Source organism: Rhinatrema bivittatum, chromosome 2 (genome assembly GCF_901001135.1).
Source record: "Rhinatrema bivittatum chromosome 2, aRhiBiv1.1, whole genome shotgun sequence".
NCBI lineage: Eukaryota > Metazoa > Chordata > Amphibia > Gymnophiona > Rhinatrematidae > Rhinatrema > Rhinatrema bivittatum.
This window is the reverse complement of record NC_042616.1, coordinates 428,181,973-428,303,868: the sequence shown is the minus strand read 5'-3', so window position 1 is coordinate 428,303,868 and position 121,896 is coordinate 428,181,973. Positions and strand designations below refer to the sequence as shown.

Sequence of the window (121,896 nt, the reverse complement as noted above, 5' to 3'; positions counted from 1 at the left end):
GACATCACTAACATCTGGATTCTGGAAGAAGGAACCCGATACCAAGGAGAGGGCTTCCCTAGGAGCAAAGTAGCCTGCACAAAGAAAAAGACAGGGAAGCAAGCCAAGTACACAAAGTCAAGCAAACAATGCATCCTGTTTGTGATTAAAGTCCCACATGCCTGTAACAGATGTGAAAATACAGATGCCATACACAACTTTGTGTATGCCACTTGTGCATGTAATAGCTCCTAGATTTCTTTCTGGTATTGGCCCTGATGTAATAAAGGTGTGCTCAGCTGTGCGCACATCATGCAGTTCTGAGCACATTTTTATGCAGATAAATTTGCTCCTGACGTAACAAAGGGTTTTAATGCACAAAAAATATGTGCAAGTGTGAGTAGAACTGTGCTCACAAATCAGTGATCCTCTGTGAATATCCCCTATTTATCAAAACATTAGCTATTACTCCTCAATACAGAGAGGGGCGCAGGCTTAATTCATGTTTTCTTAACACTGGAAATTTAACTCCTGGTCAGTTATGGGGCTAATGCAAGTCTATGGGACTGAATCCAGAGTTTGTGGTGTGGGAGACAGGTATTTTGCATTTATGCACATAAAACATGATTTGTGCACATTATTATGTGCAGAGCTTGTGTAGTTGTGCCCCTAAAAGCAATTCACAAAAAGCACGAGTTAGGTGCACAGCTTTTATGTTCCTAACTCATGTTATGCCACTAACCTTTAGGAGCATAAATTTTATGCTTCTCACTCATGGTTTGTGTGCCTTTTATGCATATAAATCATGTTTTATGTGCACTAAACATATCTTTGTGTGCATATTTTTGGATTAGCGTGTTTTTCTAAACTCCAGATGCATTAGCTTATTGCACTGGGAGTGAACTCACTTTTTAGCACGTGAATAAAGAAAATGTGTGCTAAAGTTCGGCAAACATTTTTTACTCGTCTTATTACATTGGAGATATTGTTGGTATTTTTCCTGTTGTGGGTGGAGGGATATTTCAATCAAAGAGGCTGTAAGAGATACCAATTTTACAACTTCTAAAAGTTGTTTTAGAGGTGATTTAAGGGCCGGATTTTCTACAAGTCTGTTGCACCCGTCAGTCGCAGAAGGCTGCAACCTCTGCTGCTCACCTCATTTTGCCCTGTAGCTCCGATTCTGGCTAAGATGGCCACATTGCCTCTGCACGCCGACCTCCCTGGCATCCCCAGGACGGCGTGGGCGATCCCGGTCGCCATCTTGAATCTGGTGTAACTTAGGGCACGTACACGCGCACCTGCCTCCGTCTTATTCACGTCATGTCGGGAACCTCAGGGGCGTCTCCTCCGCATGACGTCACTGCCTACGTGTACTTAAGCCTACCGGACCTTCCTACCAACAAGTTAGCAAGGATTCCATCTTGCTCAATTCCTTTCTCAGAGATGCTTTGCCTCGCTGTTCCTGCATTCCAGACTGAGTGACTCAGGTACCCGCTCCTCGGGGGCCTTGCTGCACTCAGGGCTATCCGCTCCTTGAGGGCCTTCTCTGCGAGTCTCACCTTCACCTGCTTAGTGAGTACCTCTCGCTACTTCTCGGATGATCCTTCAGTGTTCCTACACCAGGTCTCCGCTGCTGCTGCTACATTATCTCTACTGCAACACCACGGAGTGAGTGCTAGACCTGATCTTCAACTCTACTTGTCTCTTGTTGTGCGGATCCTCGGATTACCCCACTCTGCGGACCACTACCAGATCCACGCTGTCTTGTGCCTGCTGTCAACATCTATCTCCAGCCTACCCCGCGCTGTGGACCACTACAGGAACTACCAAGAAGCAAGTATTTCCCTAGTTACCCTGCTTTGCGGACCATTACCGGAGAATCCATCTCAGGTTTTCCTACTCAAGGACTGAGTTTACAAACCCGCTCCTCGGGTATCTCTTTGCTGTATAATAAATATATCCCTGACTCCTGTGTCCATCACTGCTGAGACCACGCCTGTCATGGAGAGTCCCCACAGGGCTCCTCCCTGTGAGTGAAGTCAGTTCTTTCCACGACCCAAGGGCCCACAAACCAAGTTCAAGTATAACAAAGTGAGAATAAGCATTTGCCCAGGGGCACTGTGCCGCTGGGATCCAGTACTCCCCGCTCCTCATCCGAGGTTCATTGTAATGTGCTGTACAAATACTGCAATGTAGCAGTTTCAATAGCTGCGCTGCTCAACACACCTGTTAAACCAGGCCACACCCACTACAGGTGCAGCACAGTGTAAGATTGACGGCTTTTGCATCAGCTTATGATGGCCCTATACTCCTGCTCCCTGACCATGGGCACAGGAGTGCTACTGAATATCACTTTGCTGCAGAATGTGGGAACTGTATGCAGCAGCTGTGCACCTGCAAGAGAGTTGCTGCTGGAGAAATGAACATTGTTCAACAGCCAGGAGCTACCACTGCTGCAGGAGCACTGTGTGCCAGAGACCTGGAGCCACTGCCAGTAGGAGGAAGGAGACTTTCTTTGGTTATATCTGCAGCCTGCTGGGCAAGGAGTGGAGGGAGAGTTAGAGAGAAGAAAATGGATACTGATGCGCAGGGAGGGGAGTGAGAGAGTGGAGGAAGCTGGGTGGAGAGATTAGGAGATGTTACTGAAAGGAATGAAGAGAGCGGGGATGCTGGCCAAGAGAAGAAAGAATCATTTTTGTTGGGACTTTTTGGAGGGGGATTTTCCCCATCGCCACCCTGATCCTCTGGATCTTTAGAGGGGGACACTTCCTTCCGCCTGCCTAGATGTGTACAACTTGTAAATCCAGGCCTAGGCGACTGTGATTGAAGAACCAAGCACTATAAGATTTACTTTGCAAGGGAATGGTGTTTAGTTTCTTGGAAATAGTTAAGTAGCAACATAGTAGATGATGTAAAAAAAGATCAATTGGACCATCTAGTCTGCCTAGTTATTCCTGTCTACACTGCTAAGGATATATCCCAGCTGTCAGCTGTAGAAGCGTGACCACTTGTAGGATATTGCTTCTTTTCCAGGTCAATCTTTGTTGTCTTTCTTTTGGTTTTCTACCATCCTGAATAGATACAAGTTTCCATACGTAATCCAACACCTAGCCTCACTCCTAATTTCTTACCAGAAATCTTTGTAATAATCTAGACAATTACCAAAATATCCAGCTGCCTAGGGCCTTATGGATGCCATTACCATCAACCTGCCAACATTAACCCTAATTGATTTCTGGGGAATTGTAACCTTTTGATTATAACTCATAAAACACTGGGCTTCATTCACCTCCAGAGGTTTAGGCCTTTAATAGGTGAAATGACAAATAATGAGTTTCCCAAATACCTACTATCATAAAAGTGAGTATTGGGCTGCTATTGATGCTACTTTGAAACATTCAAAAACATATTTGGAAAAACCGCTAAAAGATATTCAGAGTCCACAGAAGGTGAAGCCAGCCCATATTTTCCATTTTTGGGCTTTGTTCCACCTTTGGGTTCACAGTTCACCTACTTAGATATGCAGCTTCTATTGGCATTTACTCCTGCTCAAACTCCCACAAACTCTGCGGGAAGGCTTCATCATGCTCATCCCTGCATAGATGTTCCCCCCATACTTGGCGAGTGACAGTAAGTTGTTGCTTGAACATTGGCACACGGGTTGCAGCATTAATCTCACGGTCCTCAAGCACGGCACATAGCTCAGCTACATGTTGAGCCCTGCTGAGTCTAAGTAACAGTCATCAAAGAGCTCAACAATGAATATTATTGCTATAGATGAACCTGCAATTCATTAATTGTCTCTTGTTTCTAGATAAAATGGAGGTGAGTACTATGCAGGGTACAAGTCTTGTGCACTAAATGGGGGCTACTTAGGAAGAAAGAGATGGGATAAACAAGGAATCCCTTCATCAACCAACTGTCTTCTGTGTTCTTCTCTGGCTCAAGAGTACCTGTGCCTTCTTCTACTTGGACATTAGTGTGATGAGAAAAGAGAGGCATTTTTGTTTTTACAGAGACACTATTCTTAACATTATAATATATTCTATCAGTTTGTGTTTGCCGCATTAGGTGGTCTCTTTACTGTGATACAGGTATACTTGATTGACATTCCAAATTGTTCAGCCACCTTGAGGTCCTGGTTGCACGCTGATTTGTGACAAGGACACAAGGACAGAGAGAGAGAGAATGAGATCCATAAAATTTGAGGTCAGATTGCAATAAGGACCACACAGGGATTGTATGCCCATCCATCTCCATTCTGAGAGTCAGTATGAGTGTGATCAGAGAAAAGGGCTTGGCTTTTAGTGATGGCCTTACCTTTTTATGCAGCTGCCTAGAGGTAACTGAATAGGATTAACACTAATGTTAAATATCCTGTACATAATTCCTCTGCAACTAGCTTGAATCCTATTTGGTGGAGCCTTAATTAAATCCACTACCCTAGCTCAGAGAAATAGTATGATCCCATCACCCCATCACCCCTATATTGGGATAGAAAGTGTTCCATTCCAGTAGAGGGTATACTAGGAACTCTAACAGAATTCCAGCAATTTCTCCAGGAGAGCTGTAGAGAGAACTGAGAGCGTTGTTGTGTTTTCTGAGAGTAAGGAAGAGGAGAAGAAGGAGAGGATAATATTTCTGTTCAGCACTAACAGGTATCCTGACTGTCAATAGACTGTCTTATCTCAATCTGTTGTAAACACCTGCAAAGCCTACCTCAGATACTAAATTGCAATTTCTTGAGAACACAGAAGCTCTGTATAGTTTATCCTTTGTTCAATTGGGTAAAGTCAGTTGTTTCCCCTAAAGAGAAGTCAGAGTCAACATCTTCACAGTCTGCTATGAAAAGAGCCTTGGGCCTGCGCTTAATTTAAAAACCAAGCATTGATTACATAGGAAATTACTCTGAATTCTGAGGTTTTGATAGCATTCTCTGTTTTCTTTTTAATTTCTCTATCCTACCCCTTTACACTTTCTCACCTTATTTATTTATTTATTTTCATTCATTCTGCTTAGGCTATCTTGAATGGGCTCCAATATATTTCCCATTTTCTTATGCATGTAGACTAATATTGTATTGAGCTCCCACCCATTGCTTAGAAAGTAGACAACAACTTCTTTCAGAGATGTGTCCAATGCTGCTGCCATTGAGGATTGACATAGAAGTAAATAATTGCCTCAGATATCTCTCTAGGGTGCAGTGTATTTTCAGTATGTGACAGGATTTAGAATAATAAGATGAGGGTTAAGAGCAACCTGGCTAAAGTATATAGGGTTCTCCTACTAACTCAGCTAAGAGAATAGTTCTTTAGCATAGCAATAGAGTCCCTGGTGTGAAGCTAGAAGGTTACAGTTTTATAAGCCCGAGCCCAGTTAGAGGAAAAATAGGCCATGGTACTGCAGAGTGCACCAGTACAGAGCTTTCACATAGTAGTTCATAGCCCCAACAGTCTGCATGGCAGAAATCAGAATTAAGTTCTATGATGGTGGCATTAATCACTAACCGCTATATATTGGTCTAATGTCTGAAATAAAATCCTTGCCAGCAAAGGACTAAATCTACTTTTTCTTGCCAGTCAGATTATTCTTGGCTATTAAGTATTCTCTTGAGTTCATGGCAGGTCTCAGGATGATGATATGACATTTGGGAAAGAAAATACAGCAGAGTAAACCAAAACTGGATGCCAAGATGGCAAATATCTCCACAGCAACCATATGTTTCCCTTTAGTACTGATGTAAGCTGGAATAAAGGAGATCCAAACACTTGTGAAGACCAACATGCTGAAAGTGATAAATTTGGCTTCATTAAACCCATCAGGCAGTTTCCTTGCCAGGAAAGCAACTACCAAGGTGATAGTGGCTAAAAGACCCATGAAGGCCAACATAATATAGAAAAATACTATTGACCCTTCTTTGCATTCCATGATTACCCTGTCTTTGGAAACATTTCTATTCAGTTCTGGAGATGAAGGATGAAAGACTACCCATGAAATACAAATCAATACCTGGAGCCCCGAACAGATAAAGACTATTGAATTGGGGATGGATGATCCAACCCATTTCCTTAATGAGCTATTGGGCTTTGTTGCATTGAAGGCAATAACTACTGTAATGGTCTTGGCCAGAACACATGACACAGAGAGGGAGAAAATGATACCAAATACAGCTTGTCGGATGAGGCACATCATCTTCAAGGGCTGTCCAATGAACATAAAAGAACAGAGAAAGCACAGCAGGAGAGCCCAGAGGAGGAGATAACTCAAATTCCTGTTGTTGGCTTTTACAATTGCTGTGTCACGATATTTGATGAAGATACAGAGTACAGAGACAGTGAGTAAGGAGAAAATACTGGATAAACTGGTCAAAGCTATGCCCAAGGGTTCTTCAAAGGCAAGAAACTCAATGACTTTGGGAATGCAAGTGTTGCGATTCTCATTAGACCACTGATCCTCTGGGCACTTCACACATTCAGTTGTATCTAGACAAAAAAAAAAAAGAAAAATCAAATAATTGAAAATGTTATTATCAATGTTATGCTGTACTATGTGATTATAAACCCACTAAGAGAGAAAATATTTTGTCTTATTTTTTAGCATAGGTGGGCAAAGCTGCTTCACCAGATTTATTCTGGCTTTGATCATGTTGGCTCAGGTTGACTGTCGATTTGATTTGCTGAGCTGATCTGCAAGGAGAGGAGCTCTGCACAATTAGCTTGGATTGTTTCCGTGTGACTTGACTTGGAAGCTTGAGAAGATGGAGACAGGCAAAAGGCTTTGACCATGGATGGGTTAGCAAATCATGATGTAGGACTGCAAAAAAAAAACCCAACCCAAACTTTTATCCCATACTGGAAGTCACCATCTGGGTATAATTTGTTGGACTGAGATTACAGTTTGCATTAAGAACTTTGAAAACTGGTGTAAAATTAATTGTGGTTGTCATGTTAGTCCACTTGGCTATGTAGAATTAAGGGACAACAAACAAGTTGTAGGTAATACCCCAATAAAAGGTAATTTCATACATCTGTAATTAAATGTGTCATGTTTAGGCTCTCACAGGTACACACACAATGTGGGTGAGAGCATAGGCATGTACATGAGTGAACTAGTGTGTGAGAAAATGAATGTGATAGTGTGCATGTTAGAGAGAGAGAAAATAAAGTTTGTGTGGCTATACCTCTCCCAATTCACGACAATCTCTGGGTGATTGCAAATCAAAAGATCCCAGGTTTGGAGAGCAGGAAATATTTTTAAAAATCCATATTAGTTTTAATTATTTGGTGTAATTTGATATTTCTGCTGTTTTGAAATATTCTATTGTTTTACTGGGAAATATTAGAACATTTTAAAATTATTGGATGCTTTATTTGTCAATGTTTTGAAATATTTTATTGCTGTTTGGGAAATAGAATGAGTTTATGTGAGTTTTTTTAAATTATTCTTATTATTAGTATGGTTTTAACATTATGAATGGTGTTTTATTGCTTGATGTGTTCAAGGAATGAGTGTATGTGTGTGTGACTGGGAAGCATGTGCTTGTGTGTGTGTCTGTGTTAATGCATATGTGTGAAAGGGAAGCACACACGTGAATATGAGTGAGAAGCATGTGTGTGTGAGTGTAAGTATATGTGTAAGAGAGAGAGGGAAGCACAACAGTGAAATATAACAAATGCTTAAAATAATTTAATATTTTTATAAGATTGTGCTTTGAGGGAGAGGTAACTATGATTCTTCAATGTATTTAGCAAAATCTTGCGGGGAGGGGGAGGGGATGGTGAAAGGCCCTGTGACCCTGACCACCAGATCTTTTAAGCAACGCCGCTAGTGGTCACCCCTATTCACACCCCGCACCCAAGGACAGCCCTGCCTATGTTCGGCACTTTGCACTTGACCACATTAAATTTCATCCGATACTTGGTCTTGCAAGGTCCTTCTGCAGTTCCTCGCAATCCGCTCATATTTTAACACCTTTGAATAATTTGTGCCATCTGCCAATCTGAACACCTCACTTGTTGTTCCCTTTTCCAGATCATTTATGAAAATGTTAAACAGCACCGATCACATTACAGATCCCTGCGGCACTCCATTAGCTACCTTCTCCATTTGGAAACCTCTGCTTCCTGCTTTTTAACCAGTTATCAATCCACAATACAATATTACCTCCTATCCTGAGGAGTCTCTCATGGGGGAGTTTGTCAAATGCCTTCTGAATATGCAGATACCCTATATCAACCCGCTCACCCTTATCCACATATTTAACAACAAAAAATTCTAGTAGTAAGGCAAAAGTTCCCTTTGCTAAATCCATGCAGGTCCCTTCCTACTAAGCCATGTCCAACCATATGGCCACTAATTTTGGTTTTAAGAATAGCGTTTAATGTTTTGCCTGCCACTTTATATCAGGCTCACTGGTCTATTTCTTGGATCATCCCTGGAACCCTTGTTAAAAACTGGTGTTACATAGGCACAGTAGCTATTTTTAATGATAGGTTACAACTTACCGGTAACAGATCTGCTATTTCATATTTTAATTCTTTCAGAACCCTCAGGTGAATACCATATAGTCCTGGTGATTTGTTACTCTTTAGTTTGTCATTTTGCTTTTTACAGCTTCCAATCTGAAAATGATTTGCTTCAGTTTCTCTGACTCATCACCACTGAACACTATTCCAGTGTGGGTATCTCCGCAACATTTTCTTCAGTAAAGACGGAAGCAAAGAATTCATTTAGTTTTTCTGCTATGGCTTTGTCTTCCTTAAGTGGCTCGTTTACCCCTTAGTCATTTAATGGTCCAATTGACTCCCTCACAGTCTTCTTGCTTTGAATGTGCTTGAACAAGTATTATTAGTGTTTGCCTTTACTGCAAGCTTATTTTCAAATTCTTTCTTGACCTGCCTTGCTAATTGTTTTACATCTAACTTGCCAGTGCTTACACTCTTTCCTATTTTCTTCATTTAGATTTGCTTTCCATTTTCTGAAAGATGTCCTTTGGCTTTAATTGGTTCTTTCATCTCCTTATATAACCGTGCTGGGAGTCATTTGGTCTTTCTTTGACCTTTTTTAATGCATGGAATATTTAATGTTCTCCCTCCAGTGTTTCTGTCAAATTTGATTGCATTATGATCATTATTACTAAGTGGCTCCCATCATCATTGCAGCAAGTCCTGGCCATGGATCTAAAATAGCATAGATCAGGGATGGCGAACTCCAGTCCTCGAGGGCCGCAAACAGGCCAGGTTTTCAGGATATCCACAATGAATATGCGTGAGAAAGATCTGCCTGTACTGCCTCCACTGGATGCAAATCTTTCTCATGCGTGCTCATTGTGGATATCCTGAAAACCTGGCCTGCTTGCGGCCCTCGAGGCATGGAGTTCACCACCGCTGGCATAGATCCATGGTCAGCATATATAATGAAACTAATACCAGAGGAGGTCCTGCAAAGATCTATTAGTCAATACCTGCACTTGTTACTGCACCTCCTCTGGTAACAGTTTCATTAAATATGCTGGCCATGGGTCTAAACCAGTTTTTCCCAATAACCTGTTCATAGCCCTATATAACTTCTTAGCATCATAATCTGCCTCTTGAATTATGTTTGAGAATTAGATCTTTTTTTTCTCTTTTAATTATTTTATGATACTGTTTTTCTAATCCTTTCCAGATGTGTTTATCAATAGACAGACAAGATTTCTGCCATCTTCTTCTGGCTTATGTATTTTTCTCTTTTGCTTGGCAAATTGACTGTCTGAAAATTCCTCCCCACCCCCTGGCTCTAAAATGCAGCTAAAATACTGTTTCACAATGAGTATACAGGAAGTCTTCAGGCTTAAGAAACATTGGTTCCTGAAAACCATGTCTTAGGTTGAAAAGTTGTGAGTCGATTCATGCACAGCCACGAGTTAGGAAAATGGACGCTCGTAAATTGAGCATCCGTCAAGACCGCCATCAAGACTTTAAAAAGAAATTGTTTTATTTTTCCATGTTGCTGCTTTCTACGGTTCTTCCAATTTGATATCATTACAATATAAAGTTGGAGGAACCACAGAAAAGCTGTGCTATCTGCTTTTCTGTTAAACTTTTGGGTCTCCTCAAGACAACACCAGCTCCGAGGCTGGCGTTAATTTTTGAGGGTTAAAATGTGCACATTGGGGCAGATTTTAAATACTTGCGCGATCGCGTACTTTTGTTCGTGCACCAGGCGCGAACAAAAGTACGCTGGATTTTATAAGATACGCGCGTAGCCGCGCGTATCTTATAAAATCCGGGGTCGGCGTGCGCAAGGGGGTGCACATTTGTGCAACCTGCGCGCGCCGAGCCCAGCGCGGCCTGCCTGTTCCCTCCGAGGCCGCTCCGATTTCGGAGCGGCCTCGGAGGGAACTTTTCTTCGCCCTCCCCCCACTTTCCCCTCCCTTCCCCTACCTAACCCACCCCCCCGGCCCTATCTAAACCCCCCCTACCTTTGCACGCGTCGGCCGGCAGCCCCGCTCCGTCCTCCGGTCCCGGGGGCTGGTCCGGAGGCCTCGACCACGCCCCCGGGCACGCCCCCGGGCACGCCGCGTCGTTTTGGGAATGCCCCTGGACACGCCCCCTCCCTCCCCTTTTCGAAAGCCCCGGGACTTACACGCGTCCTGGGGCTTTACGCGTGCCGGCAGCCTATGCAAAATAGGTGTGCCGGCGCGCGCGGGCCTTTTAAAATCCGCCCCATTGGGTGCAGGGTTATTTTTTACATCGGGGGTACTAGCTAATAGCCTCATCAACGTGACATTTACACGTGATGAGCGCTATTAGCTCTGTGCTGGTTTGGACGCATGTTTTGGATGCGCTCATCCGCTTATTGTATCAGGGGTTATGGACGCGCATCAAAAAACGCGCTTCCAAGTGCGGGTTAACCTGTGTGCTAGCCTGAGTGCACGTTATTGCATCGGCCTGTTGGTAGGGAAGTGGCATTTCCAGAAACATGTTTTGGGCAGGTTCAGAAAATAACGTACGTAGATTGCAATCTGAAATCTCTATACTTTATTTTCCATAGACAGTTCACCTGCGCATAAAGCACTTTTCCCACAGATATTTTACACCCCAGTCAGTTTTCAAAGGGAAAGTACCTACACACTTTCCCTTTGAAAATTAGGCAGAAAGTTTGCGGGTATGAAGTAGCCGCAGAATGCATACTGAGGCAGGCTGTTTGGAAAGTGTCCCCTTAATGTCAGACACACTCACTGTGTAACTGTGCCAACCAGTTGACTCACCTGCAGCAACGCTGCCAGCTCAGTGACTTCTGCTTGCTAAGTCCCTACTATATTTCCATTTCAGACCTACCTGTCTGGTTGGAAATCTCTCCTTCTGAGCAGGGGATGCAGTCATAGCAACAGATGGGCTGGCCTTCTCTGACCACTTTCCTATATCCTGGAGGACAACTCTCACTGCATATTGAGCGGGGAACCTACGAGATATCACAGGAAGGCTCCAATTACGTAACTTTGTTGTCAACTTCTAGAAACATCCTTTCAAAAATGTTTTTTATTTTATTTTAGATAATACGCGTACAGGATAGTCAATACATAATGGCAGTGAGAGCATTTAAAACCATACAAATTGTTATGGATATTAACAAATAAGCCATTACAAATGCCAAGTGCACTAGAAAGTTATACAAGCCACTGAGTTAGATAGATTAGCGAGATACATTCTGTTCATAAGGAGAAGAGAATAAGAACTGACAATGCTTTGCTTTTGAAGGCTTAATTTATTTTACAGGTCCTATTGAAAGCTACTCTGGCCTTCTGACTTGCTTTCCTTACCATATATCAGAGAAAAGGAGACCATATTTCTTGAAACAAATGGAGCTTGTCTCTAATCTGATAGGTTAAACATTCCCAATCTTTGAATGCCAAAGATTGGAAAGTTTAGGAGGAACCCTGCAGCTAGAAGCAATAGGGGGGGGGGGGGATTTTCAAAGGCGTAACTTACGCTCGTAACCCCGAGAATCCACTCCTGCATGCACCGAGCCTATTTTGCATTGACACTCAGCAGCAACAATGGAAGACATATAGTCAAACAGAGCGGAGGTAGTTGGAGTGGTGCCGGGCTGAGGGAGGGGGGGAATGAGTGTGAGGGGTGTGGAGTTGGGCTTGGAGGGGGGGAGTGAGCAAGAGTGAGCCAGAGCTGGACTTGAAGGGGGAGGGGAAGGGGGAATGAGTGTGAGAGAGCTGGAACCAGGCTTAGAGGAGGAAGGGAGGGGGGAATGAGTGTGAGGGGGCCAGAACTGGGCTTGGAGAGAAAGGGGAAATGAGGGAGCTGAAGAAAAGGCTGTGTGTGTGTGAATGAGAGAGAATTAGAGGTTGTGTGTGAAAAAGAGAGTCTGTGTGCATGTGTGTTTGTGAGAGAAATGGAGCCTGGCTGTGTGTGTGGGATCCTATGTATGTATGTGTGTGTGTGTGTGTGTGTGTGTGTGAGAGAGAGAGAGAGAGATAGTGAGAGCATGTGTGTGTAGGAAAACATTTGAGAGTGACAGTTTTTGTGTGGGAAGGAGTCTTTGAGAGAAAGCATGAGCTGTGTATATGTGTACATGTATGTGTATGTGTGTATGTGTACTTGTGAGAGAGAAAGGGAAGAAGAAAAGAGGATTTATGAAAGAATACATTAATGTTTGTTATATTACATGATTGACTGGATCAGATGTTTGTTATGTGTCCTTTACTTTTTACATGATGCTCTTCTTGTGTATTTATAAATTGCAATAAATATAAAATAAATTAATACAGATTAATAAGAAGCTTCAAGGTCAAAATAAGAAGCTTCAAGGTCAAAATCAACAATAAAGAATCTCCCAGCACCAATTCATCATTAGGCATACCCCAAGGCTCCTCACTGTCACCTACCCGCTTCAATATTTACCTCCTTCCCCTATGCCAGTTGCTAACAGACCTAAAATTAATACATTATCTCTATGCGGACGACGTACAGATTCTGATCCCGATCACAGAATCCCCCTCAAAAACACTCATATTCTGGGAAAATTGCCTCCAATCCATCAACCGCCTTCTCACCAGTCTGAATCTGGTCCTTAATGCTACCAAGACCGAACTCCTCCTCATCTCCTCCGACCACTCCGACCCACCCATATTGACCCCACCCTACACCCCGATCTCGCATGTAAGAGACCTCGGAGTAATCTTCGACCACCGCCTGAACCTAAAGAAATCCATTAACAACACAACCAAAGACTGTTTTTATAAACTACAAGTTCTGAAAAGGCTCAAACCCTTCCTCCACTTCCATGACTTATTTATTTATTTATTTTATTTATTTATAGATTCTTATATACCGCGGTACGTAAAGTTATACATCACCTCGGTTTACAGTAAAACAATAAATTAGCAACAGGCTTTACATATAACAGGTTATACAGTAAGAAAAACATTTAACAGCTACAGGCTTTACATAAATAACGGGTTTCAAGGGAAAAATACTAACTTCATTAACTATAATAACCAATATATATTCATTTTCAATAATTAAGCAGGAGCCATTAACTGTCTAAGGCAATGTCCAATGTCAAATTAAAGTCCAGAAACAGAAATTGCACAATGGAAGGGGGAAAAGTGGTACAGCGGGATTAGCAGAATGAGATAAACATAGGGAGGGAAGAAGAACATGGCGCAGGTAAGGAATTATACGGGAAAACTGAATTTCAGGTTAGTTATTGATCATTGTGAGAAAGCTTGTTCAAACAACCATGTTTTGAGGCTTTGTTTGAAAGTTTTGTGGCAGGATTCGAGACGCAGATCCAATGGCATATTGTTCCAGATTTTGATACCAGCAATGGAGAATGACCGGTCTCTTGTGGATACGTGTTTGATGTGTTTGAGTGGATGAGAGGCTAATTTGGCTTGGTGGATATTTCTTATTGGTCTGTTGGATGTGCGGAATATAAACTGATCAGAAAACCATTGCATCTCTTGGTTGTGAATTGATTTATGGATGAGTGAGAGTACTTTAAAAGTAATCCTGTAGGATACAGGAAGCCAATGTAGAAACATGAGCGCTGCGGTGATGTGTTCGTGTTGTCGAGTATTGGTAAGTAAGTGAGCAGCAGCGTTTTGCAGCATCTGTAATGGTTGAATTGTGTTTTTTGGGAGACCCAGAAGTAATGCATTACAGTAGTCGATTTTTGGTAGAATTGTGGCTTGTAACACTGTCCAGAAGTCCTGAGAATGTAATAGAGGTTTAATTCTTTTCAGCGTATGTAACTTAAAGAAGCCATTTTTAATTGTGGTCGAGATGAAATTCTTTAAGGAAAAGTGATTGTCTATCATGACCCCAAGGCTGCGGACATGCTTCAACTGGGGATGGTCTGATGTTGAGATAGGTGAAGTGTTAGAGGAGGTGTTCTTGTGTGGCGTGATGATGAGGAGTTCGGTCTTGTTAGTATTAATTGCAAGAAAGTTTTCCATGAGTAGATTTTTAATTTCAGCAAGGGCCGAATCCCAGGTTTTAAGGGCATTAGAAAGTGAATCATTGATGGGGATGATAATCTGTACATCGTCGGCATATATGAAATGACGGAGATCCAATTTAACCAGTAGTTTACAAAGCGGAGATAGATATACGTTGAATAGAGTTGATGAAAGGGAGGACCCTTGTGGTACACCTTGTGATAGATTTCTGGGTTTTGAAGTTTGGTGTCCCATCTTGACACTGTATGTCCTATCTTTCAGGAAAGATTGTATCCAGCATAAAGCAGTGCCGGTGATGCCAATTTGTGAAAGTAGAGAGAGAAGGGTATTGTGGTTGACAGTGTCAAATGCCGAAGAGATATCAAGTAGGGCCAGAAGATAAGAGTGACCAGTATCAAGGGTTTTTAGAATGGAGTCTGAGAGGGACACAAGCAGGGTTTTGGTGCTGTGGTTCTTACGGAATCCATATTGTGAGGGGAAGAGTAATTGATTTTCGTCTAGAAAGTCTGTGAGTTGTTTGTTTATGACTTTTTCTAGGATTTTCGACAATAACGGGAGGTTCGAGACTGGTCGATAGTTAGCCGGTTCGGAGGGATCCAGGTCAGATTTCTTGAGTGTGGGCTTTATTATTGCATGTTTGAGTTGCGTAAGAAAAACCCCATCTGTAATGGACTTCAGAACGGTAATCCAAACCACGCTGTTTGCCAAGATAGACTACTGCAACGCTCTCCTCCTTGGTCTCCCAACCTCCACAACCAGACCGCTACAGATTCTCCAGAACGCGGCTGCCAGAATCCTGACCAACTCCAGCTGCGTAGCTCATATCACTCCCATCCTCCGGAACCTTCACTGGCTTCCAATAAACTACAGAATTCTACACAAGTCTCTCACCATAATCCATAAATCCATCCACAAACAGCTACAGCTCGACCTTCAGACCCCTCTCAAACTTCACACCTCCATAAGACCCATCAGAGAAGCATACAAGGGAACCCTGCAAGTCCTCTCAACGAAAGCCACACTTCATGCAGCCACTAAAGAGCGGGCATTCTCGACAGCCAGACCTGCCATTTGGAATGCCATGCCCCCAGACCTCAGATTAGAACCCTGCCTCCTAACATTTCAAAAAAAACTAAAGACCTGGCTATTCCTTCAAGCCTTCCCATAACCTTCAGAAACCTACAAGATGCCACCTAGTCATCCCAGCTACTTAAGCAGCTTGACATCCACTGCCAGTTAGTTTTTTATTTACATCCTCTATCCTTTGTTTTCCAGCTACCTCAGCCCCCCAAGTTCATCTCTCCTTGTTTTATTTATTTATTTATTTAATTTATTTATTTATTGAGATTTTTAATTAATAACAAACAATAAGTTGCTAATAGCAAATGCTGAACATATTATTCAAGATACAATACTCCCTATTAGAAAACAGTTGTAAAGAAACAATATATATATATATATCCAGCTGTCAACTCAGGTAAATATAGAGATTATTTTGAGCGTTTTACATTAATTCGTATATTCCATTAGGTATACATGCAAAACAACCCCCTATATTACTTATTTACCGGTGTTATAATATTCTCAAGAAGGTTCTCAAGGTGTACAGGATCAAAGAATGAATAAACCTTCCCTTCAAACTTTACTACACAATTCAGGGATATTTTAATAAAAAAATAACCACCCTTTTCCTCAGGACTAGAAATTTTCTCCAACATATTTGGGTACACCTGACTAAGGGGGTCATTTTCCAAGGTGTTTATCACAGGAGATAAATTCACGCTAACAGCCGTTAACGTGATTTTATATTCAGGGGGCAGAGCATATGTAAAGTTATCGTGTGCCACCACAGCTCATAGCTACAACACTTTCATTACAGGTCAGGAGAGAGAGAGAGAGAGAGAGAGAGAGAGAGAGAGAGAGAGAGAGAGAGAGAGAGAGAGAGAGAGAGAGAGAGAGAGAGAGAGAGAGAGAGAGAGAGAGAGAGAGAGAGAGAGAGAACTTGCTATAGTGCCTATGCCCTAGACAGGTATTTGTATCCCTATGGGAGGGCCACCTAGTAACTCGAGGTGGGGATTAGGTATGAGCGTAGGGGGTTGGGGGCCACTTTCACATTCAACATGAGACGTACGGAAAGAACAGTGGTCTCTAGTGAAGATTTGCTGGCCGTCGGAGTGAGGAAACTCACTCCAAGAAGAGATTTGGGCAACGTTCTCTCCACCTAGCTTGTTGTTGCCCAGGTAGAGTGTCCATCAAGCTAGGTGGAGAGAACATTGCCCAAATCTCTTCTTGGAATGAGTTTCCTCACTCTGACGGCCAGCAAATCTTCACTAGAGACCACTGTTCTTTCCGTACGTCTCATGTTGAATGTGAAAGTGGCCCCCAACCCCCTACGCTCATACCTAATCCCCACCTCGAGTTACTAGGTGGCCCTCCCATAGGGATACAAATACCTGTCTAGGGCATAGGCACTATAGCAAGTCTCTCTCTCTCTCTCTCTCTCTCTCTCTCTCTCTCTCTCTCTCTCTCTCTCTCTCTCTCTCTCTCTCTCTCTCTCTCTCTCTCTCCCCCCCCCCCCCCCCCCCCCCCCCCCGCAATAATCCCAGCTGGACACTTTCATGTACTGTGAAGATTCATTGGTTGTTTTATCGCGGTGCACAATGTTTTCGCGATTTGCGAATCCATTTCCGCAAATGGCGAAAACATCGCGTGACGCGATGTTTCCCCGCTGCACGAAAAATGCCTTATTTGCATAGGACACGCCCCCTCATGCGTTACCACTGCGATATTGGAAAATGAGGCCCTAAGTCAGGGTATACCCAAATTTTTTGTCCATAAAATGGATTTGATCTATTGCGAAAGAAAAATCTTAAAACATTTTCTTTGTCAGTAATGAAAGCAAATTTTACTAACAATGTACTTTGCCATTTTACCTCTAAATCCTCTTGGGATTTTTGAAGCAAATCTGAGATGTTAAATACATTTTCATCAGAAATTTTTTGTTCTTTATTACCCAGATCCTCACCCTGAATTAAATCTTGTTCTTGTTCCTTCTTTTTCAGTGTGCTGCGGCAGTCAGAAAACCAAACAGAATGTTGGGAATTATTAGAAAGGGAATGGTGAAAAAAAAACAGAAAATGTCATAATGCCTCTGTATCGCTCCATGGTGAGACCGCACCTTGAATACTGTGTACAATTCTAGATGCCGCATCTCAAAAAAGATATAATTGCGATGGAGAAGGTACAGAGAAGGGCTACCAAAATGATAAGGGGAACGGAACAACTCTCCTATGAGGGAAGGCTGAAGAGGTTAGGACTTTGGAGAAGAGACGGCTGAGAGGGGATATGATATTTAAAATCATGAGAGGTCTAGAACGGGTAAATGTGACTTGGTTATTTACTCTTTCGAATAATAGAAGGACTAGGGGGCACTCCATGAAGTTAGCATGTGGCACATTTAAAACTAATCGAAGAAAGTTCTTTTTCACTCAACGCACAATTAAACTCTGGAATTTGTTGCCAGGGGATGTGGTTAGTGCAGTTAGTGTAGCTGGGTTTAAAAAAGGGTTGGATAAGTTCTTGGAGGAGAAGTCCATTATCTGCTATTAATTAAGTTGACTTAGAAAATAGCCACTGCTATTACTAGCAAAAGTAACATGGGATAAACTTAGTTTTTGGGTACTTGCCAGGTTCTTATGGCCTGGATTGGCCACTTTTGGAGACAGGATGCTGGGCTTGATGGACCCTTGGTCTGACCCAGTATGTCATGTTATTAGGTTCTTATGTTCTATTGGGTTCCTCTTCGTGGAGCCATTTGCTTATTCATCTCTTCAGTGCATGGCTAAACTGCAGTTATAATTAAAAGCAGGGGTGGATTGTGAGAAAATATTTGCCCTGGGGGATTTTTATCCATACAGGCCCATGGACATGCAATTACACAAAAATGTGTGTGTTTGTGTATATATTATATATATATAATTTTAATATATTTCTCAACCACTTAAATATAATTATGGAATAAACGTAGACATATAAAAATAAATACAGAAAATGCCCAATATTGTAATATAGTGAAAAGTTTAAATACTTAATATATCATTTATAAACTGTTTCAGTAACCTCGCAAAGAAAATGGGAATAGCATAGTAACTCTGTACTATAAATATGTATAGTTGTGATCATCCACCAAGCGCCGAGAAACCATTTTTTCCACTAACTGGTCACAGTTCTGCTAATAGCACATGGGAGATCTCTTGAAAGTCCACATGGCTACTGCCAAAATGGGAAAGAAACCTGCTTGCAAAACGCCTTCTACTGATTGGGTCTCACTCAGTTACTTCTTGTCCCCCTTTTGCAACTAAAACGTTGCTCAAATGTGCTTAATAGTCAACTGCATGAAAACCTCTGAGCCAAGAGACTATTTCTTACCTGCAGATGTAGTCTACCCCAGAAAATGGCTTTTTCTCCAAAGATCAGCTTGTGTCCCTTGGGGCCCCAGTCATCAAATATGCCAGTCTTTACAAAGCTGCCTTTCCCATCTGAAGAGACCTGCCAGTTTAAGACATCATACAACCCTTTCAGCTCTCCCTGCTCATCAAAAGCAACTCTCTCTCCTGCTGTATTCCAAAAATTGACATTTTTGATGTAGTGGAAGAGCTACAGGAGAAAAAAATGAAAACAAGTTAGGAAGGAAACTATATATGCACAGGAATATAGTAGCTTAACTCATTAACACTTAGCACAGCTGCTGTTTGAATTACATTGGCAACAAATTGGCATTTGCCATAATGTTCCATGCTAAGTTTTAGCTATAATAATTCCTGGCAGGAAAACAACCAGCTGCTGACAAAAAGATTGCTTGGGTTAGTAAATGATGGATGATTTATAGGGGATGGATTGACATTGTGTGGATTGTCAAATAAATAAATGACTCAAATCATTAAATACATTTGTCTCACTTGCCATGGCTGAAAGTCATGGATGTTGGCACATGTCCCATTGAAAAAAGGTCCAAAACCAGGTTTACAGAATAACATGTTGTGCATGGCATGGGCTACTGCATACACTGCATTGGATACAGCACAGGCAAATCTGAAATTAGAAACATCGTATATCGAGCTATCCAGACCAACAAGCTCTTCTTTCCCACTACAGAGTAAAACATTTTCCCCACTTTGTATTCTTTCCGCATCACTCTGATTGGCTGTTTCCCTCCACTTGCATCCAAACGCCTGCTCCCAAAATGATTTGATAAAGACATCATTTGGGTATCTGGAAGGATGGATTCTGTATAAAAAATCCCGAAAGCCAGGGATATCTGCACTGTACTTTGCCAAACCTAGCGTTCCGTTTAATACATCCCACAAATCATTGTTGGAAAAGACAACAGAGGGAAGCCAACTTCCAACCCCAATCCACACTTTTCCAGTGATCTTATTGGCCTTGACTTCCTCCAGCAGTGCAGCCAGCTCGGTGGCGTAAGCATAAAGAACAATAATGTTGGCCGTTGATGTCTTTATGACATTGGCAAGGTAGGCAAGGTGCTCCTTACTGGGCTGGCTGAGCAGGGTTTTGGCAAAAGAAATACAGATGCCATTTTTTGCCATCTCTTCCTTCAGTTTACGGCTACCTTGCTCTCCATAATCATTATTGGAAGTTATTATCCCTACCCAAGTCCAGTTGAAATGCTTTAGCAGTTGAACAACTGCAATGGGCTGGGAGTCTACTGTTCCAACAGTACGAACAAAAGAAGGGAACTGCAATTTGTCACCAAGTGCTGGAAGAGCTGATCCATAACTAATCTGGAAGAGGAAGAAAACAAAATCTGAGATAAAATATCATGAGGATATATTATACACAGATATGGATGCTGGAAAGAAATAAGTGAAGTACAACCAAAGTCTCTAGGCGTGTTACTGCTATAATAGATAATCTACAGATGGTAATTATGGTTATAGATCACAAGTTTTATCATTCTAAAATGTCACTACTGGGATAGTACATAACATAAGAACATAAGATATGCCATACTGGGTCAGACCAAGTGGTCAGAGCAGTGGGCTATGAACCAGGAGACCAGGGTTTGAGTCCTGCTGTTGCTCCTTGTGACCTTGGGCAAGTCACTTTACCCTCCATTGCCTTAGGTACAAAACTTAGATTGTAAGCCCTCTGGGGATAGAGAAATACCTACAGTACCTAAATGTAAACTAATGTGATATCTCAGATTGAATGTCAATATATAAAAATAATAATAATAATCAAGCCCAGCATCCTGTTTCCAACAGTAGCCAATCCAAGTGGCAAGTACCCAAACATTAAATAGCTCTCAAGCTACTATTGCTTATTAATGAATAGCAGTTTATGAATTTTTCTTCTAAGAACTTATCTAAATCTTTTTTAAAAAACCAGCCACACTAAATGCCATAACAAATCATCTGGAAATGAATTCCAGAGCTTAACTATTTCTAAGTGAAAAAGGAATTGTCTACGATTTGTTTTAAATGAGCTACTTATTAATTTCATGGAGCACCCCTAGTCTTTCTATTATCTGAGAGAGTAAATAGCTGATTTACATTAACCTGTTCAAGTCCTTTCATGATTTTGTAGATCTCTATCATATTCCCCCCCCCCCCCCCCTCAGTTGTCTCTTCTCCAAACTGAACAGCCCTAACTTCCTTAGACTTCTTCATAGGGTACCTATATAGCAAGGGTTATTTTTCCCTATATGCATCACCTTGCACTTGTTCATATTAAATTTCATCTGCCATTTGGAAGCCCAATCTTCCAGTCACATAAGGTCCTCCTGAAATTTATCACAATCCATTTGAGATTTAACTACTCTGCATAATTTTGTGTCATCCGCAAATTTGATCACCTCACTGGTCACAGCCCTTTCCAGATCAGTTATAAATATATTAAAAAGCACCGGTCCAAGTAAAGATCCCAGAGGCACTTCACTGTTTACCTTTTTCCACTATGAAAACTGACCATTTAATCCTACTCTCTGTTTCCTGTCTTTTATCCAGCTTGTAATCCACGAAAGGAAATCAACTCCTACACCATGATTTTTTAGTTTTCTTAGAAGCCTCTCATGAAGGACTTTGTCGAATGCCTTCTGAAAATCCAAATACACCACATCTATCAGTTTACCTTTGTCCACGTGTTTATTCATCCCTTCAAAAAAATGTAGGAGATTTGTGAGGCAAGACTTCCCTTGGGTAAATCCATGCTGGCTGTGTCCCATTAAACCATGACTATCTAAATGTTTTGTGATTTTATTCTTTATAATAGCTTCCACAGTTTTTCCCGGCACTGAAGTCAGGCTCACCGGTCTATAATTTCCCAGATCACCCCTGGAGCCTTTTATAAATATTGGGGTTACCTTGGCCCATCTTCCAGTCTTCAGGTACAATGGATGATTTTAATGTTAGGTTACAAACTGATTGAAATGGGTCTGAAATTTCATTTTTTAGTTCTTTTAGAATCCTGGGGTGCTGCTATGGTACCGTATACTTTAAAAAAAAAGTAAAGAAAAAAGATGACATTATAAACTCCGCGACATGGCATAATCCAGAGCTGCTCAAAGAAAGTCCCAAAATATTTCATGCAGGAAAAATTCTCTCTCCAGTAACAAGGATGAGAATACAACATCAATGTTATAGCTTGAATTAAATGGTAAAAACACTCTCTCTTCTCATGTTAGACAACAGAAGTCGTACTAATAATATTACAGCTCATATCAGTTTAACACAGAAAAACATGACAGCAGATGAGTTCCTTAAGGGCTTTTCTCGTCCACCCAGTTCCATTTCTGGAGAATAACCGCAGAATCCAGCTAATTTCTGGCTTCCTCTTAATTTCTTTGCTTCTAGGGAGTCTCTCTGCTTCACCCATGCTTTTGAATTTGGAGGCCGTTCCATGTGCCCACCACCCACCCTTTAGATTATGAAATATTTTTCAAAGTTTCCCCTGCGCTTACTCCCTTAGATCCTCATGTTGTGAGTATTCCTGTGTAGAATCTTTGCCTTTCAGGTGTTTAAATGTCTCTCTAGCCCCCTGCTATGATTTTTGTCCCTATTTTCCAGTTGGGGGTTTGCCTTTACCCCTCCTTCTTGTGGGATATGTCTCAGAGACATAAGTGTTCCTCTTAGGAGGGGCTGCCTTTGTCTTTCCTCTGTGGAGTCTACTCTAGAGGACTCATTAGGATCCTCTCTGCTACCCCAGGAGATTGGCTCAGGAGTTTGGAGAAGCGAGAGGAGAGAAATTTTGAGAAGAATTTGGAGAAGTGAAGAGTCTGATGTGGGTTCCTGATAGAAGAGCAAATCCTTGTCTCTGAATGGACTGAGTCTTGGGGTTCTTCTTTCCTCTTTGTGCCAGGCCAACAGCAAAAGAGAATTTCTGGGGATCTGCGATTGTGAAAAGACTTTTTTTTTTGGTAACAGCTATTTTTGAACCAACAAGGGGATTTTTGGACTATCCCAGTTTTATGATTTTTAATTAGGACAATCGCCCCACCCTATGTGGGGAAGGGATAGTGGAGATTGTGGAGATTGGGTCAGTTAGAGGAAGGCGAGCGGCTAGCAAATGCACCATAGCCAAAAAAAACCCCCATTGATTTCCTGATTATGATTTTTATTTTGCTATTTATGATTTTTGCAATACTTTCCTGGGTGCGGTCTGCCTTGAGTGACAGCCGGGAGGTCGGTGACCACAAGCGGAGCACATCCATCTTGCGCTAGAAGAAGAGGGAAGCCTCCGGGCCATGAGCGCTGGGAGCACTAGGCGGCCGTCTAGAGCGCCATGGGTCTGAAGCCTCCTGCAGCCTGGAAGAGGAAGTGGTGGATCCACATGGGCGGGAAGAAGTTAAGGTCATGCAGTCGCGGCCCAAAGCAGAGGAAGAGCAACAGCGCTGCCTCCACCCCTCCCCACACAGATGTAGGATGTACAGCTGCACCAACCCCCATGCCGCCTCAAGAAAAATTAAGAGTCCCCGTCTTTCGCGGGGGCTGAAGAAGGAAACTGCTAGAACATAAGAATATAAGAACTAGCCATACTGGGTCAGACCAAGGGTCCATCAAGCCCAGCATCCTGTTTCCAACAGTGGCCAATCCAGGCCATAAGAACCTGGCAAGTACCCAAAAACTAAAATCTATCCCATGTCACTGTTGCTAGTAATAGCAGTGGCTAATTTCTAAGTCAACTTAATTAATAGCAGGTAATGGACTTCTCCTCCAAGAACTTATCCAATCCTTTTTAAACACAAGCTATACTAACTGGCACTAACCACATCCTCTGGCAACAAATTCCAGAGTTTAATTGTGCATTGAGTGAAAAAGAACTTTCTCTGATTAGTTTTAAATGTGCCCCATGCTAGCTTCATGGGGTGCCCCCTAGTCTTTCTGTTATCTGAAAGAGTATATAACTGCTGCTGTGCTTCTGATGGGGAGCTGATAGGAAGTGAGAGAGTGTGTGTTTGTGTCTATGTGTTGTTAGAATATGTGTCTGTGTGTGTATGGGAGTGAGGGTGCATGTTTGTATGTGAGAGAGGGAGTTGTGTGAAGGGGGGTGTGTATGTATAAGAGAGAGAAATGGAGGGAGCCTGGGAGCAGGGGTATGTGAAAGTGTGTGCAAGAGAGAACGAGCCTGTGTGAGGGAGAGGGGAACTGGAGAACAATGGGCGGGGGAGGGGGGGCAAGGGGGAGGAAGGACGGAGAAGTGAATCGAGGGGGTGGGGGTTGCCAAAGGAAGTATTCACCCCTGGTGACAAATACTTTAGGTACACCACTGGCGGGGAGGATCCCTGCAGGTTCCCACCATAGGCAGGCGGAGTTGGCAGAAGCAGAGGCCCAACTGGAGCTTTGCCAATACCAGCCCTCGTTCCCCCTTAGGTTAAGCCCTGGGTGCTGGGGCTGGCTGGTCTTTGGTGGGGGCCTCTGCGATGATGGAAGTCCAGGCAGGCAGGAAGTGCTGCAGGCCAGCACACTGAGGGAGCAGTGGGAGGTCAAGCCAGGGTCAAGTTGAGAGCAGTGCAGGTGGAGTACTAACAATGTCTGTATCCAGGCAGTGGTTGGAGGCAGGCGGGAAAGAATTAAGGTCAGTGTCCAGGCTGTGGTCAGTAGTAGGCAGAGATCATTCAACATCAGGGTCCAGACAAGGGTCAAAGCCAGAAGAACAATCCATGCAGGATGACAAAAGGAGGAGGACGAGAACCACAGGAACATGAAGAGATGCTGGAGACAGACAAGAGGAAGACAGACCACAGATGAGGAGATCTAGAGACAACCAGACGACAGGAACCACAGACGGAAGACATGGACTCAGGAAATCCCAGTGAAGTCAAGAACACAGGCAGGAATGTAAGCAATATACTACTCCAGGAGGAGTGGACCCATTGCCAAGACCGTTTGAGGAGAGCAGGAAGGAGCCTTAAATACTGGGCAGCCTCTGACATCATCGGGAGGTGCCTATGCCGGTTTTCCCGCCACTGGTCCTTTCAGAGGCTGGCAGTCAGTAAGCGTGCACTCCAAGGGAAGTGGGGTTAGGCACAGCAGCATCCTGCCACAATCGCTGCAACCGTGTGCTGTTTGGGTCATAGAGCGAACCTGTGGACCGCTGAACGCAACACTACTCTGCCCTGTTTGGGGTAAAAAGGGGCAACAGGCAAGGATGCCCCTTGTTGCCATTACTGTTTGCCCTATCTTTGGAACCCTTTGCAGAAAGGGTTAGATAATAGATATAACCCTAGGGTTCGGGGAGTTCAGGTGGGCGACCATGATTATAAATTATCGATGTTTGCTGACAACCTCCTGTTCACGGTGACTGAGCCAGAAGTTTTGCTTGGAGCTTTGTTAGCAGAAATGAGAACCTGTGGGAAAGTGTCAGGATTTAAGGTTAATGAGGACAAGTCGGAGTTGTCCAATGTGTCAGTCCCAGGGGATTATTTTGTGGGAATGGGTAGGACGCTTCCATTTAAAATAGCAAAGAAATGGGTAGAATATTTGGGGGTGAAAATAGGACCCAGGGGGGATGAGCTGTTTTGGTTCAATTATGATCCCTTGGTATCTGGCATACAAAAGGATCTAGATAGGTGGGATAAGATAGATTTTTCCTGGTTGGGGAGGGTGGCTATTATTAAAATGAATATTCTGTCTTGTTTTTGTTATTTTTTTCAGATGCTTCCAGTGGCAATTCCAGATAAATTCCTGAAACTGTGGCAGTGAAAGCAGCTCAGGTTCCTTTGGAGATGTAGGCCACCTTCTAGCAAGGTTATTTTCAAGGGAAGATGCGGGGGGGGGGGGGGGGGGGTGTCCTCAGTGCTCCCAACTTACTATGGTATTTTGTGGCTTCCCAGTTGAGTGTTTTAATTCATTGGCACAAGGATGGGGAGCTTAAGCCATGGGCTAATGCAGCCCAGACTTGAGTTTGGTAAGGAGGGAGGCCATGGCTTAATGGTCTTTCCCCCTTTTTCTAGTTTGGTCCTGGGGGTGTTGGGAAAGTGGAGATCGAGGTTGGTGGGAGCGAAGCAGGCTTATCATCTGATTTCCTTCCTCTTTAACAGGAATTTTGTTCCCGGGACGGAGTGGAAGGAGATAGAGAAATGGAAGAGGAAGGGGCTAACCAGATTGGAGCAGATATGGGATGGGCAGGTCCTGATACCATTTAATAAATTACAGCAAATTTACACTTTGCTGGAGACTGACCAATTTGCTTATAATCAGTCAGTTCATTTTTTTTGCACAGCGAAGACTGGTAATGAGCTGAAAAAGGGCATAACGCTCTTTGAAAATTATTGTGAATAGGCTGATCAGCTTAAAAGGCCAATCTCCAGTATCTATGCTTTGTTGAATGTGGAATTAAAGGTGAAATTGGCCTGTCAGTGTTGGGGTTGTGGACCCTTGGACCGGCCAAACCCTGTGGCGTAGGGTGGAATATACTCACAATGATGGGACGGCCGGCAGGCGGCGCTGAGGAGAGGCTTGAGAATGTCTTCACTGCTGGAAGTCCGAGGTTCCCCCAGGAGGAGCCCGAAGGAACCCGGACCTCTCAGACTTAGGTGGGCCCTATGCGACCAAGGGCCAGAGGAGCAGTTCCGCGAGAAGACACGACAACCGGGGGTCAGAAGAGACTTCACCCTAGGAAGCCCGCGGCCCCCCCAGGAGGAGCCCATGAGGGTCCGAGCCGCTGGGACTTAGGAGAAGCCTTGGTGGCAGATGAGCGGATACCTGTAGCAGTGGGAGAAGATGAAGCCGGAGTCCAGGGACGAGCCAAGGTCAGGAGCCAGAAGTCAGATGTCAATGACAATACCCGGGACGGAAGCAGGAATCAGAGTCGGGGACGAAGCTAGGTCAAGAGCCAGGAATCGGAAGACAACGCCGGAACCAGGGGTGGAAGCAGAAGACAGAGTTGGAGGACAAGCAGGGTCGGAAGCCAAGAATCAGACGTCAGGAAGCAGGAATCAGGAACGCAACTAGTTACTCCAAGGAGCGAACCTTGTTGCAAGGCAAGGGAAGGCTCCAGCTGCAGGGTTAAAATAGCCCTGCATCGTCTGACGTCATCCGGGGGCAGTCTTGTGTTTTCCCGCGCTGGCCCCTTTAAATCCAAGGCCCCAGCGCGCGCGCGTGCCTAGGGGGCGGGGCCAGCCACGGGGGATGCTGGCTTCTCCTCCGAAGCGGGAGTGCCGCGTCTGAGGCCTGTGCAGGCCCATCAGAGGTGGGCAACGGTCCGGGCCAGGGCGGCGGTGAGTGGAGGTCCCGGGGCCCGACCCGGGACCGCAACAGTCAGATTGCTTGGGAGGCAGATTTGGGGGGGGGGGGCACCTTGGAAGGGGGAGAGTGGGATCGCTGTTTTATGGCCATTTAGTAGAATTTCAGTCTCCATTTCAATAAAGGTAAATGGGTACAAGATGCTTTATAGGTGGTACCCGACACCTGCTAGGTTATGCAACATGTTTAAAGCATCGAGTGATAGATGCTGGAAGGGATGTGGAGCTCTAGTCACCTTCTTCCATTTGTGGTGGGAGTGCCTGGAGATTGTGAAGTTATGGGATGAGGTGCTGAGATTTATTAAGTCTAAAATGTGCTTATTGAATATACCTGCCAATGGGGGGGAATGACAGCCGCCAACGTTTGGTGATACAAGTGGTTACAGCTGCATGTTGTGAGATTGCTTATTGATGGCCCCAGCAATCTGTCCCTTGTTGGCTGAAGTATACACCAGAATTGAGAGAGTTTATTATATGGGGAAGCTAACATCCATGAAAAATGATAGGATGGCTAGCTTTCAGACAGTCTGTGGTCCGTATATACAATGGAAGAGTACAGAGGTGGTGTAATTGAGAGTGGGGGTTGGGGGATTGGGCTGTGTAGGGGGGACTGATAGAGAAATCATTTGGGGGGGGGAGATGAAATATGAATTTCAAGGCGTTGTGATGATGTTGTTCATGCATTTCTGTTCATGCTGTCTTGGAGTTTTGACTTATGTTTGACTATGCTGGTGTTTGGTGGTTGATGTAATCTGATATCATCAATGGCTTTTTGTAGTATCTGTGTTGTGGATATTACCTGTCAATAAAGCTTTAATTATAAAAAAAAAAAAAAAATGAAATAATGTCTCTTCCATCCTTTGCTATGGTTTATCAAGCATGGCGGAAAGGGTGGATTCATGCAGAAATACACTGGTTTAAATCCTAAGGCTCTGGGGGTGGTGTTCCTATTGACCTTCCAAGGAAAAGCCAGACTACAGATTCCTGCAGACAATGGGGTAAAACCCGGACAGAAAGGACATGTCTTGAAAACCTGAAGTCAGTTGGCAAACGTGAATGTAATCCGCTTTGAAGTGCTGAAAAGCGGAATATAAATCAAATAAATGAATAACCCTAGTGCAACAGAAGAATATCTTCAAAATACAAACAAACAAACAAACAAATAAACAAGGGATCAGTAAACATATTGCATGACAAATAATTAACCAGCCAGGAGCATATGAACATGAAGGAGCAAGGGCGAGTTACTGAAAACATTCAAATCCCTGAACTGTTTTTCCCTGCACACAAAACATTCATCAGCATTCCCTCCTTGCAGTTTTAGTCTTGCAGGACTGACTGGTGCTGCTTTGACCCTTATGTCCATTGATTTCCTGCCATGCCCCTTGCACTAGTATTCCTGACATCCTGTTTATTACCGCCTCCTTTCACATGTTTCTGAAATTTGCTGTGAGAAGGCAGCAGTCATTGGCTTGCCCGTATTTATCAAGAGGTCTTCTTTCTTAGCGCGCACAGACACCTTTTCAAGTTCATGCTGCAATCTTTATATTTTATTGCCCATTTAGGGGTATTTTTTAGGCTCTGAATAATTTACCTATGTAACCTTTGCTTGGTGGCTTGGGTTCCACATCCCAGGGATCCTTTAGAATGTGATTAAGCAGTTGCTAGGACAGGAGAGCCTAAGCTGGTTCCAACCCGTGGACTGCTGTGGCTGAGAGGCAGGAGTAATGTCACTGAGCCCCCTGGTGTCTACATGAAAAGGAAGCTGTGCAAACAGAAAGAGTTGCTTGCCGTCCCACGTCCAGGTTTGTGACGCCAGCCCTCTGAGGATCTAGACTGGGGTTCAAAAGGGATTGCTGGGACACATTATAGTGAAGATTATGAATTTTTATGGGTGGATATAAAAATATATTTTTTTATGCAATACAGAAAAATGTGTTAAAACTTAACTCACTATTGTTCATGATTGTACTAGTGCTTGCATTGTTTTTAGCAGACAACTCCTTTCTTTGCTACAGAGAGAGCTGCTTCATACAAACAATACCCTATTATATAATAACCATTAAGCAATACAGCAATTACACTGGAGAACACAATAGTCTCCCTTCTTGTTGTTATATTGATTATTTATATAGGGTGACTTGTTTTGCTTCTGAGGTTTTGTGACAAATAGTACTCCCCACAGGAAAGACGTTACTGAAAATTAATGGATTTTGAGATTGTGTTTTTTTTTTGTTTAACCTGGCAGTTTCCTCCAGCTCAGCTGAAACCAGGACTGGGATTCTGGTACCATGATCCATCTTTTGCAACCACTCAGCAAATTTCTTAACAATACCCCTCACTTCTGCTCCCCCCTCCTCAGCATGCCTACTCTGGTCATTGGAGTGGCAAGAACCGTGCAACCAGGGCTCCTTCCAGAACCCTGCAATCATGGGCCCGAATCTAGCCACTAGATGTCACTGTTGAGTGATGTCCGTGACTCTAACCTCCTCCACCCCCAACAGGCTGTAAATGTTACCTCTGTAGGCAGCAGCCCCAGTCCCTACAGATCCGGAGAAGGGAAGACCTAACTCAGGGATATAATTGAGTTCATATAGGGCTAAGGTCCACGGTCCTTTGTACCCACAGACTTTAGCCCAAATTTTCAAAAAGAACTTATGCGCACAAGTCTGTTTTGAAAACTCATGGGTTGATCCTGCACGTGCGCACACATACACGTAGAAACTTTCTCCTCGTACTTGTATGCGCATACATTTGAAAATTGAAAGCATCTGTATAACCGTATTTCCCAGCCTGACTCCATCTCTGGAATGGCCCTTGCTAATGTGGGTGAAAACACACGTGAAATGGGGTTTCCTGCATACTTTTCTGGGCACAGCTCCTTAATTGATTTTCAAAGCACCGCTTATGCACATAAAACAGGGTTTCATGCATGTAAGTCGGTTTGGAAACCAAGCCTACATAGTATAAAAGTCAACTTTCTTACAGAAACTGACAACAATGAATATAATAAATACAAAACAAAAGCAAAACAATCCCCCTGCACCTCTTTTTCAGGTCCTGAATAGATGGTGATGGGGGTAGGGTGTGCCTGGGTGCCCCTTCTCCCTTCCTGCCACTGATGGAGCTGGGAGGCTGGGGGGTCTCCTTTACTCTAGCTGATGTTCCTATAGCACGAAGAGCATCAGGTCCTTCTGGTTTAGGTCACAGCACTGTCCAGTGCAGCACAGGACACCATACTCTTAATTTCCTTTCCAGTGGAGCTGAAAGGCCTCAAGCATGTCATGAACACAAAGGTGTCCATTTTCAGTTGCTGTCCGGCCAGCAGACTCAGCTGGCTAAACTTAACTGGCTAACTTTGGCAGGATATTCACTGGTGCAGCCGCTCTGCTGAATATACCCAACTATCTGAAAGCTTATTCTGTTAAATTCAGGAAAGCACCTATGGTTTAAATGCCCCTAGCCTACTCAGGCTCTGGAGGTGGTGTTTCTATTGATTTGACTACAGATTCCTGCAGACAAGGGAGGCTAACTTTACTCCTCCTCAGAATGCCCTGGTACATTCCCACGTTATCTGGCTAAAATTTAGCTGGATAAGTGTCGGAATTCTTAAAAAGTCAGCATTTAGCAGGCTAACTCGCAAGTTATCCAGCTAAATCCTATTGAATATGGACCCCAAATTGCTTAATCCTAGAGAGGGAGAGGGGATAGCACAACTGCGGTCACCCCATCTGCCAAAAAAACTGATGTTAACGGTTAAGCCTTGGAGAAGATTTCCCTGTAGCCATCCTGGCTGATGAGGGCACACATTGCTAAAATTGCTTGGGCTAGGAGGTTAAAAATGAGGGGAAAATGGGGCATAAAAAGAAATGTTTAAAAAATGTGTGCCAACACTTAACATCTCTATGTTATGCAAATGTAACCTCAACTCAACTATAGGTCACCTTCCCCTTCACCTGACATTTTCTTCACTCTTAGATCAATGTTCTCTCTAATTTTTTTTGTGGGCTGTGCACACAAAAAGGTTTGCGAATGCAATGTAGTCTACAAATATGTGCCCAGTGTGCTTTCAACCCCCATTCAATTTTTCTTTCCTTTTGTGAGCTCTGTTTTCTGTGTGTGCTTGTTTCACAATCTGTGCACAGCTTACGGGGAACATTGCCTTAGATGAAAAATTCACGCCAATGAGCGATGCCACTAGAGGGGAGGCCATGCCCTGCCAGTGTAAGAGCAGAGGGTAAGTGAGTGAGGGGAGAGGAAGGGTGAGAGAGAGAGAAGAGAAAGGAGGGGAAGGAATGAGAGGGAAGGAAGAGGAGTAGGGTGAGAGGAGAGTGAGGCGAGAGTGGGGAGGGATGGGAGAGAGTAGGATGAGAGAAAGGAGAATAGGGTGAAAGGAGAGTAGTATGAAGGAGAGGAGTGGGGAGGGGTGAGAGAGGGAGAGAAAAGGAAAGGAAAGAAAAGGAGAGGAGGGAATAAGAGAGAAGGGATGGATAGGGGGAGAATGTGGGTGAGTGAGGGTAGGGTTCGGAAGGATGTAAGATGAGAGGGAGGGGAGTAGGGTGAGAGAGAGAAGGGAAGGAGTTGGGAGAGACAGGGAGGGGAGGGATATGAGAGGGAGGGGAGAAAAGTAGAGTGAGAGGGGAGGGGGTTGAGTGAGGGGAGGGAAGAGAGGAGGGGAGAAGGGAGCAAAGGGATGAGAGTTTAAAGTGAAGAAAAGGGAGAGGCTGTGCCACACACATAGCTCAGAGGGCAAATGCAGGGAAAGAGGAAGACAGGGAGTAGGGTTCTTGGGAGTGTGGCCAGGGTTGCCAGCTTCTAGGAAATCTAGAAGTATCTGCCACACTCCTGGAAAACTTGTGCACTCACTTTCCCAGTATTTCAAATCATCCAACTGGCCAGATATGCTCCTCTTCTCCCAGGAAACTCTAAGGGCAAACACCCCCCTCTCCTGGCCCTCTTAATGATTTGAAATGTCCTATGTGACCCTTCCCTTGAAAATGTTGGGGACTCCTATTGTAACTCCTAACTCCTGTAGGCCGTTCCCTATAGCTTCCTTATATATTTAAAAGTATATATTCCCAGCAGAAATGACAAGTCCTCATTTATTTGTAATTGATAATTACTAATTGTTCATTCTGCCCAAATTAACTTGGACTGCTTAAATGTCATTGAAGTCATTCAAATGAGTCAGTAAAGGTGACTGACGTTAAAAGTAAGCATGTACGGCTTCTTGCCCTGAGTTGAAAATGAAATCATGGTCAGAGCACACGCTGTGTGCATCCTCCAGCAAGTGAAAGCATGAAATTGACTCTTCAATACATCAAAAGTGGTAATGAGGGGGTCACCATATTGTGACGAGGCTGCTAATCTATTGCCATGGTCTAAAAAGCCATGGAGAAGGTATTTACATGCTTTTTTCATTATATGAATGGCCTCTGTGTTACAGCTTTTTAAATATAAGATGTACTTATTTTTATTTAACTTCCTTGGAGAATAACTTTTGACCATACATTTTTCTAGGTTTCTAGTTGAGCCCTCTATATTTTAAGGGACATTTCCTAATTCGTCTGTCTCCCTTTTCTTCCTGCCCCATATCCGGTCATTCGTCTCATACCTGCGGGAACATTCTGAGGCCAAGGATTCTGGCCATGGAGACTGATGAAGCCGATGGGGAATCTCCCACTGCCGCTGCTAGCTTGGGCTGCTCATGACCACACATGTAGTTTGGCACCGTGCCTTGCTTCCTGGATAAAAAGCCCATTGTGCTCTCAATTGCAGCTAACTCTGAATAGCAGGAATCATAAATCTCAAATCCCAGAGTCAGATTGGTAATAGATAAGGATTTTGGTTGATTTCTTCAGTGGTGAAAACCATGGCAAGTACATATTGGTATTTTTCAATATAAAATCTAGAAAAGAAGAGGGAGGAGGATTAATAACATCAGAACATTCTGAAGGTCTAGGTCCTAGTCTAGTATCTTTACTCCAAGCTCTAGAGATGTATTTTATTAGATATGGAACTATTCATTACAATTTCTAGATATAAAACCAATTAAAAGAACACTAAGAAATATTTTTATTAATGGTAGCTTTCATACATTTGAAAATGGCCATGTAGATGAAAAAAATTAAATATGTTGAATTTTTGTGAACATATTCTTGGAAGTAAAATTAATTTTGATTTGTTAAGGCAAGTTTTGTTGAAAAATGGAATTCATTATAAATGTCATTATAGAGTAATTGACTTGGATTAAAGAAAAAGTGTGCTCTAATGAGCAGTGAACTAAAACTCACAGGAGGTCCTGAGAACCATTCATTCAATTTCTCGTCTTCTAATGACTGACTCTCTCTCTCTCTCTCTCTCTCTCTCTCTCTCTGTGACCTTGGGTAAGTTCATTCAATTCCTTTTGCCATGAAGTTAGCAAGTAGCACATTTAAAACTAATCAGAGAAAATTATTTTTCACTCAATGCACAATTAAGCTCTGGAATTTGTTGCCAGAGGATGTGGTTAGCGCAGTTAGTGTAACTGGGTTTACAAAGGTTTGGATAAGTTCCTGGAGGAGAAGTCCATTAACGGCTATTAATCAAGTTTACTTAGGAAATAGCCACTGCTATTAATTGCATCAGTAGCATTGGATCTTCTTGGTGTTTGGGTAATTGCCAGGTTCTTGTGGCCTTGTTTGGCCTCTGTTGGAAAACAGGATGCTCGGCTTGATGGACCCTTGGTCTGTCCCAGTATGGCATGTTCTTAATGGTAATGATAAATTTGGTACTTTTCATTATTTTGAAAATTCTTAAGCAGCTAAATTGTTAGCCAGACTTGTACTCCAGAGATGCCTGTGTGCTTGTTTCTGAAGTATTATAATCATTAGAGTTTGAAGTTTTTGCAGTGTAGTACACATGCAGACTGTGTATAAAAAGGAATTACCAAATTTCCACTCACTTGCAGTAAATTACTAGAGTGAGAGGGTCCACTGGCTTCCACTTCTCTACTACTAGAGTCTCAAGAGCATAAGTATTGCAATAAAGATTTTGTTTTATTTGTTATTTTTGTGAGGTCAATATTCAAAGGCATTTAGCTGGATAACTTAGAAGAGGAAATCTCTCTTTCCCCTTTCCTGTTCATGGAAAGGGGAAAAAGAGACTGAGCCATATACATAAATTCAATACATGGCTCAAAACGTGGTGCAAGGAACAAAGTTTTGGATATATTGGAGGATGGGGTAATTTATGGAACAGAAAAGAACTCTATGTCAAAGATGGCTTACATCTGTCTGAGGCAGGAAAAAGGATACTAAGGGATAAATTCAAATCCTATGCCATAAGGCATTTAAACGACGGGGGTGGCAGGAGGACATCACCCCCCAACAACAACAAAAACAAAACAAAACCAAATGTAAAAATAAAGGAAAAGGGTGAAGGGGATAACAAAAGTCAGCTAAATAAGGCAAAATACAAGTCCAAGAAAAGCAGTAAACAGAACGAGAGGAACTGGAAAGTTATAAGCACAAATGCTCGTAGTCTGGGCAATAAAATCCCAGACCTGTCAGCCTTTATGGTGGAGGCGGACTTGGACGCTGTTGCTGTTACAGAGATGTGGTTCATGGAATCTCATGATTGGGATATGGCAATACCAGGCTATAACTTGCTAAGGAAGGACAGAGAGGACAGAAAAGGGGGAGGAGTAGCTCTTTAAGTCAAAAACAATATCTAGGTAACTGAACTGAAAGGAATAGGTGGTAGAAAAAAAGCATTATGGGTCATCCTAAAAAAAGAGGATGGTGCATCCATTTTTACTGGAGTGGTTTACAGGCTTCTGCCTCAAATGGAAGAATTAGACGAGAGCTGATTGAAGACATCCAAAAGGTGGGAAGGAAGGGAGATGTGTTGATTGTTGGAGATTTTAGTCTGCCGGATCTAGACTGGAGGATCCCTTCTGTGGAATGTAACAGAAGTAGAGGAAGAGAGTGGATGCCCTGCAGGGGGCTCTGTTCAAACAAATGGTAATGGAATCCATGAGGGAGCGAGCTATTCTTTGCTTAGTGCTCACAAAACTAAGTAGAGCACATTCTAGACCAGGGATGAGCAAACTGAGCTGCAGACCCCCTTCCATCCATGTAATCGATTGGGCTCCCCACATTTGGTTACATTTATTTATTTATTTATTTAGGGGTTTCTTATATACCGAGGCACGTTTGCAAAACATCACCTCGGTTCACAATGTAACATAACTTAGCAACAGGCTTTACAATAATAACGTTAACAGGAAGGGGTTACATCTCTTATACATCCAGGATCCCTGGTCTTTTGCCACCCAATCAGCTCTTGAACCAGTTGCCAAGTAAAGAGATAACCACACTGCCAGCCAGTGAGTCAGACACAAGCATTTGCTGTGGTGTTGTTTCTCTTGTGCTCACTGACTGCCCCCCTCCCCCCTAGCATTGCCAGCCCTTCTTCAACCTGCTGCAGCCCCTCGCCCTTTCCCATTCTTACCCCTTCTTGGCACACTCACTCTCCAGAAGACTCACCATTTCCACAGCCTGAAAACTCAGCCAGAGGTCTCACTAACATTGCTCATCCTCTCCCTTTCTGACAGTAGTTTGCTTCACTTCTCAGGGTCTTCCCCTCGCCAGCACATTCTGATTCATTGTGTGCTACAGTCTGCTGCTTGTATGGTTCCCTAGGCTCTGCTCGGCCTACCTAATCCTGGGGAAGTGGGGACTAGAACTGATCCATTCTGCCTGCTTTCTCCAGGACCTAAGAAAAAGAAAATTAAGCCAACACTATAAGCATCCCTGCTGCAGCCAAGTCTGAGGAGAGTCTGGACCATGACCAAATAGCTCCAAATCAAATTCTGCTCTCCTACAATGTGGAGCTAGGGCAGCCAGGACTGGTGCCAGGGTATTAGGCAGCCTAGGCAAAGCTCATAGCCTTGCAACCCCCAGCCCCACCGAATATACACATGCACACAATTAAAAATTATGCATTTGTAACAAAATTTAACATGAAAAAAGGACAAAGTACAATCTTCTGAAGTAAAAATATCACAAATGTATACTATATTTGCATGCATTGCTGTGGTGCCAACCAGAAAACCCTGCAAAAAAATTGAAAAAGACACTTGGAACTCATATGGTATTAGGCCTATTTTAATGCATAATAAATGTGACCTTAGCCCTCAGAAAGCCATGAGTAAAATAAATTACAATTACAAATTAATAAATCTCCCATACAAAAACAGCACTAACTGCCAACATTCATCAGTAGCAACCCTATTTCTGAAAAGGCAACACTGCAAGCCCTAAAATATCAATACACTTCCTATTAAGAAAACAAAACAAGCCAAGCTGCTATATATCCCTAATCAGCAACACCATAACAGAATACTTTACCTCTGTCTGAGACAGGCCGAACACAGACAGACCCTCACCAAATACAACATAAAAAGAGATCATAAAGTATAAACAAAAATGTGCAGACAAAAACTGAACTGGAAACAGCAACAAACTAGACACCATATACAAAAAACAGAAGCATTACTATTCCTCATAAAACATCAAAAAATAAAATGTAATAGTAAAACCATACTTTAAAAAATAACAAATATATAAAAGCAACTAATGAATAGAATATCCAATAAATAAAAGCTCAAATTAAAAAAAAATTAATGTTTTGAAATAGTTTGGGAGACACATCAAATAATACCCAATAATTAAAATTAATAAGGATTAAAAAAAATATCCCATGCTTCCATGCCTGGGAACGTTTGATTTCCAGTCATTCTGTCGTGGATTAGCAGGAGAAAGAAGATGTAAAAGCTTTCACCTTTCTCACACACATAGATAAACAAGCTCCCTCTAGCTCTCTCTTTCACACAAGCAGGTTTCTTCTCACCCACTTTCTGTCAGACACATAAGCAGGCTCCTCCTCTATCTCTCTCTTTCTCTCACATACACACACACACTCACACACACACACACTCACACACACACACACACACACACAAGCAGGCACCTTCTCTCTCTCTCTCACATACAGTACACACAAGCAGGCTCCTCTCTTTCTCACACATAGGTACACACAAGCAGGCTTCTTATCTTTCTCTCTCCCTCTCTCACACACATTCCTTCTGGCTTTTGCACACACAAACAAGCTCCTTCTCTCTCACACAAACATACACAGGCAAACAGATTCCTTCTCACACACACATACAAGCAAGCTTCCGCTCACTCTCACACATACATTCACACACACATATACACAACACACACACACACACGTTCCTTCTCTCACACCAAGCAGCTTCCTTCTCACTCTCACACCAAGCAAGTTCCTTCTCACACACACACTCACAAAAGCAATTTCCTTCTCACATACACACACAGCCTCGTTTTTTATTCAGCCATCACCGGCCTCTTTGCTTATTCTTTGGTGCCGCCAACCTGAGCTCTGATGGTGGCCAGCAGCCTCTCATTTTCTTCTTTGGCCAACACCGGCCTGGACTCAAACAGCAGCCTACCGCCCACAGCTTCCTCTTTTCTTTTTTGGCTACTGCCTGCCTGGGCTCCGACAGCAGCCCTCAGCCCACAGCTTCTCATTTTCTTTTTCGGCCACCGCCGGCTTGGGCTCCAGTGGCAGCCTGTAGCCTGCATTTTCTCATTTTCTTTTTTGGCTGCCACCAGCCTGGGCTCTGATGGCGGCCTACTGCCTGCAGCTTCTAATTTTCTGACGATTTAGCGCCCTCTTGGAAGCAAGGTGAGGCGGCTACTGGGTGTTATGGGGCACTCTTTGCCGCTCCAAAATGTTTCCGCCTGAGGCAACTGTCTCACGCTGCCTCATTATGAAACCACTCCTGCGGGTAATCATTGGGTCGCGTTTGTGCAAGCGCAACATAATGACCTCACTTATAGCTTGGGGGGAGGCAGCATCTGCAGCACGGGGGCAGCAAGTACAGCAATAGTACCAAAACTAGAAAGGCTAGTGGGGGTTTCCCAGGCCTCACCAGCACAACAAAGAAAGAGGAACAGCGGTACAGGCAGCAGAAGAGCTGGGGGTTTTCCCAGAGAAAGAGAAAAGACGCAAGCAGAAGAAGGAAGAGAGGGGGAACATTGGGAGCGTGAGGGGGGAGCGAAGCAGTGGGAGATTGAGAGGGAAGGGTGTTGGAGGAAGAGGGAGCAGTGGGCAGAAGGAAGGCTGGGGAGAGCAGGAGAAGAGGGGCTGGATGAGGAAGAGTAAACATCCTGAAACCTTCACCACCTACTATCCCCCATGCACACCTCCCACACTCCTCGACACACACTTCCATACACACACATACTCCCCTGTCACACACACACACACACTCCCACTCCCATACACCCCCACCCCCACATGCAAACCCTCACCCCACAAACCCCCACATACTCCAAATGAGCACACACCACACACACACACCCCATACACCCCCCACACCCTCTCACACTCCTCCCATAACACCTCCCTCACACTGAAAGAGGCAGAGAGGCTAAATCACTGGCTTTAACCAAACGTTGAGTGGCAGCTAACTCTAGCCGAGTCCTGTTGGTGAAGTCTGACATCATCAATAAGCACCAGGAACATCAGTATTAAAAGCAGACGCTCTGCAGCAGAGCTGTGAGAAAGGCTAATCCACTGGCCTTACCTGAGCATTGAGCGGCAGCAAACTCTATCTAGAATCCTGTTGGCAACATCTGACGTCATCAATAAGCGCTGGGAACATCAGCGTTAAAAGCAGATGCCCTGTGGCATGCAGCTGAAGCCATGCACCAAAGGGGCATGCCCTTCTGCGAAATTTTGGACAGGACTCTATGAGTAATCCACCTTCAGCCATTAAGTGATTCAATATGGGTAAGAAGAAGGGTGCGGTGCAACCTATCCCATCGGGTCCGTTTCTAATCCTTGTATTTCAAAACCCACTATTTATAACTTTATGACTGTTCTTCAATCAGATGAGCATAGTACAGGACAAGGACTTAGAGGTATTTCCTCTGTTCACAATAAGACTCCAGTTTCCTTGAATCCTGTGGCTTGACATACTGTATATCTCAAACAGGAGGAGATATTTCTGTAGATTTGTCAACGGAGAGACTGTTAGTCGATAGTGTTCTGTTTCCCCATCTGATGGTGGGAATAAACCTACAGATTCTTCAGTATTTGGGACTGTTATAACATCTATCCCGGAGTTTTATCCAAAGCTCCTTTGACTGAACCTCCTAAGCCATCATTGATTGCCCTAGAAATATTATGGTCAACTATAACAGGGCTGGAATGCTTTTTAACAACTAGAATTGATAATGTTTTATCTTCTGACAATGATCTTTCTGTTAAAACCATTTCTCATTCTCAAAAGTTGAATGAATATGATTTGAGTTTTAAGAGCTGAATACTAATATCTCTGATTTAAAAAAAAGAGTAATGCAGCTTTAATTAAGGATTAAGAATATTCTCATTGCAGGATGGAGAATTATAAAAATTAAATGAGAAGATTTACTCTTCATTTTATTAATTTTCCTAAATCTTCTTTAATATCCTCATTGGAACTGCTTAACAATTTTTTATCAGGATATTTTGCCAATTCCTCCTGAGTCCTTCCCCCATCTATCAAGGAATTACTGTTTATCAACTCAGAGTCAGGATTTATTGGTAGGTGACGGAGGAAGAAAAGATGATCCAGATGCAAGTTTGGATTTGTCCAATTTCTTGCAAGGCTCCAACCCAGACTCCAGATCTGCTTTTAAATCTAAAGTCCTTGGCTTGGCAAGCTTACTTCTACTGGGCTTCATTTGTTTGGTTTTGCAAAACCCAACAATGTAAAGGCATTAACCTTTTCTTTGCAGGTTTTCTCTTCAATGGTTACTGTTCTCTCTGCTCATAGTGCTGAAGCACTGATATGCCATCGATGGTATGGTAGAAAGGAAGTTTTAGAACAAGGGGGGGGGGGTCATGATATAAGACTGGATGTGGGTAAATTCAGGAGTAACATTAGAAAGAAACTTCTCCCGACTAGAGCAGTGGGCGCATGGACCTGTTTCCTAATGGTGGTCAAAACCAGTAACAAAATTCAAGAAGGCTTGGGTTAAGCACAGAGGATCCTTGGTGGCGAGGAGAAAGTTTGAGATCAAGTAGGACCTGCAGTATTGGGGGTAGGTAGGGAAACTGAGCAGATTAAATGGGTGGCATTGGCCATCATAATCTATTTTTTTCCTAGGAACATACTGCCGCTGCTGCTGGGGCTGCACTCAGTAAAAAGATGCAACTCCTGAGACCCCAAAGACCACATCTCAAATATGTATTAACCTGTAAAAGTCCTCTCCTGATAGTAAACCAAACCTGATGTCCAAGATTCCCTTTCGGGGAGGGGGAGGGGAGAGATTATCTTCTAGTCCCTGAGTGTTGTTCAATATTTAATTCAACATTAAAGTCTCTTAATAATCAATTTGGTTTCCAGCTACATTTTACTGATTAAGCATGGTAAATTGGTGAAATGATCGAGTTACAGTTCTTGTGATTTACAAATTCTTTTCGCAGCACCAGGTCTTCTAATAAATTTGTGACTTAGCTTCCAATCGACACAGTCTGTTACTGATCTCAATTGCTTTTCTTATTCCCGATCCATTGTAATTAATGGGGTAGTTTTTTAAGCTTCCTCCCAGAATCTGATAGATAAGAGGATAATCCAAATTAGATGTACTAATTTGGGATGTACACAGTCCCATTTCTCATACCTTGGTCCAGTTGTTTCAAAATGTACTCTTCCTCTTCTTTACTTCCATAGTTGATCCCTGGTTAAGCATCTTGATGATGTGGATGTGGTTTACCCTGAAATGATGCCACAGATTTTTTTTTTTCTTTCTCCAGATTCCTCCTCTTCTTCCAAGGAATGAGCGTGACTTCATCCCTCTCCAGGACTAACAGTCTCTCTGAATGAGAGACACCACTCCTTCTAGCTGGAACACACCGGGTCCCTGGCCCCAATATGCTCAGACATGTTGGAATAAAAATAAGCACTTAACAAAGGCGTAACCAAAAGCAGCGAGAGGAAGGGTGGAAAAGCTTCCTTCTCCAAAACAAAAAGGTTCCCAAAAGACATGGCGAGGTTAGGCAAAGGCCCCCTTTCTACTTTTCCTTCACAGGTCTCATCCCTAGACACCCAAGGATTCTTTCTTAGGAAAACAAACAAAACAGGAGACAGCAGAGTGACTGCTGCCCCTGCCAGCGATAATCAAAAGTCCACACCCTAAGATGAGGACTCAACCATTCCAGTCTCCCACATGGGGGAGCTACCACGCACAATACTACTACTTCTATTCCCCTGTGACAAATGAAACAATCCTCTTACGAACCCACAGAGTTCTCTACACAGAAATAACAGTAAATGCAGCACTGTCAGAGTGACTGATGCTATCCAAAAAGTCCCAGCAAAGCAAAGGAAAATGGAGACTGAGAATTGCTAATTAGGGAATTTGGGCACCACATAGTTAGCATAGAGGGACAGTCATGCCGCAAATTTCCCAGCACTAGGAAGAAAATGTTAAAAACTGCGAGGTTTTTCAGTGGTCAATAGGTGCTTCCAGAGAGATAACCTGCAGCCCTTAAAACACCTGGGGAAAAAAAAAAAAAGAGAGACTTACTTTGTGCAGACCCTGTATGGAGGCGACTCTCTAAATGTTTTCAAGGATTTAACAGATTTTTCATGGACAGGAACAATTCCACCAAAAATGGCATCGCCTGCATGGGAATAGGCCTGGGGGTGGAATATGGGTAGTCTGCATCCAGGCACCACCTCAAGAAGATTAGTGAAGAAGATCACAAGGATTTCCATCAAAGCCAGAATCATTTTCTAAAGTCAGAGGAGAAAAATAGATTAACAAAATAAAAAGAGGCCCCCAGAAACTCAAAGACAACAAACTCTGGTTAAAATAGGAACAATATGGAATTAGTAGCACCCCCTCCCCAAGAGTTGTATGTTAGTTATTTATTTATTTATTTATTTATTTATTTATTTATTTAAAAACTCTTCTATACCATCGTTAAGTTAATTCACCATCACAACGGTTTACAGAAAGGCAGAAAAAGGAAAAACTATAATTGGTATAGATTACAAATTATACGTGTGCCAACATAAAACGGTAACATATTTTAATAAGAGAAATTATGTGTTTAATTAAGGCTTATATGCCAGTTGAGAAACTGTCAAGTGGTTCAAATCTAGCCTTAATATGCAATTGGGGATATTAGAGGAAAAAAACTGATTACTTGGTGCGTCCTTATCGTTCAACTGTTTTCCTCCTTCTCTTTGTCTTTATAAAAAGCTTGTTTAAAAAGCCAGGTTTTCAGACTAGTTTTAAATAGTTTCAAATTTCTCTGCAGCCTTAAGATGAATCAGCCTGCTGGCATGAATAAATGGTGATGACTGGTCCTGGGGTCAGTGCCATTTTATGATGTGAAGGTGTTTCTGTAGAACAAAATGGTGCTCCCATTTTTACATAGCAGTTGGTGGCATAGGAGCACCTGGTGATCGCTCCTGCCCCATTTAGACATTTTGGACCTGCAGACTGGGTAAGATGGTTTCGGGTGGGGGAGAATAGTGTTAATTTTTAAAGTTTGGATGTCTGGGAGGAGTTGGGCTTTTTTTTCAGCAGGGATGGGAGCCTCAGACAGAGACTAAAACAGATTGAGAGCTTAAGGCTGAGACTGAGCAAAAGTGATACTGAGGGAGTGTGAGACAGAGACAGATCTATAGGCAAAGTTTGTCTCTTAGTTTGGGCGGGTGCAAGGGCTGGTGGGGGAGAAGAGGAGCTGACTCACTGCCCCCTGTTCCCCCTCAAACCACATTTTTATATATAACAAATGTGAGAGAGACAGTGTGAGACAGTATGTGAGACAGAGAGAGTGAGACAGAGACACTGACAGAGAAAGACTGAGACAGACAGAGACTGTTTCTATTACATGTTGGTTACTGGGAAAACAATAAAAATTGAGTGTTAGAGAAAAGAACGAGGAAGGGGCAGCAAAATTACCAGCTCCAGTCCTGTGGGGGATCCAGCCCGTTCTGATGCCTATGCTTCATTCTGTCCTTTGATGCATCCTTGCTTTATTAACTAGCCCAGTTACCTCATTCAGTGTCCCTGAATGCTGTGTACATGGCCTGGACTCTTCCCTCCTCTCAGACACCATCCTGTCTTTTCTTCTCCCCCTTATTCACTTCGAGTCACTTGAATGTCAGCACTCTCTGACCATCCTAAACTCTCTCTGTCCCATCATTCCTACCAATAACCCTGGACTAGCCATCCCCGTCAGGCCTAGGAAACACAGGCAGCTGCCTAGGGATGCCAAGTTTTGAAGGGGCCAGATATCCGGGCCACAGAGAAGCACGCTTTGGCTTGCTTTAGGGCCAAAGTGCTGGCACAGCTTCAAAAGGGCCACCGCTATGGCATTTTGCCCAAGGGCACCACAAGTTTAAATCCAGCCCTGGTCCTTAGTTGCCTCCCGACCTTCAAACCCCAGCATTGCCATCTACAGCAGGCTGAGTCCTGTTGGAAAAATAGCTGATAGTTACTTTAAGAATTTCAGATCCCTAAGCCCTGCATTCACTGCTGCTCCTGCCTCTGCCAAGTCTCACCAGTACCAGGTCCACTAGGTGGGGGTCCAGGGCGCCAGGGTCCCAGGGGCAGCAGCCGTGGTGGCGATGACCGACGAGCGACCCGGCCGTCCTCACCTGACCCGGTGCTTCTCTCTCTCTCTCGCAGGAGCTGATAGCTTTCTCCGCGCAGAGGAGTGGGAGAGAGTGGGCAAGCCCGGGCAGGGTGGGGCGGTGTGATGGGGGCGCACGTGAACGGGGGGGGGGGGGGGGGGCTGTGTGCAAGGCAGAAGGCACCTAATACCCTTGCTCCAGTTCTGGGTCCACCCCCATTATTTCCTCTCTGCCTCTCGCTGCTTTTCTTCTACAGAAAACTTTCTAGAGTGATTTGCTTTTAGGGGACGTTTTCCCACTATTTCTCCCATCTACTTTTTCTTGTGTTTTGTGCATTTAGAACTGATGTAGTTTTTTGTGATTCATTTAGCATGGTGTCGGAGTGATACATTAATATGATAGTTCCTAAGGCAGAGCTTCCCAAACCTGACCTGGGATCCCACAGCCATTTGGGTTTCCAGAATAGCCACAATGAATATGCATGAGAGAAATTTGCATATAGCGAGTCTCCATGCTATCCTGAAAACCTGACCGATTGTGGGGTCCACGAGACAGGTTTGGGAAGCCTTGTCCTAAGAGGGCCATATTCAAAAGCATTTAGCCAGTTAAATGAATATTTGGACACATATCTGGCCAAATTCTAGCTGGCTAATAAGTTAGAAGGCTAGAATTTAGCTGGATAAGTTAGGGGTGTTCCTGGGGTGTAACTGGGAGGAGTTGAGTTAGCCAGCTTAGTTAACTGCAGGGTACACCGGAGTGGTTCCTCACTTAGAGATGACACAGTAGTGGCCTGAGGCACGGGCTACACCAGAGAGGATCTCACAATAAGGCTAGTAATAGTGGTGGTCTGTGGAGTCAAGGTACTCACAGAGTGATAGTTCCAGGAGAGGTCCCGGGGAACAGGAACAGACAGCAGTCCAAGGCAGAAGGCCCTCCGAGGAGTGGATAGCCAGAGACGAGGAAGGGCCCCCAAGGAGCGGGTACCCAGAGCGTCTCATGCCGAAGTGCAGAACTGGAACAGGAAGTCCGTAAGAGTGAAGCGGATTCAGCAGCGAGGGAACTCCTTGCTAACTTGTCAATAGGCAGGGCCAGCCAGCTTAAGTATAGCAGAGTGAAGACGTCATCCGGAGGGGACGCCCCCGTGGTTCCTGCCATGACGTGCTTAAGACTGGCCTGTGTGCGCACCTAAGTGATCCCAAAAGCAAGATGGCGGTCGGCAGCACCCACGCTGTCCCGGTAACGCCAAGAAGGTCGGCGGTAGCTGGTGGAGGCCACCACTTTCCCCAATGATGACAAAGCAGCAAAGAAAGAGGTGAGCATTAGTGGTCGCAGTAGTCTGCAACCGACAGGCGTAACAGTAAGAAGCCATCCATACCCCTCAGTCCCTCCCACCTGGAGGTTCTGGATTGGATGACTGAAGACTATTTAGCCCAGCTATGTTAATATACCATGGGGTTCAGTTTGAGGAAGCAGTCGGAGAGTAAAGATGTATTTTTTCCATACTCTGGTGAGGACTCCCAGCTTCACCCAAATGAGTTTATGATAGAAGAGACACCTCCCAGTGCCCTCCCTGCCTGAGGGTCCTTCTTACAATTTCCAGAGAGATAGATTTGTAAGCCTGATACCCTTTAGGGGTAAAAGGGCTCTCACCAGGGGACCAAAGACCTGTGAGCCCACTCTAAACTCTAGGTGGGCAAGCACCAGTGATGGATCCTGCTGCGGGCAACAGGGAAGGCAGAAGCGATATCCAGTTTAAGCTTTAAAGTACTTTATGGACTTAAGAAGAGGGGGGAGGTTTTTGGATCCCCCCTTCCCCACTGGCATTGCAGAGCTGAGAACTTGCCTGCTCCCATAGACTTTTCCCCAAGAGAAGTTTACCAGAAAGATCAGAAATTAAGGATGAAAGAATTATTAAGGGAGGAAGAATAAGAGCAGGATTCCCTAACCGGATCCCTACAACCACAGGACCAGGACAGGCTGGGTGTCCAAGAAGAAGATTTCTAGGATTCCCTCACAGCCACAGGGAGCGTTTTGTACAATTAAAATTATCGTGGGCTCTACCCAGAAATCTGGTAAAAAGACACCTAACTATACAGAATTATATCTGTACCATCAGTCAGATGTAAATTCACCCTTCTGGATAATGGAATTTAATTGATGAGTATTAATCAGTTCACTTTTTTTTTAACACCCAGACCTGGTCCTGTCTGACTCATTCTAGCCTCTCACTCCACGAGACACACTCTGACATACACACTGGCGACCTTTTCTCATCGTGTGGTCCATAAGCGATAGCTTCTCCCCTTAAAGAGTCTCCGCCCCCAACCCCCAGGGCTTGAGAATCAGCGTGGGATGGAAAGATTAGCCAGAGCAACCCCAGATGTTATAAATTAGTTATGTGCTCTAAGGAGGAACAGTCCTCCGAAAAAAGGGGTTACATGTTTTTAATTATGTACTTTTAAATTGTAATCTGCACTGAGCAGTTTTTCTGGAAAATGTGGAAGAAAATAAATTTTAAATATGGTAAATAAATAAAGATCTTGAGAATACTGCCTCTTAATAATGTTGCAATTAAAGGGATCCTGATATTGAAGGTAATCTTTAAAGCACTACAGTTTACATTCAGTTATAGGTAACAGGGGGAAAATATCTCCATTTTTAAACCCTTTTTTAATTTCCCTATAATGAAACCAGTTTCTCCCAGGGCTATGGTGCCATGAGCCTTCATTCGCAATTACTTGAGATGTTATCCCATTTTAGCGCCTTCCTATCTAGTTCACCCAATATAGAAATAGAAACCATCTTCTGGCTGAGAGGTACAGACCATGGCTCCCTCTGGAATCCAGCTCAAGTGCACCCTTCAGCCAGCCAGTAGGCATTGCTGTTGCAGAATGGCCGAGACTCCTTCTCTTGAGAAGCTGTGAATTTACATCTGTAGCACTCCCAGCCACAGCCAGCCTAGGGATCAAACGCTGGGGTTGGAAACCAAGCCTAGGTCTCTCATGTGCCAGTACACAGCACTTTTACTAAACCATTGAGCTTCATCTATGGAAAAGCTGCAGCAGCAGCCTCTCTGGCCTGCCTCAGCTTCTTTCTGCCTCAAGTAAGCCTGAGATCAACTGGGGTCCTTGACACAGCACAAGGAATGAAATTATACAGACTAAAAGGGCCATATGGTCCTTATCTACCATAAGAAGAGTTTAGATTTGTTGGGACCTGAGAAACATTCTGGGGAAGAAGGAGCCTATTTTGATGGGATGAGCTCTATCTTAACTAGGGTGGAATTAGCCTGCTGATGCTAACATTTAGAAAAATGAGTTAGAACAGCTTTTAAACTAGACTAAGAGGGAAAACTGTCAGTCGCTGAGAAGCGCATGGCTCAGAGAGAGGTAACTTCCAAAGATACTTGCAAAACAAGGAAGTTAGAATATTCCAGTAGAGAGGTTGTGGTTAAGGCTGAAGTAACCCCGATGGATGTAGATAATGAGCATACAGATGTGAATGATTCTACACTGCCTGTATCATCTGCTAACAAGTAGGTTGTGAATACAAATAGAAATAAAAGTACAAATAAAAAACATAGTTTAAAATGTCTGTATGTGAATACCAGATGTCTGAATAATAAGATTTGAGAGTTAGATGATAAACGATGGCTACTACCTGGTGATAATACCCTTATTCAACAAACATACACAAGGTTAATGCGACTCCAATATTGCTCTAAGCTTCGGCGGTAATGAGGAAATGTGGAAAAAAGGATTTGCATTCACAAAAAAGTGGGGAGTAGCTTGCTTGTTACGGCGGTTGCTACCCCAAACCGAATATGCTAATACTTCACTTTCAATGCATGATACTTCACTTTCAATGCATATCCAGCATAGCTCTCTGCTTCAACGGCAGGGAGAAAGTCTGACACTTCACGCATATCCAGCATAGCCCTCTGCTTCAATGGCAGGGGAGCAAGACTGATACTTCACTTTCAATGCATAGCCAGCATGGCTCTCTGCTTCAACGGCAGGGGGGAATGAAGAAAGGTGGATCTATATTCAGGCAACAATCAACAAGGACTGAATTACATAGTCTGGATAAACAGATAAGCATGGGTGTAGCTTGCTTATTGCGGTGGTTAATACCCATAACTAATTAAGCTATTTCACTTAGATGCAGTTCCACTGGGGGTAGAAGGGAAATAGAATAAAAAAGGTTACTAAGAGCCAAAAGAAATATAAGTATGTGAGGAAAAAAAAAAGTGCGAAAGCTTGCTGGGCAGACTGGATGGGCCATTTGGTCTTCTTCTGCCATCATTTCTATGTTTCATATAGACATTATAAGCATCTCAGAGACATGGTGGAAGGAGGATAACTAATGGGATGCTGTGATACCAGGATATAAATTATATCAACATGATAGGGCAGATCGAATTTGTTGAGGGGTGGCACTAAATGTAAAGGATGGCATAGAGTCAAGTATAATAAAAATCCGGCAGGAATCCTTAATGGATAGAAATTCCATGTGCGATGGATTAAGAGTATAGCAATGGGTGTGCCAACTGGCCAAGATGAAGAAACAGACTGTGAAATTTTAGCTAAAATCTCTACCTGGATAATATCAAGCTAGGATGAGATAACATTGTACAAATCTCATTGTTGTGTGAGTTTCCTCACTCTGAAGGATATCAAATCTTCACAAGAGTGCAGTGTTCTGTTCGTACGTTTCACTCTGCATATAAACGTGGCCCTTAACCCCTACACTAAAACCTAAACCTCACCTCGAGTTACTAGGTGGGCCTCCTTTAGAGATATAAATAGCCAACTACTACAAGGGCCTGGTAGATAGTCTGTCTGTCTTTCTCTCTCCCCCCAGTGGTAAAATAAGCACTTTGCAGGTAGGAAAATGCAATTATGTAGGTATTACTGCAAAGCTAATGTATTTTGCAATAATAAGTAAACAAAGCAGGAAGATAACACACATTGCAATAGGCTATTATCATAAAAGATGCCCCTTTTCCTATCACATGTGATATTTACAGCAGATTAATAAATCTAGGTCTTAGTTGGCTAAATATTGGGCTGTCTATACTCATCTTGACAGACTCTTTGGTTTCAATGTAGAATTTAAAAATAAGGTATTCCTTCCTTTCTTAAATTCCGCTACTGATACTGCTTGCGCTATTTTCTCCAGAAGGCTGGATTTTTTAAATTATTACTTGATTTCAGCCATCCCTTATTTAAGATAGCATTGCTCTGTTCTCTCTCTCTCTCTCTCCAGAATTCCCACCTCCGACTCTTCCCCAATTCATCCCATTTAAAAAATTTGCATTGCACTATGCATTATGGTGCTTTTCACATGTGAAAACACTATAACGCAATTTGATAAATGATCCTGTAAGTTAGAAAAATCTAAAAGTAGCTGTTGCGAGCATTAAAAATGTGCATGAAGCATTGACATTGTTTAAAAATACTAGAACGGATCTAAATGATCCTCTACTAGTAAAACTGATCCAAACCTTTCTGCCGGGAGCATAGTGATGTACTTAATAGTTAGTAATAGTTTGGGGTTTTGACTCTCCCAAGTAGAAGAAGTAGATGGTGTACTACCATCTAAGGGCATAGATTCTTAGTTTGGTTTCCTGAGTTACCGTGCAGTGGGACCACCCTGTCTGTGCTGGTCCAACTTTTAATTAATTTTTCAGGGAAAAACTGGCAAAGCACAAATAGGTCGCTGCACACATATAACTCCTCATTTGAAGTCACTGCATTGCTTCCCTATCCATTCCTGGATACAGTTCAAGCTTCTCTTACTCACAAGTGCCTTCACTCTGCAGCTCCTCACTACCTCTCTCTCTTATCTCTTTCTCTCTACACCCTCCTCGTGCATGCCACTCATCAGACAAGTCATTTCTATCTGTGCCCTTCTCCTCTACTGCCAATTCCCGATTCTGTGCTTTCTACCTGGCTGCACCGTGTGCTGGGAATAGATTGCCTGATTCCTGAGCTGGTGTGTCATGCTCCCTCTCTCATCTTGCTTAAAACCCATCTAAAAACCCATATTTTTTAGGCTTTTTTAAATCTTAAGCTTGATGGTTTGCTTTCAATCTCATTAGCTAACTATTTTTAACCACTGTCCCCAAGTCTCTTGCCCTGTATGTTTGTCTTGATTAGATTGTAAACTCTACTGAGCAGGGACTGTTTCTTATGTGCTGTTTTATCAATGTTGCGTACATCAAGTAGAGCTATCGAAATGTTAAGTAATAGTGGTATTAGTAGGGAAAGGACTCAGGAGTTCTCATGAACAGAGGCCTGGATAAAGAAGTGGAGATAGAGGAAGGAGTTTTTCCCATCCTTCCTGACCCTTATTTGGTTTCTCCCTTCGAGTAAGAATTTTCTTTTTGTGTCTACTGAGTACTCTAGGGCCCAAGGACTCAGATTTTGTGCCATGTAGAGGAAGCGGTATCTTTCTCTTAGAACATGAAGAGTAGTTGTGGCATCAAGGAGGCATGAACTCACTTTCATTACCAGAGAGAAGTTGTTGAGAGTGTCATTCAAGAATATATCATTACTAACCCAAGTGAGAAGGCATTTGGAAGGGAAGGAAATAATGCTGTACCAATCCGATACTGTCAGAAGAATGAAAAGGAGAATAGAGAAGCCTACAGGAGAGATATGATAATTGGGACTTTTCATTCTGGAGATTAATGGAGACTAAATTCTACCAATTCTATTTATTTATTTATTTATTTATTTATTTATTTATTTAATATACCGATATTCTGAAGCAATCATACAATATAATAAATATTATAAAAGCTATATAAATAACATCAACAATAAAATCATAACATAACAAAATATAATATATCACTACCATAAAAATGCAAATATTAACATAAAATAGATAAAAGAGAAATAAAACACAGCAAAGAAAAGAGAAGTCCCCTAGTTTACTTCAAATACAACACTGCCCTGGTTATTAAAATTTCATATTGACTCTCCAAACACCTGATCAAGTTTAAATTTATGGACTTTGGAGGAGGAATTAAACTCTAACAGAAATTTGGTTTCAATTGGGAGATATTTGCTGGAAATAGAAGGTCACAAATTTTATTTCAAATTCTGATTTTAAATCAATTGGACTTTAACATCCATGAGCTGTAAACATTTATTTCATCTTAACAACTATCAATAAAACTGAGCTGGAAACTATTCAGCTTCCAGTGGGATTATTTGTTACGGAGCGCTAGGAGAGCGGTCCGCTTACCAGGAGATGTGTGTTCTTGGGCCACGGATCGACCCTAGAGGAACTCTGAAGAGGTGCCCTGGTAGGCGAGGCATGCCCGAGCATAGGCTGGACAGGAACGAGGCTGGACTGAAGACAGATGCCTGGAGATACTGACCCTCCTCTGGACCTGCACACTTCGGAAGACCAACAACGCAATGGTGGTCTTATGAATAGTCCTCCGACCGTTCCAAGCCCTTTCGAACCTGCCGCAGGGTACAGCAAGAAGCGGCAGACCGGATGGAGGCCAGGGCAGTGAAGACCGGAACATGGAGATACAGACGAGACTCAGGAACGAGGTACTTGGATGCACAGACGAAGACTCAGGAACGAGGTACTTGGGTGCACAGATGAAGGCTCAGGAACGAGGTACTTGGGTGCACAGATGAAGGCTCAGGAACGAGGTACTTAGACGGTGACTTGGGTATACGGACATTGGCATGATCCCTTAGGGCGCCCTACCCAGCCAGTACCACTGGTCTGATCACGGACCACCCTGTCCTACATCCGCGGGAGCGGGACCAGTGCAGGAAGGGTACGAGGAACTGAAGAATCAGGAACAAGGTACTTGGATTGCACAGATGAGACTCAGGAACGAGGTACTAGGCATTCAGAAGACTTAAGCGAGGTACAAGGCATTGCACCACGAAGCACCCTACACAGCCCGCCCGTGGGGCTGGTTGCGGACCACGACATGGCATGCCAGGAAGAGTGGCACGAGGAACCAGGGGTTCAGGACAGCTGGACAAGATCACGGACATCAGGATCAGGAGACACAACATCTGGACTGGATCACGGACATCAGGAAGAAAGAACTCCAGGATGGTTGCAGGCTGTAGGAGCGGCTCCATGCCTCGAAGACCGAAGCAGGAAGAGCAGGGAGCTGCAGGCACCGTCAGGGACAGCCTCCCTGCCGGGCAAGGACCCGGGCTGAAGCAGCATCGGAACGGCAGCCCTGCTGCGAAGCTGAAGGGAGAGAGGCAGGCTGCAGGAGCGGCACCCGGCCATGAAGATGGACGAAGGGGCACAGGCAGCAGCAGAGACGGCCTCTCTGCCGTTTGAGGACCCCGACCGTGGCAACAGTGGCTCCTGCCACGAGAGATGGCTCCCGGCGACTCGGCCCTGCCACGCAGGGCAGGAGAACGTGGCTTCCGTGCCACGTTGGAAGGAGCAGCGTCAGCGGCCCGACTGGCCGCATGAAGGTAGGGAGCCTGCCCGCGTTCCTCGCGGGCAGGATCACAACATTATTGCTTCCATCTACTTCTATAAGATTATCTGCGCTTTTTACATTGGACTAAAGGGGCAGTTGAGAACTAAGCAAAGCAAAAGGGCCTAGAAGATTATCTTCCTCCTACAGGGAATTCTAGACATTCAAAGAATTTGACCACTTTTTTGAGTATTGAGCATTTAAAAACTGAACTGAGATGTATATCTCTTGGCCCCTATTTGGGACTATCTGCCCAGGGGTTACAATACCATCTTGGAAGCCCAGATAAAATGTATTTAATATATTAAAAAGGAATTAAGGAAGGCAAAATGACTGCCAGGATAGTTTAATGGTGAGGTGAAAGAGGTAGTTAATGCCAAAGGGGCATTGTTCAAGAAATGGAAAGAAGACCCAAATGAAGAAAACAAACAAAAAGCACAAACACTGGAAAGTTAGACGTAGAACAGCAGCAAGACAGAACAAGAAAGAATTTGAAAAAAAGCTTGCCAGAGATGCAAACACTAATAATAACATCTTTTCAGTTACATTTGAAGCAAACAAACTGTGAGGAAGTCAGCTGGGTCACTAGATGACCAAGGGGTAAAAGGGGTGGGAGCTCAGGGAGGACAAGGAAATAGCAGAAAAAGTGAATGGCTCACTCTTTACGGAGGAAGATATTAGGAGCATACGCACACCTCAAACATTCTTTGATGATGATAATTCTGAGCAACTAAAAACAAATCTCTGTGCTAATGGAGGATATAATAGATCAAATGACAATCTAAAGAATAATAAATCACCAGAACTGGATGGCATCCACTCCAGAGTTCTAAAAGCACTGAAATACTGAAATTGCAAACTGTGACCTGTTATTTTAAACCATCATAATACCTGAGGACTAGAGGATGGCCAATATAACACCAATTTTTAAAAAGGGCTCCAGAGCTGATCTGCGAAACTATAGACTAGTGAGACTGATGTTAGTGCCAGGCAAATTGTAGAAACTATTCTTAAAAACAAAACCACTGGCCACATAGAAAGACATAGCTTAATGGGGAAGAGTTAACATTGTTTTAGCAAAGGGAAACCTTATCTTATCAACCTGTAAATAAACATGTAGATAAAAGTGAGACAGTTGATATAGCTTATTTAGATTTTTAGAAGGCATTTGATAAAATCCCCCATGAGAGACTCCTCAAGAAATAAAAAAGTCATGAGATAAGAGGTTGTTAAATAAAAGACAGGAAACAGAGGATAGGACTAAATGAGTAATTTTCCAAATGGAGAAAGGTCATTAGTAGAGTGCCAAAGGGATTGGTACTAATATTTGTGCTGTTTTACATATTCATAAATGATCTGGAAAAGGGAATGATAAGTGATCAAATTTGCAGATAGCACAAAATTATTCAAAGTGGATAAAACAGCAAATTTTGAGGAACTGCAGAAGACGTTTGTGAGAATAGGAGACTGGGCTTCTGAATGGCAGATGAAATTTAAAGTGGAAAAGAGAAAAGTGATGCACATAGGGAAAAACAACTATAGGTACATAATGCTGGGTTCTGTAATTGGAGGCATTACCCAATAAAAGGATCTTGGAGTTCTTATGGACAATATATCGAAAACCTCACTTCAGCAGTCAAAAAGGCAAATAGAATGTTAGGAATTATATGAAAAAGAATGGAGAATAAAACTGAAAATATCATATTGCATCTGTATCAATCCATGGTGTGACTGTACCTTGAGTATAGTATGCAGTTTTGGTCACGCCACCTTAAAAAAGACATAATGAAATGAAAAAGGCCCAGAAAAGGGTGATAAAAATGATAAACATAAGAACATAAGAAGTTGTCATATTGGGTCAGTGGCTAATCCAGGCAAGTACCCAAACATTAAATAGATTCCATGCTACTAATGCCAGTAATAGCAGTGGCAATTCCCTAAGTCAACTTGACTAATAGCAGCTTATGGCATTCTCCTCCAGGAACTTATCCAAATCTTTTCTAAACCCAGCTACACTAACTGCCCTAACCACATCCTCCGACAACGAATTCCAGAGCTTAATTGTGCGTTGAGTGAAAAAGAATTTTCTCCGATTAGTTTTAAATGTGCTTCATGCTAAGTTCATGGAGTGCCCCCTAGTCCTTCTATTATCCGAAAGAATAAATAACCAATTGACATTTACCCATTCTAGACCTCTCATGATTTTAAACACCTCTATCAGCCGTCTCTTCTCCAAGCTGAAAAACCCTAATCTTTTTAGCCTTTTCTCATAGGGGAGCTGTTCCATCCCCTTTATCATTCTGGCTGGCCTTCTTTTCTGGCTGGCCTATATCTTTTTTGAGATGCGGGGACCAGAATGGTACACAGTATTCAAGGTGTGGTCCCACCATGGAGCGATATAGAGGCATTATGACATTCTCCATTTTATTCACCATTCCCTTCCTAAAAATTCCTAACATTCTGTTTGCTTTTTTGTCTGCCGCAGTACACCAAGCCGACTATGATGCCTAGATCTCTTTCCTGAGTGATAACTCCTAATATGGAACCTAACATCCTGTAACTACAGCATGGATTAATTTTCCTTATATGTATCATCTTGCACTTGTCCACATTAAATTTCGTCTGCCATGTAGAAACCCAGTCTTCCAGTCTCGCAAGGTCCTCCTGCAATTTATCACAATCCGCCTGTGATTTAACTTCTCTGAATAATTTTGTGTCATCTGCAAATTTGATAACCTCACTCGCTGTATTCCTTTCCAGGGGTGGAACGGCTCCCTTATGATGAGAGACTAATCAGGTTAGGGTGCTTCAACTTGAACAAGAGATGACTGAGAGAGGACATGATAGAAGTTTATTAGATCATGAGTGGGGTAAAACAGTTCAGTAAAGGGCAGTTATTTACCCTTTCAAATGCTACTAAAACAAGGGGACACTCCATGAAACTAATAATCAGATTAAAAAAAAAAAAATCAAAGAAAGTATTTTTTCACTCAGCGCACAATCAAGCTGTGGAATCTGTTGTTAGAGGACATGGTCAAGATGACTAACATAGTGGGGTTTAAAAAAGGTTTGGGCAACTTCTGAGGAAAAGTCCATAAAACATTATTAGCCAGGTAGACTAAGGAAAGCTATTGCTCTCCTTGAGATTAAGTAACAAGAAATAAATCTACTTTTTGGGATCTGCCGGGTACTTGTAATCCAGATGGCTTCTGTAGGAGACAGGATGCTGGGCTCGTTGGACCTTAGTCTGGCCCAGCATGGCAATTCTTATGTTCTTAATTTTCTCTGTTTCTTCTTTCATTCTCCTTGGGCAGTGTTTAAGACATCCGTTAATCTGAACATTTTGAGGAGAGGAAACAGAACTGAAAGAATGAGCAGAAAAGGAAAAAAGAGCAAAGCTGCAGAAGGCAGGAAGATGTGGTGAGATCCGAGAAAACTGGAGTCTTTGTATTGTAGGTTTTGATACTTTTTAAAAAGACCAACAAAACCTTGTTGCAGTATGTGAACATTCAAGATCACAGCGGTCTCTTCTTCAGACATGACACATATGAAAGAAGGAAGAAAGAGATAGGAATGTAGTGTGTAAAAATGGTGTTTGGGCAATTGATCTAGATTAAAATTAATTATATAAGGTCTGCAAGAAAATGCTAGAACAAAATAAAAATAACAGTTTACTCGCTTTTTGCTGTACACTGTTTGGTTTATAATCAAGAAAACATTTTGAAAGTTATTCTGTGTAGGTAGAGACATTTAAATACCTTCAAGGAATGAATGCACAGAAGGCAGGCCTCTTTCAAAGGAAAGCAGGCTCAGGAAAGAAGGGTCATGGGATGAAGGTGAAATATTTCTTTGCAATGAAGGTAATGAAAGCATGCAGCAGCCTCCTAGTGGAGGTGGTGGAGATCAGGACAGTATCTGAATTCAAGAAAACATGGAACAAGCTGAGGGAGCTGAGCAGAAGATGTGGCAGGGCAGATTGGCTGGACCTAGTGGTCTTTATCTGCCACCATGCTCTATACTTCAATTATTTTTTTTCTCTAAAAAGTGGTGGATGAGTCAAACTGCATAATATATGATGCTTGTTACATGTTCCACCTGCAATAGCAAGTACACATGCCAACAAACTTCTAGTAAAGAGGGAACATTAAAAATAAGAGGGCTACTTACATTTTCAGAAGATATAAAAATGTTTCTTTTGGCTAAAACCCTTCCCAGTATAACTTTCTTTGTTACAAATTCTTTAAAGTTCTTCAGTTCATTTTATCTCCTCCAGTTATTCAGAGCCAGCAGCAGAGCTTGGTTCTGATGAGGATGATTGAAAATACCAGGTTTTTATAGTGTTTTTTTTTTTTTTTGCTCCGAGTGGCTAGTGTTTAGGGCCCTGGGCACTGTTGCCTATGATTAATTATTCCCGCCCTGTGATTTCTTTCGGTATCCTTTTCGAATAACTATCATTCAGTTAATAGTAGGGGAAAGATAATGACAGGCTTGAAGGCTGATGCAACTTGCACACGCTCATTAGGGTCTTATTGAAAGGAAGCCACTGCTCTGAAATTGTACTCTACACAAATAAATTGTAGTAAGCACCTCTTGAAATTGTAGTTTAATAAACAAATTGTATGATTGAAATAAGTTGTCAAGTAATTTACCGTAATTAAACACAAGAGATTCTTCTATTCCAAACCTCAAGCGCCTTAGCATTTGGGAGATTTGAATCAGTCACGGGTCCTTGCCACACTGAACAATAGAATCCAAATAACTGGGAAACATATTAAACTCTACAAGTTCTCATGTATCAAGCAGGGCACATGAAATCAAGCATAAAGAAAAGAACATAAGAAATGTCATATTGAGGCAGACCAATGATCCAATGAGCCCAACTTGGGATGTTTGGAAGAAGTACCCAACAGATCTTAATGGGGAGATTCATTCGTTGTTCCTTCACAGTCCCCAGCAGTAAGTGATTCCCAAGCCTACCAAATCAACAGTTAATGGATTTGTCATCCAGAAACTTAACCACATCTCCAGCAACAAATTCAACAGCTTCATTCTGCATTGACTGAAAAAAATACTTTCTTAAAAACATAAGAATATAAGACCTGCCATACTGGGTCAGACCAAGGGTCCATCAAGCCCAGTATCCTGTTTCCAACAGAGGCCAAGCCAGATCACAAGTACCTGGCAGGATCCCAAGGGGTAGATATTTTCCAAGCTACTTATCCCAAGAATAAGCAGTGGATTTCTGCAACTCTACCTTAATAATTGTTAACAGACTTTTCCTCCAGGAACAAATTTCGAATAGCAGGTCTGCAATTTCTTTTCTCAGTTCTTTCAGAACTTCTTAAATTTGTTTTAAATCTACTACCAGTTAGTTTCATAGAGGTCGATATTCAAAACGCTTTCAGTGCTATTTTGCTGGATAGGTAGGACAAAGGCTAAATAGCGGCCACTGAATATGCGCCTATATTCAGCGACCGATGCTTAGCCACATAAGTCACTTATTCAGCTAAAAACTTAGCTGCATAAGTTGTGGGCATCTAGTGGGCAGATTGGGGTAGATCAAGTTAGCCGCATAACTTATCCGTCTAACTAGCAATTTTTGGAATTAGCCGCATAAGATATATGGGCTAACTTAGGTGCACTTGATAGCAGGTCTAGACTTAGCCAGTTAGAATTTATCTGGCTTATTATGCGAATATCCTGCGGTTTAGCCGTATCTTGGAATATACATTGTAACTTAGGGGGTCATTTTCCAAAGGGATCGCATGCGATAGCTAAGTCGGGGCAGAGTCTGCACCAGAAGAGGAGGAGTTGGGGTGGCATCGGGGCGGACTCCGTGACGACTTTGCTGACGCCAAAAAGGTAGGACACCTTATCGCTGCCAGCAGCTCGCCCAATAGCGCTACCTTTCACGGTGGCGCTATTGGGTGCGAAAGCCGGCAGTGATCGCACCGCGGAGGTGCGATCGCTGCTGGCTTTCACAGGCCCGTCCCCCGCCCCCCGGTACCGCACGATTCATAAAGGCCTGCGATCTTAGAAAATCCAGGACTTAGCTGGATAAATTCTATTCAGCAAAGTTGCTCAACTGGACAGTTCTGAATATCAGGCCCAAGTTTTTTATATTTGCCAGATAGAAAAAAGTTTCCTCTTCTGGGGATGCAGTGGAGAAATTGTTGTTTCAAGTTAATAGTTTGGATCTTATAGGGTTTTCAGAAGAGCCAAGATCTGATATCATAGAGCTACATTGTAAATTACATTCATGCAGAAGTCAAATAAGCAGCCTTTGCTGAGATCATTTTTTTTCTCAAAGATACTTTTTTCTTGGGACAAAAGATTGCTATTTTCCTGATGTGGTTAAAGAAATAACATAGAAGGAAGATATTTCTTGTTAAAAAACAAACAAACAAACAAAAAACAACCCAGAGAGTTCATGCTCTTGGAGCAACTTTTGTCTTAAAATTTCCTTGTAAATGTGTGGTAAGATTGGATAGAATGAAAAAATCTTTTTGATCCCTATTTTGACGAACCCTTCCAACTGGAAGGGTTCGTCAAAATAGGAATGTATTGGATAGTGCTGTCTCATAATACCTTTGGAACTAGGCTTTAATAGCATATATCTTGTCTATTGATGTTCAACATTTTCCTTTATTACTCTCCCCCAAATTGTGGCCTAAATAACGGCCGATATAAATAAAGCTTTGATTAATTTTATTTTCCTTAGTTTTGTGGATTCTGTATAGAATGCTGTGCTTTCTCTCTCTATATCTAAAGGTCTCTAAAATGTGGTGGGTGAATGCTGGAAGCTGCTGGGAGTGGTTGTACTGTACCACAATCCCAGCAGCTGGAGGGGAGTTTTATAGAGGTACCGGGTGTAGAGAGGGAGAGGAGGGGGTTTTGACAAACTTTTGCCATCTGGGGAAGGGGCAGGGGAGCAGTTTACTTGGGGGTGGTTTTTGGGGGTGAGGGACTCAGTCTTGCAGGACCCCTTATGCATAGCAGTTGATGGGGATAATTTGGAAATCTTTAGCTCAGGACATTCTTTACTTATAGGCACATGGACTACTTTTGCTTTTAATGGAACCTCTCTGTTGGGATGCCCTAACTCTCCTGTTTTCATTAGTATCCTTCAAAGATACATTCCTCCGAACCTTGCACTGCTGGGTGACTGTTGGCTTTCCCCTTGTTCTAGTTTAAAAGCTGCATAATTGGTATAAGTATCGGCTGTCAAGGTAAGGTGTCAAGACAGGACAGTGATGCTGGGACACGGATTTTAGTTTCCCAGCCGGTTAACTGTGGTGAATGAGAAATAAAAGTTTGTGTGAGAAAAAAAATCATAATTTTACACCTTGACAGACAATTTCCATTAAGGAGAAATTAACTTCTGTACAGTTTTTTTTCCCTGTATGAAAAAATTAAGGCTAGGATTTGAGATAAAATCCTAACAGACACTGTTGTCAGCCTGTGCCTATTTATCTGGGAATTGTGTCTGTTTTTTAACTCGCCTTAATTGTTTCCCTGTTAAGCTGGAGGTGTTTTCTCCCCTTTGTCATGCAGAGCCAAAGTAAAAGGAAGATTGATAGAAGCAAAAAAGAAAGGAAAATAAGAACTCTCTTGTGTTTCATGAAAGAACACAGTGAAATGGTGTAAAGAGAATCTCAGATGAACAGTGTAGCATGCTGTAATAGAATTAAAAATGGAACACAGTATCTAAATATTAACCTGGTTAAATACCAAACAATATCTCCACATTCAAATAAGGAAGAGAGATGTAATAATTATCTCTCTAAAGATATTGTATGGCGTGTGTGAGTGTAAATTAAGCAAAATTCTGGAAGAGTGAGTATGTGACAAATACGTCCGGAGGAAGAAAAAAAAGATATATTGCTTCTGTAACATTAAAGATAGGGAAATATAAATTATCATTTTATTTTTCCACAAAGCATATTAAAGTTCAACTAGCCTGCACGGATCACACATAGCAAGACAGTAGCATACCTGGTACAAGATCACCAGGGCCAGTGTAGTTAGAATACACATTGTTGTTTTATTTAAAGTCAGGACACACTTTTGGCTTCTGACGGCATCTATTCCAGTGAAGGCGGCTTCATCCAGATGCTGCATCGTCAGAGTACCCTGTGGCCACTCAAGCTGTGATCGCCAGCTAAGAGGTCTCTAACTACGTGTGCCAGATACGGCATGGGGTGAAGAGCCACTGAAAATACATAAGTGCATGCACAAATACTAAGAGCTACAACGAAGTGTTAGACACTTTCAACAGTAACTACACATATATAGCAGCTGAGAAGTTCAGAGATAAAGAGAGAACACAGAGATATTGTGCACACATATAAGGGACATCCTTAATAGAGAGGACACTGCAAATACAGAGAACAGAAGTAGAAAGCAAGAGAAAGAGAGTTTATAGAGCCAAGACATTTAAACAAACAAAAAAAAGTTATATTTACCTTTGGATTTTTCTTCAAGTATCCTGGGTATGCTGGAAAAAATATAACCAAACTTAGTAAAGTTAAAAATATAGCATATTGTATTGTAAGTTGTTATTTACTGTTAAGATACTTATCTGATTGGGGGAGAGTCTGTACAGAGCAGGTTCTGAGTACAATTTGGGGAGAATCTATAGGAGACAACAGAAAAGATTGTGTTAAATGCTGTTTACTTAAATTGAAAAGGTTATTCTTTTGCCAGCCACTGAAAACATCACAATGGTTTTAAATAAAGTTTTTGTTTTTTTAAACTTTGGGGCGGATTTTAAAAGGGTTACGTGCGTAATATACGCGCGTAACCCTTTTTAACCCGCTCCTGTCCGCGCCGAGCCTATTTCGCATAGGCCCGGCAACGCGCGCAAGCCCCGGGATGCTCGTATATGTCCCAGGGCTTGAAAAAAGGGGCGGGGGCGGGACCGAGGCCTCCAGCCCAGCGGCCGTGCTGGCGAATTGCGCGCCGGCACTCGGCCAGCGCGCGCAACCTACGCCTGCCCAGAGGCAGGCGTAAATAAGAAAATAAAGGTGGGGGGGGGGGGATTTAGGTAGGGAACAGGGAAAGCCATCGGGGCTCCCCTAGGGCTCGGTGCGCGCAAGGTGCACATGTGCACCCCCTTGTGCGTGCCGACCCCGGATTTTATAACATGCGTGTGCAGCCGCGCGCATGTTATAAAATCGGGCGTAGATTTGTGCACGCCGGGTTGCGCGCACAAATCTACGCCTGCGTGTACCTACTAAAATCTGGCCCTTTGTCTCTGACAATTTTGATTCCCGTCTAAATTATTGCTGTCAAGACTCTGCGAGGCAGTCTGGGTGGGTTCTGTCCTTAGTTTCTTTTTGACAAGACCCAGCCGGAAGAAGAGCAGTATTATTTGTCCCCTCTCAATTGGTACTTTAGTGATAGTGACTCCCTTACTGACATCCAAAACCCCCAGCAGTTGTAGTTTTCATCACAGCCACCGAAATGGGAGAGTCACTAGCATAAAGTGTCCGATTGGTGAGAGTCCAAACAACTACTCTATTACAGATACAATTCTCCTAATATCACAGTACATTCAATAAGCTCTGTGTTCACTAATCTCTCTTTAAATGTAAACTCTTTGCAAAACGAAAACATTTTTCTCACCAGCCCAGAGCTCAGCTCTTCTACTGAGGGCCAAAACTTCCTCTACAGCAGTGATGGCAAACTCCAGACCTCTAGTGCCACAAACAGGCCAGGTTTTCAGGATATTCATTGCACATTCATTGTGGATATCCTGAAAACCTGGCCTGTTTGTGGCACTCGAGGACTGGAGTTCGCCATCACTGCTCTAGAGTGTCACATGACAGCATCTGAGCTGAACAAAGAACTTGTATCATTTTATAACAAATTCTTCTAAAAAGAAAAAGGCCATTGACTAATTCAAATCTTGACATCTGACACTGCCTCTCATTGGCTAAGAGAATAATAGTAAATAAGAGGTCAGCTAATGAAGTGAAATAAGCAGTGTGTAATTGATTTTTCAGCCAATGAAATCATAAGCTTAAGCAGCATTGATCAGAGTAGACCTCCATATATTTTCAATAGAACATGTTCTTTCCCTATTAATTTAAAATTAAAGTCACATTCATGTCTGAAATATGCATTAGCTTAATTATAACAATATACTTCTCTTCGTTACATTTTCAAACTTCTCCAACTTATAGATCACAAAAAACAAAGGGTCACTTAAAACCTCACAAAAGTATTTTTTAATAAGTTATCTACACACTGGCTAGTGGCTAATGAGACTTTTTCTCTGAGTAATTTAAAATACTTTCAGTGCTTTCATCTAGTCAGGGGAATCTCAGTCAGTAACATTTATTCATAGCAGGCTGTTTTAACAGAGAATTTCATAGAAACATAGAAATGATGACAGAAAAGGGTTAAAATGATCCATCCAGTCTGCCCAGCAAGCTTAAAGTAGTAATTGCCACGCTGTGCAGGTTAATCCCATATTTCTCTTAAGAGTAATATCTGTCACTCTGTGCAGTTATCCCCAAGCCTTATGATACCCATACAAATTTTAGCTAGTAACATTTTTTACTGGGTGATGAGCTTTCTTGAAAATTCAGACCGTGCTGCTTGAATGTGCTTTGCTTATGGACTTGGCCTTAGAAGCAGTCCTGTGCATTTTCCCTTATGTGCAGAAATTACATCTGGTAGGATGCAATTACAGCACATCTGAAATATGCATTCCTTTATCATCTTAGCCTTTTCAGTATTGTAAAACCATATTACATGTACCATCAGGAATTCCAAAACTCAAAAATCCCTCTCTGACAGAGATTACATCACCACAAGAAAAACAAACGGCAATCACGTAAGGGGAAAAAAGTCTTCATTCTCACAATCAGTGCCTTCCTGTATTCCCAAATTCTTTAAGGAAAGATAGCTGCTTGGTTATCATCTGTGTGTGTGTGTGTGTGTGTGAGTGCATTCGCCTATGTATGAGAGACCATTTTTAGCTGTTTCCATGGCATTCAGCTACTATATATAAAAAAAACAGTCTCTGGTGCTTCTCTCACAGAGACTTACCTTTGAAGTCTCTGTGAGAGAAATACAGCTATAGTATATTTTAAGAGACTAACCAGTTGAGAAAAAAAATATTTAATTGTATAAGCTTCATATTTTTAGGTTATTTGCCTTATCCTTTATTGGGTTATGGTCTAATGCTGTTTTTAATGTGTTGTTGAATGTAAATTTATTGTCTAATAATATTATGCCACCAGGTTTATCTGTAGAGTTTTGAGATTACAGGTAATCAGATTTTTATTTAATGTTAATTCATTTTTTTTTATAATTTTGATAACTATTTTTATTATGTATATGATTTTTTATCGTTGATGTTGTACATCACTGTGGGTAGGTTTGCTGAAATAGCGATTAACAAATTACTAAATTGAATTAAATATAAGACCCTGCTGCAAACATCCAGAAATACATGGTACAAATACAGGGCTTTTTTTCTCTCTTAAGTCCTAATTTTAAAAAGCCAGTGCCTGTAAAAATCGAGGAATACGCACATGTCCGGGCCGTGTGCGTGCCGACCACATTTTAAAAACTGCCCGGCCATGCATGTATCTCCCAATACACGCAGAAGTGCTGGGCTTGGTGAAGGGTTGGGCCGGGGGGCGGGGGTGGAGGCCTACTGGGACAGCGGCCATTAGGTCCTGTCCCGGGAAAGCAATTTATTTCAGCTGTTGAGGCAAAGTAATTAAAAAACAAAACAAAAAAAAATGTGATTAATTAGGGTAAGTTTAGGGGTTGGAGAGGAGAGGGGGAAAAGGGAGGAAGGATAGGTAAGGGTATAGGAAACTTCCCTCCCAGTCCGCTCCTTAATTGGAGCAGACTGGGAGGGAACTGGGGAAGGGCCTGTTGCATTGCCACGCGTTTCTTTAGAAAATTCCCCCCGCTGCGCGTGTTAGAGGACACTTGCCCGAACATTCACGCACTGACATTCAAATCAGCCACGCATGTGTGTGCGGGAATCGTATTTTATAACGTGCACTCGCTAACACACGCATGTTATAAAATCAGCGCGTCCATGTGTGCGCGCCGGGAACCACATCGCACATGGACGTGCGAGCGTGGGTTTTAAAATCTACCCCTTAATGTTCCTAGTGAAAGCAAAAACGTGTGCTTAGGAGTGAAATGTTTCTCCTTTATGTTCCAAGCTCCTCATAAGGCAATGAGGGCAAGGCTGAGAGTGTAATGTGTATAAGACACTAATTAAATTATATTTTCTTTCTTCAGCATGAGCGTTAAATTTCTCTTACTAATGTATAATACTAATTCTCTATATATATATTTAATTTGCAACACTCCACAAAGAGTTTGCCTTTGAAAATGAGCTTGCAGCCCTGTGAAAACTGCAAGCTCCACCGGGTGGTTCATTATTGCCCTTTTAAAGACTGATTTCATTTCCTTAGGGTGTACTTTCAGCATCCCAACCCAAATGGTACTTTAAGAACCTTAACTGAAGATGAAATGCATTCCAAATTATGTTCTCATGGGACACAAAGAGAGCACTTTTCTATGCGCTGCAGCTGTTTACATGTATGAAATGGTGTTCTGATCGTGGTCCACCCTGTGTGTGGGTAAAAGGATGCACATTGAGAATTGGTGCAAAGCCAGTGGATAAAGAGGGGCACACGGGCTTTGATCCAATGCGGACAGTTTGAAATTTGAGCCATCTGCTAGTAGGGCAAAAGTCGATGTGCTTGCACAATTCTGAAATAATTAATCTTTCGATCCAAAGACTTAATTTCCTGCAGCTTCTGAAAGGAAAACATTCAACAGGAAAAAATTCAGATAAGCAAAAACCTGTGCCAAAAGCACTTTGGAACTTTTGTTTAGTTCTTAATTTTAACTCTTTTGAGCAAAGGTCCCAGGGTGCCTTTCAGAAAAATTTGATTGCATAATTTTGAGGGCAAATTCTTTTCCTTCCTTAGGCCTAGATTTCCATGGTTTGAGCTGGAGAGAGAGAGAAAGAGAGAGAGAGATAAAAAGAGAGAAAGAAAGAAGCTCTGGAGTGGCCACATATTAGTCATCTATTTATACCACTGTAGGAGGTTCAACTAGTAACTCGAGGTGAGGTTTTGATGGTGGTCTAGGGTTTTCATGCACAGTCAGAGGTACGAACAGCACAGGACACAGTGACATCAGTGAACATTTGATGTGATTTGGAATGAAGAAAGGAATACAAAGATGAGATTTCTACAATCTACTCTCTCCCAGAATCCAAGCAAATCCCCCTCCCCCACAGAGTTCCACAAGGCTCTTCCCTATCCTCCACATTATTCAACATCTACATGACCCCACTATGCAGACTCCTCAACGAAACAGGACTGCTACATTACGTATATGCTGATGATGTACAAATCTTACTCCCAATCAAAGACTCCATTGAACACACCCTAGAGCGATGGAACGCACACCTATCATCAATAAAGCACCTACTATCACAATTATCCCTTACTCTCAACTACACCAAAACTGAAATCCTATACATATCCAGAAAACCCTCCCCACCACCCTCCACCGACCCCTCCACACAACGTCTTACAAACCAAACACTCTCTATAGTCAAAACCCTTGGCATCATGCTTGACAATCAACTAAACTTCAAGAAACACATCAACAACCTATTAAAAGACGGATTTTACAAACTCCAAATCCTAAGAAAGCTCAAGCGACTGCTATACCCACAAGACTTTCGATCAGTTCTACAGGCTCTTCTCTTCTCTAAACTTGACTACTGCAATGCCCTACTACTGGGTCTCCCAGCCTCCACTCTCAAACCCATTCAACTACTCCAAAATGCTGCCGCCAGAGCCCTCACAAACAGCAAGAGATCAGACCACATCACACCCATCCTTAAAGACCTACACTGGCTTCCAATCCCTCAGAGAATACAGTACAAAACCTTAACCATCATTCACAAAATCCTCCACAATGACAAAACCAACTGGCTGCCCACCCCCCTTCTCCTCCATACTCCCACACGGAATCTTCACTCCTCAAACTCTGGACTCCTACAAACGCTGCCCCCCAAAGCCACTCAATGGATATCCACAAGGGATTGAACTTTTTCAATTGCCAGCCCCACCCTTTGGAACAAACTTCCCACAGAACTAAGAACAGATCCATGCACCCAATCGTTCAATAAAAATCTTAAGACATGGTTATTCCACAAAGCTTTCCGAACAACATACGCGAACCAACCCCAAAACAGGCCCTAACCCTGCAGTCAGGATAAACACCGCCCTTCACCACCACACCAACAAATCTATCCATCCACACAATAGACACTATGCTCCCCTTAACACTTTTTCCTCTCCATCACGATCCATTCAACATAAGTCCCTTATTACTGTCTTTGTTACAACATATATCTAATGTTAATTATTGTTATTTTAATGTTATTCTAATGTTAATTATTGTTATTCTATTCTTACTTATTATGTCTATTCCCTATCTAATGTTAATTACTGCCATTCTAATGTTACTCTAATGTTAATTATTGTTATTCTAGTTTTACTTATGCTGTCCATTCTTCTGTCAATACTGATTACTGCCATTACTAGCACTGTTTTTTACTCATGTTACCACTATAACATCATATTACTTTTCTCTAATCATTTTTGTACCTGACAAAAGGAAATCCCTTTCCTCTTGCACCTTCAAGTTACATGTAAACCGATGTGATGTGTAAATCGAACATCGGTATATAAAAACAAACAAACAAACAAATAAATAAATAAATCGTTGTGTTCCTTTCCTCATTCCAAATCACATCAAATGTTCACTGATGTGTACTGTGCTGTTCGTACCTCTGACTGTGCATGTAAAACTGGCATCCAAATGCTAGACCACCACCAAAACCTCATCTTGAGTTACTAGTTAACCCTCCTATAGTGGTATAAATAGATGACGAATATGTGGTCACTCCAGAGCTTCTTTCTCTCTTTCTCTTTCTCTCTCTCTCTCTCCTGTTTCAGGCATACAATGTTAAACACCCCTCATTTAAACCCCACCCAAACTCCTCCCCCTTGACTAAACTTTCAAAATTTTCGTTCATGTTTTGCGATGCAAAAAAATAACACATGCATTATGGCATTAAGGCCCTAACGTGATTTGAAAAGTGACCCTGCTAAGTTGTAAAAAAAATACTTAGGAAAAAGATATAATATTTTAAAATTGAAAAAGAAAATAAGAAAATATAAATGCCTCTCAGGGAAATACAATAGAGAATGAAAAATGAAATTCTAATTTCTGAGCTTTATCCCTTGTTTTTGAAAAATCTTTGTAAAAGGCTTCAAAAAGTTTCAGACTAAAATAATCACAATTCTGTTTAAAAAAGTTTATATTTACATAAGAAAATCACTTCAATATACATCATATTTTCATATTTTAAAATTGTGCAAGCAAACTGACCTGCATATCTTTTCTTCTTTATATTGACCAACTCTTCAATCTGGTCAAAGTATTATCAAACTATAGTCACCTGTTCCCAGCTATCATCAAACACCATAAAGTATTTCCAAGCTGAAGTAAACCTTTATAGGACATAATTTAACTATTATTGGAGGTACTCAGGGTCCAGGCTAAAGATGATGGTGGCAAGGCTAAAGAAAGAAATGAGAAGAGAAAGTTGTGCTCAATAAAATCTTGGTAAGAAAATGGTTCCACATCAGAGTAAAACACATCATTTTATTGTTACATGTCAAAATAAGGGAAAAGGATAATACAAAATGCTGCAATACAAAACTTGATGCACATTCCATATAAGCACTTTCTCTGATGTTGTTTTTTTAACCAGAGTTTGCTGTGAATCACAAGATGATAGATAAAACTCTCTACCCAGAAAGCAACACTTACAGAGCTGGTTAGATTGAAAGAGACCAGATGTCCTTTTCACTCAGCCCTCTGCTAATTGCCTGTTGCTATGTGGTAGAAGGCAGTACCTTCTAGTAGAAGGTAAGAGAAAAAAACTGCATCTGTAGCAATGAAAAACTTTGCTTCCAGACTTTATGGAAATGTGTGAAGTCCCTGTCTTCACACATTTCCATAAAGTCTGACTGCATCATCACAGCCACTAATTCCTTTTTCATCAAAAAAATGCTGAAGATGCCGTGATAGCTTGGGTAAAGCTCACATTCTATGATATGGTGTATAATGTTCAGTAGCTCAGCTTGTGCAGTGTTCAACCAGAGGCTACGTTAATAACGTTGTCAGCAAAAGTTAAAGGCACCAAATCAGATGGGGCCTAGTATACCTACATATCCAGCATGTAACAGACTATAATGTGACACATTCCATTTTCATTCCCAACATGGCCCAAGATGAGTGCAACCGTTTTTTGTGTTATTGGCCGTAGCAATGACCTACAGTCAAACCACTGGCTAACTAGGGTCAACCATGCTTTATTGCTATTACAAAGCAAAAACACATGAGAGAAATAAATACATATATTGACATTCTGCTGTCATACACATGCAGTTGAAAGAACTGAAACAATGCAAAAATGAACACACTATGGGGCAGATTTTAAAACCTGTGCGCGGGGCAGATTTGTTCGCGCAACCCGGCGCAAACAAATCTACGCCCAATTTTATAACATACACGTGCAGCCGCGCGCATGTTATAAAATCCAGGGTTGGAGCGTGCAAGGGGGTGCACAATTGTGCAACTTGCGGGCGCCGAGCCGTGCAGCCTGCCTCCGTTCCTTCCGAAGCCGCTCCGAAATCTGATGGCCGGCCCGCGATCCCGAGCACAGCAGCAAATGGCCGTTGTGCCTGGAGGCTCAGGCCCCGCCCCGCCCCACCCCTTTTTGCAAGCCCCAGGACATACGCACATCCTGGGGCTTGCGCGCGCCGTCGAGCCTATGCAAGATAGGCTCGGCGCACGCAGGGGGAGGCAGGGGTAGGTTTTTGGGGGTGGCGCGTGTATCTTACGCGCGCAACCCTTTGAAAATCTACCCCTATGGAGATAATTTTCAAAAGGATTTGCACACTTAAAACTGGGTTTTTACATATGTAAATGCACTTTACACATGGAGGTGAGCGTTTGAAATTTGCTACGATATATGCCATTAAATTGTCAATAGGTTTTACATGCATAAATACAATTTAAGTATGTAAATGGGTTTTGAAAATTGCTACAATAGTATGTTACATTTACATGCATAACTCCTTTGAAAATTACCTCCAAAGAGCATTAAAAAAATTCTAATTAAGTTTCACATTTTGTGTCTGACAAAGAAATGGGATACAGCAGGACAAATTGTAGCAGATGGTGAAAAGTTTTTGTTGCACAATACCCTCTTGAACACAAACTTTTTAATAACTCCCATAGCTTTCTATTTGCAAGATTCATAAACGCAAGCCTTTAATAATGACTAATGCACAGTGGAATCTATTCTCCCAATACAATTAACTGCATCATTTTCAAAGCACTGTATAATTAATATTGCCCAAAGGAACCAATTTCACCAATTTTGATAAACAAGATGTATACACTTGAGTATGCTCGCATTATTGAAAAATGAACTTCTGTTATGTGAGGACTGAGGCACAGTTTTGTAAGAAGGTTGAAACTATCTGAATTATTTATACACCTTTAAACAAATTCCTTAGACAGCACTCTTGAGTTTCTACCTTTAAGCTCTTCTTTTGGTCTTCTAGGAGTTGACTTACCTGTGGCAAACAGGTCCGGCTTGTTAGGATTTCGCCTGTATACAGCCTTATCCTACCTTCATGATGCCTCCCCTCCAGCAGAAGCCCTCAGTATGTCTCATCACTACTCTTCCCATACTCCTCCTTACTGTCCCTGCCACGCCCAAGCCCCAGCCCTAGGTAAACCTGCCTTGCCATTCTAACCTTGTCTTCTCATGGTGTCACTTCTGGCTCCGTGACCTGACCCTTGTTCTTGCCTTATGGCCTATAGGCCTTCTGTTTTGCTTTGCCTTGCCTTGTGGCCTACTGGCCTACTGACTTGCCTTGCTTTGAGGCCCTTGGGCCTATCCCACCCTTTTCCTGTCTTGAGGCCTTCAGGCCTTTTGTCTCTTGTATTCTGCCTTGAGGCCTTTGGGCCTATTCTGTCTGTTCTAATGTGAACAGGTTAAAAATGATTATTAAATAAAAAGTTACCTATGATGCAGAAAGCAGTACTGAGCAAGGCTAGGCAGAAATAGCATGCTGCTCTTTTATTTTGGTACAGTCTTTCTCCCAGTGTCAGCTGTTAAAAGCAGAGAGAAGGGCTGCTGCTGCCAGTGATCAGTCCAGCAATGATGATGTCATGGCCTGGACTCTTAAAGGAACCAGGTTATATCAGCATTGCAGGGGCAGGCACAAAAATAAAATAAAAGAAATCAAAGTAAAACAAAGCTAAGACAGAGTAAAATAAAGGCAATGGGGGATGGGACAAGCTGCAGAGGGCGCTTACCAAGCTCCTGCAGCAGTGACAAGCTACCACAGCCCTTCCATGACAACCTACTAAAGGCCCCTTTCCCTGGGAGTGATAGAGGTACATCGGAGCACAGAGCACAAGAGGGACAGCAGCAGGGGATGCTGGGATAGGCCCTGCTGCTCAGCTGTATGAGAGAGGGTCCTGGAGAGAAAAATGAATCCTAAGAAGCAAGTTCATGTAGCCCCCAGGAAAAATAGTTTAAAAATAAATATTGAACCAGACTGAGTGTTGGGGTGACCAGTGCTAGCCCCCATCACTTGTGCAAGGCTGGTTTGGTGTGTTTATGTGGCCAGGGAAAGCCCCTGTGCTGGGACTCTAGTCTAAGCAAGAATCCAGTTCAAGATATCACTGTGACTTCCTTGCTGAGATTCAGGCTTGGCAGCTTGCCAAAATTCCAGGAGGTGTTCTGCACCTGAGAAAATTCAGTGAAGAGGTTAGTGGAATGATACCCAATTTCCTGCAGTGCTAAAGTTTAATTAACTTTCAGTACCCTTATTTTAATGATCTAGGTTGTGTCAAAAATTATCATTCCTGTTGGCTACTGTAAGCAGGGGAAAAAAAGGAGAGGTTTTGTGATGGTTAATGTTACCCCCAAGGAACCCTGGGTACTATTTTCTCTGTAATTATCAGCAAAGGATGGGCACCCCAGGTCAGAAAAAAGGGTCCGGCTTCACGTGCCTTTGCCAGAAAGAAGTAGCATTTGAGAAAGAAGATAGCACCCGAGAAGCAAGGCAGCAGCTGAAGCAGGCTGGAGAAAGAAAGCCACATCTGCAAAAGAAACTAAGAGAGAGAAAGAAAGAGCATCAAAAAGAGAAAGAAAGCAAAGAAGGAAAAGCAGCTGGAATAGGACAGAGGCGAAAGCATTGCTCCTGCCATTCCACAGGACTTGCTCCGGTGACAAAAAGAAGAAGATACTACAAAAACAATAACTATATTTGGTTTATTGCTTTTGCTGAGTACAAAGGTTAAAAATCAAGTTAGTTAATGGTAATTGCCCAGCTGAAGATCGCGTGCTTATTCAAATTCAGCTTATTAAGACAGGACTGCATAATCTTTATTGCTGAAGAATTTGAAAGTGAACATTTATTTGTTCTGTTGAGAGATCCAAGTTTATCTGTGGGAACCCTTTACTGAAAGAACTCAGTATTGTTGTTACCCCAGAATAATTTAAGAATTTATCTCTGAGACTGTGTGAGATTGAGTTTTACCAAAGCCAGTGAGTGATAAAGGCTGCAGCAACCTGTAACCTCAGAGACTGTTAAACTTTACCCAAGGCAACAGCAGAATTTGATAAATCCTTAGCAAAGGAAATCCAAGTTAACCGGAGAACCAGCAAAGCAACCTTTGTTTCACCGTTATTGTGCAAGGGAAGGAAACTGCTGCAGACACAAACATTGTGAATGCTACAGTCAGTGCAATTGCTGTAAAAGACACTAACCATCTTTTTATTCTCTCCATACACAAAGAATAGGGAAAAAATTGCTTATCCTTTTATTTTTCCCTTTGGCTAGAAATACAGTACCAACAAGTCTTCAAGACCTCACTGAGCTAACACTGCTTTTATGTACACCTTTGGGAGATTGTTGTGGAGAGTGTAGTGAGTTCCTCCCCATTTTATTTAATTAAAGAATAAAAAGAACATAAGGCTTGCCAAGGGACCAACATAAGGTCAGACCAAGGGACCATCAAGCCCAGTATCCTGTTTCCAACAGTGGCCAAGCCAGGTCACAAGAATCTGGCAGGATCCCAAGAGGTAGATAGATTCCAAGCTGCTTATCCCAAGAATAAGCAGTGAATTTCTGCAACTCTACCTTAATAATGGTTAATTGACTTTTCCTCCAGGAACTTTTCTAAACCTTTTTTAAATGCAGCTATACTAACATCTTTCACCACATCCTCTGGCAACAAATTCCAGAGCTTAATTATATGTTGAGTAAAAAAATATTTTCTCTTATTAGTTTTAAATGTATTACCCAGTAACTTTATTGTGTGTCCCCTGTCCTTTGTATTTTTTAAAGAGTAAACTGATTACCATTTACTTATTCCATGACACTCATTATTTTATAGACTTCTATCAAATCTCCCCTCAGCTGTCTCTTCTTCAAGCTAAAGAGTCCTAACTTCTTTATCCTTTCTTCATAGGGGAATTGTTCCATCCCCTTTATCATCTTGGTCACACTTTTCTGTAACTTTTCTAATTTTGCTATATTTTTCTTTAGATGTGGTGACCAGAACTGAACACAATACTCAAGATGAGGTCGCACCATGTAGCGATACAGAGGCATTATGATATTCTCTGTTTTATCCTCCATTCCTTTCCTAATAACCCCTAGCATTCTGTTTACTTTCTTGGCCGTCGCTGTACACTGAGCAGAAGATTTCAATGTATTTTCAACAATGACACCTAGATCCTTTTCCTGAATGGTGAATCCTAATGTAGAACCTTGCATTTTGTAGCTATAATTTGGGTTACTCTTCCCTAAGTGCATCACTTTGCACTTGTCTACATTATATTTCATTTGACATTTGCATGCTCAGTCTGTCAGTTTTGCATTGTACTCTTGCAATTTCTCACAATTCTCTTATGATTTGACAACTTTGAATAATTTTGTGTCATTGCCAAATTTGATCAACTCACTTGTTGTTCCCATTTCTATGTCATTTATAAATATATTAAAAAGCATCAGTCCCAGAACAGATCCCTAGGGCATTCTACTATTCATCTTTTTCTATTGGGAAAATTTACCATTTAGCCCTATTCTCTGTTTTATATCTTTTAACCAGTTGGTAATCCACAATAGGACACTATCCCACCTATCCCATGATGTTCTAATTTCCTAAGAAGTTTCTCTTGAGGGACTTTGTCAAATGCTTTCTGGAAATGCAGATACACTATATCAACTGGCTCACCTTTATCCACATGTTTATTTGCACCTTCAAAAAAATGTAGCAAATTTGTGAGGCGAGACTTCTCTTGGCAAACTTCATGTTGGCTTTGTCCCATTAAACTATGCTTATCTACATGTGTACAGCAGTTTTGTTTTTTATGATAGTTTCTACCATTTTGCCTAGCACAGTTGTCAGACTCACTGGTCTCTAATATCCTGGAATGATCCCTTTTTAAAAATTGGCATTATATTTCAGTCTTCAGGCACCATAGATGATGTTATCGATAGTTTACAAATTTCCAATAGCAGGTCTGCAATTTCATTTCTCAGTTCTTTCAGCACTCTGGGATGTATACCATCTGGTCCAGGTGGTTTGCTACTCTTTATTTGTCAATTTGCCTAAGTACATCTTCCAGGTTCACTGAGATTTGTTTCACTTCCTCTGAATCACCACCTTTGAATATAATTTCTGGCATGGATATATATCTACAATGAAAGAAATGTGTGGCAAACAATATACACTGATCAATATCTCTTAACAGCATTGACATTTTAATTGTAAATACAGTCACCTACATGGTATATGTTTGTAAATGCACAGTCAAAAATGGTATAAAAATGAGGACCCCATTTTTGACTGTGCATTTACAAACATGTACCACATAGATGACTTTATTTACTGTATTTACAATTAATTTACAATTAAAATTTCTATGCTATTAAGAGATATTGATCAGTATATATTGTTTGCCACACATTTCTTGTATCTTCTCTACATGTGTGAGCTGTTTACTCCACCCCCCTTGTATGGGTATATATCTTACATCTTCCTCAGTGAATATTGAAGTAAAAAATTAATTTAGTCTCTCTGCTATGGCTTTGTCATTCCTCAGTGCTCCTTTTTCTCTTTTATCATCTAATGGTCCAACTGACTGCCTCATAGGCTTTTTACCTCAAATGTACCTGAAAAAGTTTTTATTATGAGATTTTGTTTCCACGGCAAGCTTCTTTTCAAATTTTCTTTTCCTTGCTTATCAATGCATTGCATCTGACTTGCCAGTGCTTATGCTGTTTCCTGTTTTCTTTATTCGGATCCCTTTTCCATTTCTTGAAAGATGTTCTTTAGGGATGTGCATTTGTTTCATTCGTTTCCTATACAAGCATGTAATATTAAATGAATGAAATGTATGAAACGAATGGACATCTAATTAGCATGTAATATGAAATGAATGAAATGAATGAAACAAATGCACTTCCCTATCTTTTAGATATTATAGCCTCTCTCACCTCACCTTTCAACCATGCCGGTAGTAGTTTAGCCTCCTTTCCACCTTTTCTAATGTATGGAATTGTTATAATTAGTGAGGTTTGGGTGCACCCTTGGACACTGTAGCAGCTGACCACACCCATGGGGGAATGTCCCATGAGGGGCCACAGGTCAGGCTCAGCTTAGGACACACAAACACAGAGATTGATCTTTTATTAAACAATGTGGTGAAGCCACCACAGGTGGCAGTGGTGAGCAGTTGAAGTAGCCCAGCTGGGCTAGTATCCCTCAGGCACTGGAACAGTGACTCCTCTGGTAGCAGTGCTATAGTGGAAAGAACTGAGAATAATGAGTACAGTGGAATATGCACAAAGCCCCAGTATGGAGAACCCCAGGATAGGGAGAGCAGGCCCTCGAGGAGCGAGTACCTGATCCCTGAGAGATGAGAGTGCTTGAAGGAGATGTACTCACACAGCGGTTCCACGTAGGAGATGGCACTAGGGCTGGAACGGAGGCAGGCCCTCGAGGAGCGAGTACCTGTACTCGAGGAGCGAGTACCTGGTTCCAGGGAACAGCTCTGAGGTGAAGATGGTAGTACTCACTTGTGTTGAAGATAGCGAATCCTTCCAGGCAGAAGAGAAGGTAGGAGCAGGCAGCGAGTCAGGGAACATAGGCCCTTGAGGAGTGAGTACCGGTCTCCTGATAGCGACCTGAAAAGCAAGTGAGGCCCCCGAGGAGCGGGTACCCCGTTAGCGTTAAGAGTCCAATAGAATTGGAGGCAGAGTAGCTGGGTACGGAGAGCGAATCCCATCCGTAAGGTATCCCTTGCTACCTCAAAGGCTAGCAAACATCACAGGGTTTAAATATCCAGGCAGCGTGACATCATCACAGGGGGATGCCCCTGAGATTCGCACCAAGTAGGAAATAAGAGTGAGGGCCGTGCGGCCCGCGTGCCCTAAGGTACAGGCAGAGCATGGGGATGCCAGAGTGCCCTAAGGTACAGGCAGAGCATGGGGATGCCGGAGAGAATGGCAGGCAGACGCCGTGGCAGCCAGACGTCCATCCACAGCAAGAGGAGGTGCAAAGAAAGAAAGGTAGGTGGAGTGAAGCCATCGGAAAGGGACAGTTGCAACAGGAATACATCTGTTCTGGGCTTCCAAGATAGTATTTTTAAACAACATCTATGCCTGAGCTAAACTCTTAATCTTTGCAGTTGCTCCTTTCAGTTTTTGTCCTAACCATTTTCCTCATTTTATCATAGTCACCTTTTTGAAAGTTAAATGTTGTCATAGTAGATTTCTTTTTTGTGCTCCCTCCAGTTATTAAGTCAAATCTGATAATGTTGTGATCACTATAACCAAGTGGCTCCAACAATGTGACCTCTCGCACCAAATCCTGTGTTCTACTAAGGTCTAAAATAGTTTATTTTATTGTTGGTTCTTGTACCAGCTGCTCCATGAAGCAGTCATTTATTTCATCTAGGAACTTTACTTTTCTAGAAAGTCCTGATGTAACATTCACCCAGTCAATACTGGGGTAATTTAAATCACCCATTATTACTGTGCTGCTGATTTAGTTAGCTTCCCTAATTTCTTTTAGCATTTCTTTGTCTGTTAGTTCATTCTGACCAGGTGGATGGTAATACACCCCCATTACTATTTTATTCCCTTTTACATCTGTAATTTCTATCCATAAAGATTCAACATTGTGTTTTGTTTCCTGTAGAACTTTTATCCTGTTTGACTCAATGTTCTCTTTAACATATAGTGCCACCCCTCCCCCAGTTTGATCCATCCTATCATTTCGATATAATTTGTACCCTGGTATCACATTAACCCATTGGTTATCCTCCATCCACAAAATCTCTGAGATGCCTCTTCATCCAGTGCTATACACTCTAACTCTCCTATCTTGTTTTTTAGACTTCTAGCATTTGTATATAGACATTTTAAAGTATGTTTCTTGTTTGTATTAGCAACCTGCTCATCAGTTGACAGGGATAATTTGGAATTTTTCTGCACTTTACTTAAAGGCACCTGGTCCCCTTTGGCATTTATTGCAACCTCTTTCCTGGGATGCCCTAATTTCCCTGTTCTCTTAGTATCCTTCAAAGTTACCTCCCTCCGAACCATGCACTGCTGAACGACTGTCGGCTTTTCCATTTGTTCTAGTTTAAAAGCTGCGCTATCTCCTTTTTAAAGGTTAGTGCCAGCAGCCTGGTTCCACTCTGGTTAAGGTGGAGCCCATCCTTTCTGAGAAGGGCCATCCCCCCCCCCCAGCCCCCTCACCAAAATGAAACCCATTTCCTAATAAATCTAAAAGAAGAAAGAAGATCTACAAATCACCGATCCAACTGCAGGACCTGGAGAGAATCAAAATACAGGATCAAGATACAGGAATCAGACTCACAGGAAAGACACAGGCTCAAAGAGTGTACACCTACCCAGACAAAGAAAGAGTCAGCTACAATCTTAAAGTGTAAGGTAAAAGATACTTACCTTTTTGCTACTGGCAGGCAGCAGGGACAGAGACACCTGCAAAAAGGACAGTGAATACAAAGCATTAAATCCTTGAGCCTACTGTTCATATTATGGGTTAATATTTAACACCTTAATGTACTTACAGAATACTTATCTGACAGTTTTATTCTTGAACAGTCATGCTGCCATCTCTGGAATAGTTGGCATCTTTAGTGTACATAAAAACATCTTGTATATAAAATACATTTTCAGTGTTGTTATCTATATTGTTTATGATTCTTTACATTTTATTGCAGTTCTTGATAATAAATCTTATTTACTATATAGCAGAAGAAATCCAGTCATTCAGTACTCCTCCCCCTTTCTCTCCCTTTCTCCCTCTTTTACCCCTGCTCTCCCTCCCTACCTGCAGTAGGGAGGGAGAGCAGTCCCTCACTTGCAACACCCAATTGGAGAGAGGGCTTCTGAGAGTATCCTCTGCCAGCTCCATCGTAAATCTCTGCCTTATATACCCTCAGCCCACATCCAGACACCATAGCGGAAGAGGCTTCCCCTGGCAGGGCAGTTTACACTAAACCTTGCTACCTTCGGACTTCTGTGTTCTTTGTTCTGTGTTTCCCTTGTCTAGGTCCAACCCTAGTCTGCTTGTTGATCTTGTCCTGTTGATCTGGTCCAGTCCTGCCTGTACCAGAGTCCAGTCCTTGCCTTCTCTCACCCTTGTCTTGTCTGGTTCCAGGTCCTGCTTAGTATCCAGCCTGCTTGTCCTGCCTGCCAAGTCAGCCTACCTTGTCCATGCCTTGTCTCCAGCCTGTCTTGTCCAGACCTTGCCTGTGTGGACTCACCGCTATGATGTACTTCCACTGCAGAGAACTACTGGCTCCCAGAACCCAAGGGCTCAATCTGTGGGGAAGGGGGCTGGCTAGGTGGAAGACCGGCCCTTGTTTTGTCCCAAATCCTGCCTTGCAGTCCCGTGCCACTCTTCAGGTCAGTTTCCCAGACACCAGAGCCCATGGCTAACTCACATGAAACTCATTTTGAACATGTCTAAAACTGAAATCATAGTACTGGAAAGAAAAGCATCCAATGAACCATTACCGCCCTTGACGCTGGAAGACAAGCAAACGAGAATTCATCCAATACAACAGGTCCGTGATCTGGGTTTCATTGTGGACAATGAATTAAACTGTAAAACACATATTGCAACAAAAATCAAAGAGGGATATTACAAATTATCAATACTAAAACAATTAAAACCATTTTTGGAGCAAAATGATTTCAGAACTATCCTTCAACTCCTAATCTTTGCTAAACTTGATTACTGTAATGCCCTGCTTATAGGATTACCGTTAACAACAGTACATCCGCTACAATACATACGGCAGCAAGAATTCTTACAGAAACAAAAAAACATGAACACATCACTCCAGTCTTGATATCACTACACTGGCTTCCTATAAAATATAGAGATGAATATAAAATACTAACAATAACTCACAAAACTATCTATGGAGAGAGAACAGATTGGCTTAATACAGCCTTAAAAATACACACCCCACAGCGAAACTTACGATCTACAAATCAAGGACTATTATCTACTCCCTCAATAAAAACTTCCCAATTAACACAAGTAAGAGAGAGAGCAATTTCACAAGCAAGTCCAAAACTATGGAACTCACTACCTACTGAAACTCGCTTACAACAAAACGTAAAAAGCTTTAAAAAGGAGATTAAAACCTGGTTGTTCAGGAAGGCATACTCTGGAATTCACTAACATTTACCCTCAGCTGATATACCATTCAGTTAACCTTTCTATCAGCAAAAAGCGTACTGATTACCTGCTCAAATAATTATTTACAACATATACCATTAGCTACTCATTTTATCATTGAATTATTTTATTAATTTCTCAATACAAAAACTGAACTGTTTTACTAGTTTTATACAGAAATTTTATATGACCTTTTTATTTTCTATTTCTGATATTAACTACTGTTCTTATTTCATGTAATCATTACTATATTTGGAATATGTTTTTATTTGCAATTAATTGTACATATATTTTATTCCTTTTTCTTTTGTTGTATTTTATGTATGAATGTAGGAAATGAAATTGGATTAGAAATTGTATGCAAATGTTGTAAACCGTTATGAGGGAACCTACCGAATGACGGTATATAAACATTTGCAAATAAATAACAGCTACAAGAGAAGGTTCGAGACCCTTGGTCCTGCCGGTCAGTCCAAGCCAGTTTTTTCTGTTACCACTAAGAATAACTGTTCCATTCTCCAGTCTGTCAGAGGTCTTAGGAAATTTTTTCTGCTTCATTTGTTTATGTTGAGGGTCCTTACAAAACCTTTCAGAGTTTTCAGTGTCCAGCTTGTAATGCTAACAGCTGGCGGTGTGCTCAGTGTAGTTCCAAGACTTTAAAGACATGCTGTGCATGTTGGAATTGGGTGGTGCTACAGTCTGCTAAAGAAACTCCTAGCCCAAGCCTTGCGGAACTCTTACAGTCCCTGAGAGCTACAAGTTGTCAAATAAAAGCTCTGGAATTACCAGCCTGTCTGACCAATTTTAATTCTGCTCCTGTGTACCAAGCTGATGTTAGCAGATCCCTCAGTCTGTCACTATGTGCCTTAGTTCCATTTCCCTTTTCTTTAACATCTTCAGCTATCCATTCCCTCGTGCCCTCCTCCCACCTAGGAGAACTGGGATTGGTTGCTCATGTAGTAAGAGGGGTGGCTAGAGTTAATGTAGAGCGGACACCAGAGAGTCAGGATGTAGATTTTTTTCCATCTCTGGTGAGGCCTCCCTGCCTCACCAGTTTCCCTTTTATGGAGGAGGATTCACTGTGCACAACCTGCCAGTGGATTCTAGGTATTTAGTTACAGTAAGGACATCTTTTTGGCCTGAATGTGGCAAGTACCCGTGACAGGTTTGGCTGAGTGAGGTGCGAAGGCTAAAAGAACTCTAACAGAGAAGGCGACTGCATTTCTCTCTGTTCCTTTGGGGAAGGTCATCCTTGCAGACTGTACCCAGAGGGCAGGGGCTGAAAACCAGTGAGCTCATTCTCCTCATGAAGCAGAAGTCCAGTCTAGGAAGGTTTTGTAGAAGAAAGTATTTCTCTTTTGCTGTGAGGAGGTTTTTTCGGCCGCTCCTCCTCACTGGGGACTTGGCTGGATCAGCAGATTCCCACCCTCAGACTTTTCAACCTGAGGAGTCAACTTTGAGAACTAAAGGAATCAAATAAGAACATGGAGACCCCATCTGGATCTCCAACAACATGGAACCTCGACACAGGGCTATGTATTCGGGATGGCACGGGATTCTAAGGTAGGATTTTTCTATGGTAGAAGGGGATCCCTGACCTAAGAATCCTAGGTAAACCACTGGGAGAGCTTTACATGCACACTTTACATCACCATGAGAAGTTCGACCAGTTTGCAGAATGAGATGCCCTACCTGTAACAAATTCTTCTGTAACTGCACCAATATTTAAAGATGGACTTTATTTTGACTTTAAACTAATCAGTAAATTATTTAATACCTAGTGCCTGGTCCTGCCTGTTTTGTTATAGCATCTTCCTCTAGGGGATGTCAGGGCTTCCGGTATACACACACACAGGATCAGACTTCACTGTCTGGGTCATAGACAAATGTCTCCCCCTATAAAAAGAATCCCCCTCAGGGGATTAGGAGTCGAGCATGGGATGGAGTCAGCTAGCTGGAGGAGCCCCTGAAGTTTACAAATTAGATGTGAGTCCTAAGGGACTCACCACTCCCGAAAAAGGGGTTACACTAATTTAAATCACATAGCTAATAACCATAGCATGTTCAAATGATTTAAAATCCTTACCTGAAAAAGCATGGCCATCGGCGCCATCTTGTGCTCCTACCATGTGACAGGGGCTGACCAATGGCACAGGTAGCCCCTGTGACATGGTACGGGCAAGGCTATCAGCGCCATTTTGGTTCCTGGCACCCGACGGCACGAGTGCAGGAGATCGCTCCCGGATCCCCGCTGGACCCCCAGGGACTTTTGGCCAGCTTGGGGGGGCCTCCTGACCCCCACAAGACTTGCCAAAAGTCCAGCGGAGGTCCGGGAGCAACCTCCTGCACTCGGGCCGTATTGCCAGTATTCAAAATGGTGCCGGCACTAGCCTTTGCCCTCACTATGTCACAGGGGCCGAGGGTCGGCCCCTGTGACATAGAGAGGGCAAAGGCTAATGCTGGTGCCATTTTGAGTACTGGCAGCCGCTAGCCTTTGCTCTCACTATGTCACCGACCGTCAGCCCCTGTGACATAGTGAGGGCAAAGGTAGCGCCGGCGCCATTTTGAATACTGACAATACGGCCCGAGTGCAAGAGGTCGCTCCCGGACCCCCGCTGGACTTTTGGCAAGTCTTGTGGGGGTCAGGAGGCCCCCCCAAGCTGGCCAAAAGTCCCTGGGGGTCCAGCAGGGGTCCGGGAGCGATCTCCTGCACTCGTGCCGTTGGGTGCCAGGAACCAAAATGGCACCGATAGCCTTGCCCTTACTATGTCACAGGGGCTACTAGTGCCATTGGTCAGCCCCTGTCACATGGCAGGAGCACAAGATGGCGCCGATGGCCATGTGACAGGGGCTGACCAATGGCACTGGTAGCCCCTGTGACATAGTCGGGCAAAGGCTATCGGCGCCATTTTGAACTGGTACCGAGGGTGTGAGAGTGCTCCTGGACCCCCGCTGGACCACCAGGGAGTTTTGGTAAGTCTTGGGGTGGTCAGGAGGGTGGGGGGTTGTAGTTAATTTAATTTTAGCCGGGTAACGAATAGGATTCGACGTATAACCGTATCGGGACGCCATACGGACATATGCAATGTATCTGCCCCCCCCCAACGAATACGTATCCCGAATGCAATGTATGGCATCACTCTGCACATCCCTACCTCCCAACCCATCACACCCTCCTCACACACAATTAAAAATTAAATGAAAAAGGAACATTCAAAGCACAGTTTTCTGAGGTAAAAATGTCACTTACAATATGTATATTATATTTACATGCACTGCTGAGGTGCCAACTAGAAAACCCTGCAAAAAAAGCAAGAGATACTTGGAACCTATATGGTATTAGGCCAACTGTAATGCATCTTGGGCATGGGTATGAACCTCAGAGAGCCACTCAAACAGCAACAACCCTACCTATGAAAGTTAATACTATACATATTACACCAGGCCTAAAATAGTAATAAACCCCCTATTAGGAAAACAGAACAATCCAAGCTGTTATAGATTCTTACATAGAAACTACACACTAAGGGGTAGATCTTTAAAAAATACGCGATCGCGTACTTTTGTTCGCGCAGCAGGCGCGAACAAAAGTATGCTGGATTTTATAAGATACGCTCGTAGCCGCGCGTATCTTATAAAATCCGGGGTCGGCGCGCGCAAGGGGGTACACATTTGTGCAACCTGCGCATGCCGAGCCCAGCGCAGGAGCGGCCTCGGAGGGAACTTTTCTTCACCCTCCCCCCACCTTCCCCTCCCTTCCCCTACCTAACCCACCCCCCGGTCCTATCTAAACCCCCCCCCTACCTTTGTCAGCAAAGTTACGCCTGCTGAAAGCAGGCGTAACTTTCCCGAAATGACGCGGCGTTTCGGGGGCGGGCCTCAACCACGCCCCCGGGCCCGCCCCCGAAACGCCGCGTCATTTCGGGAACGCCCCCGGGCACGCCCCCTCCCTCCCCTTTTCGAAAGCCCTGGGAAATTTACGCGCATCCCGGGGCTATAGGCGCGCCGGTGCGCAGGGCTTTTAAAATCCGCCCCTAATGGAATAACTCCCTTCAGTCACACATGAAAACACAGACCTTCAAATACAGAATAAAGAGACCATATAGTATAAACAGAAATGTACAGACAAAAACTGAACTGGAAACCGCAACAAGCCAAATTCTGTATGCACTGCAACAATGTAAAAAACAGAAACATTACCATTCCTCATAAAACAAAATTAGTAAAACTATACTAATAAAAAGAATAATTCAAAACAATTAATGCATTGAATAACATATAAAAATCCTCCAAACATCAATAAAATATTTCAAAACAGACACATCAAATAACATCCAACAATTAAAATAAGGATTTTAAAAAATTCCCCGTTATCCATACCTTGTAACTTTTGATTTCCAGATGCCCTGAAATTATCATGGAATATCAGGCAAAGAGTAACTGGGGTAGTTGTACACACATGTTCCCTCTCATACACACACATGCTTTCTCTCACTCTCCCACCCACAAGCACACATGCTCTCAGTCTCCCACATACAAGCACACATGCTGTCTCCCACACACATGCTCTCTCTCATACACATGCTCTCTTCCACACACATGCTCTCTCTCTCTCTCCCCATATCCCCATCTGCTTGGAGCATCAACTATTTCTGCATTTTGCTGTTTTGGGGGACATTATCAGTTTTGAGCGCTGCCCTTTGGGTTGGCCACCATGCTTAGAATCTTTTCCAAAGTTATGGTGGTGGTTGCGGCAGTGTTGAGAAAGGATGCATTCTGGTTCACCTTTACTTAGACAATTAGCTGATTCGGGCCAAGATCTGAAAGAGAACTTTTGGGTCACAAGCAAGGAGATCTCCTTGCTACAGGAACTAGGTTGGGTGGTGAAATTTGCCAAGAGCAATCTACAGCCATCCCAGATGCTGGAGTATCTCGATGTCAACCCAAAGCAAGACAGGGTGTTCCTGCCGGATGGCCATATTCAGAAGCTGATGGTGCAGGTGCAACTATTGACAGAAACGATACACCCAACAGTGTGGTCTTATCTACAGGTGTTTGGGTTGATGGTGGCCAACCTAGAGGTGGATCCATGGGCAAGGGTGCATATGTGTCCTCTTCAGCACACTCTGCTGGCTCATTGAAGTCCACAGTCTCAAGTCTATTTGATATGGCTTCACTTGCCAGTGGAGATCAGCATACACCTGCAGTGGTGATTGCAAGCAGACCATCTAAGGAAGGGGGTTTCCCAACGATCACCGGGCTGGCTAGTACTCACGACAGATACGAGCCTCCAGGGTTGGGGGGGGGGGGGCACTGTCAGGAGTTGATGGCGCAAGGGTGCTGGAGTACAGAAGAGTCTCTCTGGAGTATCAATTGGCTGGGAGCCCAGGCTGTCTGGTTGGCATGCTTACGATTTATCAATCGATTGCAGGGTTGAGCAATCTGGGTAATATCAGATAATGCTTACAGCAATCGGCAGGGAGGAACCAAGAGCCAGCAAATGTCACCGGAAACAGCCCAACTCATGGAATGGGTGTAAGGGCATCTTCAGGAGATCTCAGCCTCCCATATTCCAGGAAAAGACAATGTAAAAGCCAACTTTCTCAGCAGAGTCTGAACCCAAGAGAATGGGAATTGTCAAGCGAGGCATTTCAGCTCATAGTGGACCTGTTTCTAGACCTGCTGGCAACATCTCACAATGCGAAGGTTCCTTGGTTCTTCAGTCGCAGAAGAGATTAAAATTCCTTGGGTATAGATGCCTTCATACAGGAGTGGCTGGTGGGCAAGCTCCTATGTGCTTTTCTTTCATGGCCCATGTTGGGTAGAGTGATTCGGAGGATCGAGAATCACACAGGGATGGTGTTTCTGGTGGCACCAGATTGGCCCAGGAGGCTGTGGTATGCAGATTTATGAAGGCTCCTGGTGGACCCTCCTATCCAATTACCAGTTCACAGGGATCTGCTATGTCAGGGGCCTGTTCTTCATGAAGATCCAACTTGATTTTGTCTTTCGGTATGGTCCTTGAAAGGGCTCGGATGCTGAAGCATAGATATTCCACTGTGGTGATTGCCACCTTGCTACAAGTGAGAAAGTTTTCCACTTCCTTAGCCTATGTGTGGGTTTGGCGAGTATTTGAAGCTTGGTGTGAGGATCAAGGGATTCTTCCTCATTCGGTTAAGATCCCACTCATTTTGGAATTTTTGCAGAATGGATTGAGAAAAGGGTTGGTTCCTTAATTCATTGAAGGTACAGATGGTGGCTCTTGCCTGTTTCCAAGGTCAGGTGAATGGTGGACCCTTGTCAGTTCATCCAGATGTGGCTCGTTTCTTAAAAGGGGTGAAACATCTTCATCCTGCCCTCCGGTTGCCAGTACCCTTGTGGAGTCTTAATCTGGTTTTGGATTTCCTGGCGGGTGCCTAGCTTTTCCTTGAGGTTGCTTATGTTGCAAACGGTGTTTCTTGTGGCAATTTGTTCTGTATGTAGAGTCTCTGAACTGCAGGCATTGTCTTGCTGGGAACTGTTTCTGCGAGTGACTCCGGGAGTGATACAGTTGTTTACTGTTTTGTCCTTTGAGCTAAGTGTGGTCTTGGATTTTCACTTGAATCAATCAATTTCCCTGCTGACTTTGTACAGGGAGAGAGATGTGAATGAATATCGCCTGTTATGTTCCTTGGCTATCAAGAGGAATATTTTGAGGTATTTAGTGGTTTCTGAACCTCTCAGGAAGACAGACCGGCTGTTTATTCTCCATGGTGGGAGTAAACAGGGTGAGCCGGCGTCGCAGGCTACAATAGCCCACTGTATTAAGAAGGTAGTCACGACTGCATATGTGGATGCTAAGCAGCCGTTGCCTGGGCAGGTTAGGGATCATTCCACTAGGGTTCAGACAGTGTCATGGGCAGAGATTATATTACTGTCTTCCATCGAGACTTGCCAAGCTGCAACATGGTCCTTACATATCTTTACCAGGCATTGCAGCCTGGATGTGCAGGCCCGGGAGGACACAGCCTTCGCATGTGTGGTATTGATCAGACCGCCCTGTTCGGGAGTAGCTTTGGTACATCCCACTGGCCGTGGATTCACCTATCTGAATGCTAAGAAAGGAGAAATTACTACTTACCTGATAATTTCCATTTCTTTAGGGAGGGTAGGTGTTGCGTCTGTCGCTGCTCAACGCCCTCACTCCGCCCTCTTTACCTCTGTGGCGACTCCCTCCGGGTCTGATGGACGGCTAGCTACCACGGCGTCTCCATGCCGTCTCTCTCCGGCGTCCCCAGACTGGCAAGATGCTGCAACTCCACCATCTTGCCCTGATGCCTAGGGCGCGCGCGTGCGCGTCCCGACTCTTGTACCAGCAAGGACGAGAACCATGGGGGCGTCCCCCTGAGATGACGTCATCTGCTTCCAATATTTAAAGGTCTTTGAAAACACTAACAAACCGAGTTAGCAAGGGGATTGCTTCGGCTTTACTCCCAAGCTACTCTGCCTCCTCTGACTTACCAGAGGTACCCGCTCCTCGGGGGCCTCGCTCTTTTCTTTATTATCAGATTACAGATAGGAACCGGTACTCGCTCCTTGAGGGCCCATGTTCCTGAACACTCTGAAGATTCTCTACTGCCTGGAAGCTATCACTGCTACAAACAAATGTGAGTGACCATCGCTCTCTCAGAGCTTTTCCTGGAACCAGGTACTCGCTCCTCAAGGGCCTAATCCTTTCCAGCTCCTGAGCTTACTTGAGACCTTACGTGAGTTTTGTCATCTAGTTCTATTCATGAACTCTGCCTACTCACTTTTCTACAGTTTCTCAACAGCTCAGCCATCCTGGGATCGTTGTTCCAGTACCTGAGGGACTACAGCCCTGCTGGGCATATCAGCTCACTACTGCCACCTCTGGTGGTTTCTAATAACCTGTCTAATAAAAGAACTGTCTCCATATTCCAGCCTAGCCGGTGGTCCCTCTTGAGAGCGTGGTCATCTGCCATTGGCCCAGGGATCCACCACAACTATATCAGATTCATTACAGATTGCTACACCTTAGCAAGACGATATCTGAGACACTACAAGATTGCTGACTCCTCCCTCTTCAGGAGCCCGCTACACAGAGCTTTCTCTACAGATTGCTCCTCCTATCTGATTGCTCCTCCCATCAAGCATCTTCTCCATACAGATTGCTACTCGAGCAGTCAGTCTATAACAGATTGCTAACTCCTGCACTCAGGTTTCCAACAGTAGGTGGATCCATCTTCCTGCTCTCGGTTTCTGGATGTTTGTGCTATAGTCCCAAAAAACAAATCGGAAGCCGATCCAGTTGGCTGTGATACAGTAAAGACAATGAGAATCGGACGATCAGAAGAAGCCCTTTATTTCAATGCCCGACTCTGGCCGAGTTTCGCTCATAGAGCTGCCTCAGGGGCAATTCAATTAGCAGGACTTAAAATATGCCTGCAGGGCTGCTGTCACACTGTCACAATATCATTAGTGTCTGCAAAACACTCTGACATTCCTTCTGCTGTGGGAACTGGAGGAGGGAGAGCAAACACCGAGGAGCCTGGAGAGGAAGTCTTTGTTTCCTCGGGGGCTTCGCAGGCCTTGGATTCCTGACTGGAAAGTATTGTTGCGGGCTCCTTATCTCTCGTGTCAGCTGGACACCGATTGCCATTACCCCCCCTTGTTAAACCCCCCTTGCGTTACATTGGACTCTTTGTGGGCTGTCCTGGTTCGAATGGATTCTTCTGTCGCAGTTACTTCTAATGATATCTGATATTGGTGAAGGCAGTTGAGTCTTTAGCGGAAGAATAAGAGGAGGTGTCTAAGAGAGCTCATAAAGATATTTTGGACCTTAAAGATGAGATTAAGAATATGAAAACTATTAATTCTTCTCTAATTCAAGATAAGATGTTGGTTCATAGATGTCTGAAATATTTAGAAAATCAAGCAAGGCGACTTGATCTGTGTTTTGATAATTTTCCTATTTTACCTGAGCTAGCTCCATCGGACACTTTAAAGATATATTTTTTGGAGATTCTCTTTATACCAGATGAAGCAATTCCACCTCTTAATAAAAATGTGTTTTGTATTTGTCTTTCAAGAAGAAAGTACAGCAGTCTGGAACTGCTTCTGTCTTCGGGGATAAGATGGATGGAATGAATGTTTTGGAAGGATCTGGGCAAAAAGAATCTGCTAAATTCACTTTGTTAGATTCTTTTGTCTTTAAGGATGATTTGGATTTTGTTATGTGTCCTTGTTTCCAAAAGGCTTCTGCAACATTTATGGGTCAGTGTGTTTGGATGTACCCTGATATCACTAAAACAACTCAGGAGAGAAGAAAATCTTTCTTGACCATGTGTCAAGAGTCTACAGCTGTAGGGGCCTCTTTCTTTTTGTGGTATTCATGTAAATGTTTCGTTTCATATGTGCAAGCGGACTACATTTATTTTATGCCAGAACAGTTGTTTGCTTTTCTTGATCTGAAGACGTTTTCTGGGCCTGTAGTCACTGGGGAAGTAGGGGTTGAAAATTTGAGTGACAGAGTGTAATATATATATCTATCTATACTCTAGACTTTCTATTAAGCATTTTTAATATGTCACTTTTTTATTTGTTACCCTTTTCATTCATCTTTTCTTGTCTTGTTTCTCCTCCACTCCTTTATTGTGGGGGCTATATGTTGAAACTTTAATTGTTTTCTCTTTTTTTCATTTTGTTGTTTCCCGATTGTATTGCCTAAATCTCAATATTTATTTACAGATATTTCTTTTAGATATTTATTAAATATATATATAACTAAAGAGTTAAAAAAACAATAAAATAGTTCAAAACAACAGATACATCAAATAACCCAACAATTAAAAATAATAAGATTAAAAACATTTCCCACTCTCTATATCTGGAATCTTTTGATTTACAGTCACCCTAAGATGTCATGAACTATGGGAGGGGTGCCGCACAAACTTTATCCTATCTCTTTCACACACACACACACACACACACATACACACTCCCTCTCTCATATGCAGGCTTTCTCTTCCTCTCACACATACACATACACACAGATCTCATACACACCCTTTCTCTTTCTCATACTTACATGCACACAGGCTCTCACACAAACACCCTCTCTCTCTTACCCACAAACACATACACAGACTGTCACACATACCTTTTCTCTCTCAGAAACACTCACCATTCTCACATGCATAAATGCTCTCTCACATGCATATAGGTACTCATACCCTCTCTTTCTCATACCTTTTCTCACACAATCACACTCACACTTGCATATAGGCTCTCTCTCACACACATACACTCACACATGCATACATGCTCTGTCGCACACTTTCTCGTTCACACACTCACAAATGTACTAACTCACACCCTCTTTCTCTCTGTCTTTCTCACACACACACACAGACACACACACACACACACGTATGCACACAGGCTCTCTCTCTCTCTTTCTCTCACACACACACACACACACACACACACACACACAGGTTGAGCCCATGTGCAGGCCTTGGCTGGGATTTTGTGATCTATGGAATATTTTGAGGATGCTGGCAGGTCAAGACTTGGAACTTAGGCGTGGATTAAGAATCTGGTGTGGATCTGAAGTCAGGTACAATCAGGAATCAGTTGAACAACATTTCCACAAGCAAGGCCTCTGAAGACTGTTTGGACAAACAAGGGCGAGTCAAGCTGGATCTCCTTATATACGGTTTCTAACCAAGGGACATACCCAAGGCTGGTTCAGTCTGGAGCCCTCAGGGGCATGGACCACATCTGCCAGGTAAACTAGGTAATTACTATCAACGTGTTTCAAGATCAGCCAATCCTGTGGGTTTCTGCCTTGAGCTCCAAGATCACCAAGTTGAGATCTGCTTTCCCTAAAATCAAGTGGACAGTATTCTCTCATCTCTCCATCAAGCACGGGGTAACAAATCTTAGTTCTCCCTTGTAAAGAGTGGACTAAACGATAAAGAGATGGCAGACTGGGTGTCTATAACAGTACCTCCCTGTTGGCACTGGATATCTGGAACTGCACCTCCCTGTTAGTGCTGGGTGACTGGAACAGCACTCCCTGTTGACACTGGGTCACTGGGCCAGGCTCCCTCTGGCACTGGGTCATGGGTTCAGAATCTTTGCCTGACTGGAGTGCTGATTAAGAGACCTCTGTGGCAGGCACACTGCTTCCAAGTCTTGCTGTGGTTGGAGTGCTAATTCAGTGGTTAGGGAGCTGGGTGGCAAAAACAGCAGGTCTCAAAAGAGGATCTGCTTGACCTGGTTTTCTACTGGAGTGAATGGAATGAGTTTCTCCTGGAACTTCCCGGGAGACACAACTGCAGCTATGGGGAAACAGAAACTTGGAGATGATTCGATGCTACAGGAGTGGAGCTAATCACTGAAGTTTGTTTATTCAGGATAGGTTCAGAGGTGATGGGGCTGAGAAAGCTACACGCTACTCTCTTGGGAAAATCAGTTAAACTCATTAACTGCCTATTGCTTGCAGGTGAGGGTGGCTGAAGGGAAGACTCAATCAGGTTCTTCTGTGGCAAAACTCCTATGTGCTGTGTGTGCAGGGTTTCTGCTGTCTAATATTGAAGCATAAAACCAAAAGGAATACTGCAAATTGAGGAAGAGTTTACTCTTACAGGTAAAAAAATGGGGTTTAACTTGGCAATCAGTGATTGTATTGGTTGTGCAATTTAAATTAGTCTGACAAGCTGTGGTGTTCAGGGAGGTTGTGCTGGGTTTTAAAAAATCTAGGCCAAGGCTTTCCAAACCTGTCCCGGGGACTCCACAGCTAGTTGGATTTATCCACAATGAATATGCATGAGATACATTTGCATACCACGGAGACTCAGTATATACAAATTGATCTCATGCATATTCATTGTGGATATCCTGAAAATCCAACTAGCTGTGGCGGTTCCCCAGAACAGGTTTGGGAAACCCTGATCAAGGCTTGCTCCTTATTAACAGCTTGTATGCTGGAAGACTCCAGTGTGGTTAATGCAGGTTTCAGTGGAATGAGGGTTACCCTGCTGACATTTTTTACTTTTCCTCTTAGCAGGAATAATGAAGAGACAGTGGGAGCATTTAGGGAAGAGTGGATAATTTCTCATTTGGCAGGCAGGACGGGCATAATTAACCTAGTCATCTGGAATGGTGTGTGGTGCAGAGGCAGAAACACCATTACTAGTATGTATGTATATATATATATATATATATATATATATAATCCAAATTAAAGTCAAACTTACCGGATTGGCAAAGAGCCCTGCCCCCACTCATGTGGAGGTTTTTTGGGCCTCTTCATTCTGTCATGCTTGCTGAAGTCAGGAAACACCCTGTAGGACCGTAGGCCTGGGCTAGGGTTTATCTTCTGCCTAGCCAACTCCTGCAAGTAGAACCCTTGGGTTCTGGGGGCTGGTAGGGCTTAGCTTTGGCAGCAGAACCTCATGATGGCAGGCTAGGGCTGGAGAGGCTGGGCAGGCTTATTAAGTCATAATTCTGTTTGCTGGTCTCATCAACAACTTTTAAACCGTTCACTCAAATTTCTGCCACAAATAGAGCACCTGCTGACTCTTGGTCCATACTTTTCATACACTCACAACCCCCAGTATTTAGAATTATTGCAGGTTTTCTCTTATAGGGAAACAGATCAGTTTAATTCAGTTCACTTGTATTCTCAGGGAGGTCAGGGCACATTGTGATGGCTATGGGTTATCCTGCTCTCTGTTAGTGCTTACAGAGCTCAGATCACATAATCTGAAATGTAACGTGCCATGCAAGTCGAAATCTTAGGAATGTCAGAGCCCACACTGCGATGTCATTTACAATTTTGGCTAGCATTGTGATGTCATCAAACATTTTGAAAGCAGCCCTGCCATTGGTTAGAAGTCATAACCATATGCATACTTCATTAACAAAGATTGGGCATCATGAAATGTTCACACAATAATCTGGAGTTATTTTTCAAGGTTTCCATTATTTGTTTCTAAGATTTAGTATTTAATTTTGTTCATATACAGTGCATAGAGCTGTTCAACAGCACTGAATCCCAACAGAGTCTCAACTGATAAGCTGCTCCATCCAATGGCCCAAAACAGTTCTGTAGATTTGCCACTACCATGTCATTAGCTATTTGATGTTTGGAGTGATAATGCTGAGCAATTAGCATAAGCAGAATCAACTCCCAGGTCTGCAGTATCCTTTGTTATCACTGTTTTCATCTAAGTAACTTATAATTCACCGTATTGATGGCCATTCCCCAAATTAAACTCTGGCTTGAGGTGCTCCAGGGATTTGGTCCTATGTGATCCCAGTTAGGTATAAATATTGCCATCTAATGAAATCATCAGCCCTTTGCTACACCCTTCACCATGTTCAGACCTCAGCTTTTGTTTTGTAGGAAATGGATTGGACATGTATAATGTACTTTGCTAATTGTTAGGTGTGTCATAGCATGTTTTATTTGCTGGCATCAGAAAAGCAGGATCAAAAGACACCAGTTTCACCTGTTGAACTTTGTAATCAGAAAGTGGAGTTATGGTAAGTCTGAGCACATGACTGTTCTTTATGGTAACTAATTTTGTAATAGAATTTTTTTGTTAAAGCTTTTGCAACAAAAGATAACCCTCTTTGTGATTCTCCTTTAAACAAGAGACCTGGCATGTCTTTAGTTATAAAAGTTTAGGTTAGTTTTATAAAAAAAAAAAAAAAAAAGGCTTAGTCAATAAAACCAGAATACATTTCATTCTATGTCACGGCAGAAAACAGATTGCAATCAACAACACAAATCACAAATAAGGATGTCACCCCCCCCTGAAGAAAAGACTGATTTGCAAATCTTTCTGTTCATTTCAGTAAAACTCCTGATGTGCTGATCTGCTGGCCAGTGTTAAGCTAACCAGTGTGTAGATAGATGCCTGGTTTTGATTTAGATCTATTTTTGAAAATGGCCATTACCATGTGCCTTTCATCAGTCTTGAAAAACTTGACTCTCTGTAATTAGTTCCTCAAATAATAAATACAATGGTCATGACAATCATGTCTCTAATTTCCTGGGAAACCCATGGAAGAGTTTCCTCTGACTGACTGACTGGTGTCTTATTAGCTTTTACATAGTTCAATTCTTTCTTTATCCACTCCAGAGATATGCAAACCTCTTTTTGCCAATTGTTCAAGTCTAGTAACCCTTGCTGGTTTATCTTCCTTCAATGACTTTGCCATCATAAATACCAAAATAAATAATAATTTAAGGTTTTCTGCTTTGCTCTTTTACCTGGTAATTTTTTCATTCCATCCACATAGTAAACTGGTAGTTAAAGTTGCCCATATTCACAGCTCAGCGTACGCTGCACATATGCAAGCAGCATCTTAGTTATATGGCAGATGTTACAATCCAGAAAGTTCCCATAATAGTTAAATTTAAAAAAAACTGGGAACATTTTAGGAGGGAAGGGTAACAGCTGAAAGTGGAGAGCCTCCAAGGTCGCACATCTGGCCTGTTGAATAGTTTTTATTTTAGGAATATTGTTCCTCTTATACTGCATGTCAGGTCTGCTGCCTTCTAGCAGAATAAAGAGTTCACACAATCCCTTATCTCTTTCAGTGAAGGGATCAGGAAGTATATTTTGACCTTGTCTTTTATAGGTCGCTCCTGTACAGCACTGCTTACAAAATGTAGATTCAGGAGGCAAAGGAAGGGTGATGAACAGAGTTAAACTATTTAGGCAGGTGTGACTAATCAGACTGGGTGGACCAAATAGTCCATATTTTCACATCTACTATGCTACTATGTTTGGCATGCCTGTGCATTATATAAAATGTTTCTATATTTGTGAATTTTTGTTTGTAAAGCAAGCAATAGCAATTAATTTTACACTATTTGCAAGTCTGAAAATCTCGAGATGGATTATTATTATATTCTGTTTTCATTTCTCTCCATTTGCAGAAATGATACAGTACTATCTTCATCTCATCATTACCTCTGCACGGGACATGCAACATCTCTTTCAGATGTTTTACTTTCTTCTGTGCTCTCTTCTGTTCTATCAGTCCCTTCCGTTATGCTTTCAGAAGCTTAAGTGTTTTATTTCTGAAACTCCTATCATTAAACCTTTGGTCTCTGCACTGTCTACTTCATCAGTCTCTGCATCCATTGTGGTCTCCACACTCGTGGATTCCTTTCATCCTCTCTTCTCTTCTCTGCCCTCTTTTGGTTATTCAGTGTTTTCATTGGCTCTGTGGCAGATGTAAGGTTCATGCCAGAAATAAATTGACACAAAATGAGAGAAAGCTTATATTAAATAGGTCCCTTAGAATGTAAGCCTTCTAGCTCTCTGGGGTCAGGGAAATACTTGTAATGTGCTCTGAAGTGGCTGACCAGTCAGAAAAGGTGGAATACAAATAAAAAAATTTAAATTTAATTCTCTGCACTTTGTAAGAATCTTTGTCTGCTTCAAACTAAATGCTAGCAGTTATTTTTTTTTCTCAAAAATCAAATATTGCTCTTTTTCTAGTTTTTCTCTTATCCTTTCGGTCAAAGATATTCAAATAATGGCTCCTTTCCCTACGGAGACCCATATTAATGAAGCATGAAATCATGCATAGCCTGGTTAACAATTTTAGTCCAGTAGCTCTCACGGTCCTGGGCTGGAGGGCTTTTCCTTGGCAGGCGAGCTCCTGCTTCAATACCTGAAATGGTAGGGAACACTACAAATGCAGCTCCAGTTTTTAAAGCAATATGCCACGTAATTCTTATTGCCCCCAAGAATGCATCTTTTACTTTGCAAATTAGAGGACAAACCAACTTCAAAATCTAAAGTTAGTCTTTGTACATTCCATCCAGAATCAATAGACCGAAAATCTTCAAGATAGATTATCCTTGCCGTTATTTATCAAGCAAAGGATAATTGGTTTATCATCAGAAGTAGCCCTGGAAGCCATTTCTGACAGTGGGTAGATGTATAAAAATCCTTTTACCTGAGCCAACTACTTTGCACTTCTTCCCAGCTCAAGCTGTCAGTTCAAAGGGCAGAGTACCTCGACATCCATGCAACACTTATGGGTTGATCGAGGATGAATATCACAGCGGAATTATCTGAATTTCGGCATTCAGGTGGGAAATAATTAAAGACCTTCGCTTTCAGTTTTTATTTTACTTTTCCTGGGAATTGCAATGTTATAACAAAAAAAAAAATATTCAGTAGAAAAATTACTTTTCCATTGATTCTTCTCCTGTGTTTTATCACAAAGCCATTGTTCCACTGATTTGGTGTTTTTTTTTGTGAAAAGAAAGGTCCCTAGAAATACTTCAATGATCCCATAAACTGCTGACCATAAACAAAATGGCTTTACCCTGTCAAACTGCAGGTAGGACACCAAAACATTCTTACAATGCAAGCAGTGGGAGAGATCAGATTGATTAATCCATACTCTCTCTGCTTCCGCAGCCCTTCCCCGTCACACAGCTCAGGCAGCGCTGCGGGCTTCAAGGCATCACACCTCCTGCAATCCCTTGGGCAAACCAAATTGCACTCAAACTCGGGGATGCAAAGGATTAGGCACCATCATCCCTGATTTGGGATATGGATTTAAAATCATTTTAAGGAAGCCTTCCAAAGGGACCATGGGAAATGTTTCTTCATCATGTTTAGTCCTCTTCCAAGGGTATTAGATACCCATTATTCATTTTGCTCTTTGTACATTTTCTTTTACCCATTGATTTGAATTAGCGGATAAAAGTATGTCCTGTTTATTTTTAAATGAATTCCTAATTTGGTGGTAGACTATTTTAGAGTCTTAACAGTCAGTCTGCAAAACAAAGTGATGGCTTTGATTATAAATGAAAATTATCCTCTAGAAATGTCATTTATTTATTTTTATATTCCTCTTTTTTGGCATTTCAAAGCAGATTACATTCTGGCACTGTATTTTATTTTCATCTGTATCCTTTGTTTCTAGCAGCTGAATAGCCCTTCACATAAATCTTTGCAAGCTTCTCTTAGATTATTATACAGTGACATTATATCCCCTTAACTTCTTTTATTTTCCTATAATGCACACCATACTTACAGCGCCGGAATGTAATCTTCTTTGAAAATGCCTGAAAGGTGGAATATAAATCAGATAAACACAATAAATATGTTTTTCTGGTCTCTCTGGATGTGTTAGATATTTCATTACACTTACAAGCTTGTTACTCCTTCAGTCTCATTTCAGATATCCATACAAATGCTTATGCCTGCTTCTCTTTACAAAAGAAAATGTATCAGATTAGGTTGAAATAATTTGTTTTCCCCAAGCCCACAATGCTACTCAATATTTCCCCTATCTTACATTGTTATTTTTTCTTAAAGTTGGATGCTAATATTTTTCCTAGTATTGATATAAGATTTACCCTTGCTTTTCCATTTAAGTTCCTTATGTAGTAATGTGAGAATACTACAATGGTAGGTAGGCCTGCGGGTACTTTACAACATATTTCCAAAGTAAACTTACACGCATATGTTCGCTTTGGGGTAGATTTTCAAACCAGTGCATGGGCATACATGTGCGCGTGCTACCCGGTGCGCACACATGTATGCCCGATTTTATAACTTGCGCGCACAGGCGCACACAAGTTATAAAATCAGGGGTCGGCGCACATCAAGCCGCGCTGCCTTCCCCCGAAATCGGAGCGGCCTCGGAGGGAACTTCCCTACCCCCCACCCCACCTTCCCTTTCCTTCCCCTACCTCCCCCACCCTTTCCCTCCCTACCTTTTTCTTCTTGTTTTTTTTATTTTAAAACTTACTTCAGCCATGGGATTGAAGTAAGATGCGCACGCCGGCCAACTGCCGGCGCGCAATCACCGGCACAGCAGCAAATGGCCACTGTGCCGGGAGTCTCTGACCCTGCCCCGCATCACCCCCGCCCTGCCCCACCACACCGCCTCCCTGCCCCTTTTTGCAAGTCCCGGGACATTACGTGCGTCGCTGGGCCTTTTAAAAAAAGGCCCAGTGCGCGTAACCTTTTGAAAATCCAGCCCTTTGAGAATCCCTGGGTAATTAGCTGAATAAACGCACAAATTATCTTGCACAGAGTTACACCTGCTCCCAGTAAGGTGTAACTTTTGCAGGGCAACTTATGCACATACTTTTTAAACTCAAAATGTATGCACGCAAGTCTCATCTTCATCCCCCTGGAACACCTCTCCTCCCTGTGTGTGAAAGTAAATGTGTACCTTTATGTGCCCCAAGCCCAAGTCAATTTTAGAGCAGATATTTATGCACATAAAACTGGACTTTATGGGCCGGATTTTAAGATTTACGCGCAGGCGTAGATTTGTGCGCACAACCTGGTGCGCACAAATCTACACCCAATTTTATAACATGCGCGAGCAGCCAGGTGCATGTTATAAAATCCAGGGTCAGCGCGTGCAAGGGGGTGCACACTTGTGCATCTTGCTTGCGCCGAGCCGCACAGCCTTCCTTCATTCTCTCCTTCTGCCCCCCCACCTTCCCCTCCCTTTCCCTACATAACCCGCCCCCCAGCCCTACCTATTTTCTAAGTCAACTTAATTAATAGCAGGTAATGGACTTCTCCTCCAAGAACTTATCCAATCCTTTTTTAAACACAGCTACACTAACTGCACTAACCACATCCCCTGGAAACAAATTCCAGAGCTTTATTGTGCGTTGAGTGAAAAAGAAACTTTCTCCAATTAGTTTTAAATGTGCCACATGCTAACTTCATGGAGTGCCCCCTAGTCTTTCTATTATCCGAAAGAGTAAAAGCAAATGTTGCTTACCTGATGTAACAGGTGTCCTCACAGGACAGCAGGATGTTAGTCCTCACAAATGGGTGACATCGAGGATGGAGCCCTGTACGGAAAACTTTTCTGTCAAAGTTTCAACAAGCTTTGACTGACACTGGCACACTGGGTGCACTGAGCATGCCCAGCCTGCAATTATCCCTGTGAGCCACAGGTGTCTCCCTCAGTCTCGTCTTATAGCTAAAAAGCGCAAGCGAAACTAAAATAAAAGTATACAGACCCAACTCCGCGGGGTGGCGGGCGGGTTTCGTGAGGACTAACATCCTGCTGTCCTGTGAGAACACCTGTTACATCAGGTAAGCAACATTTGCTTTCTCACAGGACAAGCAGGATGGTAGTCCTCACAAATGGGTGAGTACCGAGCTGAGGATGCCCGGGAATGCACCAGATACACCGCAGATGCGCAAAGGCGTAACGACTGAGGTGGAAATGGGAACGGAGGGCATCCGCAACACCATAATGGGTTCGTGGAAGGATGTTGGGTAGTGAATTGAAAAAAGTAAGAGTAGGCGGACTGGCCAAACATGGAGCATGCCGGCTAGTCAAATGTAAGCAATAATAGGCTGCGAAGGTATGGAGAGGACTCCAGGCTGCAACCTGATAAAAAAGTACAAGCAGCAGTAACCAAAGGGAAGCTGTTAAGGCTAAGACGGACACAACAGTATGTGGATACCCACAGTGTTGTAGTGAAATGTCTGCTTGTTGGTAGGAAAGGAAATATAGACCACTTAATCAGAAGGATTAGGTCTGTGTGGCCACTGGAAGTAGCAGCTTGACCCTTGCATGAAGGAAAGAGTCAAGTGGAATTCACATGGAATGCAGTGCAATGTAGATAGAATGTAAGCGCAGCATTACTGTCCAGGAATGTGGAAAACCCAGTCTCTCCCTAGGGCGAGAGAGAGAGGTTAGGAAAAATTAATAGAGTATTTCCTGAGGAAAGGAGATACAACATCTACCTGAAAAGGATAGAAAGTTGAATGCGTAGAACTACTCAGTGGCAGAGGAACGGAGTCAGGTGAGTATGGAAAGAGTGCATAACTCACGGACCCTGCTGGCAGGAATGACATTAAGAGGGAAAGAAGTTCCCTTGCCAAACTGTGGAAGAGAGGAATGGAAAGGCTCAAACGTAGAATGTATGAGACTTATAAGGAGAATATATATGTTCATTCCGTGATTAGAGAAATAGAGGCGGCTTGATCAGTGGATAATCCATGGTAAGCCGACTCAGAGAGGATTACCGAAAACGGGAACCCAACTCCCAAAACGATACACCTCCTAAGAGAAAGGTGTATCTATGTGGAGGATGTCTGGAGAACAGAATCCGAGGGAGTAAGAAAAAATGGTGGAAAAGTAAAAGGGGTAATACCTCTTTTTTTTTTTTTTTTTTTAGCGTCAGGAGGTAAAGCCTGCCATATTAAACGGCAAGATTTATGTTTAGAAGGTTTTGTGACGCTACCAGAACCTAAGAACATCAGTAAGTCTATGATTTGGGACTGACTGGTGAGGGAATAAAAGGTTACTGATATGATGGATTGAGAAGTATGGGAAGCATACTGATCTCAGTCAGGGAGTGGGGAAAAGAATACTGAACCCCATCCCAGTTCAACATTAGAAGAATGCTGGCTACGAGAGGCAGCAGAAGAGATATATTGAAGAGGCCTTTGATGGAAGAAAAGGCATCTAAGGGAACGCATAGGAAACATGTGTAGGGAGCAGAACCTGTGCATCGTATGGAATGATGCAGACGCAGAGGAAAGTTTAGTTAAACTCAGCGTTAAAAGATTTGCCCTGTACACATGTAATTGAGACCATTCGAGAGGATAGAACCTACGTGGAGAAGGTCAGATAGAGCGTTCATTAAATCTCTTAGATATGTGGCCCAAGGACGCATGAAGTGAACAAGGGCCAAGGGTAGAGCTGCGCAGCTGTCTAGCAGAGCAGCTAAGAGGTTGTGCGTGCTTATGAGTTGGAAAGCACATTGTCCCTATGCTGTCTGTCTGTATGCACAAAGAATTGTTGCAAAAGCAGTATTGGAAGGCATAAGGGCATAACTCATGGGTGCAACGTCCAGGACGTTTATGAGAAACTATGCTGGAGTGCAATAGATGCATAATGGGTTGACAGCTTTCAGGAGAAACTTTATAACCCTAAGGAATTGAGAGCATGAGTCGAAGGAGACTAGGTCCTAGTTCGAACTGGGATAAGAATCAGGGACGAAAGCAATGAAACCACTTAGGTCCATTGAGTATAGAATGTCACTGAATATAACCCATAGCAGTTTTGAATTATGAGAAAAATGCATAGTGGGAAGAAACCCCATAGCCCAACCATGAAAAGTTGAAGGGCTGAGGTTATGGAAAATATGCGCAGGGACATATAACAATGTATCAGAATGTCTGTGCGCATGCTGGACAAGAGGGTCTTAAGACTGTGGTGTCCAGAAGTGTTACAGAAGGGATTTATGGCAGTGACAGTAATCCCAGTTAGTAAATGTATAGTGAGTCCTGAAAAAAGTGAGAGCTCCTTGCATGTACTGAAAGTGGTTAGCAGTAGTCTATGCAAGGAAAGTGAATGATGTTACACTCCGCAGAGAAAACAGCATTCACCAACAGTGATGCAAGAGACAGTTCACTTACCGAAGCTGGTGCCAGCGGCAGAGCTTGGGGTTGTAATGTTGACTCACCATAAAGCACATAGAAACATTAAAATAATGTACTTACTGCAGTATGGAGTGATGGTAACCAAAGATACCATTGTACCTGTGACGTCTAAAGAAAGTTGGATTTTCTTAGGTCCAGGATGTGCGGAGAGTAACTATTTTCTGTTAAAAGAAAGAATAGTGCAATTAAAACTCCCCAACCCCCCTCCCTTCTCCCCTCTGCACTTCGTAGCGCCTGGGGGAGTGTACCAGGACTTTGGTACAAGGTGGGGTGGCCGCTCTGATATCTGACCAGATGGGAGACCAAGAGGTGTCCCAATGGAGGATATCATGTAGGCTCCTGCAGGTGTGTGAGCGGTAAGTGGTACCCGCATTTCTGTATGCTGTACAAGGAGACACTGAGACCTGTGGCCAGGCCTCAAGGTGGACTTGTACATGGGGCAATGGTTGCTGAATCTCATGTTTAGCAGATCAGCCAATGCAGCTGGACCTTGGTTGGGAGGGAACCAAGAGTCAGAGCATTGGTCGGCACAGGGACTTGTTACTGACAAGAGAAGAAGCCCTGCTGCAATCCCAAGAAGATAGAGGGGTTCTCCTGATATTGTGGCTAACATAGCTAACATAGTGATATGTGACACTAATACAGTTCTAAAAGGCACATGACCCAGAACTTTTCGAACCACGGTCCGAATGGGAGAACACAACTCTATGGGAATGCCGCCGAAGCGGGTACTTACCATCCGACGTGGATCGCCGCAAGACGAGCCGGTGAAGATTGTTGACCCCGACGGTCTCCGGAGTCCTCGAGGGTAAGGCCGGGGACGTAAACGTCCATCTCGCTCTGAAACCCGGTATGGTGGCACAGGTACAGAGGAGACAGGCCAGGCGTGAGTGGCGTTTAGACTGCTAAGTGTAACAGATGGCCATAGTCCCACACCACTTGACGGTGGGGCACGCCAGGAACAGAGGAGCCCTAATGGAACTCATGTTCCCTTCCCTCGTCACAGCGGCTCGATGTGTCGTGACGCCAATGCAGAAGCTGTCGGACCTGGATCCGGAAGTTCTGGATCACCAAGGACTGCCAAAACTGTAGGAACAGTGCTGATGGCAGTGGTGATGTCGCTCTGCCCGAGCGTTGTCCAGCCTGGAGAAGGATGGCACCGATGTGCTGGATGGCGTCAGCGGCGGACGATCACGATGTCGGCGATGATGGGTGCCACGGTGCTCGGCCCGGTCTTTCCCCAGCGCCGAGATGGAAGCCCTCGTCGTCCTGGAAGGCGATCGATGACGAACTGTCAGCACGCCTGCTCTGCTCCTGACACAATGGAGTGTCTTAAGCTAATACGGGGCTTAAAAAAGAACCCAAAGCGTGGAGCAATGTGAGGAGGCGAGGGTATTATGTGGCGGTGCTATGTCGGTATTGACGATATTGAAGGTAACCTAAGGGGCTTCGAGGATATCATCAAAATGGGTATGAAAAATCGTCGATGACTGGCCAGGAGAATGATGACAGTGACGGGCACTGACAGCAGTGGCATAGGTATCTTTGAAACGATGTGGAATCGAATAATCGAAAAACATTGCCGTTATTGAAAAAGATACCGGCATCGACTGAGTCGAAGTCGAATCAATAGGGCGTCAAGGACACCGAAGGAAAACGGAGGTGTCGAGGGCATCGATGCATGGAGGCGGGCATTTATGCCGTTTGTGGCATGGCCACGGGCATCAACTATAGGGCCACAGACGTTGACGGTATCGATTTGGACAGACTCAGATTTCCAAGTGTACATGGCATCGGTGCCCCAGACACGTGTGTCGGTGGCATCGATATGGACACGTATGGAATCGATGGCATGGATCTCCCAGTCGATGAATTCCATCCCGGCATCAACGCCAGTCCTGGAATCGGCATGGGCATCGATGCCAGCCATAAGGATGGCATTGGCATCAACGCCCATCCACGGAATCGAGCCGGCATGGATATCCACCGATGGGACCCACCTGGGCATCGAATTTCACCGATGGGAGCAGCCTGGCATCGACTGCCCTCGATGGATGCATTCTAACATAGATGCCCATGGATGAAACACCTGGGCATCGGTGTCCATCGATGCAAAAGGACCCGGCACCGATGCCATCGACGGACGGCCATCCGGCACCAATGCCATCGACGGACAAGCCATCCGGCACCGATGTCCATCGATGGGGACCATCCGGCACCGATGTCCACCGATGGGGACCATCCGGCATCGATGCCCACCGACGAATCGATGTGGCACCGATGCCCCCCAATGGAAAGGGCTGGACATCGGTGGGGAGGATGGGGCATCGATGGCATCCCCAAAAGGGGGGGTGGCATCGATGAAGTGACCCTGGGATCGTTAAAAAGTGTCTCGGGCAGCGGTGGCGGCGACCCGAGTATGCATGGCAGTGACTAACAGCGTGTGCGTCAATGGCATGCATCCGGGTAGGGACGGCACCGAGGAAGCCCAAGGAAAAAAACAGTGCGTAGGAGGAAAAAGCCTGGTAGCACTGAAAAGCAAAAAACATGGATAAAGGCATCAGGGCACCGTGGGGGGGAGGGGCGCTGATGACATATAAAAGCCCAGGGCGGTTTAGGCGGGTCCCGGTGTAGCGATAGGGTATCGACTGCGTGAGGGTACCAGGGAACGAAGGACTTGAAGCTACAGAGGTCCTAAGTTAAGGAAAAAATCCCTACCCCACTAGCATAAGCAAGCAGAGTGTCACAGAGATACTCGCAAGCTGTTTAAAGCTAACTGAAAAATGGGGGAAGGGAAGGCTTCAGTCAGTTAACAGCCTTAAGATAGTGACAGGAACCGACCGAAAAATAAGAATTAGTACTCACCGAGCGTCGTAAAAACGTACGCGGAGGGAGACCTGTGCAAGGAAAAGTGTTTTTTGAAGTGAAAAGTTAAGTGTTTCCATGAGGTAATTAGTTAAAAAAATCCTCACAGAGCTCCAACCGCTATGCTGACTAGGGATGTGAATCGTTTTAGGACGATTAAAATTATCGTCCGATAATTTTAATATCGTCTTAAACCGTTATGGAACACAATACAATAGAGATTCTAACGATTTATCGTTATAAATCGTTAGAATCGTGAGCCGGCACACTAAAACCCCCTAAAACCCACCCCCGACCCTTTAAATTAAATCCCCCACCCTCCCGAACCCCCCCCCCCAAATGACTTAAATAACCTGCGGGTCCAGCGGCGGTCCGGAACGGCAGCGGTCCGGAACGGGCTCCTGCTACTGAATCTTGTTGTCTTCGGCCGGCGCCATTTTCCAAAATGGCGCCGAAAAATGGCGGCGGCCATAGACGAACACGATTGGACGGCAGGAGGTCCTTCCGAACCCCCGCTGGACTTTTGGCAAGTCTTGTGGGGGTCAGGAGGCCCCCCCCAAGCTGGCCAAAAGTTCCTGGAGGTCCAGCGGGGGTCAGGGAGCGATTTCCCGCCGCGAATCGTTTTCGTACGGAAAATGGCGCCGGCAGGAGATCGACTGCAGGAGGTCGTTCAGCGAGGGTTCCGGCGCCTCGCTGAACGACCTCCTGCAGTCGATCTCCTGCCGGCGCCATTTTCCGTACGAAAACGATTCGCGGCGGGAAATCGCTCCCTGACCCCCGCTGGACCTCCAGGAACTTTTGGCCAGCTTGGGGGGGGCCTCCTGACCCCCACAAGACTTGCCAAAAGTCCAGCGGGGGTCCGGAAGGACCTCCTGCCGTCCAATCGTGTTCGTCTATGGCCGCTGCCATTTTTCGGCGCCATTTTGGAAAATGGCGCCGGCCGAAGACAACAAGATTCAGTAGCAGGAGCCCGTTCCGGACCGCTGCCGTTCCGGACCGCCGCTGGACCCGCAGGTTATTTAAGTCATTTGGGGGGGGGTTCGGGAGGGTGGGGGATTTAATTTAAAGGGTCGGGGGTGGGTTTTAGGGGGTTTTAATGTGCCGGTTTTGCGATTTTACGTTTTTTCGATTTTTTACGATTTTTCACGATTTTTCACGATATTTTACCCCCCCAAACGGCAACAATACGATTCCCTCCCCCTCCCAGCCGAAATCGATCGTTAAGACGATCGAGGACACGATTCACATCTCTAATGCTGACTGCAGAGCGGAAAAAAGAAGACTGAGGGAGACACCTGTGGCTCACAGGGATAATTGCAGGCTGGGCATGCTCAGTGCACCTAGTGTGCCAGTGTCAGTCAAAGCTTGTTGAAACTTTGACAGAAAAGTTTTCCGTACAGGGCTCCATCCTCGATGTCACCCATTTGTGAGGACTACCATCCTGCTTGTCCTGTGAGAATAACCGATTCACATCTACCCGTTCTAGACCTCTCATGATTTTAAACATCTCTATCATATCCCCCCTCAGTCGTCTCTTCTCCAAGCTGAAAAGTCCTAACCTCTTTAGCCTTTCCTCATAGGGGAGCTGTTCCATTCCCCTTATCATTTTGGTTGCCCTTCTCTGTACCTTCTCCATTGCAATTATATCTTTTTTGAGATGCGGCGACCAGAATTGTACACAGTATTCGAGGTGCGATCTCACCATGGAGTGATACAGAGGCATTATGACATTTTCCGTTTTATTCACCACAAGCCGTTAAGCCCGTTAAAACGGGCTACATCCCTCTGTCTCTCACCTCCCCCTCTTTCTCTCTCCCCTCACTCTTCACCACCCCCTCCCTCACCCACTCCTCCCCACCCTCCCTCTCCTATCACTCAGTCCCTCCCTCCCACTCAGTCTCACTCACTCCCTCCCCCCTCTCTCCCTCCCTCTCACTCACTCAGTCCCACTCACTCTCACTCAGTCCCCACTCCCTTCGTCCTCTCCCTCAGTCCCACTCCCTCAGTCCCACTCCCTCCCTCAGTCCCTCCCCCTCACTCAATCCCTCCCTCCCACTCAGTCATTCCCTCCCCCCTCCCTCACTCACTCACTCAGTCCCACTCACTCTCCCTCAGTCCCACTCCCTCCCTCTCTCTCCCAGTCCCACTCCCTCCCTCAGTCCCCCCTCTCCCTCTCACTCAGTCCCAGTCCCTCCCCCTCACTCAATCCCTCCCTCCCACTCAGTCCCTCCCTCTCACTCAGTCACTCCCTCCCACTCTCTCTCTCCGTCCCTCCCTCCCACTCAGTCCGTCCCTCCCTCTCTCTCTCTTCTCCCTCCCTCGCTACCGCCCGCTACCGCCGTCGCCGCCCGCTACCGCCGTCGCTCGCTACCGCCGTCGCCGCCCGCTGCCGGTACCGCCGTCGCCGCCCGCTGCCGGTACCGCCGCCGCTCGCTACCGCCGCCGCCCGCTGCCGGTACCGCCGCCGCCGCCCGCTGCTGCCACTGGACGCCGCCATTTTTTTTTCTTTCTGAAGCTGCCTCAGAGCGACGTGCTCGCCCGCACATGCGCGGTAGAGCTGGTCTCTACTGCGCATTTGCGGGCCGTCGGTCACAGGCCATTTATAAGGTAGATTCCCTTTCTAATAATTCCCAACATTCTGTTTGTTTTTTTGACTGCCGCAGCACACTGAACCGACGATTTCAATGTGTTATCCACTATGACACCTAGATCTCTTTCTTGGGTTGTAGCACCTAATACAGAACCTAACATTGTGTAACTATAGCATGGGTTATTTTTCCCTATATGCATCACCTTGCTCTTATCCACATTAAATTTCATCTGCCATTTTGATGCCCAATTTTCCAGTCTCACAAGGTCTTCCTGCAATTTATCACAATCTGAACAATTTTGTATCATCTGCAAATTTGATTATCTCACTTGTCGTATTTCTTTCCAGATCATTTATAAATATATTGAAAAGTAAGGGTCCCAATACAGATCTCTGAGGCACTCCACTGCCCACTCCCTTCCACTGAGAAAATTGCCCATTTAATCCTACTCTCTGTTTCCTGTCTTTTAGCCAGTTTGGAATCTACGAAAGGACATTGCAACCTATCCCATGACTTTTTACTTTTCCTAGAAGCCTCTCATGAGGAACTTTGTCAAACACCTTCTGAAAATCCAAGTATACTACATCTACCTGTTCACTTTTATCCACATGTTTATTAACTCCTTCAAAAAAGTGAAGCAGATCTGTGAGGCAAGACTTGCCTTGGGTAAAGCCATGCTGACTTTGTTCCATTAAACCATGTCTTTCTATATGTTCTGTGATTTTGATGTTTAGAACACTTTCCACTATTTTTCCTGGCACTGAAGTCAGGCTAACCGGTCTGTAGTTTCCCGGATCGCCCCTGGAGCCCTTTTTAAATATTGGGGTTACATTTGCTATCCTCCAGTCTTCAGGTACTACAATGGCTGATTTTAATTATAGGTTACAAATTTTTATTAATAGGTCTGGAATTTCATTTTTTAGTTCCTTCAGAACTCTGGGGTGTATACCATCCGGTCCAGGTGATTTACTACTCTTCAGTTTGTCAATCAGGTCTACCACATCTTCTAGGTTCACCGTGATTTGATTCAGTCCCCTGAATTGTTACCCATGAAAACCTTCTCCAGTACGGGTACCTCCCCAACATCCTCTTCAGTAAACACTGAAGCAAAGAAATCATTTAATCTTCCGCGATGGCCTTATCTTCTCTAAGTGCCCCTTTAATTCCCTGCTCAAAAGATTTTACAATATAATCAAGACAAACAAACAGTTAATGAGGCTGAAGGTGGCCCATCAGGCTTAAGATATAAAAGCAACCTAAATATGTAGGCTTTTATATGGGATTTAAACAAGGTGCAAGAGGGAACATGACGCACAAGCACAGGAAATCTATTCCAAGCACATGGTGCAACCAGGTGGAAAGAATGGAATCGGGAATTGGCAGAAGAGGAGTAACTTGCCTGATGAGTGGAGTGCACGAGGAGGGGGGTAGAGAGAGATAAGAGAGGAGAGGTAGTGAGGAGGTGCAACGTGAAGGCAATTTTAGGTGAGTAAGAAGAGCTTGAAATGTATGCGGGAATGGATAGGGAGCCAATGCAATGACTTCAGAAGACAGGTTATATAGGTGAAGCAACTTTGAGAAAATGTATCAGATTAGTTTGAAATAATCTGGTTTTTCCTACGTCCACAATGCTACCAATTAACCCTACTCTCTATCTTTTAACCAGTTCCAAATCCATATTGCCTCCTCTCCCATGACTTTTTAATTTTCTCAGAAATTTCTCATGAGGGACTTTGTGAAAAGCTTTTTGGAAATCCAGACACACTATATCAACTGGCTCACCTTTATCCATGTTTATTTACACTTTCAAAATAATGTAGCAGATTGGTGAGCAAGATTTCCCTTGGCTAAATCTATGTAGGCTTTGTCTATTAAATTATGACTATCAATATGTTCAGTGATTTTGTTCTTTATGATAGTTTATACCATTTTGCCCAGCACTTAAATCAGGCTCACTAGTCTGTAGTTTCCTGAATCACCCCCGGAACCCTTTTTAAAAACTGGCTTTATGTTTGCAACCCTCCAATCTTCAGGTATCCTAGATATTTCTAAAAATAGTTTATAAATTACTAATAGTATGTCTGCAATTTCATTTTTCTGTTCTTTCAACATTCTGGGATGAATGCCATCTGGTTCAGGTGATTTACTATTCTTTAGATTGCCAATTTGCCTTATTATATCTTCCAGGTTTACTGAGATTTGTTTCAGTTCCTCTGAATAGTCATCTTTAAATATCATTTCTGGCATGGGTTTCTCCCTTATAGCTTCTTCAGTAAAGACTGAAGCAAAGAATCAATTTAGTCTCTCTGCTTTGGCGTTGTCTTCCCTAATTACCCCTTTTACCTTTTGATCATCTAGTGGTCCGACTGACTTCCTCATAGGCTTTCTGCTTTAAATGTACCTGAAAAAGTTTTTATTATAAGTTTTTATTTCTACGGCAAGCTTCTCTTTAAATTCTCTCATTGCCTTCCTTATCCATGCTTTACATCTAACTTGCCAGTGCTTGTGCTGTTTCTTGTTTTCTTTATTTGGATCCCTTTTCTCTTTTTTGAAATATGTTCTTTTAGTTATAATAACCTCTCTCACCTCACCTTTTAACCTTGCCAGTAGTCATTTAGCCTTCCTCCCACCTTTTGTAATGTGTGGGCTTCCATGACGATATTTTTAAACAAGGTCCATGCTTGTTCCAAACTCTTAACATTGGCAGCTGTGCCTTTCAGTTTTTTCCTAACCATTTTTCTCATGTTATCAGTCTCCCTTTTGAAAGTTAAATGCTATCACAGTAGATTTCTTTAGTGTCTTCCCTTCAGCTGTTAAGTAAAATTTGATCATGCTGTGATCACTATTGCCAAGTCATCCCAAAACTATTACCTCTCGCACCAAATCGTATGTTCCATTAAGGACTAAGCCTAAAATAGTTCCCCCGCTTGTTAATTCTTGTACCAGCTGCTCCATGAAGCAGCCATTTATTTCATCTAGAAACTTCACCTCCTTAGCATGTCCTAATTTTCCCTTAGATTTATAAAAATGCTATAAATATGGTGCCCACATTGGTGGTTTCCGACAGAGAACGAGAAAGAGAGAGAGAGACTCTGTATAGAAATCAATATATCACTCTCTATTTATACCTCTGTAAGAGGGTACTTTTAACTCAGGAGGTTTGAGGGTGGGGTATCTTTGGGGGGTGGTTTTACATATACAGTCAGAGGTACAAACAGTGAAGTTGACATCACTGAAGATTTTCTGTCATTTGAATCGATAAAAGGTACAAGATGAGTTGATTTGTACAATGCACTCTCTACCTAGCTTCAAAAGACCCCCCCCCCCAAACATACCCCACCCCTAAACACTCCTTTTCTCTCTCTCCTGTACACTCTAGCTTTCCCATCTTATTTTTTTTAGACTTCTAGCATTTGTATACAGATATTTTAAAGTATGTTTTTTGTTTGAATTAACTACTTGCTTATCAGTTGAGCAGGGTAATTTGGAATCTTTCAATTCTGTCTGCTCATACATCTGGTCCCTCTGGCATTTATTGCAATCTCTCTATTGGGCTTCCCTATTTTCCCTGTTCTCTTAGTATCCTTCAGAGATACATCATTCTGATCCATGCACTCCTGCTTTCCCCCATCATCTAGTTTAAAACCTATTCTATCTCCTTTTTAAAGGTTAGTGCCAACACCTGGTTCCACTCTGGTTAAGATGGAGCCCATCCTTTTGAAAAAGGCTCCTCCTTTTCCCCAAAATGTTACCCAGTTCCTAACAAACCCAAAGACCTCTTCCCTGCACTATCTTCTCATCCATGCATTGAGTCTCTGGAGCGCTGTCTGCTCTGGGGTCCTGCGCATGGAACAGGGAGCATTTCAGAGAATACCGCCCTGAAAGTTCTGGTTTTCAACGTTCTATCTAAAATCCTAAATTTGGCTTCCAGAACCTTCTCCCTGCACTTTCCTATGTCATTGGTACCCATATGTACCAGTCAACTGATTCCTCCCCAGCACTATTTAAAATCTTATCTGTGCAGTGCATGAAGTCCACCACCTTTGCAGCAGGCAGGCAAATTACCAAGCAATCCACCAGCCACCCAGGTATCTACATTCCTAATAATCAAATCACCAACTACAACGGCTGTTGTAACCCTTCCTTCCTGGGCACGTGCCCCTGCAGACATATCCTTGGTGCAAGAGGATACTACATTACCTTGAGGGCAGCTCCTAGCTACAGGATTGCTTCCTGGCATACCAAAGTGATGCTCTCCTTCCAGAGGACTTTTCTCCTCCAAGACAGCACAGAGGCTGCGTGAGTGAAGGTGGGACTTCTCTACTATGTCCCTGAAGGTCTCCAACCTTTATATACTTCTCTGTCTGCCTTAGCTCTTCCGGGTCTGCCACACTAGCCTTTAGAGATTAGACACATAGAACCTCTCATCAACTGGTAGATAATCATGCATGTGACACTCAATGCAAAAAACTGGATAACCCAACTCTTGTGGCTGAACTATTGAATGCATCTTTAATTTTATTGGAATTGTTAGTGATTTAAAATTTCTAAGGGAGTAGGGCTGTTAAAAATAATTTAAAATATTTTTAGTCTGTTGGTTTATTTGCCTATAAGTGACTCTCAAAACTACATGCAATCTACTTATAATACCTGGTTAAATATCTTATTGACTCTTGTTTTGAAACAATTTCCTGTTAGCGTATCAAACCTGTTGCTGTGGATTTATAGTAGGAGGTGATGAGGCACACGCCTATCCGGTCCTCGCTTACTGGAAGAGTGTGGAGCCTGTGGAAGCTGAGGCTCTGGGAGCTGAAGCCTGCATGGCTCGCAGGTCCTCTGGAGTCCTCTGCCAGGGCTGCTGGGAGAAGTATCCAAACAAATGCTAGTATCTTTTATTTCAAATATGGTAGTCCTTAATTTTGAAAATGGGAGAGGAAAGGGAGTTTGAAAAGGAAAATATCCTTAAAAATCAAGTTTTTGAAATTGATATTCTAACATTTTTTAAGCAGCAATTAACACTTGGAATAATGAAAACATTGAGCCTTCTTGTTATTAATATTTTATATTTAGAATTCTATGGCACGAAGCTTTTCTCAGCCCATCTACTGTAAGTGTGGGTGTGTGTGGTTAGATGATACTCATCTTAAGGTGACTCAGGTAAACAACAATCATTATACTGAGCTGATAGCTGAAGATTAATGATACAATATTTTATAACAGTTTCTTGCTAATATTTAGACGGTACAAGTCATGAAAATGTCAAGCAACAAAGTAGACAAATCTCTGGGCGCTATTCATCCTCTATCCGGCTTTCTAAATTACTCAGATAAACTTGTCCAACTAACTTGGCTGATCACAGCCGGATATTTAAATGTCACCATTTTGCTGGCTAAGCCCGAGACAGCTTAATAGTGCTAAATATGGGGTCCTCTATACTCACCTTGACAGTCTCTTTGCTTTCAATGTAGAATTTTAAAAATAAGGTATAGTGCTCAGTTTTTAGTAAGGGAATTTTTTTAGTGGGACAGATTAGGAATGAAATATAACTGTTCTTTTATTGTACTTATCTGCCATCGTATTCTATGTTAATAACTGTAAATACTATAAGACTCATGTAGTCTGCCCAAATTACTTCCTGTTGCATGGTATATAGACCTTGCATCCTCTCCCACTTCCTTGATCTCAAGCTTTCATTCACTTATTGGTGGCCTTCTGTAGTTCTGTGCTTATCCCATCCTTTCTTAAATTCTGGTACTGTTACTGCCTCTGCTACTTCCTCCAGAAGGCTGTTTATGATGTTATCGCTTGATTGTAGTCCTTTCTTAGTTAAGATAGCATTGCTCTGTTGCTTTGATTTTATATTAATTGATTTTGTAGATTTTTGGAATCCATTTGAGTTTACATTCTAAAGGGAACCCTGCAGATTTCAGAAGTTTTAAACTTTCTAAAACAAAATGACAATTTTTATTTACGGTTCTTTAAAATTATACAGAAATCCAGATAGAACAGCTCAACAATAGCTGGTTTACTGGAATGCCAATCAGCATTGGGAATTATTTATTAATCGGTTATGAAATAGTTGCTAAAATATTGCCAAATTTCAGCCAAACTAGGCACTGAAAAATGGTGCATATTACAAACCACTTTTCATGTTACATCAAAACAGCAGGACTCACCTCATCAACAGGGTAATGAGGACGGAAATGAAAAAAAAAACGTGCAGGGGGGTAACTTGTTGGTGCGGCAGTTACTACCTTTAGCAGAAGGCATGGAGATTACCCACATTAACCAATAAGCTTTGATGCTTTTAATGCAACTGCAACATTGCTCCTCGCTTAGACAGCAAGGGGGAAAAGAGGAATTGGATTCAAATAACAACCAAAAAGGCCCTGACTTCTACAGTCTGGAGTACTGATACGCAGACATAAGGGAAAAATCACAGAACAGCTTCTGTGGCCAAGACCACGAGCAAAGCATGTCAAGAATTTTCAAGAAAGCTCATCACCCAGTATAAAATTTTGCTAACAGAAATTTTTATGGGTTATCATAAGTCTTGGGGATAACTGCACGGAGCGGCAGTTACTGCCCTTAAGAGAAATATGGGAGTGGCTTGTATAGAGTGGCAGTTACTACTTTACAAAGCTTGCTGGGTAGACTGGGTAGACCATTTGGTGCTTTTTTGCTGGCATTAATATGTTACTATGTATGTTATATATTTAGCAACTTCACTGATGAAAATGCAATATAAGAGAACTTAAAGTAGGGCTCCAGTGTGAACAAATGGCAGCAACATAAAACAAATCTCCAGATGATTCTTTCAGGAGTTGGTATCAGCAGGGTTTGTCCGCTGATGTTAGCGTCTGAAAGAATTATCTTAAATATAGGTTAACTGTGTAGCAATGGAATGTGCTTGGAAAGGGATTCTGAAGCCGTAAACTAACCAGATAACGACCTGGAAGCTGTAGGCAACCAGAAAATGTTCTTTATGAAAAGGAAACAATGATCAGATATCACCAATCTGTCTCCTACAGGTAACAGGCATCCCATATCTGACAAACAGCAGCTGGAACAATGTAGAAGAATTTTTTCTCTTGGGAATATCTGACATCCATGAGCTCCAGATTCCGCTCTATCTGATATTTCTCCTCTTCTACATTACCACTGTGGTAGGTAATGCTGCCATTATCTTAATCATCAGACTGGAACCTCGTCTCCAGACACCAATGTACTTTTTTCTTAGCAACCTCTCCTTCCTCGACATCTGCTACTCTTCTGTCACCGTGCCAAAGATGCTGGCAAACCTTCTAGCTGAACAGAAATTGATTTCGTTCAGTGGATGCATTGCCCAAATGTATTTTTTTCCATGTTTTGGGTAGTTCCGAGATGTTCCTTCTGGCTGTGATGGCTTATGATCGTTATGTGGCTATTTGTAACCCCTTACGATATCCAGTAATTATGAACAAGATGGCAAGTATTCAGCTGGCAACCGCCTCTTGGCTGGGTGGCTGCATCCACTCAACTGTACATACAATGTTAATATTAAGACTGTCCTTTTGTGGACCAAATGAGATAGATCACTTCTTTTGTGATGCAACTCCACTCTTAAAATTGTCTTGCTCAGACACTTCTCTGGATGAGATTTTGCTTCTTATTACACCAGGGCTTTTAGGACCCAGCTGCTTTCTATTGATACTAGTCTCCTACAGCTATATCATTTCCAGCATACTAAAGATTAACTCAGCTGAAGGAAGGCAAAAAACCTTCTCAACATGTGCTTCCCATGTCATTGTGGTTACAGTATTCTATGGAACAGGTGTCTTTGTGTATATACAGCCAATGTCCATCTATGCATCATTCAATAACAGGTTTATAACAGTTTTCTACGCAGTTATTACACCTATGCTAAACCCTATTATTTATACTTTGAGGAACAAAGATGTGAAAGGTGCACTCAGGAAAATGTGCAGAAAATCTAACACATCAAGGACCACAGAGATTGTAAATATATATGACTTTAAAAACAAAAATGTTAAATAAATGTTTTAATATATACATAATGTTGAAAACAGTTCTTTTGAACTATTCTGATTTACTCTCAGACATTACCACAATGCTGTAAACAATAACATTGTAAATTCCATTACATTGTAAATAATTGCTCTTTCTGTTAAATTCCTGTCGCCTTTTTTTTTTCTTCTTCTGCTCCCGGTTGTGTACATCCCTGTTTTATTGTAACTGCAACGTTTTCGCTCCGCACCTGTTAAAGTTTTATTATATCTTTTCATTTTACACCCCTTGTTAAATGTAAACCAGCATGATGTGATACCTATCGTGAATGCCGGTATAAAAAAAAAACACTAAATAAATAAATAAATGCCACCGTTAGTTATCCAATATTTAAAGCTATTTGGAAAATCACTTTTAGGGGTTGAATAGGAACATACCTTAACTTGTTGATTACAGTGTGCTGGACTAGATGAATGTTGTATTTCAGGATGGAGTTCTCAAAAAACCTTCGGGGGACTGTCATACAAACAAAATATAGTTTATCATTCTACTTCAACATGGAATTTTAGAAAAAATCACATTTCTTGTTGGTGTAGCAGAAGGTCTTATCTTACTGATAATGACCTTCTAATTTAACAGTGTTGATCACTATTCTCTTTTGGTAAAACCTTTTTTTCTAGTTGGTACAAAGGGCATTATCTCAGTAACAAAGAGTAATTACAAACTGTACCTGTAATTGTCCTTTTCCAAAGATAGCACGCCCATGGAGTTAAATTGATATGTCATATAACCTTGTAGTACTAGGGGTATAAAAGTTAGCAGATACTATGGGGTAGATTTCAAAAGAAGCGCGCGCAGGCACATGCATGTTATAAAATCGGGGGTCAGCACGCACAAGGGGGTGCACAGTTATGCACCTTGCGCACGCCGAGCCGCGCTGCCTTCCCCCATTCCTTCCCTTCCCCCTAACCTGACCTTCTGATTTCGGAGCGGCCTGGGAAGGAACGGGGGAAGGCAGCGCAGCTCAGCGTGCGCAAGGTGCATAACTGTGCACCCCCTTGCACGCGCCGAGCCGCGCTGCCTTCCCCCGTTCCGTCCCCCTAACCTGACCTTCCCACTCTTTCCCCTAACCTTTCCCCCCCCCTAAAATTTTTAATTTACCTTTTGCGCCTGCCTCTGGGCAGGTGCAAGTTGCGCGCGATCCCAAGCACAGCAGCAAATGGCCTTTTGAAAATAGGCCCGGCATGCGTAAGCCCGGTTACGCACGTAACCTTTTTAAAATCCGGCCCTATGTGCGTAAGTAACATCTACTCACGGATTCTATATTTTATAAATGTAAAAAATGCGTGATTATTTTCAAAATGGAGTGGTCCTAGGGGTGTTCTGGGGCAGGTCCAATAGTCACGCATGCAAGTTTCTGTTTTAAAAGACACTTATGAGCATACATTTACCAACTCGCGTATCTTTACACTTGCTGATTATCAGGTATAAGTGATAGTAAATGTGTTTATTGAGTCATACTGACTGGGTGGGAGGTCTAGATGAACTGGAGGGGAGTTCAATCTGAAGAACCAGGAGGGTCTCAATGACCTGGGGAAGGACTGGGCAAATTGGTGGACTAATTAGTTAATCTGGTAATTTCACTCATGCATTTATGTTTTAAAATATACCAATTTACACTTATAAATCCCAACTCAACTGAGTAAGTAGTACTTCACTTTCACATGTAAAATATATCAGGTGGATTTTAAAAGCCCTGCTCGCGTAAATCCGCCCGGATTTACGCGAGCAGGGCCCTTGCGCGCCGGCGCACCTATTTTGCATAGGCCGCCAGCGCGTGCAGAGCCCCGGGACACGCGTAAGTCCCGGGTTTTTTTTTAGGGGGCGTGTTGGGGGCGGGGCCGAACGACGTGGCGTTTTGGGGGCGGGCCCGGGGGCGTGGTTTCGGCCCGGGGCGTTCCAGGGGCGTGACCGTGCCCTCTGGAACTGCCCCTGGGTCGGGTCTCGGCGCGCCAGCAGCCCGCTGGCGCGCGTGGATTTACGTCTCCCTCCGGGAGGTGTAAATCCATGGATAAAGGTAGGGGGGGGTTTAGTTAGGGCCGGGGGGGGGGGGGGGTGGGTTAGGTAGGGGAAGGGAGGGGAACGTGAGGGGAGGGCGAAAGATAGTTCCCTCCGAGGCCGCTCTGATTTCGGAGTGGCCTCGGAGGGAACGGAGGCAGGCTGCGTGGCTCGGCGCGCCGGCTGCCCAAAATCGGCAGCCTTGCGTGCGCCGATCCAGGATTTTATAAGATACGTGCGGCTACGCGCGTATCTTATAAAATCCAGCATACTTTTGTTGGCGCCTGGTGCGCCAACAAAAGTACATGATTGCGCTTTTTTTAAAAATCTACCCCTATGTGTATATATTTAAAAACAGATGGGTAAAGTACGCACATTTAATGCATTGACATACGTGGTTTCAATTCATTGCATGTAATCGCATAATGGCTTACATATGCGTATTTTGTGGGGTAAACATATATGTATTTCATAATGTGTGCATATGTGATACATACATGTTATAAAATGCTATTGCAAACTATGCACAGCCACCTATACATGTATATGTCACTGTACGCAATTCTTTAAATTTATCCTCTTTGCATAGATCCATGGTACGAATGCACCTTGAGTATTGTGTGCATTTCTTGTCACTTCATCTCAAAATACATAGCGGACATGTAAAAGATATAGAGAAGGGTGACATAAATGATAATGGAAAAGGTTCCTTTAAGGAGAACAGATAAACAGATTAGGGCTCTTTAGCTTGAAGAAGAGATGACTGAGATGGGGTATGATATACATTCATAAAATCATGAGTGGGTGGAGTGGATAAATATGGAATGGTTAGTTACTCTATCAAGCAAACCTGGGGTAGATATTCAAAAGAATACATCTAAGTTCTTTCACCAAGAATACATCTAAGCTCTTTCACCAAGCCTTCCCTGAACCACCAGACAATTACTAGTTGGCCTTTCACTCCTACCCGGTCTGGCACTCGAATTTCTCGAAAACAAAAAAAAAAAAAAAAAATGGACTCTGAGACTTTCAGGGTAAAGCACAGTTTTTTAAGTTTTATAACTCGTACACTCTATGGTAACAATACTTTTATTACCGGCCTTTCTTCTTTCCAGCTTGTAGTAAGCTTCCAAGTTCTCTCCCCCTGTTGATTTGTAACTTTGACTTATTCCTACCTATTGTTATCTTTCGTTTACTTGAATTTGTTTACTCTAGTTTTTCCCTTTGTTAAACTGTAAACCGATCCGATATGGTTATTTACTATGAAGGTCGGTATAAAAAACAGTTAAATAAATAAATAAATAAATAAGTTAGCCAGATAAGATTTATCTGGCTAACTTAGAAGGGATATTCAACAGCATGACTATGCCACTGAATATACCCAAATAAATCACTAGTTAGCTAGATAAATCTTATCTGGTTAACATAGCCTGATAAGTTTGAATATCACTACTCATCCAACTATGGGCCTGATTCATGAATATTTGTTCCCATAGAGAAAAGGCTTAGTGAATGAGGTCCTATGTTAGCTGGATAACTAGCTCCTCCCTGAAATGCTGATATCCTGCCACCACTTATCCGGCTAACTACTTAGCCAGATAAGTAGTTATCTAGCTAAGTGATGGCCGCTGAACTGGACCGGATATTCAGTGGATGCCACTTTCCCAGATAAGTTCTTACTGAATATTATCCTCAGTATCACTAGGGGACACTCCATGAAACTTACAACCAGCAGATTTAAAACAAATGGTAGGAGGTATTTTTTTTTTCACTCAGCGCACAATCAAACTAGAATCTGTTGCCAGAGGTGGTCAAGGCAAATAATATACTGAGGTTCAAAAGAAGGTTGGAGAAGATCCTAAAGGAAAAGTCAAAAAACAATTGTTGGCTAGGTAGGCGTGGGAAAGCTATTGCTTATCAATAGGAGGGAAATAGACCAACTATTTGGGATCTATCAGGTGTTTGTGACCCAGACTGGCCATTGTCTGAGACAAGATGCTGGGCTCAATGGAGCTTGGTCTGACCCAGCATAGGACATCTTATGTTCTTAAATCATGAGTGGGGTGGAATGGGTAAATAAAGGATGGTTATTTACCTTTTCAAATAATACTAAAATAAGGAGACACTCCATTAAATTAACAACCAGCAGATTTAAAACAAATCATAGAAAGTGCAGAATCAAGCTGTGGAATTTGTTTTCAGAGGACATGGTCAAGTCAACAATCATAGCAAGGTTTAAGAGTTTTGGACAAGTTTCTGAAGGAAAAATCCATGAAATATTATTAGCTAGGTGAACCAGAGAAAGCTATTGCTGTCCCTGGGAGTACGAAGAAATAGATCTACTGTATGGGGCCTGCAAGGTACTTGTTGGGAGACAAGATGCTGGGCTTGATTGGATCCAGCATAGCATTTCTTATATACTGTGTAAATGTTTCACAAGTTATTTAAAATGAATTATTTAATCCTTGTCTAGCACATAATTTGAAGGGTCTCTGCGGAGAGAATGGGAGTGCCCAGTTCATCACTGGGGATTGTGCCTATAGGGAGAATGCAGGTGGCTCTGAGAAGAACAGATTTTCTTAGAGATGGGTACAGAAAAAGTAGTGTAACGAACACCTTTGGGAATTGTCTACTCCATGGAATGCATCTTTCCAAACTGGTAGTAAATGTTTTCCTCCATCCCCTGATACCCCGTGGCTAAGGGGCAGACAGTGAAAGAGGAGTTAGTCCTGGGACCCCATCTGACCCCTGCCTTCCTGAAAGAGGGGCTACACTGATGCAGACATATTACTGCTGTATAAGGTTTTGCCTTTTTTTGGAAGCCTGATGCATTTTTGGCTTGTAACTGCTTCTCTTTATAGGTTACCCCAATGTTTCTTTCCTGTGTAAATGAACATACAAGATCCCATACTTAATCCAGTATTCCAGATTCCACTTCCTTCCCTCATGTCCTATCACCCAGATTTGCAATAAAACAAACAGCTACCAAAACTAGTTAGTCTAATGAGCAAACATCCAACTCCTGGGATCCCTGTGGATCAGATGGTAGCTGGCCACCACCAACCTGCCAGTACCAAGCAAGGTGGTTTCTAGGGAGTTGAGGCCTGCTAGTACCAATCCAAATACACAGTAGGGGTGAAAGTCCTGAGCCATAAAAGGGCACAAACACACAAGGTCAGGAAATAAAACTTTAAATCCACTAGCTTTGATATTCAAAGGGAAAGCTTTATATAGATTCATAGATTAGTTCAAATGTCAGGCAAATACAACTGAAGGTCCCCTGCCAAGGGCCATGTTTCAAGGAGCTGCATTGGGAGGGACTAGATCTATAAGTGAAACACACAAACAATCAAATTGTAGTTTATTGCAAGCAAAAAAGACATCAGCATAAAAAAACAATATTAAAAATAAAGGATTACAAGAGGATGTTCTCTTCAATCTTGAAAACATTCAGACATAGATTGATCAGCATTACATCGCATTGCATTCAATGCGGGGTTAAATAGCTGTTCAAAAAACAGCACCAAAGGGTTTTAGAGTCACCTGATAGGAGCTGTCAATCAAGAGACATGTCAGTTCTACATCAGAAAGATAGTATTATGTCAAAGCAAAAACACAACAGAAATGACAAGCCACTCAAACATTTTATAATAAGGCTGTTCAATCCATATCCAAGTTCAGTTTCATGAGGAGATACAATGTCCAAAGTGAAAATCCATTTAAGCTCACGTTGTAACAAAACCCGAGCGAAGTCACTCCCACATGTGGAGGGAAAAACCAATGTCTTTGACAAAAAAGCAGAGTTTATCTTGCGTGCATTGGACGTCAGTCCAATGCTGCACTAGAAGGGCATTTTCCCGGGAATGTCAAAAGCATGAAATGTGCTCATAGATATGGGAGTGTTTCATTTGTGTGGTCTTCCCAATGTATAATAAGGGACAAGGACAGTGGATTGTGTAAATTACCCCTGTGGTGAAACAATCAGAGGAAAAATCTCAGTTTCAAAGATTATTTAAAGACAGGTGTACAAGAGTAGAAACTGAAACAGTAGAACAGCAAGCTTTGCATTTCCCACATGAAAAATGGCCAGAGTAAGTGGTGGTGGATGGGGTGAGTTCCCGATACTCAGAAGATATTAACATATTCCTTAAATTCCAGCAGCACCGAAAGGCGAACCACAGCCATTCTGAAAAATTGGTAAAGTGCTCAAACAAGGCAAGGACATCGGATGATGTTACAGACATGTCTGCATCAGGAGAAAAGGACAACACACACCTGAAAATATCACGATCATCAGAAGATGGCTTATTAAAAAATAGATCGTGATTTGTGTACAGTGCATGCTTGAATGCACATTTAGTAACACAAAATGGATAGCCATGATTTAAAAAGTCATTAAACATAGAGCTAGCCTGGGATAAAAACTCTTCCCTGGACCAGCATATTTAATGCAGGTTAAAAAAATTGGCTCACCAGGATATTATTCCGTAGAGAGCGTGGATGACAAGTTCTATATGAAAGGAGGGTGTTCCTATCAGTAGGTTTTTTGAAACTTGTGGTGTGAAATTCACCAACAAAAATAGATACTAAGGTATCTAAAAAAAGGAAACACTACCAGACTCAATATGTGCAGAGAATTTTAAATTAGGATTGCAGGAATTGAGCCAGTCAATAAACAAAAATAATTGTATATCTGTACCTTTCCAAATCAGAAAAATATCATCAATATAATGATACCAGGATAAGATGAATAAGAGAAAATGTTCTTCATGAGTGCTAGGCATGCGAGCTCTACTGAAAAAATGTGTAGGCATAAATAAAAGGTCCTGGCGATTCTGTAGAGATTTCTCTACCACATCTATCGCTTCAGATTGGGGAATATTAGTACAAAGAGATTCTATGTCCAGTGTAGCAAGAAAAACTGGTTCTGAATGACAGCTTTCAGATCGATCCTATTATGTGCCTCTTTAGGCGGACCCAACTCCTTCACTTAGTATGCTTATTTCATCATTGGTGCAGGAAGCATTAGATGCCGATTATATTAATTCTTGAGAAGCCGCCTTTTTGATTGAACTTCACCCTCCTCCCTGTGGGCGGTGGCACCTCTCACTCCGGCGCAGGATTCACATCCATACCAAAACATAACATTCATTGGGTGCTGGAGAGAGACAGAGATAACCACTTTGTAAGGCTCAGTCTGATACTCTATATATGGACCATTGTAAGGCAACACTTTGATTCGGGGTGAGTTTTTGGGAGATGGGTTAGGGTTAAGGGAATGGTGTTATAGACACATTCAGAGGCATCCATTGTAAAAGTCACATCATTAAATATTTTTTGACTTTATAAGGGATGAAAAGGAGTTGATTTGTACAAATCAGCTAGCAGACACTGCAGTGTACAAATCAACTCCTCTCGGTAGAATTGTCATGCTTAAATTGAAATCCTGGAAATATGGAAGAACTTTTAGCTATTTGCCAGTGGTGTTGGATACATTTGTTGGGATTGAGTCCCTGAGGCGATTCTTCGGGGTAGCGTGGCTCTCCAGAAAGCGTTCTTGGAGACGCCTATCAATCTTTCTAGTTAGATCGATAAGGCCTTCGAG

At 43.0% G+C, this 121,896-nt stretch overlaps 1 protein-coding gene and 1 pseudogene across 8 annotated transcripts; one reads left to right on the top strand and one right to left on the bottom strand.

Moving 5' to 3' along the window:
- Window positions 1-478: 478 nt before the first annotated feature.
- On the bottom strand, window positions 479-75,698 carry LOC115084895 (vomeronasal type-2 receptor 26-like). 8 transcript variants are annotated; one of them, XM_029590289.1, is made up of 10 exons: window positions 75,643-75,698; window positions 67,853-68,043; window positions 60,859-61,028; window positions 60,389-60,605; window positions 54,131-54,163; window positions 41,849-42,057; window positions 32,815-33,108; window positions 18,869-19,096; window positions 11,301-11,424; window positions 479-6,461 (listed from the first exon to the last, which is right to left on the bottom strand). In XM_029590289.1, exons 7-10 carry the CDS (start codon window positions 32,959-32,961, stop codon window positions 5,542-5,544), a joined length of 1,419 nt encoding a protein of 472 aa, XP_029446149.1. In that variant the 5' UTR covers window positions 32,962-33,108; window positions 41,849-42,057; window positions 54,131-54,163; window positions 60,389-60,605; window positions 60,859-61,028; window positions 67,853-68,043; window positions 75,643-75,698; the 3' UTR covers window positions 479-5,541. The 8 variants fall into 8 exon arrangements, with proteins under 8 accessions (XP_029446149.1, XP_029446148.1, XP_029446151.1 ...); XM_029590288.1 differs by lacking the exon at window positions 54,131-54,163; XM_029590291.1 differs by lacking the exons at window positions 54,131-54,163; window positions 60,389-60,605.
- Window positions 52,193-114,263, top strand: LOC115083318 (annotated as a pseudogene).
- The last annotated feature ends 7,633 nt before the right edge of the window (window positions 114,264-121,896 follow it).

What these genes read in the sequence shown, in the direction of transcription:
- LOC115084895 (XM_029590289.1), bottom strand. Translation starts at nt 32,961, where the DNA reads ATGGGCTTTTTATCCAGGAAGCAAGGCACGGTGCCAAACTACATGTGT. An exon ending in GGGGTAGACTACATCTGCAG is followed by an intron (nt 11,425 to 18,868) that starts GTAAGAAATAGT and finishes GATATCTCGTAG; the next exon opens with GTTCCCCGCTCAATATGCAG. An exon ending in AGAGATTTCCAACCAGACAG is followed by an intron (nt 6,462 to 11,300) that starts GTAGGTCTGAAA and finishes TTTTTTGTCTAG; the next exon opens with ATACAACTGAATGTGTGAAG.